Raw genomic sequence first — 122733 nt, 5'->3', positions numbered from 1 at the left:
ATGTTAAACCAAGGAAACTGCCATGTTTATGCCCCCCTCTGATTACCGTGAGTTTTTCCAAGTCCTGAATTTACTGCAGTCTAGAGTCCATACAATCAAAGTTCAGTTTGAAAATAATGAATCTCTAAATTCAACAGCCAGCCTCCCTCTCTCCCACATTTCTCCTTCTGCCAACCTTTCTTTCTGCCATTAATTTAATGTTGCATATTATTACACATAAAATCTTCATGAGTAGCATAACCTCCCTTCTACATAAAATATTGGACCATGAGATAGTGCCATATTGTGACTTTACTGCTGTAATTGAATAAGTATATTGTCTGCCTCTTGGAAATACTTCACCAGGGACATCTAAAGCATTTTTACTGACTCCCAAATCTACTCTGATGCCGTTTGTTTGGTTTGTAATGACCGCAAACACCAGCTCCACAATAGCAAGAGCTATCATTTTCAGAAATTGAGAAAAGATCAATTACTTTCTCACTGACTCACACACTGTGAAAATGAGTGGTTTTGCAACGCAGATCCTATATGTGTGCTGGAGGTTAGTAAACCGTATTGAGCTGTCACAGCGCTATGGCTGATTTCATTATCGAGTTTGGGATGTAGTTGTCAACACGTTGACCACCAGGCTGCTGATTTACTTTGACATAAATCTATGCTGTGATTTAAATGAAACCACCCATCAAGACCGGAAACAGACTATCTGTCATTTTGAGGAAAATTATTTGTGTGTGCCTTCCGACCATGTGGGATTAATAAGGTGAATGTCTGGCTCTGGAGGTCATTTTTTTGTGTTCTTCTCACCTTCTTTGTTTGCCTTGAAAATAGAATTTTTTTAAAACTAGTTGAACATAACATCCTGCAGGCCATTTCTCCAAATGGTTGACATTTTAGTTTTAGTTTTTTTCCGGAAGCATTTCCAATAGCACTCTCTCTATTATGAATCTGCACTCTGGTGAATGAGACATATGCCATTCTCGAGAAGAAGAATACAGAAATGAGATAGAAATAGAGCTAGACAGGGAGTGACAACCAGAGTATTACATTACTGCCCCCTGGTAGTGTTTCAGGCAGTCTGGAGGGAGGGACTGGGGCTGGGAGAGCTCTGATTAATGAGTGTTACTGGGAGGTGGAGAGTTTGTGTCCCCACTCACCCTCGTGTCACCAGCACACTCAATGGCTTCATCAATTTGTAGCCATTATCACGTCAATAGGCAAGAATGGAGGGAGGAGGGGAGTTTAGGATTGAGGGGAAAAGGGGGGCTTCTGCTGCACCATCTGTGGATAGCTGAACATAGCATGTGATGCATGTGAAAGAGGAAAGATCCTCGTCTGTGTGGGTTAAATGTGCGTCGATGTATCGGTTAATGCCTCGGGGTCCAGCAGGGGGGATCGTGCTCCTCTCATGGATGTGTAATAGAATATAGTTTTATAATAGGAAGCATCCACGGCTCCTCACCCAGAGCCTTTGCTTTACTTGTCCCAAGGTCCTCAAAGTGCTGTAAACTTGTTATACATATTTTGTACAATGTTATTGTTGTTTAGTCTGAAAGAAAGAAAAGCCAAAGTGTTTTCTACGGGTAAATTGTTTAAAGAAAAAACAGGAGTACATATATACACAGATATTATTCAGTCAGAGGTTTCAGGGGAAAATAAGCTCCATTATAAAAGAATACAACTCATCTGTAGCCTGTTTTGTTATTTAGTAAATAATTCAGTACTATGGGGAAAAGGTGAACATTTGGGTAGTGATTTAGAAAATGTATCTTTGGGAATAAAAGAAATCTGCATATAGAATAAGGAAATCAATCAAATATTCAAGAGCACCATCATCTGGATTTTTATAGTAACAAATAATATCTTTAAAGTTAAAAGAGTGGACAGAATTAGTAGATTCAAAAAGTGATTTGTCCAAGATGTCTGGGATATTACCCGATCAAATGTGAGAAAACATAAAGGTGAGAAATTGTTTCTATATTATGTTTACAAAAGGTACCAATATCAATGTCTGTAGACTTAATGATAAGACAATTAGCAGGGTATATTTTAAAAAGCACTTCCTTAGCCTAGTTTGAAATACTGCACTTATAAGGTCAAATCAATGCTCTTCTCCAGTTTATGTTCTCAATTTTACACCTCCAGAAAGCTGCCGGTGACCTCAAAGACCTGCTTTAGGATGTATTCTGTCATCGTAGGCATTTTGCTATTGCCTATTTTATCACTGTAAGATCCTAGTTTATATCCCAGTAAAAATGGCTATTTGAACATATATTTTATAATTCCAATTTTATGTTATAACTTGGATAACATTTTTTTATTTAAATGATTAAGAAAAAGTAAAAACTAAATAAATAATATATATATATATATATATATATATATATATATATTTATAAAGTAAATATACTGTATATATATAACATGTATAAAGTAAATATATTTCTATATATATATACTGTATGTATAAATAAATATATACACATAAATATATATGTATATATATATATATACATATTTATTTTAAAAAGTGTATAAATACGTTATACACTTTTTTTATATATATATTATATTATATATGTATGTATATAAATATATACATATATATTATATATATATATATATATATATATATATATATATATATATATATATATATATATATATATATACATATATATATATATATATACTTCATACTTTATACACTTTTTATATATATTTACTTTATACACTTTGATTTTTGATTGTTGCCCCCCACACTGAAATATATTTGAAAGCTATCAACAAGGTTGGTGGTCACATACACTTCTTGTAGTACCAAAGTGCTATATCCCTTTGTATTGTGTAGTAGACTGTTTTTCTACCTTCTAAAAAAACAAGAAACACAGGTATGTAGACAGTTCTTTTTCTTCCCAAGGGACACCTGCAGAACTAACTTCTATCTTTATGCTCAATCATCATTGCACCCATAGAATGGGTCGGCACTGTGTGTGTTTGAGTGAGTCAGTGTGTAAATCTGCATGAATGTGTGAACACAAGCAGCTGTGGAACTGATATGGATAAGCAAATAGCTGCACACACACTATTAGGTGCTCATTTACAGACATTAGTCAGGAGCACAGGCATCTGAACAAGCATGTGTGCATCTGCTCTCCATCCCAGACCTGTACATTTAGGAGATTGTCATCTCATGTGGGCCATAATATTGTCAACAAGCCTAAATAGGCTACAACTCTCAATTAGAAGACCTGTCTGTCTTCATTTTGAAGACAGAAAAACAAGGAATAACCCCAGAACAGATAAATGAACCTAAACTGAAACAAAACTCATTTATTGGATTTCTTTCTGAAAAACTTAATGAAGTGTTTCTATTTGTGTTGAGAAAATCCTCGTACTTCTTAAGCTAAATAAACTATTAAGAAAACCTCTTGGACCCTCACAAATCTGAAAACAGGGTTGTTTTCAGAACCCATGAGAAATGTACTTTTTAGACGTACGTGGTTCTTACAAGACAGCAACGCTACAAGCATATGATGATTGTATAGAATATGATGCATTGCGGTAGATTAAACTCTCCAAGGTATTGGAGTTAAAATTATACAACATAAACATTAATACAGCAGTAATATTAATCCAAAAACATCATATATAAGAGTAAAACACTGACATCTTAAGAACACTTCGCTGATAATACTTAACATACTTGTACTTAAGATTTAGAATGCAGGACTTTTACTTGTAATGGAGTATTTTCACAGTGTGGTACTTTTACTTAAGTAAAAGATCTGGTTACTTCTTCCACCACAGACTTAAAGTCATGGCCCTTCTTTAGTCGTGTGTAAAGATTTACTTTTCCTTTGGTGCTGAATAGCCGTTTGTGTTTTGACTGACAGAGCTGTAAAACACACATCAGTTATTCCAGAGGCCGCTCACAGTGAGAGCAATAATTCTTCATCAGGGCACTTCATATGGCCCGTAATGACGCTAATCAGTTCAACAACTGGTTTTTCATTGCATACGACTGTAACTAATTAAATTATTCAGACTGCCATTGGACAAGCAACATCTGGGGTGGGGGGGGGATTGAAAATAGGCAGAGGCAATATAGAAACAGGGATACTGGCAGAAGGGAGAGCAAAACAAAATGTGAGAAGGTGTTAAGTCAGGGAGGGGGGGGGGGGTCAATTAGGGAAATGAAATCTCATCTTTAGTGTGGGACAACATACATCAAGTAGTGACAGCCCCGCCTCTAAGCCTGTCAGTCCCGCCTCTGTCAAAACGACTAAAGCAAAACTAATCCCCCGGTTCACCCCTGGATAGCCCCTCTGACACAACCTCCTCAATCAAACACATGAACACATTTGTCACAGAGTAGATTGTCTAATTGTATGTCCTGTATTTTAAACTACATTATGCTTTTTAATCCAGTAGGAGCTGTTTATTATAGAGGGCAGAATAATGTAAAAGCACATTTTTACCTTTTTCTTCATTATGAACTTTAAATTAAAAACCAGTTGTGTTACTTGTGATGTCACGGAGCGTGTTTCGACCCAAATGCAACACACAGTAAACCAAGAACAGTTGCGAATGACGTTTAATGTCGAAGCTTGGCATGTACAGGCAGGACGGATACTCAGCACAGGGTAAATACAGGGTGCTGGAAAGTCTGGCATGAGTCACAGTACAGATCCGGAGAGGAACCAACACCTCACATTCACCTTACATTTCAACTAATATCATCGCTTTTACTATTCTTACAGTTCACACATAACACAGATCCAGTTGTCAGTAATAGTATATATATATATTTACACTTTTATTATATACATATATTGTTATACATTTTAGAATACATGTTTTCACATATTTACATTTTTTCCATATTTATTTTCTTATATAATGCACATACTTTTACATACTTGTTTTCATTTTTCTTATAAAGTATCTATATTTATATTTATATTCCACAATGGGAGCAACTGTCACAACAATTTCCCCCCAGGGGATCAATAAAGTATTTCTGATTCTGATTATCCTTTACTGATCTTGTTAGCTAACACACATAATTTGGTTATTGGATTTTAGCTATATATATATAATATAAATATACCCGTATAAATGAACAGAAGCAGCATAGACAGTTTTTTGTTATCACCATGGCTAAACAAGACAAAAGCACTATGCAAATCAAATATGTTTAAAATACAATCCAGGAAAAAGAAGATGTCATTGTAGAGGACACATGTCACCAATGTTGCTTATTGCCTCTTTTATCCAAATTGCTTTAAAGCCATAAATCATCTTGCAGGTCATTCCCATACGCTCTTACATATAAGCTGTAGCAACATCCTCACAGACTACAATATATTACTTCCAGAACCTGCAACACACATTCCCAGAGTTATAAACTTCTTTCTCCAGCATTTGTATTTAATCGTCCTCACTTGAGCAATATAGGTTATTTTTGTATCTTCAACAATCTTCAGGTGTTGAAGCAACGAGAGGGGATAGGAGAGGTGATATGGCAGTGTCAGGTGAGGAGGCAACAAAGAATTATGTGTTTCCCCTTCATCACCTAATCCTAACCTTTACGCACACGCATACATGCAAACACTTGCACGCAAACCGATCTGATTAAACCTCACAAACATGGATTGGTGGGAGTGTCCTTGGACCGCAAGGCTAATTGAACTGTCTCCCCTCTGACAGGATGGAGGGTTATGGAGAGAATGATGATGACTAGATTAAACACGCAGGAGTAATAGTCATAGAGAAGATGCATAGAAATGAAGCAACTGATGAGGATCGGAAAGGTCTGTCCTCTGTCAGAGGTTTATAGTCATGTATGGACACTCGAGAAAAAAAATGTCAAAGAATAAAATTGTGTTCTGCTCTTTATGTTTCTGTATGTGTCCAATGTTGGATTTTATTTTCTTGTAGATAGAGATTTATCTTGTCGGTAGGTCACTCACTGAAGCTGGACTCACACTTTGGTCCAGACCATTGCCATGAGAATTCTTACAGATACTCAAGGTCCCCAGATGATGTAGCCAACTGACCTCTAGCTTCACTCTGAGGTTCACTTTTGTGTTTCACAGTGAAATGTCTTGAACACTGTTCCGTGAAATGTGATATATTTGTACAGGGTGGTTTGTAATAACTTTTATAATCTCCTTATTTTTTTTGAAGCGCCAACATTATGTCAAATTTAATTTAATTTATTGCATAAGGCTAACAAGGCTCTGCTTGTAATGCCTTGATATATTGTTTTCTATTAAGTACTTTCTTTAATGGACTCATTTCACTTGGTCGACTTGCTCCAACATCCACACCATCAACAGCTGCATGCCGTCCACATTCAGTCTGAGTCCGTGCAGGAGTCTTGCTTGATTTAATATATAGACATTTTCACAAATGTATTTGGAATTTTTACATTGTAATTGTATTACCGCTGACAAGGAAGTTATATTTTCGGTTTGTTTGTTTATCTGGTTGTCAGCAGGGTAACAGAAAAACTACTGCTGATTTATATTACTGGGCGGAAGCTTGTAGCATGGGCCAAGGAAGAACCAATTAGATTTTGGAGCGGATCTAAAGCACGCGGTGGATACACACGTTTTTTTTCTTCCTTTTGTTAACATAAGCCATGACCTTGGCGGAGTTCTGCGCTCTCCAAGTGCACTTATAGCTATTTGGAACATTTGGAGGGGAGATTGGAGATTGAAACCAGTCAATCTCAAATTAGCCATCTTAGTTTTTTATCCTTTTTCCTTTTATTGTTATTTGATGGGGGAGGTTCACTCCTGCGCAATGTTCTAACTTTTTCTTAAATTCTTAAGGTCTTTATATGTGCAAATAAACAGCTACTACTACTAATATACTTTACACACGCCTCTTCCCTTGACTAGATTTGACACATGCTGATGCATAAAGGTTGTGAGTTTGGTTCACGTTGTGTTACCTGAAGAAGGAGATACTCCTTTAATGATGATGTCACGGGAAATAATTGAAACTTGGAACTTTTTGTACTTCCAATAAATTGATAGTATACATATTATTCATACAGAAGAAAATGGCTTCCAATCACCTAAATCTTCTCACAGAGAAGACCCATTTTGTAGAAGGCTTCAAACGAGTGTACAGACATCATGTATTTGCATTAAAGGAAGAACATATTTGGGTAATGAGTATTTTGGGAACCTGACCCTGCAGAGCAGTCTGGGTGTCCCACAGAGCAACAGATGTTTAACTACTCTCTGCAGCCTCCACTCAGCCGCCCCGTCACTGCCCCTGTCTTTGTGTGTTAACCAGCTCTACGTGTGTCTGTCTCCTCCTCTCATTCACAGGCCTCTGTTTAGGACTAATTAGCTGTGTTCCTCCTTACCTCTCCCCCTCCACTTCTACCCTGAAGCCTCATCTCATTGTGCTGTCATCTCACTGTTTACCGTGCTAAGTAATAATCATCCAATCTGAGCTCACCTCCTCCCGCCTCCCCTCCTGTCCCTCCTCTTCTCCTCTTCTCCTCCTCCGCTCCTCCCTCTTGTCTTCCTCATTATGGCGCCGTCTCAGTTGTGACGGCTGTCATTAATCAACTCATTTTGAACGACGTTGAACCTTGCAACCCTAAACACCCACCCCTGCTCAACCAGGAAATGTTCTATTCCCCTGCGGTCCATTAGGCCAATCAGAGCAAAACTGGGACATGACAATAGACACAACAATAGCAACCAAAAGCAGATATTAGACTAGAAACCACAATAGGACAGAGACAGCAGGAGAACAACAGGCTTTATTATACTCTATCTGTTGGGGATTTTCTTCTCGCCCTAATGTCTCCTGGGATACATAGTCATATTGTACTTTACTAGCACACTGGCCCTATTAATCTGTGTCACTTACAGCTGCCATTACTAAAGTCACTATCATGGTTAAATACCTGATTTGCAACACTTCATTATAAACACCAGGTCATTCTTGGTAAAGAAATATGTCTTTCAAACAGGAGTTTATTCCATGTATGTGTCCGGCAGCAGCAAAGTTCTTTACGAATAAACACAACATGAGCTGATAATAAGTGGTAATTGCCAATGTTCTATAAAATAAACAGGCAACTTTGTTTTTTGGCATATTGCCTCTGCAATTCATGTGATTCAGAAACAAGCTCTTGTGATCAAATAAGTGAAATGAAATCTGATTTGATTCTGCCTCTCCCATATTCCTGTGCAACACCATGCACGAATGGCGTAACCTTTTTGCCTCTTAACTATAGAGGCCTGACAGAATCGCCCACTGGGTTAACCTCTCTTACATTTGTGTATGAATAGAGGCAACATGAATGGTTCTTTTACAGCTTTGGGTAGAGAGGAGCTTTGCCGTGAGTAGTTGTTCTGTGTCTCCCAGACGTGTGTGTGTGTGTGTGTGTGTGTGTGTGTGTGTGTGTGTGTGTGTGTGTGTGTGTGTGTGTGTGTGTGTGTGTGTGTGTGTGTGTTTGTGTGTGTGTGTGTGTGTGTGTGTGTGTTGGCTTTCCTGACTGTAGGTGTGCCTCTTCACGGAAAAACACATTTTAAATGCATTATCGGAGTAGCATGAGATCCAATAGTAGCCGAAAATACCAACGTGGTTGACATTTAAGATGTTTTTGATTTACATTGTGTGATCGACCACAACAACATTCATACTTTAACATGTTGGATCATTTTAAAGTATAGGACTGACGAATCAAAACTCAAATACTCATCAAGGCAATAAGAGTTTAAAAAGATCAAATAAACTTAAAAAATTAATATAAAATAAACTTTTCCTACATGTAGCCCTTCCCATTTTGCCCATGCTGCAGTAACTGCTATCTGGTTTGGTAATCTACAAACTGCCGTCACATTACCTGCTGTCTGCCTCAGTGACACCCACGGAGATCGCTAAAGAAACAAAGCAATATCAAGGGGAAGGCTAGCTGATGAAATAGCCACAGCTAGAATTAGCTCATGCTACGTTTACTTGTCTATTTTTTCCCCTACCTGTTATCCGTTAAATTAAAATATCAATTTAGATGTTGCGACATCTTGTTGAGATCAAAAACCTAGCTAAAAAAACCCTGCTAAAGCTAACGTAACGATCTCAGCAGAGTGACAGCAACTGCCGTTCCAGGGTTTGACTTGCTTTAAGGCAACTTTAAATCACATAAATGTATTAGATTGTAAATCAATTTAATATATGAAACAATGTATTATATTGATTTCAATATAAACATGAATAATATGGACACACAGACACATAGCAAAATAAATTGGACTACAAATAACCACAATAAATATGATTTACTTCAACAAATTAGTTAAAAGGGCCCTGACTGCTGACCCCTGGATTAATAAATGCTGCTTTAGATGAAGGAATGCCATTGATGAACAATGTCTTCACTTTAATCAGACAAGACATAGGTCAGCCTCATATACCCAATGGCTCTATCCTAAAACCGGAGTATATGACTGTACAAAGTATCAAGTTATGACTGCTATCTATTTGTGAATAGATGAAAGCTATGTGCATGGCATACATGAATACAAAGACTCTTTTGTTAAAGGTGATTAACATGGCAATCTAATGACCATAAATCACAATTTCAATATATAACATAATATAAAATCTCTCAGCAGTGTGAAATGGCAAATGTGCTGTCCTTTATATGTGCAGAACCTCATCTCAAACAATTTGATATTTGTGATAGGATATCAAGATATGTGATACAATAAATGGTGCGATATATCCTCCCTTATATAATGTAGAACAGATCACAGAGTATTAATTATTTTACAGCTGGCTTTTACAGCCACAGTCCTATTCTGTTCACACATTACTGTGGCCATAATGTGAGCTGCTTGACTCTCAAGGGCAGTGGGAAAAAAAAACAGCTTACAAATAAAACATTTCTTTTGACATAAAATATAATTTAATAACCTTTAATTTGCAATTTGATTACTTCATCTTTGTAAAAAACTGAAAGAAACAAGATTTAAACATTTGCTTTATGGACTTTGCTTGATCAAACATGACTTTCATCGCATATTGGGTGCGGCAGTAGCTCAGTCTGTGGGGACTTGGCTTGGGAACTGGAGCGTTGTCCTCCTTTGCACTGCTCAGGTGACCTTGAGCAAGACACTGAACTCCCAACTGCTTGTAGCGCCTGTTCATGGGCAACCCTCTTGCCCTGACATCTCTCCATAAATACATTATGTAAAGGTCCTGTTTGTGTGTGTGCATGTTTTTGAGGCCCGTGTCCGCAGCCATTTCTTCTATATAACTTTGCTTTTGATCCTAATGTGGTTTACTTGTGGCCTATGGGAATATACTAATGCATCTATGTGATTCTGAGTAATGATTGATAACAGAACTTGTAAATGATTAATCTGTTTCTCCTGTGAGATGACTCTAAACACGGAACATCAAAGCCTCTTCATCAACAGTCAAATCAGTACTTATAAGTTCATTAAACCAAGTATTATCCACAAATGCTGCATGTACAATTATGCCATGAGAACAATAAAGTCAAAACCTTATTCTGCAACATGAAGAGAGCTTTATATAAAACCGTCATATAATACTACAACAGATACTTTGCTTTGATGGTAACATGCACATATACACACGTGCCTGCACGTACATGTGCATCCATAGGTCGTTAAGTTTATATGTTGGGTAGTTCAGCAGGTGTCGGTCTGTTTGTCTTTGAAGAAAGAGTGGTTAGTTTTCCCAGGCCTCCCTCTGTCTCTTATCAATCCTGTATAAATCAGCAGGAAATCACCACTGGTTGAACTGTGGCAGATAGATGCAGTTTGGACGCTGTAAGTGAAACTGCATCGGTCGAAGCATCTTTTCAGATGAGCTCAGCTAAGGTTGACAAGATGGGCTACTACCTTTTGTAAGAATCCTTGCATATTATAATGTGTATAGTGATGGAGTAAACACCAGACAACTTCTACCAGATTTTGTGTCAACTGTCCATACTTTGTGTGTCTGCCGGGATAGAAAATTTGTTTGCTCTATGTCAGTTTACTGCCCCTTTATCTGCTCCATGGTGTGGTGATGACCAATAATCATCGCAGCAACCACTGATAAGAACTGTTGGGTTTCTGTCAACCTTAGCAGGCAATAAAATTTAATGAAGACTTAGTTGTAAAATGCTGAATTTTGTCAGCTCTCTAAAGTGAGATTACAGTAATTAACCATCATGGTTGTCAAGTGTGTGTGTGTGTGTGTGTGTGTGTGTGTGTGTGTGTGTGTGTGTGTGTGTGTGTGTGTGTGTGTGTGTGTGTGTGTGTGTGGCACAAGTGTACTGTAAGTGTAATACAATGTGTATGTGCACGACAGTGTATGAGAAAGTTGCACCTCAATCTCACCTGAGACAGGGACATAATTGGAGGTCAAACTGCCAGACAGATAACAGACAGACTGAAAGAAAGAAAGTCACACGCATTATTCTTATATATGAATAGGATTGTGAATGCTTAAAATTACATGTAAATACTTATAACTTTGCTGTATTGCATTTTATTTTTCTATAATACAACAAAGGCAACAGCTGATACAGGAGTGCACCAATGGCTATATTTAACCCTAAAAAGTATACCCGGCCCCTGTGCTGTGCTGCAGGGCTCTGGCCAATCACAATGGAGCAGACTTTATAACGCTCGTGGGTGCGAGTGATTTCTCAGCTCACTGCTGGAGTAAGTGGTTTTTACGCACAGGGAGTGAATTGGGTCATAGAGAAGACATTTCTTCTGGGAAGAGGAGTGACAATATAGCCGTTTCTGTTAACTTTTCGATATTACATTGTGCGCTCAAAACTTAGAAACACTTCAAAGTTCACCGTGAGAGAGAATGACTACCATCATGGAGAAATCTAAAAACTTTCGTATTGATGCGCTACTGGCGCACGACGTTGAGCAGAGGACGGACAGTGATGGTGTGTCCCCGGGGTTGTACTACAGTAGAAGTCCCGGCGGCAGTCCGGTGTCCACCCGCGGCTCAGAGACGCCCTCCCCTCGTCCAAACCCAACAAACTGCTCTCCAGCCCAGCTAGGAGTCCTATCTAAATCCCAGCTCTTCAGCCTGTCCCATTCAGGATTCACTGCTCTGCACCAAGGGGGTCTTCTCGGAATGCACCCGGGCTCCATGTATCCTCTGGCGGCCCTCGGAGGCCAGCACCCCGCCTTTATATACCCCGGCTTCACGCAGCTGTCCCAACCATACCCGGAGCAGCTGAAGGGGGCCACCATGGCCGCGACGCACCCGCTGGATCCGTGGATCAGGGCCGGGATGATGATACCCAGATTCGGAGAGTATGGAGGTGAGCAGATCTCCTGTAATTATAAACTTTATCATTTTTACTTCCTCTAACTTAAGATGGTCAAATAACAAAAATGCATGATGTTCACCCACCTCTGAATGTATGGATGAGACTTTAAATAATCCCCAATAAAATGACAAGGAGTCATAGTTTTAACAATAATAAAAATAAAAATTATTTGGTATAAATTATTTTTATTTTATTTGATATGTAAATGTTGAATTTATATTTAATTATAATCATGTAATATTGTACAAATGAGTGCATTATTTATACAATCGTAAATATAAAATATTTCTCTATACAAAGTCTTTATTTTATATTTTTGTTCAAGCCATGTTTCTTGTTATCATTTTATCTAACTTTAGTCTAAAAATTACTTTACAGACTAATGTATCTACAATGCATTTTTTAAATACAGGACATAGCAGCTATCCTCCAGTTTAGACCTTATTACATTCAAATGGATAATATGTTTGTTTAAACTGTTATTTATAGAATGCCAATGCAGTATGTTTTGTGTTTTTGTTAATTTTTTATAATGGGTTAGGTCAACAGCCAATTTATTAATGTTTTTAGAGCCTCCTCTTAACACCTGTGTGTTGGGCTTTGAAAGGACCGTTACATTGAGATGTTGTCTCTTAAGGACAATATCTCATCAAAATCACATGCAACATTTACGGTAAAGGTAGCACCTGAAATAGACCTACTACTTAATCAATTGATAACATTTATGGTGTTTTCATTAAGGTAATGGTCTCCTCTTTGATGGTTTATTACCCATCCAAAGCAATATCCTCTCACCATGACCTCACATCATGGCAATAAATGTTAACGGATAGAGAAAACATGATATACAGACAGAAAGACAGACAGGCAGGTCAGCCTATGAAAAGAGACAAACAGGGAAATGGAAACCAAGTTGGAAGATTTTGCAAAGATTGAAGATTTATTTGATTCATATCTATAAAATAAATGTTTGCTTTCTGTGTTTATTTCACTTAGGCCTATATGCTACTGCAAGCATCTTCTGATTATAGGCCCACTGTTAATAATACTGTTAATAGAAGTAAAATGCTCTTACAGAAGTAGATGAACATGATAAAATGTAAATAATGACAAATGCACACAATAACCCCTCTCTCTCTCTGTTTCCCCCTCTCAGCCCCAGAACACGCAGGTTTGTTGGGGAAGTGTCGGAGGCCCAGGACGGCTTTCACCAGCCAGCAGCTGCTGGAATTAGAAAACCAGTTCAAGCTCAACAAGTATCTGTCCAGGCCTAAACGCTTTGAGGTGGCCACTTCACTCATGCTGACTGAGACTCAGGTGAGAGAGTCAGAACCTGTAGAATGTATTGAATTGTTGTATCACTTCATTTTAGTGTTTGAGTATCTATACATAAGAGACCCCAACACAACTAAATATGTTTACAATGTTTAACTGTCATGATTCCTGTTTTTTTACCAGGTTAAGATCTGGTTCCAGAACAGACGTATGAAGTGGAAGAGAAGTCGCAAAGCCAAGGTACAAGCAACGCCACTGACTGACACAGAAAGAGCTGTAATGGATACAAACAGTGCCAAGCCTCAGAGTGATTCACACAGCTCAAGCCTGGATGATGAAGAGGAGATAGAAGGGGATGATGAGGATGAAAAAGAGGAGATAGAAGTGCTGAGGGAAGGTTCTTTAGACTCTGTAGGCTTCGTGAGGCACGCTGGAGGAGGAAAAGGGAACTATTACTCAGAGGAGGAGCTGGAAGTGGAAGGCCCAAGAACAATAAGAGGGGTTTTCCCATAGTTATAAAGTTCAGCATGCTTTTATTATACATCTGTATGTTTATTGCTGTTAGGGACAATATACAATGTAATCAGGAGCACAAACATGGTGGCATGAAGAGGATCTTTCAATTTTCCCAGCTGAACCCATAATACCATATGAGCTCCTGAATACGCAAATGGGTATGTCAACATCTGCACATCATACCAGATATGGAAACTAATCACACTAAACCAAAAATAATGCCACCTTTATGTACCTGGACATTTAATTGTTTAATTGTCAGTAACTTCAGAATCAACAAATAATTCGGATTTATACTTTGCAAATGATTTACTTGGGATTCAAGCAGTACAAACACACTGAAAGTCTACATTCCTGTCCTGTCCAAATGCAATGAATGATTATCCATTAATATACATGTACATTAACTATATAGGGGGGGTAATGGCACTTCTATGAAAGGTAGTGGATGAAGAGACAGGAAAGTGAGTCTCAGTGTTACATTGTTATCAATGCATCCTGGTCTGTTACAAATGCTGGATCCAATATTTTAACCTTTTCATTTTTTAACAAGACACTACAAATCATTGATTCATATTCACACAATTAAAGTTTCAGGGCATTAGATGTGGCACAAAATATAGTACTATGACCATTGTCCATTTATTTGTGTAACTAAATGGTTATGAATTTCTGTTGTACAATATTAATCTTTTTTGTATGTATTATCTTCTTGAAACAGCACGTTATATTTAGTTATTCACACAAAGAAATGACTGCACGTACTGTATGGTACTTTAAATGAACTGTTAAGGCATTTACCCTGTATTTTGTCAAATGTTCTCATATTAAGCATGTTATGTTGTCAATATAATTTAACATTATATCATTTAATATATTTCACTTTTAAAGCAAGCTAGTGGTTTTTGTGGAGAGGAATACTTCAATAAAATGTAATTAATGTATGTTGAATCCAAACTATTCCAAGTGAGACTGAATGACAATGTGATCTACAATTAAATGGATAGTTCAGATAAAAAAAAAAAAAGAAGTGGCATGAGTTACTTTCTAATTTTATTTTTGCTTGGATTGTATCATCGACTCATGAACAATATTTGTATCTCATATGACAACTTTGTAATGGCTCTTTTAAGTATTATGTCATAATAAACGTATGTCATAATTACTACCTGTTTGCGAATTGTATATGTCCTCCCTCGGCTGCCGTAATTACTATGGGAAGACACGCAATTGCTTGTTGTCTTGGTAACGCCGTGAACGACAAACCTCATACAGAGACTTTTTTCGGAATGTTTTTATATTAAGATGGAATGAATAGCAGTAGTTTGCAAGCTTTATTGTTGTGACGTTTTACCTAAGGTAAGGATAAGTTAGTCTGTTAGACCAGCAGTGTGAAGTTTAGCATGCCTTTTAGTCTGTTTAGCTGTCAGCTTTCTACACTCTGTGTTAACGAGCTTATTAGCTCTATTTACGTTCATTCCAAAACACTATCAACCTGGTTTTAGGTGTAACGTTAGCAATGTTTTAGATAGATCACTTTTAGAGTGAGGCTGTAATAAATATGTCAACTATACGAAATTAAAAATCCTCTAAACCATAGTAAACGCCAGGCAGCCACCTGAAACTCTCCTCTGTATTTTCTATTTTGCGAATGTCTAGCTAACTAAATAGCTTCTATCTTTTTACAGCCATGTTAGCTGAGGTTCGGGGTCCTGACCCCTTGGCTCCAGGACCACCATGGAAGCCCTCCACCGCTGGGCAGGCTATCAAAGTAACTACACATTGAATAGAAACTTCTCATCAATAACAACCTGTGGTCCTCTATTTATTTGAAACAGTGTGTTAAATATGATCAGATTATATCCCTACATGAATAAGCAAAATGCCTATATATATATATATATATATATATATATATATATATATATATATATATATATATTTATATATACAGTATATAAAGTTTCTGAAGAGAAAAATAGCAGGTGGGTTGCTATTGAAGCAGAGGCAGAGAGAATGCTCCACACATGTCCTCAATTAAATGTGTTACAGTTTACATAAGTCTATTTTAAGTTCAATAAAATTGACCTAATTTTTCTATTACAAATCAGTTGTTCTGATATAAACACAAGTGTGCTAAATAACATTTTGATTTATGACTGATTCAACCCTTTGTTACTGGTCTATCCCACACTATAGTGTTTGACTCTGAATTACACAGCTCAGTGCTTGTAGAGTATTGAAAAAGAGTTTCTGGAAAAGATATTCATCTGTGTCTGTTTCACAAAACATCAATTTTTTGCATTGCCCCACCCAGCAGGATCCAGGGATTCACCAAAGGCAGCGGGTTGGAAAGTACCAGCGACAAGCTTCCAGACCAAGAAGCTGCCTCTTAGGGATGGAAATTAAGTCAGAGCTGGTCTGGGACGACTGGGACCTGCGTAGAGAGTTCACCAAGACATTAGTCTTAAAGAATATTCATAGCAAGCTGCAGAAGCTATACGTCAGGTCTTACAAACACATATGGATATACATACATTATGCATACACACATATACGTATTCACAAAGACACACACACACACAGACACAAGTTCTGTGTTATTGTTTATTCCAAGGATTGCGATGCAAATTTGATGAATATCCACATGCTATCATATCCTATCTTTACCCCCTCACAGGCCTCCAGTGTCCAAGTTTTTCACCACCTTGATTTCCAAGACAATTGTTATCAGCCCAGGGACTTCTTTCTCCGTGCCAATCAGCTTTAGACCGCTCCAGAGGGTAACACATCACAGACTTGATTGCAACTATAAATTAAGATGTTATCAATAATTTGAAAGTATAGCATCCCAGGGCTTTCAAAACAAGGGATGTCTAAACATCAGACATGGTCAGATACTGTACATTTAAATAATAAGTATGGATAATAAGGAAGATCATGGGACCATTATTAAAAAAAGGAACTGAGTAAATTGTAGACCATTATTATTTATTTATAAAACTAGTTTGTTGAGCTGAGAAAGTTGTGTGAACAAGATGACTCACAGCACCACAAGAAACATACATGTGTATATGACTTTAAAAAGATGAGCAATTGTTATCCATAAAATGGAGATGTAACGCAATCTACTTCTCCAGTTTCATGTGTTGTGTCTGTGTTTGTGTGTCCCTCTGACTGCTTGGGACAGTGTGAGTATGAAGACAGCATTGAGTTTCAAAGTAAAGATGGCAGCTTCCAAGTATGCCTCCGTGCCACCATTCCCTGCCATGCACTGGAGTTTCCTGATTCTGTGCTGCTGCCACACTGTGCTGTTCAAAACTCCTCATATACTACTTTCCTGATGAAAAATCTCAGGTAGAGACTAATGCAGTAATGTAAAAGGGGGGAAATAAGCTTTGTATGTACGTATTTTAATATAATGTTTGTGTGTTCATGTTCTGATGTGTGTGCTTGTGCTTTTCTTCTTCCCACAGTAAACTCCACACATGCTTCCAGTGGGACTGCACAGTACCATTCCAGCTAATCCCTGAGCAGGGCCTGTTGAAGGCCGGCCAGGAGTGTCTCATCACTGTGGTCTTCCGGCCACAAGAGGCACTGGTGTACCAGCAACAGGCCAACTGCAGGTTTGGAGAAGAAGGGGACAAGGCAGAGAGCTACTTCAATGTGCTGCTGCAGGGACTAGGTAATCTAATTATAAACTGAGACAAAATTAGATTTAATAATTCACAGCAAGGCTACCAATTAAATGTACCAGCTTTCAAAACATAGGCAGATGTAAATCAGTACCTTATAGGTCTTTAACAGGGGGTCCGCAGAGATACTGCAGGGGGGGGTCGCAAAATTGGTTGTAGATAAAGCAATTTAATGTAATCTTTTTTTTGTTATTAAAACTTTTTTTTGTAGCTTTGCACATTCACATTCCCTCCTCCGCTGTACTTCGTGAAGGGTGGTGACACACACCTACAGTCATGGACAGAGTGGAGGAGAGGAGAGGGGTGAACTAAAATAAATTTGTGCCACGCACCCCCCCCCCCCCCTTCTGTACAATATATACAGTAGGGGGTCCATGCTACACCCGTTTGGGGGTCCTTGGCCTGAAAAACGTTGAAGACCCCTGCCTTAGACTGTATAATCAGCACCAAAACAATAACTGTTTGGGTCAAAATGTGTGATCCAAATGTAAATACTGGTCCAGAATCATAGAATAAAACTTGCTCTCAACTTGATTGCTGGTTTGGTTACATCAGTAATATTAGCGTTTTTTTGTATATTTGTAAAAATGTCATAAATCCTTATGGTTTAAAAATGGCTGATGGCACCTTCAAGCAAAGCACTTAAGCGACTGATTTTACTCAGCTGTTCTCTGGCCTGACTGTTTCTCTGTGTCTCTGTGTCTCTGGTCTGACTGTGTCAGACTATGTACATTTGAGCAGAGATGCATGTTCCGTATTTGTTTTAATTGCAATAAAAATTGGTATACTGATAATATGTATCTTTATTTAGGATGGAACCATATGGCAACAGGGCATATAGTCCTCCTCAGAACACTGAGAGATAAGGAACCATTGCTCTCTCACTTTCCTCTTGTCTTGTCTTGCCTCTGCTTTTCTTTTCAGCTAAATATGCATGTGTTCAACTGAGAAAACCAGGTTCCAAGGATGAAAAAGAACAGGGTCGTCCAGAGCTGCACTTTGGCTCTGTGGCAGTCGGACAAAGTTTGCAGAAACACTTTGAAATCTTCAACCCCTCCCCTGTGAGTAATACACAAAAATACAGAAATGCAAATGTGCACTCTCAGTTACATTCCTCTCATCGCTCTTTTTGCCCCTCTCCTCCAGGTAACTGCACTTTTCTCTCTTTCACGACTGTCCAGTGGGGTGCATTTGTTGGGTTCAGAGTTCAGCTGTGATGTGACCAGGGGTAAGGTGGCGCCTGGTGAATCACTACGAGCTACAGTCACCTATACTCCTGCCGTGGTGGATGGTGTCTCTGTTGAGTACTTATCTCTGAAATGTCCGAGGGACGCTCAATGAAACTCTACTCAAACTCATTGGAAACTGTGTAGGTAAGGGACACACTGGAAGACACAGAAAGGAAAGGAAATCTACATTACATAGGTGTGTATAAATAGTATTTATTTTTGTAACTAGGTCCCAAAGTTTCTGTGTCCTCCTCTGTGGTGGACTTTGGCTGTGTTGAAGAAGGAGGAGCGGTTGTTCAGACAGTGGAGCTGGTTAATTCTTCGCATGTTGAGGCTATCTACCAATGGGACTTTGACTGTAGTGGGAACAGTGTGTTCAGCATTCAGCCAGCAAGTGGCACTGTACGCCCACACAGCCGCAACACACTGAAGGCAGTCTATAGGCCCACACAGCCTATTGCACATCACAGAAGAGTGGCATGCCTCATACTGCACAGGGTAGGAGCCAATATGCAGATGCAGACACACTCACGGCACACACGCAAACATCATCAATATTCATTGTATCGGCCTACCTACTCTCACCTGTAGGACCCCATGTTCCTTGACCTGATTGGTACCTGTCACTCAGAGCTCCATCAACCAGTCGTACTGAAACCTGAGCACTTGGTTCTTTACAAGCTCCACTGGTACCGCAGTCAGGAACGGCCAGACACTCCCACAGCCATGCAGCAAAATCCTAACGCACACTTGGACCAACAAGGAGTGCTCTGCCCCGTGGAGAAGGTAAAGTACCAAAGAGAGATGAAATGTGCAATTTCCAATAAGAAAACATGAAATCTCTTATGAACACCAGATGTCACCAGTAAAGGGCACATCATAGGTCTTGTGTTGTGTCTTTGGCTCTTACTTATTTTCTAGCAGTCAGACCAGAGCCCAGACACTGCTGGTGTTTTGTCCAGAGATCCCATGGAGGAATATTACCAATCCTGCTTGCGGTGCATGGATCCCGTCTCGTCCAGCTCTTCTGTATCGTCCCCACACGTGTCTGTGGAGCCCAGTGAGCTACTGTTCAATCACAAAACATCCTACTTTTCGTTTACTTCATCCATTTCCTCTCAGCCTGTCTGCATCACCAACCACACCAGGGGAAAACTAGGGTACCTGTGTTTTTGTATTCTGAATTAAACTTAACTAGAATATCCGTTTCATTGTTTTTCTTGCTCAATCCGGTTTCTGTTGCATGTGATTCCGCTCCAGCCTGGTGTGGACTGCTGCCCAAGACTCTCCGTTTACTGTCTCTCCCTCATCATGTGACCTGGCTCCACTGAAGTCCACCTCATTCAGGGTGACCTATGACCCCAAGCAGCTCAATACTCTGCACGGAGCGCAACTGGAGTGCTTTGCATACTATAAGGTAATGTTGTTGGATAATATACAGTGAACAAAAATGACATGTGCCTTTCTTTTCTTTAATAAATGCGCATTACAATTGTGTCTCCTCTTCCTCATCTGGATGCTGCAGGATAATTATCACCGAGAGGAGCGACTGCTGTGTCCACCCTGGTGTGTGACTATCAGAGTCACAGGCCACTCCTTTCAGCCCGGCAAAGAGCATTTCATCCCATGTTGCTCCCTGAAGCCTCCTCAAGTGGTGAGATACAAGCACGAGAAAGAACACAAATGTTACAGCATATGTTTCTCTCTCTTTCTAAATCTCTCTGTTATCTATGCCACTCTCTCAATAAACAGCAACACAATTCAGATGGTATTGAAGCTGATGTATCATTTCCACTTTGAAAAAAGACAAAGGCCTTGTCAAACTAAAACCTTCCTTTGAAGCCGTTATAAAAGACATTGTAACATTGCTATACACAAAGAGATGATACTCTGGTAACTGTAATATTTTGTTCTTTAAAGGTGTTTCCAGCCCTTAGTGTTCTTTCCTATCGGACAGTGCTCCTTCAGAATTGTGGAGACCTGCCCCTCACTTTCTGTCTGGACCACAGCTCAAACCTTGCCTTGGCAGAATCCGTATCTGTGGTGCCCAGCTGTGGTTTCATCCAACCAGGGAATCATCAAATCCTCACCCTCAGAACAACTCCCACAGAAGACGGTCCCAAACAGGGCTTCAGTTTACACCTTCAGCTCAATGCAGCTAACCACACAAAGGTACAATAATCACTACACAGGGAGCTACAGGACAAGGGAATGTGAACATGTTATCTGAGAATCTGTCCCTGTGTGTTTAGGAACTGACAGTTGTCAGTGTGGTGCATAAACTGTGTGTGTCTCTTGAAGGAGACAGCAGTTTATATTTTCAGCCAACAGCAGTGGGCTCACAGACGCAGCGCTCCCATCACATCAGGAACCTCAGCTGCCTACCTCTACGGTTGGTTGCCATAATGTTTGTTATTCCAGTGCTGTATTTGTGACATTTTTCAGTGTATTGTTTGTAGTCTGGACTTATCCCAGCATCATTAATCTTGTCTACAGCTGGCTTTTTGTGATTGTCCTTTATAATAGATTCCAATGGAGCATTCCAGAGCCAGACCAGGAGCTTATCTCTGTTGAACCAGATGCTGGTGAACTGCATCCCAACGAGAGCTCAGTGAGAGACTGAAAGAATCATACTTACATTCATGCAAGCAGAGACTGTGTAACTGATTCAAAAAACGACTTTTGTTCATGACTGGTTGATGTTACAGGTCCAGGTGTGGTCCTTCAGCCCACTGGAAGAAAAAACATACACACTCAAGCCCACTCTCACCTTCTGGCCGATCCAGACTCCAGGATGTAACAAGTCACACATAACCCTTAAAGTGTTGGGGATGGGCTCGAAAGGCTTCATAGAGGTGGGACTGTCATTGTGTTTGTGCAATTTGTATGTGTGTGTGTGTGTGTGTGTATGGGTGAATGCACATGCCCATGTACTGGAACTGTGTGGGTGTAAAGCAGTGTGTGCATCTTTGTTTCCTCCCCAGGCAGAGAAAGCAGTTCTGGATATTGGGGAGACTCTTGTTGGAAGCTATCGGTCAATGCAGGTTCCTCTGGTGAACAACAGCCCCTGTCCTGTCTCCTTTAGTCTCTCTGTACAGCAGATACTTCTGGATGAGGAACTTACTTATGACCCAGAGACTGAGCCAAATGGTATTCTCTTTTGTGACGTCCTTGCTTTCCATTGCGTTTTGTATTTACTGGTTATGATCAGCTCGCAGCAGAGTATTGGATTTTAATGAAGAGTCTGCACAAGCTATCTGGCTTTTCTGTTAGCATGACTGTGACCAATCAACCATTGGATGTGCTTTATTTCCATTTATTAGGTTAAATAGAAAAAAACAAAGTCTGGTAATCCATTGTATTTAACTTGCCACTTAGAGCTTCCGTTGTAGCTATTTAACCATAAAACAGAAATTGGTTCCATATTGGTTTGTTTGAAATGAACTTCAACAATGTCACCTGCTCTAACTAAACTAAAAATATGACCAAATGATAAGAGACGGAAATTAAAGTGGAAATGTAATTGACCACAACAGAAACAGGTGTAGTAGTTGGACCAGTGTTGTAGCTGTGTCCTGTCTGCCCTGCAGCGCTACAGCTGGACTGTGACAGGGGAACCATCGCTTCGCACTCCACAATGTTGCTCCGATCCACCGTCAGGCCACACAGACGAGCCCAGTACCTGTGGACCATCAGCTACCAGATGCTGAATGCCAGAGGTAGATAGAAAACAACCATATATTCTGCCATTTCATCTTCTATTACTTGATACTTACTGCTCTCTCTCTCTTTTTCTATATCTGCCTGTCTCCCTCCCCAGGGTTTGTGTCATCGCCTCTCCAAGCAGTGTGTGACGTGCGAGCTAAGGGTGTGTATCCCACCCTGCAGGTGATTGATGTGTGCAGCGGTGGCAGTGTGGGCAGACTCAGCAAGGTGCACCTATGGAAACTCTTCTCACTGGACAGCCTCAATGAGCACTTGCTGTCCAACCCCTGCCCTGCTGAACTCACTTACAGAACGCCTACCAGACACAGGTTAGGGCAAGAAAATATTAAGAATAAAAGTCCATGATAGAGTTATAAAGGTTTTGGATTATTTGAATTATACATGTTTAATAGATATCCTGTATTTACATTGTCAGGATGTGGTGTGTGCATGAGCATGTCTTCTCTTCCTGCCTCTAGTCTGAGCCGTTGTCCTTCCATCTTCACCAAAGTCATGTTGGATTTCAACTTCAGTGCCGCTCCCCTACATTCAGAGCCCTCAACGTTTGTGTTGATGTTTCACAACCTCGGATCCATCCTCGTGGACTGGTGAGTAAAAAGCACACTGTAGAGAATACAGTCCATCCAAGTCACAGATAACTGCATTTAGCATTCTATTTATGTTTCTCATAAATGTCCCAATTGCTCAGACCTTTGTGTCCAGATAATCATTTCAACATTTTTCTGATGAAAATACTGGTCACACACACCTATGGACTACAAAGTAGAGCTTGATAGGGACAATTTCAATAAACCTTTTATCTTACTAATCTTTGAAATCTTTGATTTACTCATTTCTGGCCTTCTATTTTGTATCAGGGCATTCTTGTTTCCAGAGGACCAACAGATAGAGTTGGAGTACTGGGCCGAGACCGGAGAATTTAGCAGCACCGAACTGTACCAGATGAAGGTCAGCCATGTCTTTTCAAGGGATTTCAAATATAATTATGTGATTTAAATTGACTGAGATTCTCACATGTCCAAATATAACCTAGCACACACATCTTCATCTCACTGACAGGTTCAAGACAACCATCTGTTCAGCGTTTCTCCCCGTTCCGGAACTTTGCTCCCTGGCCAGCAGAGGGCAGTAAGCTTCACCTACAGGTCAGAAATTGTTGCAAAGGATAAAGCACAGAATGATACATTTGCTAATATTGGCAACAATGGGAGTTGAATAAAATCACAGTGATCTCAAAGTATCTAATCTTTGTCCTTCGCAGCCATCTCTTCGCTGGGACGGATCGTTTTCCTGTCGTGTTCAAACTTTCTTATGGCAGAGAGATCTTGGTGAGGCAAACTCCATATACATTTACACAAGGCCTATATTTACTCATGGCTTGACTTTACCTGTAGAATCAAAAGTAAACTTCCACAGTTCTAGTGCTTCAGCAGTACTTTCCTGTATTGTCCCTTTTATTTTCTGTAGGGCTGGAGAAATACCTCACTAAGTACACTTTTTATATTTATTTGACATTTTATGTTGACCTGCACATGTGCGGTTCTGTGTGCAGCTGAACTTTGGGGGGGTGACGGTGGAGAGAGACAGACCCTATCTCCACTTTGCCTCCAAAAGACACGTCTTCACTTCTTTAACTATTGGGGGCTGTACTCCTCCGAAGCAGGTGTGTGTTCAATTTCCCCAACATTAAGCCTATTAGGAGTAGCCTATTCGCAGTGAACTGAAATGTATTGCACTCCAACTGATTGTATAATATTTCATGTATGAGCTTCCACAGATTTCTCCTGTCATTTAACTTGCAGCACTAGATTCCATCAAAAAGCTCTAAACAGCAACTGATTGAGAAAAGACAAACGTTTTTCGTTACGAAGATCAAATGAATTGAATGAACTGGATATATTTTCTGTAAGAACTGTTGTCCATTGTTTGACTGAAATGTATGGAAGAAAACATTCTTGCATTTCTCTCCTGTTTTTATGACTTAAGAAAAAGGAAGAGGAATTTCGTTTTTGTCAGGATTTGTCATTTTTCAAAGTGTTTGTTGTTGTAAAACTAATAATATAATATATGTTCCTTCTGTTTAGAGTACATGAAGAAATTAAAACATGAATTATATTAGTCCTATTCAGAACAAGGGGTGTTGCACTTCATCCTCTAGTGGCCGAAATGAGTATTACAAACACTTAGATCTCCCTACCTGTATCACAGATGAAAAAAAGTAACTTAAACAAATGATACTGGCAATACTTTATTTATTCTTAGACGTATTATTGTTAACATTATAACCTAACGTTCTGTAAAAGGCTAGACAAAAGCCTTGTGACTTGGCATTTGTGTTTGTTTGTCCTGCAGGTGTATAAATTATACAATCGCGGTGCAGTGCCAGTCCGTTATGAGGTGGACACGGCTGTGTTGTCACAGCTGCAGGTGGACAACTTTAACCATCCAGTGCTGTGCTGCCTCAGTCCACAGGGAGAGGTCCTACCTGGAGCAACGGCCATGCTGGAATGGATCTTCTCTCCATTGGAGGCTAAAATGTATCATGTAAGGATCGAGCCATACTCTGCATACCTGCTGTTGCCCTCTTACCACTGTCCCCTCAAACCTTACAACTGGTTTGGGAAGCTTTTATAGTAGGCACTATGTCACAACAGAAGTTGGTATACTTGCGTATACTTTCCATTCATTAACATATTCAGAAAAATGACACATACAGTACCATGGCATTTATACCCTAAACATATATGTCCACTCTCTGATTTTGAATGAGTTTTTTGTGCATCACCAGATGGATATTCCTATCCACGTCCAGGATGGGGACTCCACGCTGGTGAGGTTTGAGGGATGTGGGTTTAATTCTCCTACACTGGGCTCCACAAACCCATTTAACGGCAGTGACACGGTGGCATCTGATCCCTGTGTCCAGAGAATGCCCTTCCCAGGACAGGTAGGAGCAGTTAAATATTTTTCAAATCATATTTTAACCTGAATTTATTCAGCTGAATACCAGCAGTCTACTCTCTATAAGGTGTCTTGTCTTTGTGCCTTTGAGGCTGAATGCATTCATCTCAATGTGTGTGTGTGTGTGTGTGTGTGTGTGTGTGTGTGTGTGTGTGTACGTGTGTAGGTGGTATTCCTGTCTGAGGACAGTGTCTCTCTTGGCGACATCCCTGTGTCCTCACAATGTTCAAGAATCCTCTTCCTGACTAATGTGTCCCACACAGACACTGTCCACTATACATGGGAGCAGCAGAGCAATCGGCAGGTACAGGAAGATGTAGCCTGTAATTAACGTTATATAGATGCGTGTAACTTTTACCCTTTTGAGGAAGAAACAAGCAGATCCTCGGCTTCTATTATGTTGGACTGTCTGTCAAAGACAGCACTAATATACATATTGCATATCTTTGATTCTCCTATATATTTATTCTTTGGTTAATTAAGACCAATAAGACTGACATCACAATTCTTTGTTATCCGTGCGCCCTGTGACATCTCAATCCAGAATGGAAGGTAAAAGTGGTAACATATCACTGTGTGTGTGTTGTGTTGTGTCAGGTGGTGCAGATCCATCCAGAGGGAGGTAGTCTGTGTCCAGGGGAGAGTGCCCCGTGTATCCTCACCTTCACCTCTACTCACCTCCCCACTGTTTTTCAGCTCGATGTCATCTGTCAGGTACCGCAGCAGTGCTGCTGTACATTTAAAGCTGCGTTAAGTGGCACAAGGGTTGTGCTTTTTACTTTATTTTTTATAAAGCTGGTGAATTTAAGTCCATTATTAATGACAGTTTAGTGTTTTCTCTCCTCCTCTTTGCAGGTTATTCAGGAAGCCGCACTGAATCGGTATCACAATGCTTTGCAGCGTTGGGAGGAAGAGAAAGAGAGACAGCAAGATGAATTCACTATTACGGATAAGAATCTTAAAGAAAGTCAAACACTTCTGATGGATAAGGTGCTTTCTCACATTTACAGTTCATATTGCTGACAGTGATGTAACATTCTTCTTCACCACACTCACCTTGTGTCTTGTTACAGGAACCTGTAGCAGCTGCAGTAAGAAAAGGGCCACCACTCCGAAAATACAAGGTGGTCCTCATTTGCTGTGAATAAAGTCTTGTGAATAAATATTATAGAAATCAAATGAAGTCATGAAGACTGGCTTCATTTTGACTTCGCCTTTATGTCTTACTTTCTCTCCCCTCCAGACTCTTCCACCTATCTGTGCCAGTGGTAGTTGTGAAACAGTGGGCGCGATATGTACCAAAATAACGAGAGCTGAGCGGCGGGGGCAGCGAGAAACCGCAAAAGCCTGGAGGTGCCCTGAACCCCCCCAACCTGCTCTGCTGCATCTGGGGGTTACAGCACGCTCCCACGGGCTTCTGGAGTACCTTGCACACTTCCCTGACCAGTCCACTGAGCACTATAGGTGAATCATTCTTAAACTGTTCACACTTCACAACTGCACAACTTTTATATGAGTGTGTCCTTTAATCATGTGTTTCTACAAAAACTTATTTCACTTTTTAAGAAATAAGTTGTGACTCCTGTTAAGCATCCAGAAGATCTTCATTCGATATGTAGCAGCAGAATCATTTACATCTGTGCTGTCTTCCTAAGATGCCTCCAGTCAGTCAAAGCCCAGCAACCTGACACTACTTCCCTCCCTGCTGGGCTGCCTTCACCGACACATGGCCTTGAGAGAGACATCATCATGCATGTACTCACCTCTCTGATCAGGTGACACTTCCACAGACACAGAGTAAAGCAGTACAGACTTGCATTCAGATCTCTTGCTTTGATATGAGATGGAATTGTAAGACGAGTTTGTATGCAGATGGTCAGCTTTACAGTTAGAGCATTGCATTGTGTCATTGTGTTAAGGATGGGACGATACAAAATGTTATTACGGATCGCGATACAAAAAAAAAACAATAAGTTGATCGTGGTGAATTTCCATATTGTGAATATTCTCACTTAAAAAAGCTGTCTTGTCTCGCCATCATGGTGGAGAAGTTAAAAAATAGAGCCCGAGTTTAAGAAAATACAGGACTTATTATGTAAGAAAGAACAGACTCACATACTGTTGCTATTTATTTATTCTGTATCCTTTAATCATGCAGGGGGACCTTATGATTTATGATTACCTTATTTAAGATTGTTTGTATTCACTAAAAGGAAAAACAATTGTGTGTGTGCGTGTGTGTGTGTGTGTGTGTTAATGTGTCGCGCTCTCCTTCTTCAGTGGTGTACTAGATGACCCAGCGTTCACCGGGTCTCTGACTGCTTTGGAATCCAAGCCCATCACCTACCAGCTTCGAAAAACTAGTCCCTCTCCCTGTTCGTCATCTCCCTCCTCCCTCCCTCCTCCTCCCTGTCCCGCATCTTCTCACACTGCACCCCCACATCAGGTCCTGTCGAGTGGGGCAGTGGCTGTGCAGGAAGAACCGCACATCACAGTGGACAGTGAGGGGACTGCGGGATGTTCGAGAAACAGGGCCCAAACACAAAACACACCACACGCTGAACAAGCGCCTGCTGACATCAGTGTAAATGTTTTGCTGAACACCCTCCAGAACCTGATGATGGAAGCTGCCAGAGGAGAGCTCGTACTCACAGCGCACCCCCGCACTGTTGTGTTGCCACCTGTTTCTACCAGGTGAGGAAAGACACATCGTACACCCACACTTACATCAGCTTTGGCAGCTCCCTCCTCTTTGTGTTGCATAAGTCAGATAGAACCACATGGCTGACATAGTGTGTCTCCCATTAGAACCAGGAGGACGTCCAAAGTCGTGGCTGGGGAGGAGAGAGAAGACTTTGAGAAACAGAAAGGAACCAGCAGCATCATAGATATGAGGTTCCAGTTGTATGAAGATGTTACTAAACGTTTTGTGCATTAATAAAAGAGATTCTACTTATTAGAATCCTTGACATGTGTGTATTAGCATCCGCAGATGTCTTCAGTTGATTGGTTTGAATGGCAAGTTAATAAGAAACATGACAACTTCAAACTGTGGCGATGATTTAAAACGTACCCACAGGTTACTCGGCCATGATGTACAGTAGACTACACTTAAGCTTTTTATTGCAATTATGTGACATTTTGCAACTGATAAATGACATCTGGGTACAACTGACAAGATTAGAGACAAGAAAACTTATTTTTTTTATACTTGAGGATACAAGAGGACAACAGAATATTTAAGTGTTGTCTTTGTCTGACTTGCACCAATTGTATTGAGAAAAAACATTTACAGAACATTTAGATTTTACTTTTTGCTAATCAGGTTTGGCCCGTTTCTTTTTTTTTAACCTTAGGCCTTGATTCCATTTGTCAGTGTTGCTATGTTTGTTTGTCAAAACAGCAGTCAAATACAATATTGTTAATTGTACAGTATGAGAATATCTTCATAGCTGTTATTGACTGTTAAATGAAGATCTGTTCAATACTTTTTCTTCCACTATAGATCTCTCCGATATTCATTAGACCCTGTGCACTGTACATGTTCCATCAATTACTCAGCGTTCCTTGTTTTAAAGAATCAACCGCCAGTCAAAAGGATAAAAGGCAATTTATGGTATATCTTCAAACATCAAATAAAAGCATATTCCATGTCACACATGTACACATCTGATGTACATTTTATTTTAAACATCTGAGTCATCTTGTCCAGTAAAAGAGGTCACATGTTTTCCATACCCCAAAGAAAAGCAGGTAGCAATGGCACAGCACTGCTCCAATCTGCATTCTTTTTCACATTATGTTTTGTATTCAAGTCACTATCATGTCCATTCAACAGCAGAATACAAACATGTCAAATATCTTTCTAAGATGTTGCTCCTCGAAATCCGTGGCAGTCATTGTAATAATAGCCATTAAACTGTGCTAAAGTCAGGTCATAAGGTGCATATATAAGATATATATATATATATATATATATAGTCACACAAATGTCCAGGGATGTAGTATTTCAGCTGCTAAGACTTCCACATGATGGCTCTTGAAATGTTTTATTGTGCCTTATTTCAAGACATTGGTATCCTTCTATTAAGATATGCTGAAGCTGAATATCACAGACAAAAGTGTTTCTATGTTCTGTCATGCCACCTGGCGTGCATCACTCAGCTTAATGTCCATGCAGTACATTGGAAGATTGGTTCATTTGTACAGCAGCGCAAGGATCAACCAAGTCCATCACATACAAGTCACTGTGGCATCTTTGGTTGAACTTGTTAGAGGAATAAGATCAGTGATGGAACTTGAAGATGGTGGGAAAGATCTTGTTTTGAAGATATTGAACCTTTTCCTCCAGAGTAGTCAGCTTGTCAAATTCAAAGTAAGGGATCTGGAAGAGAAAAGCAGCAGAGATATTGTTGGGCATTTTATTGACTGCCAACTTTCCCATCGATATCATGGCTTGATGACAAAACGTCCGTGTTAAAGACTGATGTTATAGTTGAGCCTACATCATTAAATTTAATTCAAGTTCAATGAAAGACATCGGATAGCTGCTCAACGTCAGAGTTTACGAGACAAAAGATGCAAATGAGCAAAGCCCTGTTGCCTAAATGCAATGATGTAGTTTCACCAGCATACCTGCACCACCTCATAGCCCATCCTGCGGAGGTGTCTCCTTTTAGTGGCTTCCTTCCCCAGCAGGTGATGCGTGTTGCTACAGAAACGGTTTTGACCATCCAAACACAGTGCCATCCTACATGTGATCAAGACATGAACAGGGTTTGAAATTAGCAACCGCCACCTGCCAAATTAATCATTTAAAATTGTCGGGCCATCTGCCACTTGTGCGGACAGGGAAAACGCACTGCAGAAAAACATGTTGAGTGAGGTTACTGATGGGAAGTAAAAGCAATGCTATTAGACGTAGTTTTGATCGACAGTCGATTCGCTGTATTCTAACCAATGACCATGAATACAAATACACGCACACAGATACTGTACATGCCCACTTGTTACTGTATCAACGTCACTAGCTCGCATATTCATTTCGTCTGACAGCTTGATTGTTAGACACAATGTGGCGTAATCTTTCTAATATTGAGAAATGTATAAAAAAGAGATTGAGTGTAAAAAAATAGACAGGCATCAGCAGACAACAAGAAAGGTCATTTTGAAAGGTTTATGTCTAAATCAGCAGGTCCCCAACCTATTTACACCACGGACCAGGGGGGGGAGGCCTAACAAAACACACAATAACGTGCAAAATATATAATTTAATTATTATATAATGTAAATGTAATTATTTCATTCTATATTATGCACTTTTTATTATTATTACATATCTACATAAGTGCCGGAAAGAGGTAGGGATGGAAGTGGTCATTTTTCAAAATAAAATACCGTCCAGACTAATGTAAATAAAATGTTTACAAAAGAAATGACCAACACAAAAGAAAAACGTTTTATTCTTTCTGTATGTGTGGAAAAAAGTAAAACATGTAACTGCCAACAGCACTACAGAAAGTGTCTCTCACCTCCTGTAAGTGTGATCCCACTGAGACAGAGGCAGAACATATCCATCCTCATCCAGGCATATCTCCACATCTGGACACAACAATGAAACAAATAAGCATGTTATCCGTGAGTACAGCAGATGAGCTTAGCCACCGACTTAATGAGCCACATAGTTGATTATGTTTGAATTTTGAAGGGATACTGATGTTGTTGCAGCAACCTTTGGTTCAGCTTTCACACCCAATTGATATCGTTCATCATACGTGTGTGTGTTTGTTGGTGTTACGTGCTGGGGTAACAATGTGTATGGTTAATGCTCACCTACTGTGTATCCACAGTGAGTAAAGATTCTTGTGGAGTAAAAGTTTTCCCCCAGCAGCTGTGTAAGCGGCACCTCGACCCGTTTGTAGAGGAGAATCTCCATAGGTGTCTCAAAGGCCTGGTCAAAAGAGGAAAACGTCTTCACATGGAGGAATCTGGGCAGTCTGGGACCCTGATGGGGAAGACATTAAGAACAATTCATTACTGTTATCAATTATCTGACTCAAAAGATCTTTCTATATAGACATTGCTTCATTTACATTAAGTACTCAGGCACTCAATCAACTATTATATAACTAGTATAATAGTACTTTACACGCACTATTAAAAAAAAGGTTATGATAATATGTAACTTTTCCGCATTAGAATGTCTGAAAACGACTTGACCTATGTTATATAGTTGAGTTGTGTACGTACATTATCCCAAATGTTTCCAATCCTCATTTTAATTCGATCACAGTCCGTGTCATTTGGCTACATGTAATGGCTACATATCGCCAGCTTGTGGTTGTCTGCTAGAAGCTTCTTACATTTACTCTTTGTCCAGTTTTAAGCTGCATTTTTACAATACACGTTTTAGATCGTGGTTGTTTTTAAACTATATTTTAACCAGATGAAGGGCTTCAGTCTTGTGGATCTTAAGTTATGAGAGAAACAAGCTGAGCAAGCGTCAGCAGCAGCTCTGCTCGCATTCCCTCGGGACGCCTTTAGTGCGGCGAAAAGTGGCGTGAAACACTGATTATTCGGATGATTCGGCTCCCGGTAAAAACCTTCGTAATGATGATCACTGAAGAAACTTAGGAAATGCTAAGTGCACCGACGGTAATGGTGGGGAAGACAACGACTCCTATGATCCCACGCTTCAAAACATCATCAAACCCCTAACCCCAATATTGTTCATGTCAACAAAAACTCTAAAACGTATCAAGCTGTGTGATGCTCACCGTGTAAGTGCACTCTAATGAGGTAGCGAGATGAAGCTGGGCCAGTTGTCTCACTGCATTCTTGTCCAATGACTCGCCCTGTTCTGTAGGACGGACAAAGACAGCTTAAATCACAGACACATAAAACATACACTGACAAAGTGTACATGTGCTGTGAATGAATAGCTTCTGAATGACAGATTTTTTTATTTGACAAACAGCAAAAATGTATACGACAAAATACTTGAAGCTCTGTGGAGTGACATCAGCACGTGGAAAGAGAAGCATGACAATCACACAATGCAAATGATATAATCCAATGCAACTGTTCGCTCTTTAAATAAACTTTTATGATGCTCAGCCTTTTACATACCTTGTAGCCTCTGGAGGAAGTGCGTGCTGAAGACTTTGGACGTGTAGTTCATGGGGAAGCGTTCCAGGTGGATGCAGGCGTGCAACACCTCTATCAGGGAGCGAGGCTGGAACTGGGAAAACCTTGTTGACAAAATGCTCTCCAGCTTTTTAAACATCTCACTGGAGCACTGAGGAGTCACAGGAGAGGTCATTAGAACAGACTATTTCTTCGCAAAAATGCATATCTTCCAATAAACAAATATGCTTCACACACGGAGGTCATAGTGTTTTGATTTAGATACAGTACTGCTACATTATAAATAGCCATCACCTGCGGCAGATAGTTGAGTCTCCCCATGGCAACAATCTGTTTGGCTATCTGAAGCGTGCTGTGCCTCTCAGCATGGCATACAAAGTGTTCAGCCACAGCCTCGAAGATGGGCTCAGAGCGGCATCTCATTTGCAGACAGTACTCCATGACGGTGCTGATCAGCTCCGGAGAGCTCTTCTCCAGCCTCCCTGACACACACAGCACAGAACTTCAGGATTAAATGTTCCCCATCCTCACATTTTTAACACTAAATAGCACTAGGTGAATCACTTTAGACGTTTCGGAACGTAAACCACACCTGGTAGATGTTTCTCCATAGCAGCCAGGAGCTCTTCATCATGCTGTCCCAGGATCATCAGCACAGAGAGCACCTCAACAACTTCATCATCACTAAAATCTTTTAAGAGCCGTGATGCTCTGTGGCACAGCTTCGGCACCGGGGGAGTGGCCTGTGAAACAAATATTATTATTATTATTATCCTAAACTTGTTGGTATAAAGACAACAATTACATGGTGGCACTTCAAGAGACAGAAACACATTCAAAGTGTCCCTTAAGAGACCTACAGCACAGAGTCGTAAACATGTAGGTGTGACCAGTGTCCAAGTGAAATCTGATTCTTCATCACATATCAAAGAGGAGATAAGATCTGATTATTTTGTTGGGGAAAAAAGGTTTATTTTTTAACCCTTCTGGAGGAGACTCATTGAATATTAATCAATTTAGAATGTTTATTTAATGTCACTTTATTTTGAAAGGGTGTGTTGCAGATAGCAATGATGATGACAGTGAAGAACATTTGGAAACATTCGGATGGCTGGTATGAAGTCTGTATTTAATAAGAACATTAAGTGTAGCATTTAAAGTAACTGTACGATAATGAAATTAAGTTGTATTAGGTAGGATCAAGGTTCATCTTTCTCTCACTTTTTATTCTTTGATCATTTTCTTCTTTTATGCTATTATAACATTATAACATTTAACGCTTTGCTATGTATTTAGGTTTTAAGGCCTGCTGATATAAGTTGTATGTTTGAGTTTATAAGGATGCGTCAGTTTAAATTTGTATAAAAAAGAGGAGTTGAGAAGGGGTTGCTCTACCTACCCGTCTCTGCTGTAATTTCAACAGGGACTGCAGTATATCGCTGACTTGACTGGGTTTCAGCCGGTGCGCCAGCCTCTCTGTGCGTCTGTGCAAAGTGTTCAGCACGATTTTCTGTCGCTGGCTGGCAGGAATGTGACACAGAACCAGCAGGGAGTAGATTCTGACCGCCTCACTGGGAGAGACAACGTCCTCTTCTAAAGCAACTCCTATCGAGTCCAGGACCTCTGCCGCCATGGCTGACTGGCTGCCTTCCAGGACGTATGCCACCTCACCCAGGTGGCAGAGCTGTGCCATCCCGATGTCCCTGGTGGAGAGGAGCTCCAGGCACTCATTTATCAGGCTGAGGACTAGAGGGCTGTGGGCCTTCAGGCCAAATTCAACACATGCTCCAAGTAAAGTGGCCAGTCCCTCTGCCCTGTCACTGTTGGGGAAGCCTGCCAGCCTGGAGCACAGGTCGGGGATCACGTCCCCTTCAAGCAGGGACTGGATGGTGACCAGTGCAGCTGCATTACTCTGTGGTTTGATGTATGGGCTGTATGGAGAGAGCTGTGGGGCTGGTATTGCAGCTGTATTAGGTGGCATGCGTCTGCCAATCGGGTACAGTGTATCCTCTTCTCTCCCTGGAATAGGCACCGGGCTGAGGAGAGGTGCTTCACAAACCTGCTGCTGGAACGCTACTGCATTTACGAGCGTATTATGAAAAGTACGCACTCCGGTTACGCACGGTTGTTGCGCAACTACAGTTTTGCTGGCAAAATCCACATTAGAGCATCTGCCGATTGGGCTGCAGAGAATTGGAGCCCAATTCAGAGGAACACAAGCTGAGGTGTGCTGACGTGCCGCTCTCACAGAAGATGAGAAACAAGCGATGGACTTCATCGTTGTCTGATGTGACAGCCCCTTCCTGTCTCAGAACAGCGAAAAGACAAGAAAAGTCACTGTCAGTGCATTTCCATGCGTTCACACACACACACACAGTGCTGCACTGTGTAACAGTCAACAGCAAGATACGACTTTAACACATTGCAAGGAAGCAGTTACACGAGGTAAATATCAACCTTGAAAGGGTTAGATGATGTATCGGATTTGTACTTATATGGTTTTACACTTAGGTAGGAAAGAAACTTAAATAAAGTATCTGCGCTAAACAAGTTACAGTTGTCTTTAAGATTATAGACGTATATTTACCTTCAGTGAGACGAGAGCAACATGAAGAGAGGCTGCATCGTATTATGGAAGTCGCCTTCAGCGTTTGGTAATAGCTTGCGTAAGATTACATGTGTGCACATGTGCTGCCACACTGTGATCAAACCGTGTACTGCAGGCTGGCTGCATGTGCTCACGTGGTTCTGGTTTGCCGAGCCATCTCACAAGCATGGATGTGAAAAGAGAACTCACAAGTGTCTTATTTGATATTTCCCATAAAGGATATTTCCTCGGTCCTGCGCTCGATCCTCTCTTGAACCGGAAGTCGTTCTGGTGCGCCCTCTTGAAGACCGTGGAATTATAACTTCCGTGTCATGGGGCCCACAAGACATTGAACCATTGACTTACATTGGGAAAGAGACGTCTGTAAACAAGCGTATCATTAAAAAAAAAAAAAAGTAAATCAACTTCCCAGTGGGAGCACTTCTTTCCATAATGGGGGAGGGAAATAACGGTGGACTGCAGTGTGTACATGTGTGCATGTGTACAGTATGTCACAACAAAACAAAGGACAAAAAGTATAGCATGTCATGACCAATTCATAAACAGTCTTAGTATAGTCTGTCATAAAAAAATAAAATAAAAACGTCATAATATAGTATGTCATAAAAAAAGTAAGAAGTTATAGTGTAGTCTCTTACATTTCTTGTAAAGCGTTCATCGTTCTAGTATGTCATAACAAAAGTCATAGTAGGCCTATAGTATATCTTAGAAATGTTATTAAAAAATAACCTAACTTTTGAAAAGTAAAATAAAGTGTCAACCTAACAGGTCTTCACAGAACACGTTATTGTCTTTGTTGAAGAACGTTACATAAACTAACAGCTGACCATTGTCAGAAACATCAGTGGACTCCTCTACAGCTAAGCATATACATGGTGCCTTAAGAAGGGCTTCATCCAGATGGGCGAGCACATCCTGGTTTAATATTTCACTTTTCTTTGTGGCTGATGATGCTGACATAGGTATTTGCTTTATTTTGTCACAAAGCTCTTCTTTTTGTTTTCCCTCGAGTAAAGTTTCACCTCCTGCACTCATGTACTCCTCGACAGCCCCTCCATCAGTAAATGTTTTTTTGTGTTGACCCAAAATCCAAGCAACTCTGAGGGAACATTCATGAGCAGGTTGTTGGGCAGTGGATGAATGGGTCAAGATCTTGCTGGATTGATCATATTGGGCTCTGAGACCTCAGTTCAGATTTGAGTGGGTATGTTTGGTCAAACACTTTGTGCCTTGTCTCATAGTGGCGTTTCACATTGCCACTTTTAATGGATGGCTTAACTCGCATGCAATTGGTCTGCAAGTTTCCTGAACTGCTAAACCAGTGCCATAAAAACAAGAAAAGCTGCGCCGATTAAAATAGAAGTGCCCCGTCAAAATTGAAAATCCCTTCATAATTTATTGATTATAAGTCCGGGTCCGTATAGGTCGGTGTCTGGGTCCGGACTCGGACCGCGGTCCGCCTGTTAGTAACCTATGGTCTAGTACTTCGAAAATCATTAAAAAGTCATAGTATGATATATCGTGAAAAAATGTCATGGAAAATCAAAGTATTGTATGTCATAAAAGATCATTTAAAAATCACAGTTCTGTAATGTAATATAAAAGTAATTAAAATATGTAACATACAATCTAATTAAAACATTAATAGTAGATCATAGTAAAAAGCTCATCATGCAGTATATCATACGTTTAAAAAAAGTCACAAAAGAATCATACAAATTCATAGTATAGTATGTCATAAAATGTCATTAAAATAGTCATAATATATTATGTCATGAAATAATCATAGTATGATACAACAAAGGCATAGTATGTTATAAAAATGGACATTACATTACATTACATTCCAAAGCGACTTACAATAAGTACAAACAATCATGAGCATACAACTCTGAAGTGATGCAGAGCGCTGGGGTGTATGGTTTGACCATGACCTGGATGTATGAAGGGGCTGATCCATTCACAGCACGGTAGGCCAGCACCAGAGTCTTGAAGCAGATTTGGGCCGCCACTGGTAGCCAGTGAAGGGAAGCGGAGGAGCGGTGTAGTGTGGGAGAACTTGGGTAGATTGAAGACCAGTCGGGCTGCTGCATTCTGGATGAGCTGTAGAGGTCGGATGGCACATGTAGGCAGTCCAGCAAGGAGGGAGTTGCAGTAGTCAAGGCTTGAGATGACAAGAGCCTGGACAAGAACCTGTGTCGCCTTCTGAGTCAGTAGGGACGTATCCTCCTGATGTTGTACTGAAGGACAGTTGGTCGTCCAGTGTCACACCCAGATTCCTTGCAGTCCGAGTCGGGAAAACAACAGAGGTGCCGATGTTGATGGTAAGGTCTTGGCTGGGAGAGCCCTTTCCCAGAAGGAAAAGGAGCTTGGTCTTGTCAAGGTTGGGTTTCAAGTGATGTGCGGCCATCCACTGAGAGATATCAACCAGACAAGCCGAGATCCGTGACTCCACCTGGGTTACAGATCTGGGAAAAGACAGAATCAGTTGAGTGTCATCTGCGTAGCTGTGGTAGGAGAAGCCATGAGAGTGAATGACAAAGCCAATTGAGTTGGTGTACAGAGAAAAGAGGAGGGCACCCAGGACGGAGCCCTGAGGTACCCCAGTGGGGAGTTGACAGGGGTCCGACAGAGCCCCTCTCCAAGTTACCCTGTAGATGCGGTCCTTTAGGTAGGATTCGAGCAGAGAGAGAGCAGAGCCTGAGACTCCCAGTTCTTGGATGGTGTAGAGGAGGATCTCGTGGTTCACTGTATCAAGTGCAGCAGAAAGGTCCAGAAGGATGACAACAGAGAACAGGGAGGCTGCTCTAGCAGTTCCTCTAGTCCTCTAGGAACTAGTGAAGTTCCGCAGTGACAGCGAGGAGGGCAGTTTCAGTTGAGTGGCCTGCCTTGAAACCCGATTGGTGCGGATGGAGAAGGTTGTTCTGGTGAAGGTAAGACGATAGTTGATTAAAGACTGCACGCTCAAGTGTTTTGGAAATAAATGAAAGAAGAGAGACAGGTCTGTAGTTGTTCACTTCAGAGGGGTCGAGTGAGGGTTTCTATAAGACACTGTTGACTGTTGCCTTCTTAAGATTGTTAGGAAAGCAACCAGTTGTTAAGGAAGTGTTGATGAGATTGGTGAGAAAAGGTAGGAGGTCAGGAGCAATAGACTGAAGAAGGTGAAGGTGATGGGGTCCAGAGGGCAGGGGGTATGACGGGCAGAGGTAACGAGAGATAGAACTTCATTTGAAGAGAGGTGGGGGGAAGAAGTAAGAGTGGGGGGGAAGTGATGTGGATGGTGAACAGTTGATGTTAGTCGGTAAGTCGGAAAATGATGACGTATGTCATCTATTTTTTTTACAAAGTAGTTGACAAAGTTGGACGGGAGGAGGGAATTTTTGGGGGTTAGAGAAAGAGGATTGAATTTTTTGTTGGAAGAAAGTGCTTTTTGCTTCTGAAATAGAGGAGAGAAGAGTTTGAAAGGTCAAGAGGTGTCAGGGTGTTTTGATTTCAGCCATTTTCTTTCAGCTCCCCGTAGGATGGTTCTGTTAGCACTCACAGAAGGAGGGACGGACACAGGGAGAGAGCAAAAGAAGATAGGAGAGATATTAGGTCTGTTGTCTTCTCTGACTGGATGTTGAAGTTGCCGAGAAGTACGAGCGGAGGGCCATTTTCAGGGATGTTGGACAGGAAAACGTCGAATTCCTCCAAACACTCCCCCAAAGGACCTGGAGGACGGTAGAGAACAACCATGTTTAATGTAACCGGCTTTGTTACAGTGACGGCATGAAATTCAAAAGACGAGTGGGTGAAGGGTGGCAATGGATAAAGAGAAAAACTCCATTTGGGAGAGATCAGCAGACTAGTGCCACCTCCTCGGCCAGTGGCTCTGAGTGAGTGGGAGAGGGAGTAGGCTGTTGAGAGAGCAGCCGGGGTGGAAGTGTTATCAGGTGTGATCGAAGTCTCAGTGAGGGCAAGGAAGTCGAGGGATTGATGGGAGGCGTAGCCAGAGATGAACTAAGTCTTGCGAGTGGCTGACCGTCAGTTTCACAGGCCTCCTGTGACGAGGTGTTGGGTATGAGAGAAGAGGGCGGGATATACAAAAGCAAAGAGGTTACAGTGGTGTTGCGAACATGTGCGAGGCCTGTAATATCTACAAGAAGAGACATGAACGGGAATGGAAAATATACACATTTAAATAAGGAGAGGGAAGAGCAAGCAAACCGAAATACTTAACCCAGTAGTGTTGGCTGTGCCTCCCACTTATCCTCCTCACGAAGATTCCTGCGAAAGACTCCTTTGTCTTTGTCCTCCGAGTTTTCGTCCAATGAGGCTGCCGCTCCAACAAATGCTGTTTCCTTAAATTAAGGCTTAATTACCTAGGTGGCTTTAGGTGTGTTCGCCACACCCACTGTAATCAGTCCACAAGATGGGCCTCACTGATGGCTTACAATTGAAACTCACTCAGCAGTCATGACTACTTGTAAACAAAGTAAACTTTAGCAGACAACCTATTAAAAGCAATACTCTTTAACTTAGTAAAACAATATTCTCACAGTCTCGTAGAAGATCCACCAAGACATAGCACAGTATGTCATTAAAATGTTGTAAAAAGGTCATAATATACAAAATATTTAATAATAAAAAAACATTAAACAGTCATAGTTTAGTATGTCATAAAAAAGTAATAGTATGTCATAAAAAAGAAAATCATAAAAAGTCATAGTATATACTGTGTCACACAAAAGGACAAAAAAAAGGAGCATTTGTCATTCTGCAACACAGGCTTGTAGAACAAAATGCAGTTCTAGTCCATTTATGCTACAGAAAAAAAACATGTCAAAACAAAACTGCTTAGTGCATCCCTGTTGTGTATTTTTTAAATTGGTATCAAGAGGAATATAAACAGCAGCAACAAAAGCAATGACTTTTCTGGGCAGATAATATGTCCGGCATCTTAACTTTAACAATTTGACATCAAATAAACATTTTCCATCAACTTTTATATTTGAGCACCGAGTCACAGATTCCATCTCCTTTCATCCCACTGGAGTCCTGAGCTCTGTCTTCTAACATAAAAACACACAATTGTTCACGAACAGAATGACAAGTGCCTAGCTGGATCACCTGCCAATGGAATATGGCACCCCAAAGTGTGTTCTTAACAACTTAGAAGTAATCTATAAAGCATTAGAAAATTGTTGCAGTGATGACGAACATTGATAAAACCATTAGTTACAATTTACAAACCCTTTATAAAGGGTGACTTATCAGAAACTGGCAACATGATCTTGTATCCCCAAATTAAGCTACTCTTCAAATAGTCCTTAAAAAACACACACAAAACAATAGAAAATAAACAGAAAGGTGTCATGAGTATGTATTGTGTATGAATTACTAACTTGTGAATTTACAGTATAATTAGGTTAAGCCGTAAACAAGGATGTGTTCTAAATCACTTGCCTGGTTAAATAAATAAAAATCAAATGAACACTTTTTATACAGTAGGGTTTCTATACTGAAAGTTCTTTTCAGCAAATCTGGCCAACTTTGTTTTGATTATTGATGAAAATGTGTAGATACTTGTTGCAATATGTTTATTATAAGGTTTATTATAGATAAATGTGCACAAATTAAGTCATTCCAGATCACCAATCACTAAATCTTGCACACAAATGATTTATTTCCCCCTGAGACAGACTGGGCTCCACTAAAATAAGACATTCTGAAAATAAGAAAATGCTCATCTGACTGCAGCTAAACCGTTTGATTGGGCTTATATATATGTTTAATGTGTAGTCTCTTGGACTCGTATTATTTCCCTTAAAATATGAATCATCATACTTAAAAGCTTATGTAAAGCTTAAAAGCCATTACTGACTTCATCTACCTCCTGGTTATCGACTTTTAACAATTTCCACAAGATGGTGCTATATACAAACAAACAGCAACAGCAGATAACCTGCATTCAATGTGTATCCCAGTAAGAAAGTTATTTGTTGAATAGGAGCATCACAATTGTTAGTTAGGAGATTCAGGATTAATGGTTTAATTGACATCAGGTCAGAATGTATGGAAGCCAGGAATTTTCAATTATATGAACAAAGTTTATTTTCTCCAAATTCAAGTAATTGCATAACAATTGGTGAATCTGCAACAAAACAAATACAAGATTAGAATTTAACAAAGAAGTACAAATTAGTCTCAAATATCTATCTTAAAGAAATAACGATAAATAAAGTTATCAGTTAAACTATAATGAACATATGTTAGGAACTAAGGGTCTAAAGGTTAATAACTAAAGAGTAATAATTAAAGAGTTAGATACTCCTCTTACCAGAACTGTTACCAGCACTGCTGTCCCATGAGAAGGTGACTTGATCAGGTGAACCTAAAGATTGTTTGTGTAAAATATGGCATAATTTAAACTTAAAAAGTTAAACATTATCAACAGAATGTGAAGAGGTAACAGTGTTGACGTTCTGTCAAAGACGTCTATGTGTTGTGTTGCAGTGATATCTCCTGAAGTTAGCATGCTAACTGACTAGCGCCGCTCCGTCCAGTCTGTAATACCACTTGTTCCTCTAGAGGTGATAGTGAGTCACTGTAGCTCCAGTCTGCCTTCAGTATAGAGGGAGAAGAAGTACAGCTGCCTGACTCGCTTATTACAGTCATGTTCCGTGTCTGTTTTATAGTTTGTTTGGATTATATTAAAAGTGGCAGAAACGAGAAAACCACCTGCACCACCTCACTTTGTCCTCACAGCAGCCAGGAGGCTGTTTCGCTGAGTGTTTAGCTGTCGGCAGTCCCGGGAGACGTAGCTTCAGTTAGCAGTTAGCTCGAGTTCAGCCACAGCACCGGGGAACTACAGACTCCCTGTTGCTGCCGTTACACAGGTCCAGCAGTCTGCAATGGCTCCCAGTGCTGGGGCTTGTGCTGGCTGAACTCAAGTCTCTTAGACTGCTAACTTGGCCTTTGTCTGACGGAGGCGGCTGCCGAGTGCTGGCCAAAGAGTGCCAGTTCTGTTGACCTCTCTCCAACCTGTGCCATGTTAGATTTAGTCTAATGAACAAACTAACATCATTTTACATGGACTGTACAGAGATAGGTGAGGAAAGGAAGACCACAATAAAAGAAAATAGGGATATTTACTTTAACAATTGAATCATGAAAGCTTGAAATAGAGTTTATCAAACATATGACGAATGACAGTTCAGATGCAGAGTTTGCTTTTATTTAGCAATTCTTGCAGAAAACATGATAATTATTAAGGTTAAACTTGTTTTTGTGATGGGCAAAGATTGTGATATTGGAGTTTAAGATGGCCGGTATCGCAATGTGCTTTCGCTAAAAAAACTATGTGTCTGTTTTGAGGGCTCTGTGTTTGTGTGTGGCTGGTGAGACACAGAGTAGTGTATGACGGCTGATCCAAAAGTCATCTGCACCCAATATCTTCAAGACAATCTTGGGTGTGTGTGTGTGTGTGTGTGTGTGTGTGTGTGTGTGTGTGTGTGTGTGTGTGTGTGTGTGTGTGTGTGTGTGTTGCCCATCTGGCTGGTTCCCCGTTCTATCTCTTTGCAATACCACAAGCCCTCTGGACACAAGTTGGACAAAGAAGAAAGAGTAAAAAGACCCAGAGCTTTCAAATGTTGAGCAGGGCAGACCAGATAAGATCTGTTATAATAAAGTTACTGCTCTGCCGGTAATGTTGATGAATCACACTGTGTGTGTGTGTGTGTGTGTGTGTGTGTGTGTGTGTGTGTGTGTGTGTGTGTGTGTGTGTGTGTGTGTGTTGTATTTAAGGGAAGTGGAAGAGTGAGTAAAAATTTTAGTCTGTTTTCATATCTTGGGAAAATACATTTACGTCACAGCGGTAAAGCTAAATCAATCGGTTACTTCATCATACATTTGTAATCATAAAATAACGGTCTCACTAAGAGACCTAATGTTCCAGCTTATTGGGACAAAAATGTTCTTTTGAATTCGCATTGCTAATAAAGAAAAAATAACTGTGAAACAGTGGAAACACATGCCTGTACACGTGCATCTATCTATGTACACACAAACCACACTTTGGCCAAATAATAAAAAGTTCAGCAGTGATGTCATCATTTCTTACAAATGGATGTGAGTAGATTAAGCTGTAACAATGCATCATATTTTATTAACTGATAATTACTGATACTGATAGGTTAAGTTTATGTCAGTAGTTACAAGTGTTAAATGTCAGCAATAACATGTTGTGTGCACCTTGAATGCAAATGTAAAATAATAATAATTGTAAAGCCAGATTTTTAAAAACGTTTGTAACCTACATAGTTTACATCCATGTTTGCAGTTTTCTTCTTCTTTGCCTTCACTGGCAGATTGCTGCATTTCTTGGCACATTAGCGCCACCTGTAGATCAGTGGAATAGTAATAATCCATTGGTAGAATGTATATTGCGTCAACCATGTGATGATGCTGATGCGTCGTTGTATAATGATGTTATGATAATAAACAAAACAAGGGCACACTTTTAAAAACATTCGGTCATAGCGCTACTAGCGGTCAGAAATTCCACGGAGCACCTTTAATCTGCAAAGTAACTAGTAACTATAGCTGTCAAACAAATAGTTCAGGAGTAAAAGTTAATGAAATGAAGTGCCAAATATGAGGGCTCAGCACAGACGCCACGTAGCTAAATGTTTCTCCTCCACTCTCTCTGCCTGTGTACAAATATAGAGGAGATTCTGCTAGAAATTACATGAACAATTTAGATTCCTCTGGCAATTCAAGTGACATAAATCAGATCAACTCATTTTTCCAGATAACTGGTAAGCTGGTTGATTCCATTTGTTTTGCATGATCCAAATAATGTGTGTCCAATTAAGGGTCACATAGCTGACACCGGCCCAGCCCTATGAGAGACAAAATGCAGGATAGATCTGAACCTCACCAAATTATGGAGTTTTTGTTGACAGATTGCAGCCATTCTCAATGAGAGGCAGTTGCCTGGAACAGGGTTTACTTTCATTACTTGCTGTAACAAGACCATCATTTTGCATAACTTCAGTTCCTTCCTCTTCGAAAACAGACTTTCTGCTTCGGGACATGTAAAATCATGTGGCAGCGGGAGGTATCAATATTTTATACTACAACCTCTCTCGCACTATCAGTGTGTGTGTGTGCGTGTGTGTGTGTGTGTGTGTGTGTGTGTGTGTGTGTGTGTGTGTGTGTGTGTGTTTGTGTGTGTGTGTGCTTGTGTGCAGTTATGAAGGAATTTTATGAACATGCCTTTCTCCTGGGGATTCCAGGGATGACTGTAGTTTGTTTTAAAAAGGTTAGGACCGTCATGTGTTTCTGATTTAGATTTAATTCAAGCTGTCATATAAAATATTAGCTTCGATGGGATTTCTAATCTATGTTCGATCATAACCGCCTGGATAAGTGTTTTGTGAACTTTGCAGTGCTGGCAAGGCTTTTTTTGTATGGAAACAGAAGGGCACATGTGTGGCACAGAAAAATAAAGGCAGGAAAAGAGAAGCAGGGTGAAAGGGAATCACATCCAGAGATAGGTGGTGCATTCTGGCAGACAGTAGGAATCCATTTCACGCCTAGATGAAAGCAGTGTGAGAGGGGGAATGTGTGTAGCCGTATGTTAGGTGTGGCAGGACAGGGGTTAGGCCTGTTAGCTTTTCCTAGGTGGAGGAGGGAGGGAGAGAACACTTCATAACCCAGACCAATGCTCTTTCAGTTCAATCAGTGTCAGACCCAAGGGGAAACCCAAAAGTTATTGCAACTGATTGTTGATTCAGTAGTTTTTCCGTACAGATAAGCTTTCTCACAATAGATTATCCAAACACAGTATGACGCAGTATAATACAGTATTCCAGTACAGTAAAAAAATGTATTTTATAATGATCCACTGGGACTTGTGTGACATTAACATGGACGTAGTTATGTTGTGCAGAAGGGTACATTATCAGGGTACAGGCAATCTCGGAACCCATCGGCTATTGATCTGACGCCGATTTAGCCTCGGGGGCAAGGGCAATATTTTGTGGGGTTCGTGTAGATAGCGGATATCCGGATAAAGCATTTCCAGGCCAAGACTTCCTTTTCCATTGACATCATTATTCAACAATTTGAGACGCGAGAATCTACGACCAGATTTGTTTATGCTAATAAAAAGCTAAATCATCGTCAGCCAATGGGTTCTGAGATTCGATTTCAGCCAATGTACACTGCCTCTTTTGCTCAACACACAATGTGTTTACCTGCATGCAAACAAAACCTTCTCGAATGTGATTGGTCAACACTCCTACAAACAAAGAAATGGTAACCAGAACACTTCCGATACCAAAACATGTTCCCGTTGCCTGCAGAGACTGCATTCATATGGAGGTATCTCTGAATAGAGATTAGGCTAGCCTACGGGTAGTTAGGTTTCCTATATAAAACACACTTACACTTACATTGTACTGAAACAGCAAGTACCCCACACTTGACAAGCCATGTATGAAATTGTATCAGAACCAGCGTGAAATTAAATAAATGTGTTTGACTGAACATGCCCATATGCAAAGTGTTGGAGTCTTGGGATGCCAAAGAAAACATTAGAAGTAAATTAAAACACACAAGGCATGGGCTATACTATGAGATCAAGTCCAATATATTTGTCATGTCACTGTCATGAGCTTGATTTTCTACTTCCTGTTTTATTTTGAAATGTTCACTTCCCCTTGTGTCATGTCTTGTTTACTTCCTGTCCTTGGGTTTTTCCCTCCCTCTGATTGTTGATTTGATCCTCTCATGCACCCTGCCCATGTGTCTTTGCCTTTTCCCCCCAGCTGTGTCTCGTTTTCTTGATTAGTGTCTGTGTGTATATATACACACCTGTCTGTCCCATTGTTCCTTGTCTGCTCGTCATCGATGTTACCTGGTGTGCTTCTGCGTGTCTTTCGTGTGTTTTCCGTGGTTTGTGTTTTCAGTTTAGATTTTTACCTTTTGTATTTAATAGCCTGATCCCTCAGTTGTTTTGCTTTGTACCTTTTTGTGTTTTCAGCTTTGTTTTAATAAAGCTCACTTTTTGTTCTCATCAACTTGTGAGTACTGCGTCTCGGTCTTCCCCTCTACACAGCATCGTAACAGTCACAAGTAAAACCCTTTTTCAACCGTCATTCTTCTCTTTCTCTAAAACAAAATATGATGTATTGTACTGTTGTCATTCTTCTCCTCTTTTACCACCAATCATCTTACAGAAAAAAAAACAATGTTACAAGTTAAATGTAATGACTGAAAAATGTACTGTTGGCAGCTCCTAGTGAAGCTCCCGTATCTATCAGGGCGTTCTCCTTTACAACCCTGAACTAAGTCCCTACAGATGTATTATACATGCTGGAAGGACACGTCACATATCTCCACTCTGAGCTATGTGATTAAGATGAAACAGTCAGGGAATAAACAACTAAGGGGACTCCAGTTTATACAGAGCTGTTTAAGGTCAACATAGCGTCATTAGAAGGGAGGGTAGAGAGACTACACTTAAACCAGAACTCTGGTTCCAGCTCCTGTGTTGGCTAACATTTTCCCTGCTAAAGTGTCTTTGTGAAACTAACAGGCATAGAGGAGCGAGAGAAACTCTTAAAGAACCACACTGACTAGAACATTCACAAAGAATGAAAGAATGCAGCGCTGATGGAACCATGAATTGCGCATGATTTGCAACCCCTATCTGCCCCGTCTCAAAGTCCGATTCACAAAAGATATTGCGCTAATGATATTACAACGTAAACATGCCCAAGTTTTAAAACTGAGTACAATTTGCCTTTTATTTTGCGAAGGTTCATTCAAATAAACTCCAATATTTTTGGTTTCAGCAGTAGAGAACATACAATATACCATTTTTAAGTATTATAACACTGAAGTTAATAGTCATTTTGAGGAGATCAATGCAGGTCAGTGAGTCTGTGGTGGTGAAGTATGAAGCTGCACACAGACAAGAATTTGAAATGCACACATAATGTATAATATGAATGTACTGTATGTGGGCTGATGGCCATCTGGTTAGGGGCTGTGCAGTGTCTCCTCCCAGCAGGCAACTAAAGCTGTGAGCCAAGACCCCAGGCCCAACACCCTGCCGGACTTTGAAATCAGATCTTTATTGTCCATAAAGCCTCAGCCAAGTATGAAGAATCAGCCCTCCCTAACAAAACACACTCACCCAGCAGAGAGAGGAACAAGACGAGAGAACTTGGGGGTGAGTGAGACACAGAAAGAGAGGGTGAAGTGGTTGAGAGATAGATGTGGAGAGGGAACAGCCAGATCAAAGCATAGTACAATGATCATGCTCACAACTATGCCACAGTTATTTATAGGTCATTGAGAGATAACTCAATTTTCATAACTTTCTAATTTTGTTACGGGTGGTCCCAGTTCATATATCAATACAGCACTCTCTGTGGAGTTCTCTGCTAGAACATCAAAGTATGTTCTGTTTCAGCTACTGCATGCTAATTATTCACTTAGTCAACGAGAAAACATATAAATGGTCAACCTAATGAAGTATATATAGTATAGTATAGTATAAATAAAGTAAACCAAATAAGTTTATGGAGCAGGGATATCATTTTAAGATTATTATTATTACTTTGTAGAATGGATCATTTTTTAATAGAAATCTTAGAAAAGTGTGTTTTTTCTTACAGTAAAATATAAAGGAGCCTAGACACACCTGGAGGAACAACAAATACAGCATGCATACCTTCTGAAGAGTTACAGAGAGTAGAAAACAAAAGGGTGGCTTCAGAAAGCCGGATGACAAGTTACCAGAGGCTGTTCTTCCCAAGCTGTCATGAATGAAATTTGCAAGCACTAATCATTGAGCTACTGGAGACGAGATGGGAAACGTATCATATTTGAATTTGGGGAAGACTGTGTTGCAACATAGGTTAATGAGGTATGTCTCAAAAGCCCAATTATATAGTAGCTGTACAAATATGTTGACACAAATGATCATCATCCTGTCAATATAAAGATTTGCCATTAAGGGTTCTACTTACGGATTAGTCCTGACATAAGCAGAGATAATAAAGGTACTTTTCAGACAGACAGACATATCTATTATTAAGCTATCTTGGTAATTCTGCTGCAAGTGAGTATTAAAGTCAATTCAAAACATTTCAGTTCAGGAAAATCCACAATGCAGAAAAAACAAAAATGTCAACAATCCTCTCATCTACTTTATTTAGCAGGACAGTTTGTAGGTCGGTTTTATGTGGATGTCACTGTATTTACAATTTTACAACTTAAAGAACTCCACAAAAAGCTACTATAGCTATTACATTATGGCCTTATTATAATGTTTTGGCTAATGTGTTAGAAAACTATTGCACTATCCAGCAGAAATGGAGAAGCATTCATCTGGAATCATGTTCCTGGAGAGCTGACAAAAGCATGTCGCTCCTATTTTAGCCTCTACAAACTACTGAGAAATATCACAAGATGTGCCATGTTCCACAGCTAGTCATTAACTTTGTCTGCCTGCTTTTTGGTGCATGGCAGATTGTGTAGGCTTAGGCGTTTGTCTGAGATTCTTTGGGTGAAAACAGCTGCCTTATGCGACTGGAAATGAGGTTGAAGAGAGCAGTGAGAGCGAACCAAAACAGCAAAGTTGTGGGCAATGAGCTGAAAGATGCTAGAGCTCAGCAGTAAATGGCACAGAAGTGTCTGGAAAGCAGATTCACATTAGTCAAAGTCACTCAAAGTAACTAAACCCAAATGTCAGGATTGTGCATATGATTTGTTACTTAACCAACTATGCCCATCAAACAGCAGGAAGCAATCACCATAGTGATGTGAATGCTTACATGTCATAATCATGAAAATCTTCCCCATCACTATCTTCCACCTGACATGATGTGAATGCTGCATTAGGCATGATCTCTTTGGAATGAAACATAGCTAGAGTTATTTCGAGGAAAGTCTTTCCACTGAACAAACACAAAAGGAAAACTGAAACTGAAGGATAGCAGATGCTCCTGTTGCAGTTAGAAGAAGAGAAGAAGACATTGAGACAAAGCCTTTTTATGTCAATGCAGTGGCAGAGTGTGCTCTCTGATAAACTTCTTTCATATGACTGTGTATATCAGAGAGAAATTAACATTTTAAAAGACCAGCCCACATGTGGGTTTACTGAAAGTCAAAATCTGAAGAGATTAAATGCTTCCACATTATACAGACCACATTTGGTCCAGGTATAAATCTTATCCGCTCAAACACTAATCATATGGCAAATACATTGTATATCTTTATTTACAGGACTGTAAATTAACACCCACCAACCTGCCAAATGCAGGTAAAAGGTAACTGGGGCAGTGGGCAACGTGTTAAATCTAATTCTAATACTCCTACTGAGGGCTGCATTACAGTCATCTGCACAAAGCAGTAGGTGTGTAAGGAATGACACAGTGTGTCCAAGCACATTATGTGGTATTTGTGTGTAAAAATAACTCACCAAAGAGTTCAGTGTCTCCGAGTAAGAACAGATAACTGATTTTGATGTCTATCCAGTAGCTACTGTGCATTTAATTAGCTGACACGTAAATGGCCTAATTTATTCTAGAGTTTAAAGAGAAATTTACCTTTGTATTAATTAGAGGGTCAGGACTAGCTATAATACATGGCATGGAAGGTCACAACCACAAAAGTGCGTATTATTTGATGTGTCAAAGGTTTTCCTATATACCTGTACATGGATATGATGTCAGAATGGAGCTAAAAGATACATTATCAAAAGCTCTGACATCTAAGACTAAATGTTTTGCTGCCAAACAGCTTCACAAGCTTGATGGTCAAATACAAGTCAAACTTAGATGACACACAGTATAGAAATATAGATATCATGATGAGATCTTGTAAATATGCTCACTTCTTGCACTGAATAAAGCCAATTCCGAAGAAAGAACATTTCCAAGAAAGAACGGTGTTTTAACAGCACAGGAATGCACTTTTCAGGCTAACTTTTTGTCTAATGTTTTCAGCTGTATTACCACACTATAATACTTTGACCAAAAGAAAACATTAAAAAATGTAAAGTGACAAATTACGTCAAGCAAGCTTCAAGTCTGTACAGGTTAATATTCATGCTGCAGGAAAATGAATGGAAACCATATCTGACAGAAAGTGAGGAAGAATGCATGATAGGCCCTAAAAATCTACGATGTGATTTGATCCGCAGAGTTAAGTATACATGATCTAAATAGACCAAATCAAGCAAAAACTCTATTGTGTTTTCAATGGATTTGTTTCAAGTTGTTTCAACCCTTGCGTATGCCACTGATACGCAAAAATATTTCAATGGATGAAAGGTTTGGACAAATAAATGAAACCTGCCACTATGCGTCGGACTCCATATTTTGCAGAGTATGGGCAAAAATTACACTTCGAGTCCAAGTGTTTCCATTTTGAGTGAAATGTGACTTCATTCTATTTATTACACGTAAAAAGTTTGTCAAAATTCAGAAGTTGACACTTTTCATTGTCAACATTTAATTATAGTTACAGTTATAGGTATGGTTTGTGCATAAGTGAAAGGATTCGAGGCCCTCATGAAAGACAGTGGCACTCGACTGGGTGAGTTTGCCTTGTGTTACACTTGTGATTGATTGCAACACTGCAGTGGAACGAAGTCGGGTGTCAAGGCTTTTATGGGCGACTACAGTACCGAGGTGTTGGATTTCAATGGATATGCCCTTGGCCAGATAGATGATCATACTATCCAATCCACACACACACACACACACACACACACACACACACACACACACACACACACACACACACACACACACACACACACACACACACACTTAGTCACGCAGAACATACAAAACAATTCTTCTTGAGGGCAATTGAACTATCTTTGGCTTCTTTTGTGTGCAAAAAGGTTGAAGTGAAACAACAGCTTTCTCTTTCTAACCACAGTGAAGCAGAAAATAATGCAATCTTTTCAGTTTTAACAAAGAAAAGACATGACACACACCCAGGTGACTTCAGAACATGCCAGTCTGTTGACACAGATATCAGAAAGGTACCACCACACCTGTGCTGACATCACCTCATTCCATAAGCTCTGATTTCGGGTCCAGCGTAAACACACACAATGTGTGTGTGTGTGTGTGTGTGTGTGTGTGTGTGTGTGCGTGTGTGTGTGTGTGTGTGTGTGTGTGTGTGTGTGTGTTTACCCCCTCTCTGCTCTCAGCCGGGTCCTGCTGAAACTAATTGCAGTTTCTTTCTCTCTCCCTCTCTGACTGACAGCGAGGATTTCGTTTCGCCTGGAGCGACGTCACACCAAGGAGGAAGAAGAGGAGTGCATTTTTCCTCCCTTTATCATCAATCAAGAAAACACATCGACAGACTGTGGCACACAGACGCCTCTACCTGCGGCCGGTGCGCACCGAAAATCACTTCACCAAGTGCATCAGTGCGTCAGGACACAGCGCGCAGAGAACAACCAACATCCAGCAGCACCAAAACCAAAACAATATATATATATATATTTATATTTGTTAGAAAGGCAGTAGTGCTAGTTTGCTTCTATATTATCATTTCATTGTTTTAAATATCCCCATAGGGGCAAGACTCCGAGTGTCCTCACAACCACTGTGCGCTGTTCCGCAGTCAGAGAGGACTTTACCGTCTGGAGTCACTTCTCGTTCCTCCTCAGACCGTCTTGAAAGCATGTAATTGTGCTGCGACAGATTGTGCAGAACGACAATGAAGAGGTTAACCACACCTTTGAAAACGGACATCTCTTCGGTAGTCTCTTGACCAACTTCGTTGCGCATTAAGATGCGCCCCACAGAAGAGGAGTTGGATGAGGAACTTTTCGCGCTCTTGTTGACAGACAGTTTCCAGTGAGCTTTATTGCTACCGTCAGAAAACAAGGACCTCCTATGTATTTAAGAAATAATCCAACTCGGTGTTGGCTGAGCTCGTCAGTACTTTAAACTTTGCTGGTGGATCTCCTCGAGGATTTGCTGCGTTCACCATGACGGTTCGTCTATCACGGATCCAGCTGGCCCTCTTCTTTATCTTGCTCTGTCCGGTCAATATCATCGGACTCTGGTGGTAAGTGCTCCGTATTTACCACGTGTTTTATGTCTATCTGTCTCTTGTAAACCTGGGATTTAAATGATCACACCTGACTTGGTTTTATTTGATTTCTGCGCACATACATGGGGCGTAATCATGTTCGCAATCTATATTTACCCACAGCACCTCACACATCACTCAGCATTTGCACACCGGCTTTTCACCTAAATACTCAGGATAGCCAGGGAACAGTCTGCGTTTCTTAAGGAGTCTGGTCCAAAGACATATGATCATATTCAAGGCTTAAATATAATTAAAAAAAAGCTTACACATTATAGAAAATGCATACAAATGGACCAAATATGCATATAAAACGATGCCTGTTGCCTAGATCTAAGAAATCAATTTAGTGTTTCAATATTTTTATTTGTTATAATACATTTATATAATATTAAAATAAACAGAGCTAAATATAATGAAAAAAGGAAATGAAATGGTTGAAAAAATTCAAAATGTGTCTCAATGAAACAGGGGAATATGGATCCCCATGGTGCAGGACAGAGAGACAGGAACAGGGGTGGTGAGAGAGGTGTCTGCTGTTCATTGCCCTGCAGTAATACTTGGAGGAGAGAGAACAGGGAGATCTGTGGAGGTGGTGTGTGTGTGTGTGTGTGTGTGTGTGTGTGTGTGTGTGTGTGTGTGTGTGTGTGTGGTGGTGTAGTGGGGGTTCAGAGACAGGAATGTCAGGTGGCCCTCTAGGCGCAGTGGATATGTCATCATAAAACAATCCATATAGGCTCAGCTCCACAAGGTGTGTGACAGTCGGACAGACACACAGACAGACAGACCCTGCAGATATGCTGATAACATATTTTCTCTCCTTGTGGGTCTCTGTCTGTCTGTCTGTCTGTCTGTCTGTCTGTCTGTCTGTGCACAACTCTCACTGTCTTGTGTGTAGTGTTTCATTAGACAACATCCAATATTTCTGGCTGTCTTTCACTCTCTCTTTTACACACACACACACACACACACACACACACCACACACACACACACACACACACACACACACACACACACACACACACACACACACACACACACACCAGACACCAGTGTTTGAATGTGAAGCTTTGTGATTTTTTTTTCTTCCAGCGAATCCTCCCACTGTTCATTCACAGCCCAGTCAAGGTCAATGTTGATTGTAGTGTCACAGATGCTGTGTAAGTCTACTCAATGTCCTTGTATGACTGGCATATGGTCTGGCAGCTTATGGCAACGGTATGTCTCTGAACATGAAATGTTCTATTATTCTGTCACTTCACATGTGCTCATTATAGATGTAAGGTAAACACAGGTAACCTTTGGGGATCTATTAGAATTACATGGAATTACCATTGTTAGGAAAATGGATAGTTTCCGTAATGATCTAGGCAGAATTGACTGGATATAGATTAGAAAAAATGACCTCTCAATTGCCTTGGTTAAATTACTGATTTGGTGTAAGGACCTCCCGTGCTTTTGTAGAAGTGGAGTTAACATAAGGCGGAGGACAGAGCTTAAACATCTCCTTTGTTCTGGGGTGTCACTAAAAAAGAAAATGCAGTTTATCGTTATCATTGTCCATCCTCACTCATGTTCTTTAGATGTTTTCATAAAGATCTACATCCACAATTAGACTCCTGAACAGTTCAAAATCTATTCATTGTCCTCTTATTGAAGGCAAACTTCACGAGTGCATCAAAGCCAACATCTGTTAAGTAAAAGGACTCACACAGTCCGGCTACTCTGCTGAGTCAGCTGGTTAAACGTCTGTCCTGTCCATGCTCTCCGTCATTAATGTTAGTGTGTTTTCATAAAGCCAAACTCATCATTTGTGGTCTTTTACATATTATTGTGTTGTTTTCTAGCTTGAAACAGTAATTAGATCTTGGCTAAAAAATGCTACCTTTTGATCAGGCAAGCAGAAGCTCCTACACCGCAACAATGGATCATTATTTTATATTCGCAAAATTATCTGACAAATTCTACATAGATATGGGTGATAGCGCATGTACCGTGTGTTCGCCGATATTGACGTTTAAAATTACTCATCATAGTTAGCTAAGTTAGTAGCTAACTAAAACTGCAACCGATTTTTCAGAGATACTGGATACAGTTTTGGATAATAAAACACAAGTAATACATATTCATTTATGACCCTAAAGTAGCTCCTTGTATTAAAACATTCATTTAAAAATAAAGCTGTAGTGGATTAAAGGAATCAAGACTAATAAATCAGCGACTTCCTTTTTATACCTACTGACATGCGTTGTCATCTTCTTTCACTCACTCACTTGTTTGCTGGCTCATTTGCACAGACACACATATGCACACATCTGTGCACATACTCACACATAGACACACACACACACACACACACACACACACACACACACACACACACACACACACACACACACAGTTGTGCAGCTAGGGTGAAGCCACACACCTGTGGGTTGCTCCCCAGTCTGCCAGGACAATGATGCTCTCTGTTGAAAGCTGCTGGCCATACCATCAATACATCTCTCTTTCTTTGTCTCATGCTCTCTCCTCTTCAATGTCTCTGTATGTATTTTAGCCGTACTTGTCTTTTGAGGGAAAATACCTATCATACAGATAGGTTGTCGCTGAAGGAAAAGAGAGAGAGCTGCAGTGATAGACGGAGAGTGAGGGAGATGAAATGCGGGGAGATAGCCTTTCAGAGCCTCTGCTGATTAGAGCACTCTAATCATTTGGCCTGAGAGCAGAGACTCAGAGGAGTGAGGAATGCCTTTGCTCTCTTATACTCGTTTTGACCGCTGTACTTAGCAGGGCCAACTGTGTGTGTGTGTGTTTGTGTGTGTCTGTCACAGCCCCAGTTTGGCAGACAGCCGGGCCGGAGTGTGCCACAAGCCTACAGGTGCGAACATATTGCATTCAGCTTTCTCCTTTGCTTCCAGCCAGACTCTGGTATTGTTTTTACCTTGTGAGTCTGTGTGTGTGTCATTGTGGATCAAAATGTGATCCTGGAGACACCTATTGAAGCGGGAATTACCACAGAAGCCGTTTTGTGTACTTTTCCATGTCTTTATATGTTTGTCTGTCTGTCTGTGGATATATTTTGTCACCACGATAGTGTCATAGTCATGCAAGATGCAGTCACAAAACTTTGCAGCTTGTAATCCAAATGAAGGTCGAGTGTAAAAATGTACAGATGTGTAGTGGAGATCAAAATAAAGTTTGAAGATGGGTGTGGTCCGAGCTAGGGCGCCGGAAGTAAGGAGTACGAAGTGGGGAAGGGACCACTGGTCGCCCCACTTTATGCCCGTGGCCCGATTTGGCGTCACAGCTGGTGTGATCCCTTTGCAACATGGTCTCTAGTTTGTTTATGTTTGTGTCAGTCCAAATACATCACCAACCGGTGGATCCTGGTTAATCTGTTTAACATGCACTCAGAGATGTTCGAATGCACTCATTCCACACACACACATACACACACACACACACACACACACACACACACACACACACACACACACACACACACACACACACACAAAGCCTCTATAGTCAGAACCACCATCATTACCAGAGGAGAGTTCATTGTAACAGATCTTATCTTGTCCGCTCCACTCCTGGTCTGAAAAGCTAGATGTCTAATCAGGACCACGGAGATGGATACAGATAAAGATTAAATGACGATGTGGGTTTGGGGTTTTTGTGGGCATTCATACTTTATATATGTTCCAGTGTCAGAAACATATAGTGCAGAGGGTAAAAATGGTCCAAGAAATGTCAGAATGTCTCTACAATGAGGGAATAAACTGTTCTCACAGTTTTGGGGTTGGCAGAAGCCAGCTTGAAATGCAAATGTAACATTGTAAGCTAACGCTAAGGCTACGCTAGCTTAGCCCTGGTTTTGCTGCCTTTTGGATTTCTGCGTAAAGTGTGGAGTTTTGATTCCTTGCTGGTTCTTTCTTACTGTTACATGTTTCTGCTTTTCTGATCTGATACTGCCTGAATCAGCTAACAAGCAAGATTACAGCTTCAAATTGGACAAATGAATCACTTCTTACAGAAACACCAGAAGTCTCATCAGAAAACATTTTTCATGGCATTACTTGTGGAACACAAAACAGTTTGCTAACATCGGTGGCCTCTGACAATGTTGTCGTAACATGTCTCACAGTGAAAATTACAATATGTGTTAAAGACTGTGATGACCGTGATGCTGCAATACATGTCATTTTGTTAACACAATTATGTTACTTAGGTTAGCTTAGTCACATCACTTTATCAATGTTACTTTTTATGCCATTAATACTAAGTTTGTCTTTACCAATACATAGAAAATGTCTACACCATAGCTTGCCAGAAGTGCTTATTAAGCCTTACTTATAAATTCACATAAAAAACAAATATATATATATTAATAATAATATTATTAGTAAAAGCCCCTACTTGCTATTAGTTAACAGAGCTATTCTAAGCTGAATTTACCTTGACTCATGTATGATGTACGCTACTCCTCTCATCCATACTTAACTCTTTAGATTCCCATGTGGTACAAAAAGCACCAGCCTTCATATCAAGTTGTTGTTCCAGCTCTGCTCTTCATATTTCATACCTTTTGTTGAGACCCGCAAACATCTACACATCTTTCAAACCCCTACTTTTCATCTAAATAGATCCATTCTTGGACTATTTTGGCTGTAAGTGTTGCTGGGTGTGCTACTGTACCAAGTTTCACAAACTTGTGAATGTTTTTCTTTTGTGAATTTGTTTGGTGGTGTGCTTCCACCTTGGTCGTTCTTTGGCTTTATTGTTACTATTTAAATTGGGTGCATTACAATGAAGAGTGCTGAAACATTGTATTGGGACAAACGTCATTGTTCTCAGACTTGTTTTACATCAGTGAAAACAACATGATCAGACATGTCTGAAAGTAATCGATGTGTCCCAGACTGCAGGGTCAGGAAAACAGGAAAGAATCTCTCTTTTTGACTATTTTCTCTCACACTGGCGTCTCAGACTAGCGCTTGTCGTGACTCTCTTCTTCTCCAGCATACTTGAGGGATTAAGAAGGGATGAAATTCACTCATTCGTGGGCGGTGTGAAAAAAAAGAAGGGCCCCGTACAGTACAGCACTTTATCTATGGTGCTGTGAGATCGTTAGTGAAACCTGAGGTCGATGAGCACCCATGTTTAATCTCTTTCTGACCTACCTCTGGGCTCAGAAATCACTGAATGAGGCATTTATTTCTAAGAAACCTATATTTCCCCCCCCCAATTTGCAGCTGCAATATGAAAAATGTAAAAACATGTCACTGATATGATCTCATTTACAATTTCCAAGCAATACAAGCAACCACAAGGTAAAGGTTTGGATTAGACCAGCTGTTAACCTACCGCAGGTGATAGCAACATTTGATTTGGGTATTTTTGTTACATTATCTTGTTTTATCTTTCACCCACCGTCTCTGTTTTAGGACTTTATCGTCATGAAGACCGATGCAACACGCATGACAGTGTGTTTCCTCAATGCCCCTATTATCAATGAGTTGCACAGTTATCTTTTCAAGAGATATATCATAAATGACAGTGGCACTTTGCATGAAGAGGATCTAATTACTGTCTGGCTTTGTAGTTCCTTCTCCAAGTGTGCTCTTATCTTTGTCTTTGCATGCCTGCACAATAGCGAATGCATCTGCTTGGATAAATGTACGTGTGTGTACTGTATACGAAGGATTTTGTGTGCAAACTGCATTTGTGCGTACGTATGCCTCCACTTGACACATCCGATTCTGAGTATGTGAGCTTTAACAGGGTCCCTTTGAGTGTTATATGATGCAGTAGACAGTATTTATTTTATCTTCATAGAGGCTGCAGAGGCCATAGAACGGGAGACAAACATGAGATATTTGATTTGAGTCAGGCCAACAGTTGTATACAGTATACAGTACAAGATGCAGAGGATGGTACTTCTGTGCACCATTTTCTACACTACTGCTCCGTGGAAACAAGAGAAGATAAGTGAACAGTAGTCTAATGTCTGATGTTAAAAAAAAAATGTCTTCGCACCTGCCAAATGCACTATTGTGAGACAATGAAGTATTCCCATATCCTATTCAACCTCGCAGGGATGCACACTTTTATGTATAAATCTCCGAACAAGGGCAAGAATGCTGTGCGCTTACTGTCATCCTATTAGCCAGTTATTGCACCCCATTTTTGGGTATATTGCCAGCAATGCGCCTTTCCACCTCAGTTCACTCCACTTTCCAATTCAAACTACATTCCCATGCCCCTCCCATCATGCCCTGTTTCTAAATTTATACTGAAGACAATCCAATGGGGATTATCAAAATAGCCTTCAACATAAATGAAGGGATGATTTTATCCTACCTTGTAAAAAACGGTTTCCCAATTTTGTTTTGAAGTACATACTTTTATCAGTGCTCACATTGTCTTGGTTGTTAGAACTCACATAACTGTGCCACGTTACTTAAATAAAGGTCAGCTTGGTAATAACCCTCCAACCACTTTTAAATCCTGCTATTGTCCTGTGTATCTGCTCTTTTCAGTGTCTTTCTCCATTGTTACTGTTATCCTCTTGCAACTACACAATATGACATCTCCAATGTCAAACATGGAAACTAAACAAAGAGAAAGCTAAATGTTTCTTTAATATATAATCCGCGGGGTCCGCGGAGGTACTGCAGGGGGGTCGCGAAATTGTTTGTAGATGAAGTTGTTTTTTACAATTTGTTTTTTGCCTTGCGCATTCACATTCCCTTCTCCGCTGTACAAACGCACGGGCCTCGTCAAGCCTCTTCCATACAATATATACAGTAGGCGGTCCCTTCACCACGCTACACCAGTTTAGGAGTCCTTGGCCTAAAAAATGTTGAAGACCCCTGATATCATGTCATTTTTTGACTCAACCAGAAGGGCACTGGAAGAGCGCAGACCTTGGCCAAGGCAGTTTCCATAAGTGAAAAATAATTTGTGTATCCGCCCTGTGATTCTGATCTTCACCAGAATTTCATGGGTTCTTCTTTGGCCCATTCTACATCCTTCCACCAAGTTTCATGAAAATTGGTCAAGCAGTTTTTCTGACATCCTGCTGACAAACAGACACACAAACCAACAAAACCAAACCGAAAAAATGAATTCCTTGGCAGAGGTAATAAAGTGGACGCAATATAGCACAGTTCATTACAAAGTGAATACATAAAGATCGCTGTTTTACAATTATTGTTGCATCTGATCTTCCACCAGAGGCAATCTGTCTTTATCTGTTTCACCAGTCCACTTTGCATATACATATACATAAGGAAACTTTTCTCTTGTTGAACTCTACACTTCTCATTGTAAATAATCAGGCTGACAGAACTGGCCTCAGAGCTGCCTCTGGCACGTGCACAGACGCACACACACAGGCACAAACAAGAGACTATACTGTACATGCTGTATAGAAATACATTTGAATACATCTCTCTCTGTCTCTCTCTGTCTCTGTCTCTGTCTCTGTGTCTCTGTGTCTCTGTCTCTCTCCCTGTCTCTCTCTGCCACACACACATAAACACACACACAGCCTGGTAGCAGTGGGTATATAATGAGTAGTTGTTGAGAGGGAGTGTGCGTTGCTAAGTATTGTACCTGTACCTGCTAATTAACACATACAAACTGTCTGTATAATTTCATTATCTGTGTGATTCCCACACACAGAAATACACGCTCACACACACAGTGTACACACAGAACACCTGTATTGAAAATACAGCACTGTTTCCATAGCGATGTTGCAAATACACTCTCAATAATCAAAGAAGGAATGCAGCAGTGGGTGTCCCTGGAGTGTGCATACATGTGTGTGTTTGTGTGTGTGTGCAGACAGTGCATGCTTATGTGCCAACGCACACATTGTCTTTTACTATCATTTCCACATTATTCACCAGATATGACTGGTTTGTACTGCAGGATTAGGACAATTTAGCCCCCTAATTGTCAAACATGTTGAATTATCAGATTGGATTACAAGGAAACCATAACTGCAATCCATGCTATTTGCCATTATCACATGTTTCCTGGTGGATAACAGTGTTTGGGCCTCTGGATCTTCCTTTCTGTGGTGTTATTGGCTAAGAGGCTGACAAAAGATTCCCTGTTTTCATTCAATCATGTGTTGACATATTAGTCTGTCATATAAATAGCTTTATTAAAAAAAAGTGGGTAGGTTTTCGAAACCTTTGAAAACACAAGGACTGGGTGTGTAAGGATGAATGCATGCGTGTGCATGTGTGTGTGTGTGTGTGTGTGTGTGTGTGTGTGTGTGCAAAGGTCTTGCTCGGTATCAGACCGCCAGGAGAGCGGATTGCCGAGAGTGTTTGTTCTGCTTCTTAAAACAAACTCTTGAAGCAGATGAATGATATCAGGCGGCGCGATTAATGGGGACAAGGCTGAATGAAAACCTATGAGGTAGTCTTTTGCTCACTCTCTCTCTCTTTCGCTCCCTCTCTCTTTGTCATGCATACCATGGTAAAACTTGAAGTTATGGATCACATCTGCTGAGATTCAGTGACTTAAAGTCAACTGTGGAGAAGAGTTAAGAGGGAGATGGAGTGAATGAAAGGGGGGATGTGAGAACAGGAATTAAGTGTACATAAAGGGGATGAGTGTGGAACCGCTAAGGAGAGGATGAAAATAATGGAAATAAAGTCATCTCATAAAGCCACTTTCCTGTTACGCCACTGAAGTGGCCACAGACGCTGGCAGTGCTTCTAAGTGACAGAGCCAAGCCCCTCTTTCCCATTAAGAGCTAGAATAAACTATTTATCTTTATTTTATACACTCATCTGTCAAAGCTATTGAGGTCCAGGGTCCATATTCATCAAACACAAGATGTGTATATATATATATATTTTAATGTTTTAAATATTTGCACTACACGAGGTACGCTTGATTTACCCATTTAACGTTTTTAGTAACATAATATGTACATTTTTCATTTAGATGGGTTTAATCTGGGAATTGTTTGAGCAGCACTGATTCAAGGGATATGTGTGGTTTAAGCGGTGAAGTTCTTCAGAGAGGCTGTATCATCAGGAAATCTAGAGTCTGCCTTCTGGTTTACCAAAATCAAATTTAAGATCAACTGTAAACGGCATGTCTGTTAAGAGACTTTCAACTGTTTCACTTCCAACTATGTGAGGACCACACAGTTCTCGCAAGTGCTGTCCAATAGCAAATACAGACTTGTAAATCTGACGTCAGAGAGATGCCTCTGGGAAACTCGGTGCTCTGTTGTCTCCCATGTGCCTATTCAAGAAGCACATTGTCGCCACAGTTGAGAAGTGGTGGGTAGAGTTGGCAGGCTTAGCAGCCACAGAAAGGACTTAGCTTGCATTTGGCTTGCGGCTGCTGATGAGTGCAGCCACATTGTTTACTCTGTGACTAAGTTAACAGGTGTTGCCCACCAAAAAGAAAAGTGGGAACTTAATTATTATCATGTTACTAAGAGATTGTTTTCTTTTATCTAACATTGTTTAAATCTTTCCAGGGCGGTTGGCAGTCCACTGGTGATGGACCCCAACAGCATTTGCAGGAAGGCAAAGCGTCTGGCGGGGAAGCAGGCTGAGCTGTGCCAGACTCAGCCAGAGATTGTCAGTGAGGTGGCCAAAGGAGCCAGGCTGGGTGTCAGGGAGTGCCAGTACCAGTTCAGGTACCGCCGGTGGAACTGCACTAGCCACAACAAGTACTTTGGCAAAATACTGCAGCAAGGTGAGTAAGGAAAGAATGTGTTTTGCTTGTTTGTAACTGACTTTGTGTGTCTTATGTTCCCCGGTCTTTCCCTCCTATTATCTAATATTGAGTGCTTTTTATACCTACTTAAAGCAACAGTCCGAATTGTTTGCGAAAGTTAGATGAGAAGATCAATTCCACTCTTTTATCGGTCTGTTCAATATGAAGCGAATACAGCCTATAGCTTAGCTTAGCTAGCACCGCCAATGTAAAATAAGAAAACCAAATAATATCAGTTTGCAATTCTTTAACTCTCATATTGTTTGATCAAACAAGGAAGTGTGAATAGTCCATTTGTGGCTTTACAGAGGCTAATTCTTGGCAAGGCACAGTGATTTTCTGGGGTCACTGCAAACAACGAGATATTACGTGTCTATTAGTGAGCTTCAGAGGCTCTTGTAGACAGATTTTGATACCTTTGGACAGAGCGAGGCGGATTTTTCCCCCAATGATTTTGTCTTCAGTCTTTGTAGCCTTTTATTTAATGGATAGAAATGAGAGTGGTATTGATCTTCCCATCTATCGTCATGGAAAGAAGGCAAATAAGTGTATTTCCTATTACTATTACTTTAACCCAGGAAGAACCTTTATGAATAATTTGTCTATTTGTGACGTAGATATATACAGACTAAAAAGGCATCAGCACCAACCAAATTGTGTTAAACAGGTCATACCAGTTTGCATGTGACTCAGTTATTTGGATATTTGACCCGTGACCTAGACTTACAATGAAACATTCCCATAATCATCTTTGTGGCTCTCCATCAGTCCTTCCAAAAGACTTTCACAGATTAAAAATATTGTCATGTCCCATTTTTCATCCGTAAGTACCTTAGGATCTGAACCCATGACCTCACGACCACAGCTGACGGCCTTACGTCAACTTGAGGTCAGATCTCTGTCTGATGGCACTCCAACAGACAAGGGCAGCTGTTGTATTTCAGACCAGACGTATTCACACTTGACTGACTCTCCTAGTCATCAGATTGGGCACGCTTGAAATGATTAGCTAAAATTGCCTTTTTCTCTTAACATCTCTCATAAGATCTCTTAACATCTTCCTCCAGCTCTTTGAAGTCTGTAATATAACTGATGTTGGGTCACCGCTGGGTCCTCTCCAATTACTGTGTTGGTTTTTCTCTTGTATGATTAGATTCATAGAGAGCCGCCTGTCTCTTCTTTGATTGGTACTACAGAGAGCCTTTATCTCTGTGTTTAGTCAACAAATAACAAAAATGAATTTACAACAACAATGTGTCAAGCGTGTTATTAAACCCATTTGGGGTCTCAATGCTGGAAGATGTGCATACTGAAGTTTTGCGCTCACCTGTCATTAACGTTTCAAGGTAGTGCCACATGACATCTTAATCATATTCATTTTCCATGATGTAATACAATTTCTATTTTCAAACATCAAAGCTGTACAACTTTCCCATTTCTGAAAACCTATTATTACTTCTTGGCGTAAGCAAATAAACAAAAAATCCAAGTTCAGGAAGTACAATGCTCTTAAAATGCTGTTTAACTGTGAACGTAAACTTTTAAAATGTTCCTGTACTGGAAAGAAAAGGTTTGTATGTATGTATTTGTACACATTTAACATTTGAATGACCACTGCTAAAATGAACGTACTAAGCAGCTAGAACCGGCCCGCCCTGTCTTGCTATACCACCAGGCAATAGTGAGGCACTGGAGTGTCTGTGTGCGTTTTTCCGTTTGTTGTTGTTTTATGTTGCTGTTGCTTGCTTGCTAGTTTGTTCGCTGGCTCTTTAGAATTACTGTTCTGTCTGGTTTTTGTTTGTATTTGTAAATTAAATTTCAAAAGAAATCCTCCCCAGGAGACAGTCCTTCATTTAGCAGATAGCTAAATTTCAGCCAGGGCAAACCCCAGAGCCGGGAGTCTCTGAATTGTGCGTATTCTTCCATTGCTATTAGTTAGTAATTGGCTTTTCATTAAAATCTAACTGATGACTGTACATTTAGATTGTACAGACTCAGTCGTAAATGTGAAATGATGCCCCCTAGTTCTTTGGAGCATGTGGCCAGATAACACAGAGCTGCTTTAATAATATATTTTTATGCTCAGAAAGTAAATGTAAGATACTGACATTTTCATCCTCATTTCTGTGTTATTGTAATTGTAAGATCTTTTTTTTAAAATCGCATACTTAGCTAATGAACATGAAGCCACTCAAAATGCAGAATCTTCCTTGAAAGCATCGTCTCTCTAAACCACACGAGGAACATTTTCACTGGGAAGATATCCTGGACCATTCCTCTTCAATAATGATAAATGGACTGCTTTTATTTCGCGCTTTTCTAATCTTTGCAATCACTCAAAGCGCTTTACAACACATGTCGGCATTCATCCATATTCATACAGATTCAGAGGCTACCATACAAGATGCACATCAGCTCGTCAGTAGTGATAACCATTCACACACACTCACACACTGTTCGGGAGCAATTTGGGGTTCAATATCTTGCCTAAGGACACGTCGACATGCTGACTGCAGGGGCTGGGGATCAAACCACCGACCGTCCAACCGACATCCACTCTACCTCCTGAGCCACAGCCGCTCAAATAATGACATGTAACATGAAAGGACACATCAGTAATTTAACTTCAGACCATCAGAAAGGTTTACATGATTTGTCAGTAACTCATGTAGCCTAACTTCACTATATGGTTAAAAAGCATGTTTCTTTCTCTTATCTCATTTGACACTGCCGGTGTTGCCAGGGTCTCTGACAGGAAAAGAAAGAAGGAAAAAAAAACAGAATGAAGACACAAAGATAGATTGAGACAGAGAGGAAGAGAGAGGGAAACGGGGGCAAGAATCTACCAGTAGAAGACAGACTTTCAATTAATCATAAATTCCTGCCTGTCTATAAGGGAGGCCAAAGTGCTCCTCTGTTTTGAAGCCTCTGCCCGCAATTACCTGGATCTGCTCTTAATGGCTGTTTATCACGAACTAGTAGCAGTAAATGTCAAAATAAAAGTGCCTTTGTATTTAATGTTTACTCTCTCTAAGTGGTTTACTTAACCTCTTTGACCTCTATTTAGATTTTATGTGATAATAGACTTTTTCAAATTATTTTAATGACAGGAGTTTTACTTTGTAGAGAAATGGGACATGGAAGCCGGCGCAGTATGTGAAGCTTTCAGTCCATTCTTCTCTGTTTCGACGTGGGTGCTGAACATTAGCATACTGTGTGCTTTCTTGTCTGCTTCTTTTTTGATCCCATTGAATAAAAAGATGAATAAAGATATTCAGATACTACACAGTAGTGGCTTTAAAGGTGGAGGTCTTACTCGCTTCCAGTTAGACTATTGGTGGATTGCATGCCTTATTTAGCTGTAGAATATGTGTCACTCGTAAACCACGGTTTTAATTGTAGGGGGTACCAGGTAATCTATCAAGAAAAATGTTTCAGATCGAAATAACTTTAATGTAGATGCAGCAGTCCCTAATGTGAATGTCATGTGTTTGTGTGTATACATTTCTCTGTCATCTGATGGCAGAAAGTAATTATTTTCTTCACACGCATGTTTGGAAAGGAAACACTTTGTAGTAAATGAACCTCATAGTGAATCTGAATATGGTCTAAATGCTGTTCTAAGTATATGGTAGGGATTATGTCTGTGCGCAACTTGGTTTGGTTTTGTAGATTATTGAGAGAGTATTCCATTGTGTGTTTATGTTAGGGCTGTAACTGTACAGTGAAAACAAAGCCACAGGGTGTTTGAAAGCATACCCAAGCTGCCTGAAACATACGTTTATGCTTTCCACTTAGCAAAATATATCTCGGGGCTATCTTCACCCACTTTTCAAACATAAACTTTGCAGCACTTTGTGCCGTGTTCTGTGTCTATTAGCTAATCTTCCTCAGAAATGCTGTGCTTTGTGACATGTTAAAGGTTGGGAAGAGGTAGAGGAAGAGATACTGTACTGAAGACAACTGCACAGCAAGCATGCATGCATGAGTCTAAATGTGTGTGTATTTCATTTATTCTAATGTTTTAGATGACAATAATGCATACATCACATCTCTAGCTGTATGGTTGAAATAACACACATACAGAGAGACGTTCATGAACCATAGTGCAAATGTCTACTTTTTGACTTGAACACTTTTGCATGAAGCCACTTGAAGATAGAATGAGTGTGTGTGTGTGTGTGTGTGTGTGTGTGTGTGTGTGTGTGTGTGTGTGTGTGTGTGTGTGTGTGTGTGTGTGTGTGTATAATTTTAGTTGATTTCACAATATTACTGAAACACTGCCATCTCTCACCTTTATTGCAACAAGTGTGAATGAATGAACATGTCGACACAAGGATGACAACTTACTTTGCGTTGGAATTGAAATGTTCTCACCTCTGGACTTTCTCTTTCCAGCTTCACAACGAGATCACATTTCTGGTTACTTGTCATTATTTGGTAGTCATTGTTCTCTTTTCCTTGACCTCCGCTGTGTTTAAATAACATACAGACCCCGGAGCAGTCATGACTGGCAGAGTGAGACAGCCGGCATACACTGATGCTGGTAATCACATAAGTGATGTTTCGGCTCTGTGGCAGTCATTATAGATTGTGTACAGTATGTGTGTGTGGAGTATTGCACAGCTGTAGAATAAACTCTATAGACTCTTGCTCTGGGCTGTACAGTGGTTGCAAAGTAATTAAACCAAATCAACCGTGTCAAACATATTGTCATTAATGATTTTCACAGGTAGACACAAAGGTTTAGGGACAGGCATACACATGTTTACACCTTTACACAGTTTGTGTTTCCTCTTGTTAACTGGTACTGTGTGTTTGGGAGACAATATGATACAGTGATTCCACCGAACTGCATTTGATTTATGTCATAGACAATAAAGCAGGTTATGCTTTACGGCGTGGCTACCTTGTGTTTGACAAGTTGCTACCATTGTGTCGTCCGGTTTTTGGGATTTCAGTGTTCGTCTTTTTCTTGAACATTTTCATGAAAGTTAATTGTAACATTTTGGTTGCCTAACATTTTCTTTTTTTGCAATAGTTTGTACTTAGCTCCACCCTCTTGTGTCACTACTGCTTACACAAAATCAAGATGGTGACTTTGTCACTCTTCAATGACTTTCTTATATTCATATTTACTACGGCTGCTAAAGGGCTTTACTGCTTGAAACAGATGTTGATTTGGGACGCTTGCTCAAAAACCGATGCTGTTGTTTTGCTTAGGAGGCCAGTCCTAAAATAGACGGATGAAACATCTCTGCCTGACAAGAAGTATTGCAGATTTTGGGTTCCCAGATAACTGTTAAGTCCATGTTATGTCAGTAGGTCCAAACCTGTTCAAGGTGTGCTCTCATTATAATTTGAGTTCATTGGTAAGGTCAGGGTTATTTATTGTTCTTCTTTTTGTATGTTGCATGATTTTTCTTTTGTACATTTATCTTGTATTTATTTCCACTTATTGTACCTTTTGTCAACTAATTATTTTCTTAGCTTAAAGTTTCTTTAGATTTACATATTGCCAAATATCACAGCATATCTAATTAGACTTCTGACAGACTAGAAGCTGCAGGATTCCCTTTGTCCTCACGTTGTTGCCCTAGGTGTCACCAAGCCCACTAAAACAGATGATCCTCACAATTAAGAAATGTCCTTATGAAACCATTCTTTTATTTTTTATTAAACTATGCTTATCTGGACTGTGACATGATTTTCTATTGGAGTACTTTCAGCTTTACCAGCCCGTTGCCTAAAAGTCAGCGTATTAAAAGAATATGTGCTAATTCCTGCAGAAGGCCCTTCTGGAATTGGAAGCAGACGTGGACAGGCCCAGACACCCGCCGTGGCAGAGAATTTGTTTGGAATTCATGTCTCCGAGGAAAATATGAAACAGGGTGCCTCAAATCATCTGATTTTTGATAGCTTGTTTTACGCATAACAATACTCTTCTGTCAGTATTTTATGTCGTTTGTATTTCCTCTTACTCTCTGTCGTTTGGCTTTGTCTCTCTCTTTGTTTGTCTGCCTTTAGTTGGAGGATTTTTGCCTCGAGGTTATTGATGCTTACTTTCAATAAACGAAAATAACAATTTCAGGAATAATCAGGTCAAGAACTTCTTTGCTTGAATAAAACATCTATCAATATCAACATGACATTTTCTTCATGCAGATTTCCTGCACTGAATGCAGTGTTTCACAATGCATCTGAGGACATCTGGTCCGGCTCTGGTCAGGCTTGTTTGGACACAGCTCATGTTGCTGTCACCATATTGTACTTATATTGAGTTGTGTGCTGACGTTTCACACATGTGTCTCTTAATAAAGCCAGTAAGGTTTTGAAGAGGACACATCTTGATTTGAGTATGTTGCTGCTCCTGAAGATCAGGAAGAGCAAGGTGTGGTCTTAACTGAGCTACAAGAAGGATATACAGCACACACACACAGTTGCACAAATGCTCTACATGCACCGCTGTGCACATGTAAAGTCACACACAAATACAAATAAGTGTCTTATTTAATTGGCCCTCAACCACAGCATGTCCCAAACAAACCACAAGATAAAAATTCACAGGCATTAACAAGCATTAAAATAAGATGCACAAATGATTAGACGAGCAGACTATTTTCATAAATGCTTTGAATATACATTACACAATTATTTTTACACACATACGCATTGACACACTTGAACAAAAACTTGCACAAATTCTCTGGGTGTTGGGGTGTACAGCTGGTATTGATATTATGGTGTGCTGGGGTGTGCATGTCTCGTCGCACGCCACCCATTTTGTGTGTGTGTGTGTGTGTGTGTGTGTGTGTTACCATTCCTAATGAATCCCATTCACTGAATCATGCGATATGGAGTTGGCAATGTTGACGGTGGTGACTGCACGCTCACTGCCTTCCAGCTCTTAGAAATAAAAGTCCTTCACTTAGTCTTAGTCACACACACACGCACACGCACACACGCACACGCACACACACACACACACACACACACACACACACACACACACACACACACACACACACACACATATAATGGCTCGCTAAGTGGCTATTCATTTTCTCCCTCTCGTTCTCTCTAAGACACACACATACATATACTCAGTTCCTAGTTTCTCATCTATCAAGAGCTCTCCCATTGAAATCATCAATGTCCTGAGCCGTTCCCACTGCTTACTTGTTTCTGGGCAAAATGGACACACTCTCATTGTAAACAAATCACGTGAACAGACCAAAATTCAGCAAAGCATTAATCTTTCTCTGAGTTCTGTGGCACTCAGCCCAAGCCCATTCGATCCTACTGAAGACATACATCTTTAATACGTGATAAATATATATCTCTTTATTTAAAAAGCTCAGTAATTTCCTGCAACAGATGGGTACTATAGTTTTTAGAAAACGTTACTCAAACTGGAGTAAATAGTGCATTTGTTAGGGCCTTTGTTTGAGCAGGGGATCAATACACATTTAGTCCTCTAGCGATTATTTATGGGTGCTGGACCGTGTATGCAAGATTGACTCAAAAATAATGGAGCTGTATGAAACAATGGAATAATAAAAATTAGGCTACTCTTTAGTAGCATCAATTTATTGTTGGTTTTGTTTTTTTCATGGCATTTGCTTACAATAATACAAAATAGAGAACATTGCAGACGTTTTCTTTTTTGTTCCAAAGCAATGTTTAATCCAACACAAGTTTAAACAGATTTGAAAGATCCAAACGGTTTTCATAACCAGTGCTTTAACAGTAACAACCGCACAATACACTCATTTAAAGTACCTGGATCATAGAGGACAAAGATTGCATAAGATACTTATGACGACGCATCATCTTATTTTAGCCCAGTAGGTCACTGATATTCTTTCATAGCTGCAATAACTGAGGATAAAGACGTGTTGAGCCGAGGGGTAAGAATGATGCTGAAGCCTCCAGTGAGGACAGACGATCAATTTGCAGTTGTGGTTGGATATGCCTTCAGTTAGGAGTGTTAAGCTCTACACCCGAAATAAACCAGCAGCTGTGGTGTGTATGAGTGTGCATGAGAGAGGGAGAAATAGCCATCCTCTCAGCACCACAAATCCAATGATGATTGAGATCATAGTAATGGACCAGGAGTGAGAGAAAGGTTATTTTATCCTGTTCCATGTAGCTGGAGAGACAGATGCCTGGATGAATGGATGAATGGAAACTAGCTTCTTTCACTTGTAGCGCTCCCTCTTGTCCCCTGTTGATGTCCTGTGATTGATTATGAGTGATCAACATATGTCTGAATGTGGTGTGGTATAATGTGTAGGTATGTATCATGTGCATGTCATGTCACTGTGTTGTTGAAAGTGTAAAACAACACATAGTAGCCTATTACTTAATAGTTTGACATATGCTTATTTTCTTCCGTTAGTTAGCTTAGCTAGCATTAAAAGCAGAAACTCGTTTCCTCGTTTTGGATCAAGCCTTGTCTGCTTGGCGTTTTGTCTCAATATATTTGTGTTTTTTTGTGCTTCCTCCTGAATGTGTGCTTACGGTCCTGTCCTTGATCACTACGTTGTTATGAAAGTTGACGGCCAGAAACTACTTCCTGAAAAAAGCCAAATGAGAAATCCAGGCCGAGTGCAGGGTCTCTTCAGATACAGACACTGCCAGACACTTCTAGTGGGTCATACATTATAATTGAGAGTGATTATTTTTTGTCAATTCATTGTTTTTCAGGAAAGTCCTACTCATTCTGCCTTGAAGCTGTGGTGAAATCATAATATATTTATATATACAGCATATATAGAAATAGTATACAATGCATGTTATTGACCTGTGTGCAAACCAAACCTTGGAACAAATCAATAAACTTAACCCCTCTCCTGCTTGTACCTTAGATATCCGGGAGACAGCGTTTGTTTATGCCATCACGGCAGCCGGTGTGACCCACGCTGTGACCCAGGCCTGCAGTATGGGAGACCTCCTGCAATGTGGCTGTGAGGCGACCAGGAACAGAGCCCCTCCAAGGCCATCCTCATCCTCACCCCCTGGGGACGGAGTCAAGTGGGAGTGGGGGGGATGCGGAGATGATGTGGAGTTTGGTTATGAAAAGTCAAAACAGTTTATGGACGCCAAGAGGAGAAGGGGCAAGAGCGACATCAGGACACTCGTTGACCTGCACAACAACGAGGCTGGGCGGCTGGTAAGAAATAGATTCAGAATTTATGCCTCAGTATGTCTGCGAAGTTTCTCTTTTACTTTTGAATGGGTAGAGTTAGAAATGTATTGAACACATGTAACGTGAGGAAAATGTTTCCTTGTAACTGCCAAGGCTGTGCTGTCCTAAACACCAGTGTGATATTTCAATATACTCTCAAACATTTTAGCAGCGGAGGTGTTGCTTGTGCTGTGGAATGTTCCATCATTCCACGGACATGCAAAGGAGAAAGACATTGCCCCCAGCCATATTTGTGTAGTGGCGTAAGCTGATATTCTAACAAGAATCAGGTTTCTGAAACACAAAAACAAGAGCGTGCCACACATTTTGTTTTCAAGCCTCCGAGGCTGGTAGCTTCTAACGTTTCCACAGCCCTTGTAGAAGTTTAAAGTTCTCTCTTTGTTGCCTGTATGAACGCAGAGTGAAGTATGGCCTCAATAAGTCAACATGCTACCGAAAGACTAGGTAAAGTAGCAACTTGTGAGAGTACATTCATTTGAAATATAGCTCGATAAATCTTCACATTTACTTTTAGATGTCAGTGTTTTGTCTCTGTTTGTTACATCCACTTGCAGAAATGTTGATACATGCACAAGCAAAGCAGAGTTACAAAGTTCATTTATTTGGGGTCAAAGGCAGGTAGAGAGGAGAGGGGAGGATTTTGGGACATAGTCCAATTGTAGCATTAGAGAACAAACCATTTGAACAAAAGGAGAGACTTGCACACAAATGCCCAGAGGTTGAGAAATAAGCGGGCTGTGATGCGTGCAAATGTCTGTTTATGTGCAAGCATGCGCGTGTACTTGTATACACGTTTTGCAAGTGTGTGTGTGTGTGTGTGTGTGTGTGTGTGTGTGTGTGTGTGTGTGTGTGTGTGTGTGTGTATGATGGGTTAATTGTGTGCAGTATAAGTGAATGATCTGTTGTCAAGGCTTGTTAGATGTAGGAAGGCCAGAGGCAACATGGAGGGAGAGGGGGGGTTGGGGAGTTAAATTCCTTCTGAATAGCGTCTGCTTTTATCTTACCTATCTATCAGTGTGTGTGTGTGTGTGTGTGCGTTGTGTATGTGTGTGTGTGTGCGTGTAATAGTTCGTGTATAATTGGGGGGGGGGGGGGGGGGGGGGGGGATTTGTCTGTGATATATCATGAAAACACAATAATAAATTATTCCTTGAGAACTTGTCATTTGTCAAAAGCTGTCCTGTTTTACTTCAGGGTACAAGTTTTAAAGTTCCCTTTGTCCCCTCTCTTCAATTTGATCAACCATCTCTCTTTCTCTGTATTTATCACCCATGTGCCCTCTTTCACCTCTCTGCTTTCCCCTGCCACCCAAAACCCACCCATCCCTCCACGTTTTCTCTTCCCAGGCGGTGAAGCTCTACATGCGGACAGAGTGCAAGTGCCACGGCCTGTCGGGGTCGTGCACCTTGCGCACATGCTGGAAAAAGATGCCTCATTTTCGAGAGGTGGGCGACCGCCTGCTGGAGCGCTTCAACGGAGCTTCCAAGGTGATGGGAGGCAACGACGGAAAGACCCTGATCCCTGTCGGCCAGAACATAAAGCCACCAGATAAGCAGGATCTGATCTACTCCGACGAGTCGCCCGATTTCTGCCTTGCAAATCGGAAAACTGGTTCACTTGGGACACGGGGGCGCATGTGTAACAGCACAGCCATGGACATCAGCGGCTGCGACCTGCTGTGCTGCGAGCGCGGCTACCGGGAGGAAACAGTGGTGTTAGAGGAGAACTGTCTGTGTCGTTTCCACTGGTGTTGTGTGGTCCAGTGCAAGAAATGCTTGGTCCGAAAAGAGCTTAGTCTCTGTCACTGATGAACTGATGAACTGAGGTTGACAGCAGTCAGTATGACTTGGTTGATTATAAATACTTCTGTTGCTTTTTGAGGTTTTTGCTTTTGTTTGGCTAATGTGAAAGAAGGGTTTGGACTTTTATGGTAATCCTTTTATTTCAGTTTTTGCACCAGTCATATTTTGATAATGCCCCAAAGATGTTCATTTTAAATAGCATTTGCCCAATTCTGGCTGTTCCCAGGAATTTTCACAGACATAAGATGTGCTGGCCAAAGGTTTAAACGCTGCAGAAAGTAAATGCATCCAAATGCAAAACAATGGCAAGAGAGACTAAAAGAAGTCAAATACAGAAATGTTTCTTCTTTGCTTTACTGAACTACCTATTTTTCTTTTTTCTTTATATGAAAAAGGACCAAAGAATGTGAACATTTCCATCTCAATCAAAGAGAAGTACCTATTCAAGGAGGTTTCTTGGTGTCACTTCCACTACTAGTTCAACAGCAGAGCTTGATGTAGACTGTTATCTAAAACCAAAGAGTATCCGACTTTACCTTGTGCAGATGCACCTGATTTGCTAATGGCATTTCCTTAACTGACCATTCGCTGAGCCCATTCCCCCTTAATTACTTCCTGTGTACCTTTGTCAAGCTTCACATTCTCACATAGGTACATACTGGTATACAATAACATGGTGAGATGTGCCACTTAAAATGAAAAAGAAACTCCACAAGGGGTCCTTGATTTCAGATGGAAGTAGATAAAAGCAGGCTTCAGTTTTGAAGTTGAAAGTGCAGTTTTCAAATGACTTGTTTTATGAAGAGAACAGTTAGCTAAATAAATGTGCCTTGGCCTTGGACGTAACTGCATTAAGTTACAGCAAAAGGTTAGCTTATTTAGCCGGGCATGCTAACAATTGCAGCCTTCATTACATCAATACATTCTTTATAATTTTACTCTCGTCTGGTCTCGTAGGGTTTGGAAAGGTTAACACACCACCAACCGCTTTACATGCAGAGCATCTCTCTTACTACAACCCCATGCACATCTCTTCAGAATGTGGAGAAACCGTACGCTCGACAGACCTGCCATGCTGTGCTACGTTTGCTAAGCTATGATTGGACAGTTGCTGTTTGTGGGAGGAGTTTAGTGAATGGTCAATTGTATAAACTGGCTTGTAATCTGCAAGGGCCACACTGACTATTATGAAACGTGTGAGCCTCTAAGGATTCCTTATTGTATTATCTGTTATTTTAAGTCCATCAGATCTGTAGCATCATAGAAAGATTTAGTATCTCACTGTGGCCCAATATTCTTAATTAGGCATTAGCAATAATCAAATTGATATTTTACCCCAAATCTTTAAAAATGTTGATATCAATCATTCTCTCACTTACAGTAACCGTAGCCCAGCCTTGAAGTTAGTATCCCACATCAAATAAAAAAAAGATTTCTGCCACTGCGTCAAAAATATACAAAAAAGGGAAATGGTATCACAACATCATATTTGAAGAATGCTGTCAACACCACATTTTGCAGATGTGGCCTTGTCCTGTCAACAAAGACTGCTATTTATATAAAGATGACAAGACTACTCACTTCCATCTCTCTCAGAAGCACTTTGGATATGATGGCCGCCGTGGACTCCCTCAATAGCTTGGCATTAAAACCTATTGCGGTTAAACCAAAAGAGAAACCATTATTCACATGACATTGTTTGGTATCGAGAAAATGTATATAATGTATTTTGTTTATCTGTTATGATATACAGGGCTAATGTTATGATGCACTTTGGATGTTAGCTTTCGTTTGATACTGTATTTGCAAATGCATGTGTGTGAGTGAGTGTGAGAGAAAGTGTTGAGTATGTGTTTGTGCAGGTTGGCCAGTTATCGCCGTATCCTTTAGTTGACAGTACCTTTTATATATCTTTCAGTTGCTGTCTGACATTAAACTGCATTATGTTGGTTATTAAAAGCACACTGCTCTTTGACTCTCTGTCTCTGTGTGAGGCAGACAGGATGTTTTATTTGTTCGTTTTCAGAGGAAGTCTGTTCGCCATAAAGCTGTCATCTCATTTACACTTGCGTTTTATTACCAGACAATGTACAGTAAGTATACTGAGCTATAATAATACATTGTCTCCACGTGTTCTGTTATGGCTCTTGTTCCACACTTGGTGATGTTTGTGTTTCAGAAAGCTATCATGATTCAGATCTGGCTGTTACACAGTTACTTTTAATATATGCCTTTTTTGAAGGGCCAAAATCAAATGACCTCCCTGATAAGTGACACGTTTTAGGACGGGCGTAATGTGGGCAATATCTCCCAAGCTCTTTATACAATTAATGTGTGAGCAGCGTTTTTGATTAACAGTTTAGGTCCAAAGTCAAATGTCCATCATTCAAAAAAATACTGGTATACAGGTAAAGCACATTTTCAGTATCAGTGGATGTTGGCAATGATCTTACATTTAAGAGACTATAGTTAGAGATATTCATTTCAAACATTTTAGTCACTCATCCATTTTAAATCTATTTCTATGAACAAGGCCCCATAGTTTCATAGTTTGCAGTTGCAAGACTGAGGTCTTGTGATTTCAATGCAATGATAGTGCACAATCATTATGACATGACAGTTAGTTGTTGCTGTTACTTTGATTGTGTTAATATAATGATGGTGGTAATTATCAGAAGAAATGGAACTACAGAAGTCACATAATATGATGTTTGTATGATGTTTTGGGCTGATGTTATTATTTATAGCTATAACTTCTATAACTCTACTTTAATGGAAATACAATAACGACTTAAAACAAATTCACATTCACATTTCTGATTTTGTTTACTTCTTTATCTGACCTGTTGAGTGACGTCATCCCAATAAGACCAAATCAATATCTGCATCTGTGAAATTAAGCACATTCTTATTACTTTCACACAATATTCTAACTAGGTTTGGTAAAAAAATCAACAGACTATATCGTAACAGAGCAAAAGAAGGAGCATATAAAGGCAATTTCACCAGAAAGGAAATAATGTAAAAAGTATTTGAGTGACATAATGCATAATGACTACATAATGCAACCCAGCTTTGGCCAACTAGGTTGTGTTTGTGTCATAACTTGTGTTCGATTTGTCATCTATTTAAAGACTTTGTGTCATGTTTGCTTCACGTTTTGTAATGCTCTTCATTTTTGTATTCTTCAGAAATCATTTCATATCTGGATGTTATATTGCATATTCATTTAGCATAAAACTACCGTGTGACTCACAGTCAAAACACTATTCAAATAAAAAGTCAAACATTTGTGTTTTAATTATAATCTCTTGTTGTCTGAGATGTGAGGTGATGAGACACTCCTTTTCATAATTTAATAGTATGAGATGCATTTTGCAGTATATTAGTTAAACTATGTTGATGTATTCAAGTGCAAATAAAATGGACTAATTGTAAGTATTAGGATCCCCACGCAAGAAGAACACATTTATTGTATAGCATATTTCATACGTTTTTTTGGGTAAGTGTAGGTGTCAGTTATGAACTTTAAACTTGGTTTTGAGCCCAATCTTGAAATAAATATCCCACATCAAACCTCTCGTACTACATACCATATCCAAGCAGGTACAATTATTAGAAACATTACACATTTACAGACTAATCTAATAACACTTTATATCACTTTTTCCTGCCGGAGTTCTTCCAGACATTGTGTGAGTGTGTCATTTATTATACAGGCTCGAGGTCGAGGTTTTCACTTCAGTGATGGTTAACACCAAACTAGATCCTTTCTGCACCCCCACCTCGATTAGATTATTTTTGCCACTCAGCAAAAAGTGATGTTGTTTTGAGGTATTTATGCCGTAGAAATGAAAAGACGAAGAGGGGAAAAAAAGAAGAAAAGTCTGCCTGTATTAGTTTAAGCTGTACAAGTTGACACAAGTTCATATTTTCCAGGAATTTGTTGCAAGGTGGTGTGTAGCAAAGTCGGGCCAGCAGTTGTGTTTAAGACATGGAGAGGTAGGCCAAAGAGGAAAATGCCATGGGGCACTTGTCTCCTCCTCTTACCTACTGCAGCTCTTTTGCCCTCTGCTCATTTCTCCTCTCCTCTTCTCTCCTTTCTTCTCCTCTCTCTCCTCGTCCTCTCTCCCCTCCTCCCTCTTCTCTCTTTTTCCTCTTCTCTCCTTGTCTTGTCTCCTCTCTCTCCTCTCCTCTCCTCTTTCTCCTTGTCTACCTCTCCCTTCTCTCATCTCCTCTCTCCTCTCCTCTTCTCGTGTTTAAAACCCCTTCTCTTTTCTTCTCTCTTCTCCTCTCTCTTCTCCTCTCTCTTCTCCCCTCATCTTGTTTCCTCTCATTCTCCTCTCCTCTCCTCTCCTCTCTTGTTTCTCCTCTCCTCTCCTCTCCTCTCCTCTCCTCTCCTCTCCTCTCCTCTCCTCTCCTCTCTTCTCCTCTCGTCTCGTCTCCTCTCCTCGCTCCGTCTTTAAGCTGTGCAGGCATTCGGTACTGCATGGGTAAAGCCAGAGAAAATAGACAAGTGAGCAGATAGATTTATTAGAGCATTGGTATAAATATGGTTGTCTGTCGACATCTGTGTGCATGTGGCTGCATGTGTCTGTTTTTGTCAGTTAGTGTGTATATGTGTGTGTGTTTGTGTGTGTATCCATATGTGTGTGCCTGTGGTGAGTGCGCGGCCAGGTTAGAATGGCTGTATTTTTCCATGTGTCCCTCTGAGAGAGAAATAGTGCCTGAGGAATGCAACATTGTCCCTGCTAGAGATGAGTTTTGTCTCCACCTTCAATGACTGATAAGTGCATACACACACACACACACACACACACACACACACACACACACACACACACACACAAATGAAAACTCACTCGAAGTATTACAGTAATGAAGGGTTGCGACTATGTATGGATCTATAGAGTTACGCTGCAGACAGCCATTTCCGTGGATCAGTCAGATAGGTGGAGTCCTCCTATTTCTTATTTCTTATCTTCTACAGTGGACTGTAGGTGGTCTGCTACTTTTATTTATCATGCATTCCCTGTTAGTGTGTGTGTGTGTGTGTGTGTGTGTGTGTGTGTGTGTGTGTGTGTGTGTGTGTGTGTGTGTGTGTGTGGTGTGTGTGGGTGTGTTTGAGTGTTCACTTGCAGAAAAACAAGGAGAGAGCTAGAACATGGATAGGGGGGATGAGATTATATAAAAATAATAAATGAGGGGGCCAGTAGAGGTAACCCGACACTATAATGCTCCTCCATTTGTGTGAACTCCTCCAATTCTCCATCAATCTAACAGTGAGATGTTGCTTACACAAAGGGCACATTTGGAGATCAACTCTGTGTGGGGTTTCATCTGATAGTAATGACAGTAATTACAGGAGTGGGAGAGACACACATACATACACACACACACACACACACACACACACACACACACACACACACACACACACACACACACACACACACACACACACACACACACACACACACACACACACACACACACACATACACACACATGTTTAAAACAGACAGTGAAATGAAGCAATCTTACTTCTTTTACAGATGAAATATGCACTAAAAGTATAATTTGTCATGCTTTCAAGATAGAAACACGCACATTCTCACAAATCCGCATGAACACACATGCACACATGACCTCCACTTTGGCTCGGCGTGTTCGGAAGAGACAGTGATCTTTATGAGTTAATGCAGGCCCTGGAGGTGATGGCTCAGCTGCTGCCTAAGTTCCAAAGGCCACCCAACTAGGCTGCTGGTGCTAAGAGATTTAATAGTCCATTATGATGCACAACATTGCATCTCCACCTTTTAGGCCCAGCTTGCCCCAGGACCCTAAAACGAAATTTACTGTACAACAAAACACAGGAGTAAGACTGATCACACACAGGGTTGTTCCCTGAACACTAGTGTTAAGCCAGATAAATTGCTGTGCAGATAAAGCTCAGCTAGAGTAATTTTCTTTTAAAATGTATTTTGGCAAATATGACCGTCTTCCTTGAGAAATACACCGTATGAGAAAATATCAGCGCTTTCCTCAAGGAACCTGTCATCATTGCAACATCCTGAAACAACACTTGCTGCCTTGAGAAACACTCATTGACCCACATCATTGTCATGGGCGGATAAACATTGGGATGACCTCGCAATGTATCTCATCTCTTCCACCCCCACCCCCCCCGAAACATCTGTCCCACATCTCTCTTCCCTCTCTCTTTCGCTCCATCATGTCTTCCTTGCGATTGTGTCATTTATCAAACTCCGTAACTGTCTCCTCCCCTTCTCTCTGTTATCTTGGGTTGTGAAAACATGGCCGCCAGAGGATGGTGGGAGAAGGGGGGGGGGGGGGTCCATTTGTGGCTGCTTTGGCTCAGCGTCTATTCCTGTGTGAAGACAGGGCAGGTCTCTTTCTCTTTAGGACACAGACAATAAATATGGTTGTTTGTGCAACAACAGACGTTGAATGCTTGATGGGTAGCAAACAACCAGCTTGCTAGAGTGTGTGCACATGTGCTTGGGGCAACTTGAAATCAGCGTCCAAAGCATCTTTCCTATTTGAGATAACTGAGAGAAATAATAATCTCTCCGCACAACACCCAACCTTGGAGGCATAATTGGTTATAGGTTCAATGTGTCACCTGAGCCACCTGCTCCAAAGAAATAGGGGCAGTATTTCAGCTCTAAACTGGGTCCATACAATCTCTAATGTTCAGATTTTAGTTATAGTAGTTTGGTATATTTATTGTATTCTAATTTATTCTTTATATTGTGCATTGCATTTACTCCTGTGTAATGCCTGTTAGTCAGTCAGTCAGTCAGTCAGTCAGTCAGTCAGTCAGTAACAATACCAACATTTGACTAAACTGCTGAAACTCTGAGAGCCGGTCAAAAGACCCTGCTGTCTTATAATCTTCACGTGGGGCTGATCATCTGTGTTTACTGAGGCACTGATGTTAACCGGGGCTGTAGTCCGTGTAACGTTAGTTTGTTTATTGGACTAAATCCAAAGTGGCAGAAACTAGAAAACGACCCACATATTCGTCTCATCTTACCATTGGAGGCGCAGCCAGGAGAGCAGCCCGAAGCCGGAGGAGAGAGGTCGGTCGAGCCGGCACTCTGCAACCACCTCCGTCAGACTGGAGCCCCAGTCAGCGGCCGAGGAGACACGAGCTCAGCCAGAATAAGCCCCAGCAGCCGGCACGGGCTGCTGGACCTGTGTAACGGCAGCAATGGGGAGTTTGTAGTTCCCCGGTGTTGTGGCTGAACTCGAGCTAACTGCTAACTGAAGCTACGTCTCCCGGGGCTGCCGACAGCTAAACACTCAGAGAAACAGCCTCCTGGCTGCTGTGAGGACGAAGCGAGGTGGTGCAGGTGGTTTTCTTGTTTCTGCCACTTTGAATGTAATCCAATAAACAAACTATATAACAGACACGCAACATGGCTGTAATAAGCGAGTCAGGCAACTGTACTTCTTCTCCCTCTGTACTGAAGGCAGACTGGAGCTACAGTGACTCACTATCACCTCTAGAGGAACAAGTGGTATTACAGACTGGACGGAGCGGCGCTAGTCAGTTAGCATGCTAACTTCAGGAGCTATCTCTGCAACACAACACATAGACGTCTTTGACAGAACGTCAACACCATTACCTCTTCACATTCTGTTGATAATGTTAGTTCATTGTTTTAATGTTTTATGTTTATGTTCTGGCATATTCTACACATTGAACCTTTACGACCCTTGACCTCAGCTTTATGTGAGCTGCTGCAGTTTTCAGGTGAAGTGTCCCATTACTGTTACATACTGTACTACCTTGTTTAGGTAGATCATGGCATTCATACAGTAATACAAGGCTTAGCAATGTGCATAGAACAATTTCGCTTCCTCTGTTTTGCAAGATATTATAATATAAATATTTACAAAGTGGACTAAGATGCTCTATTCATTTTGTTTTTTGAACACAAGATGGCGTCCTTGTAGCAGGAAGTTGATTTATTCCTGTACTACACGCTATCCTACTGTGGATGACAGACTGCACTGAGAGGACTGCTGGTAATGATAATCATGATCAAAAAAGAACACCAACTAAAGTAAAATAAAGTACATTGAAACAAGTGAAATACACTATAATAAAATAATGACAATAAAGCATAAATGAATTGCACTAGCAGAGCATTGTAAGGAAAGCTGTTCTTCATTTCGCTTTGTTTGGTTTCTTGCATGCTTGTGTTTGAATGTGCTTGTACGTAAGGTAAGCATTCGCTTTTATGCGTGCCATGAGAGATTGTTATTGACATTTTTAGCTTCGTAACCCATATAATTATCCAACTGATACACCAATCTTACTGTTAAGCAACAACGATAAGGGTTTGTAAACAAAGTCTTGGGATGCCTGTGCCTGCTACCTTGCATCCCTCCCTATTTGAAATAATCACATTAAGGTGCACACAAACACATATTCCAGGGTCATGCACACACACACACACGCACACACACACACACACACACACACACACACACACACACACACACACACACACACACACACACACACACACATACACACACACACAGATGCTTTCAGTTTTCAGAATAGCCTGTCTTATTCATGCCCCTGCCTTGCCAACACAGTTACAGAGACAGCTTTTTCAACTTCTCAGATCAAAAAAACAAAACACAAATGTTGTACATCTGATAACATTTAATGATTATGAACAAAGCGTTATGGATCAAAATTAACATGGGTGAAACTACCAGGCTTCTGGTATGGGTGTTTTAGTTGAGACAATGTAATTTAAACCCTGTATAAAGTGTCCTTTTTGGGCTTTTATCGTTTTGTTGTGTTTTCGTTTTTGATGCAAACTTTGATAAAACATTGTTTTCTATTTTATTTATTTTTTACCTTTTTTTGATGCCACTTAAAAATATTAGTTTTCATTTCAATCAGTTTACATTTCATTTAATGTTTATTAGATAGTAACAAATGCAATATACATAGAGAATTGCTCTTAGAAATGCCTTTAAAATAATAAATATACAGTAAAACACAAGTGGAAAGACAATGCAAACAATGCATTATTGTGGGGCTATTAAAATTAAAATGAACAATTACTGTAATACCTTTAGTTGAACTGAGATGATAAAATATGACACTTTCCCAAAAAATACAACCCAAGAAATATTTATTTTCCATTCACTAGGAGAAAATAAATCACTTTGGGGCCAGTTCTGTTAAAGGATCCTCAGTAAAGTTTTTCCTCCCCTCCGGCATGTGTTCGCTGTACATCCTGTGAATCGTCAGGATCAACCAAAATAAAACAAGTTCTCACAACCCCGGGATATTTTCATTCCCCGAAGTGACGGGTTAATTGATAACAACCACACTGGGGTTTCGGCTTGGGGATTGCAACACAGATACAATAGGAAGAAACAGCTCTGCGACTGCTCTAACAACATACAAGTGTTACTGGCACTGGAAGGTACAACATACATTAGATCTACAGCGTAGAGTGTGGTTTGTAGATTATTAAGATTATTAAATGTCAATAGAAATTAATGAATCATTTATTTAAATATTTATTCCTCAAAACGGACACATATTGTTGCTTCAGTCAAAGTGCCCTGGAGTCTAAAAGGACTCGAAGAAAGAAGAATGAAGTTTGGGGAAAAGGACAACTGGGCTGTATTTTTCGTTTTTAACTTTCTCTTTTTCAAACACTTCAATGTCAGATGCAATAGATCTGGAATACTGATTGTCTTACTGGCAGCCCTGTCATTTGTCTCTATTCCCTCTGCTGTAATTGCACAGCTGTCCCTTCCTTTGCACTGTTTGTCCTGCCCTGCCTGCTCTCCACATTTAACACAAAATCTCAAAACATGTGTTCCTCCATGCCAAAAGATACAAACACCTGTGCTTATTGACAGCCTCGTGCACAGTGCACCCTGCTTTTGCTCCCCTCTCTCTGTCTCTTACGCTCGCACAAACACACACACCGAGCCAATAATTTGCTTGTCAGAAGTTTGTTACTGGAGTTGAGCCTTGTAATTGACTAACCTCTGCTTTGCCGCGCTCTCCTCTGCTTTGCTCATTTTCGTCAGCTCAGTCCAAAACTTTCCAAGAAACATGAACTTCGCTTGAACTCCCTTCTCAGAGAGACACAGAGGGTGTGACAAACACAACTTCTGTCAGTTAATACACTGCACATTGTCAAAGTGTTCCATGTGTTGACAAAGAGGTCAAGAAAGGCTAAGACTAGCTACAGATGGAAGACGAAAGATTTTGCAATATAGCCACAAGCTATCTTTAAATGACTTTATGTTGTAATTATTTCTGACCTTCTATCATAAATCCTATCAAAGTACCTTCTTCTTAATTTGAGATGTACGAAATCCCAGCGTGACAGTAACTGTGGTTTGGGTTCATTATAGTCCTGTGCCTGCATAAAATGGTGAAAGTAACCATGGCACCTGCTCTGCTGTTTCTGCAACAATGAAGTCAATCTTAAAAAGTTCATGGCAGTAAAGGGGGGACGCTGCAAACATATGGAAGCTCATTACTGTACTGTGTAAAATGCATATTAAGACACAATGGGAACTCTATACAGTGCAAAAGGCAGTAACATACTTCATTACCTGTGTGACAGAGGTAATTAGACCAACGTTACCATGGTTTCCATCCAAGCATGAAAGCAGCAATGCAGTTGAACTTTGTAGTTAACAGGAAGAAAAGGATCTGGCTGCTGTATATAACCATGTGGAGATCGGAAACAAAGTTTTAAAAAATAGATGTTATCCAATTTAAAGCAATGGTTCGGCATTTTAACTTATTGGTTTTCTTGCCAAGAGTCACATGGCAAGATTGATAGCACTATTAGGTTTGTATGCAGAGTATGATGCTGCAGCCACTTGCCGATTAGTCTATCTTAGCACAATGACTGGAAACAGGAGGGAAGAGCCAGCCAGGCTCTGTGCAAAGGTAATCTGCCTACCAGCATGTCTTAAACTTAATCCGCCAAGGAGGTAACCGTTTCTGTTTGTTTGTTTTCCATCTTTATGCTAAGCTAAACCAATTGGCTACTGTTGATAGCTTCAAGTGTAGCAAAGACAAATAGAAGTGGTTTTGATCCTCTTATCTAACTCTTGGCAAGAAGGTCAAACCATTGCTTTAAATGAGATATAAATGTATTTGTTTCTTTCTAATTTCCTCTTCTCTGCTTTGCTACTTCTCTGTTTGAAAACCATGGCAACTTCTAGCATAGTGCTATTAGCAAAGTTAAAAGGTAATGGTGATATAATAATTTAATATGTAGGCGTCACTGTACAGTCGATAATAATCCTAAATGTGGACCTAAGTAAGCAAGGACGTACAAACTATAATGTTTACCTGCTTCAATCATGAATAACTACTTGTTTTACTTTTGTTGCATCAAAATTGACATTTTTCAGAATATGAAAAAAAAAGGTGTGATGGGTGTTTAATTTGCTAGAAGTGTCTTGCTTTGCATAAGACACAATCTAACTTTGGAGGGGAAGATCACTGGAGAAGAAGTGACACTGTCTTGATATGAGAGATGTTCTGTTGAGCCTGAGGCAAAGGCCACGTGACGTCTCCAGTCTCAACACTTACTGTTTTTAGGCCTCAAGCCCAACTTGAACTAACCGGATTTGTCTGACACAGCACAAACATAAAGCTAAGCTATAATATTTCCATGTTTCACCTTTCAGTAAGTAAATCACTGCTGTTCCTTGATACTGAAGTTGACAGTGTGATTCCACATGACCAGAAACTATATATTCATAAATACTGTATGACCTAATGTGTTTACATGGCACTCGCCACCAGACTGTGAAAACTTAGCTCGGCCGTGTCTCTCCCTGCAGGACAATAAAGTTTCAATTGAAACAGACACTGCAACTCCACAAAATAGCAGCGCTGTTGGGAAAACTCTGTGTTTTCGTTTATTATTGAATTAAATGGTTTATATTTCATGTAGTGAGAGTGAGCAGCGCAAGATGAAAAAATTGTTTTCAAGGGCTACAGGAACATCATGTTAAAACAAAAAAATGTTCAGGCACAAAAAAAGGAACTATGAAATGAACCTGGCATGAGCTTTAGACAAAAACAAAGTCTTTATGTCTCTAGACACAGGGGTCGAGTTGAGCTGGGACTAACACTGAAATGTTTCCCATATCATTTTTAATGAATGTAACTGTACAGGAACAAACTCTCTGGTGAAGAATGGGAAACAATTAAAGTTGTGTGTGTGTGTGTGTGTGTGTGTGTGTGTGTGTGTGTGTGTGTGTGTGTGTGTGTGTGTGTGTGTGTGTGTGTAAGAGAGAGAGAGAGAGAGAGAGGGAGAGAGAGAGAGAGAGAGAGAGAGAGAGAGAGAGAGAGAGAGAGAGAGAGAGAGAGAGAAACACACACGAAAAGATGCAGGGACAGCAGACCCAACTCCTTGGCAGAGGACTCCGGTCCAGATGTGGAAGTTGTGTGTATTATATGTCTGCATGTGCGTTAGTGTGTGTGCACAATATCCTTTTTATTATGAATAATGTGTCATAGGTACACAGCATGAATATGTGATGTGTCTAAAAAATTGCTGTTGCCTTGTGGGACCTACACTTAAAAAAAAAAGAATGAGCCCCCAAAGTCATCATCCCAGACACATTTTGAGAGTAGTACTGTTTAAATGAAAACAGGTGGCTGCATACTGTTCCCAATAACATTTGCCTAAACCAGATTGATTTAGTAGTCGGTTAATAATTTAAGATCAGTGACATCTATTCTGAGCACAAACTTGACATCTCTGACTTTGACTTGTGAATTGCATCAAAGCAGCGTCCCAATGGAAACCCATATCTGCAAGGAAAATAAAAATAAATAAATAAAAGTTTAGTCATGACTAAAAAAATTATTTTGATGTGCGGTCTCCTAATTTTGATTGGCCAAACTATGATTTTGACGTAATCTTAAAAAGTTGAAAAGTTAGATGAAAAAGTGTTAAATGGTGACTTTTTACTTACTTTCTCATAGTTTTTGAATTATTGTCTGACATTTTCAAGTTATTAAACCCAAATAGAAATAACACACATTTCTTACAAATTAAAATAATAAAATGTATCAACATTAATAAAGCTTATGGTAGCTAATATTTGCTAATGTTAGCAAACTTTTGGTAGATATCACCCTATAGCAGCCATTTTACTGACGTCATATCTTTTTTCTACTTGTGGCCATAGTGGCAGCTGTTCAGCAAAAATAACTGTAGACTTGTTTTAAACACACATATATGAAAGAGAGCTTAAGTGACAATTAGGGTATAAAGGAGTTAAAAACAATGCCTAGCTAAGGTTTGCTAGCATTAGCTAACTTTAGCCACGATAAGCTACTGGTCACACCAGACCAAGTAAGGCTGTAGCAGCAAAACCAGTGAGCATATTGACCTGAGCAAAGGTGAGTTTTAATGCTTATGAATTCAACTTTACATTTTTAAGAGGATATATGTGCCATTTATTTTTCTAAAGTTACATAATCTTGCTCTATGTTGAATATTTAACTTTTTATTTTTATAGTTTTTGCTTTGTAAGTCAACATTTTTACCTCATAGATTTGACATAACGTAACTTTTAACATATCATGAGCATTTTTATATTGACATTTATAGCATCTATATTAATGTATTTGTCAGTCATTCTTGATTGGCATTATAGAGCTGCCTGACTGGGTCACAGCAGCATCACAATAAACTTTAAAGATCTCCTCTGTCGCTGTTTTTGATTCTCCAAGCCGAGACAGGGGAGTGATGTATGAGTCATGTTTATAAGAAGCTGTGATTCAGAAAGTCATTTTATCATCTGTCATGATGAGAGAAAGAGAGGCAGACAAATCGGGATGACAGCATGCGACACATCCTGCTGTAGAACCGAACTGAAAGTCACAAAAACCACTAAGTGTACTAACAAGCCTGCTTTCCTTACATGCCTTGAAATAATTAGGCACAAAGTTCCAGTCATTACAAAAGTTCTCCAGATCAGGGTGCTGTGATAAATCTCTCAGGGAGAAAATTTGATGTGGGATTGTTTCCCTGATCTTCTAAATTTGTGTATGGCAACTTAATTGCGTCTGAATGCTAAACTTGTGTAGTGTTTTACTACTCTGGTGACTCCATGCTGGCAGAATGCTTGCTTCCCTCCACTGGTGGGGGGGGAAAACCTTTTTATTTGTGGTTTCTGAATCTTTATTCTAGGCTACTCATAAAGCATTGAGATGAGTGATATCATGTGGTCTTCATCAACAAGGGACCTTTTTTGTTTCTACTTTATAGTCATTTAAATTTAAAGATTAAAGGCTATGACACACAGGCAAGGTTTGAGAGTAATGGGAAATTCAGCCGACAATTTTAACAAGCCCTCATCTTTTACATGATTATTCTACTCTTCTTTTTCTCCTCACAGAGCACAAGACGGTCTTCACTTTGACAATATCCGAACTTTGCAAACACACCTCCAATATTATTGCTTTTAAACAGATTCTTTGTTATTTAAGGACAACTCCACCAATTTTCCATCTCATCAATTTAGCCTATTGTCATTGTTAGCACTACTCAGCCTGTAAAAACAGTCCTCTGTAGCTCTGGAAGAGCTTTGTAGGGACTGAGAAAATAACCAGGCAGGGAGGGTGTAATGAAAATATGCTGTTGCATTATAGCAAGTGTAAGAGCGAAAGTGTTTGCAGCTTGAACCAAAAGTCAGAATATTTCAATCACTTCTGCTCAATCTTGAGCTTTCTTTTTAAAAATATTTTTTTAGAGTCCCCTAACTTTATGGATATGAAAAAAAACAATAAATTAAGTGTCCCTTTAATCAAAGGCATGAGGGGAAAAGAGCCTCACTCTTAGTTTTAGATAATTGACTTACTACTCTGAAAAAGAAAGGCTATTTGAATTCAGGAACTTAAGTAAAGAGTGAAACTAAGAATTTAAGTACAAAGTGAAGAATTACATTTCCCCAATTGTAACTCTTTTTTTGTGATTGCAGGATACAACAACTCGTCCAAGGTACAAAGATACAAACACACACAGTAGCTGAAAATCATGGTCTGATTTAAGGGTTAAAGGCAATATAAATGTCTTTCATCTTCATCATCTCATCATCATGAGACTTTTAAAAAAAAGTCATCTCTGCAGTATGGGCTTCCTCTTGCAATTCATAATTATCTTCATCATCATTCTTAACCTCAACCTTTCTACCCCTCTCCTGATAATCATCTTCATATTTTTGCTGAATACAAGTATTGTTCACTTTTGCGACACTCTATGTCGTCCACCACTTCTCAGCATCGCTCCTCCAGTAAATATAAATGTTCTCCCACACAGAGGGCGCAGGCTAAGTGTTTCTGGTTTCCTTATCTAAAAGGATCTCTATCCTGCTTTAACGAGGCACTTGACCTCCCTCGGCGCTCCTCTTCTCCCTTGGTGACGCAAAAAAAAAAAGTGGGCTGGCGAAGCGCTAAGTGCAGTAGTTTAGAGGACTACCGGAGCGCACCGAAACACCACTAGTCAAGCAGACTTCATTTAGACCGCCTATCTCGGTTCAGCCGTCTCTCTCGGATGTTATACCAATGCAAATACATCGGCGGCGATACCGGGATGTATACGGATGTGTATGAGAAAGGCAGCACTGACTTTTTCCTCAAACTTAAAACAATCTCCTCCATTCAGTAAGTTGAGAGGTGGATGAAACTTTTTTTTGTGAATGAGTATCCCGCGGCTGGCTGGCACATCTGGACGTCGTCGGAGCTGTCAAGTCCAGCGCCAACGTTTAGCCGGACCTGATCCCCCTCTTCTGTTTTGTCCTCCCTAAACATTAAGGCGGAATATTGGACGTTAAGCTCTTGTTTTATTATTTTCCAAACTTTTTTTTTTCTTTTTTTATAATTACAAGGCACAAAATGGAACACTCGGTCCTCAGAATAACATGCGTCTTGGCGGTTATCTGTCTCTTGGATAATAGGTGAGTTGAGTTTAATAAGGATATGAATCACACTAAGAAAAGGTTCATCTCTGTGTTGGTTTAATACACTGAATGGCAGCTCTTTTTTATTTATTTCTCTTTATTTATTTCTCTATTTCAATCATCATGATTAGTTTCTGTGATCTAAATAATTATCTAAAGTCAGCTTTCCTTCATGCAAGCAACATTTAGAAAATGATCCTCACTATTCTGGCTGACTGACAGAGTCTTTACTTTTTACAAGTTTATGATTTGTTGCCAATTGCCTGCTTCCCATCATTCCCAAACAATGCTGCCAATCAATAAAAAAAGTTGCCCTTTGGAAAGACAGTTGTTGGAACAGGTCTACTCTCAAAACAGGAAACACAACAGGTAGCAAAACAAACTGTAATTACAGAAAGTTCAACATGCAATGCCATCTAGAAAATAGGGCAACACTATTAAAGAACATTTGATGTCACGGCATGTTGTATTTACGATTGTAATAACAGTCCAAAGCCAGACCTTTTCAGTCAGATGGAGTGAACTTTCTTTCTTTGTTCAAGAGGCTTTCACAAGAGAAACTTGCAGAGGTTACACATGTTGATGGACACTATGGGAAGAATAGTATGCAAAGTTTCTGCAGCTGTGTAAGTGTCTCTGTGAGTGTTACTGTACACTCCTCCCGCCACCTGGATATTTGTGTGTGCATGTCGGGGAGTGCTTGAGCATGTGTGCATACATATGTGTGTGCACGTGTGTGTGTGTGTGTGTGTGTGTGTGTGTGTGTGTGTGTGTGTGTGTGTGTGTGTTTGCCCACAGCCATACATGCTCCCCACTTGTGTGGTGTCTCAGTCATACAAACGCTGCAACACACAACCTGTGTTTTACTTGTAATGATAATGAAAAGAAAAAGCCGTGCACCTTTCAGCTCCATCATCAGCACAGCCTGTGTTTTCCTTCTTAGTGCTGTTAGTGTTTCTCTGTGAAGTATAAAAGAGCCTTGACCACTGTCAGCTGAATTACTGTTGTTCACATGATTGATCTGCAAAAGAGGCAGCAGACAGTTGAGTACAGAGACACACCTTGCAGCTACAAAGTCATTGAATTTTCATGCTAACTGGTTTTCTGAGTGGATTTTACAGTATATGAAAGGGGGAGTTGCTTTTCCCTTTCTGTGTATCTGAAACTGTTACTAGAACTATTGGATTCATGCCAACACAGTGGATGCTGTCCCCTCACTTCAACTCAGCTGACCCACTGTACAACTATGATATTGTACATCATCAAAATGAAGATCATGAGACACAACCTGAATTTGGCATACATAAATAATACATGCAACTACTAGTTCATGTTTTTGCAGTATATTTTGGCGCATGCATTTAAATCAGTATTAACCCACAAGAGTCTAAGGACAGAGAGTGTTGTATGCTGTATGGATTTTAAGCCTACTGAGGCACATTTGCAATTTGTGATATAAATAAAATTTGATTTGATTAATTGATTGATTTTCATAGTCATATTATTCATATTGGTGAAAAATTGGTATGAAATTAATCCATCTGAAAAACAAAAAACATCAAAATAGAGAGAGCATTTCTCTTTTAAACCGCCAGCATGTGATAATGGTTTTGCAACCATCGACCCACAGTATGTGCATTGTCGAGGTTTTACTCAAGTCAGGGTAAGTTTGGTAATGTGGGAGCTGAACATTGCTTTGACACTTAAGGAACATGTACAGAAACTTTACTACTCCTAAATAGACTTTTGTGAGTTGCACGTTTGTCTCTGTCAATAACCTGACCTGTGTGCTCCATGCAGGGTAGACTCCAATGAAATCTTGGGCCTGAAGCTCCCCAACATCGACCCGATCCTGAATGCCAACACGGTGTGTCTCACACTGCCGGGTTTGACGCGGCGCCAGCTGGAGGTATGCATGCGCAATCCAGACGTAACTGCTTCAGCAATCCAGGGAATCCAGATTGCCATCCACGAGTGCCAGCACCAGTTCAGAGGGCACCGCTGGAACTGCTCCAGCCTGGAGACGAGGAACAAAATACCCTACGACAGCATAGTCTTTAAAAGAGGTCAGTTGCCATGTCACAATACAGTATGCTACAGAAATGGGCCTACTGTGCCCCAAAAGCTTTTCTTGTGAACATTTTGCATGTTGCAGCAATAGGAAAAGCAAAATGTTGTCAATGTTACAAAATGCAAAAATCCCATTACAGAAAACTTACAAGACACCTTTAGAGCAATAAGGTACAGGTTACACAGGTAAGATGTCACCACAGGGTACCTGCTGAAAGAAAACAATGAAATGCAAGCATGCCGTTCAAAGGATTTGGTCTTCAAACAGGCTGTGGTTTCATCCTCAAACACACTTTGATAGAAAACCTTGAAAGGATAGGCTTAGAAAGATTAGTTGCCTTAAAGATACACAAGCATTGATGTAATATTATTCTCCAGACACGGTCAAAAGATTTGGGATGATTTACTTTCATGCAGTAGATACAATTATTGAATGCTATCTCACAGGTATGAAGTCTCCAAATGGTTAGTTTATCTCTAGTGATGAGCCGGCTGGTATCCACTTTCTAACCCTCAGCGTGTCTCATTAATAGCCCGTACAAAAGAGCAGGTAACTTCAAAAGCAGTTAGTCACCTAGAGATTACCCAACCTCATGCAGATCAGTTTTCTCTGACGGCTTGTAGAGCGTGGAGCTTTGCAACTAAACCACAAAGGATGAAAGAGGATCTTTAGAGTTGGGAAGCCCTTCAGATGGACTCATCCCAGGTTACTGACTGGAACAAGCATCAGTTTCGCACTACGTGGTTGTTAGTTTGAGTTTTGAGGTTAGTTTGCTCTTCATAATTTCACCATATGAAGATGAACATAGTGCTCAAAGCTATTAATAGATTTATGTGCAAATGTCGCCTCAAAATCTTTAGAAATGACAAAAAGGCTCTAAATGTTGTTCAGCTGAGATGAAGTGCATCATAGTGCTCTATTGATGCTTCTTGCATTTATTGCATTGTTGTGAATTGGCTTCAATGCTTGCAATGTAGGGCATTGGTTCATTTAAATATTGAGTGTTAAGCGTATGAAAACGTTTTTTTTGTTTTTTAAAGTATCCTTTAACTCGGTATCACTAAATTGTTGATGGAATTTCCCATCATAAAAAGAAAACATCTGATTAATTGTGTCAGCTCTTTCCCGGAGGAGTGTTGCTATAATTTATGTTCTCCTTAATCTGTGTGCAATACAATCATAAAAGTTTAGTTGTGTTTCCCTCAATGAGGACTTTACCACCTCTGCTGAAGAACCTATTAACTACCGTGTATACTTACACACCTCTGGTCATACTTTCACTCCTCACGGACCCATTGAAAGGCCGTTTGTCATTATTAGAAAAGGGAGTTGCTGGTTTTCTGGAATCCCTGGTTTGCCTCGGGTGCAGAAACTCCAAACCACTGACATAAACAACTCTTTAATTTGGATGATTCATCTGTTACATGTTGATACATTCACAGAAGCTCCACAGAAGCTAAAACATGGATACAAGTTAGTTTGCCGCAGCCAGCGTTGCATGCAGCTATTGCAACAGGGCAGTGCTTTCACTGAGATGGATTAACAGACATGGATAAAATGGAATTGTGCAGATTAACACACGTTTTCAATGTAACTGCTTGTAGAACAATAAATCATCTTGTCTAACAAAAGGCTTATGTATACAAAACTGGTATGTTTGTTATGTATCTAATATACTATAATAGCAAGTTTATCCATGTTTACACTTTGAAAAGAAACCATTCTAGTAAAATGAGATACAATTTTAATACTTTTTGGGAATATGAACCTCATCTGTTAAAATATTCTTGCAGAGTTTCCTCAAATGCACAGAGTTTTGGAGTTGCGTCTCTGCCTTGCAATGTTTGTTTTGGTGTCTAATGTTACTACATCAGACACTGCTTGGATCCTCTCTGGCTTTGCCACGTATCTCTCTGCTGATGGATTCTGATAACTTTTATGGGCCCATGTTCATTCCCGTTTAGCTTGCATCAAAAACTAGGCTAAAGAGGACGTCAGGCAAGACATGGATAGACAGAAATAGGAGAATTTCTGTCTTTCTCCCTCTCTTTCTGTCTTTCTCCCTCTCTTTCTCTGTCACTGTGTCTGTGTCCTACCTCGCTGGGCTGCTACTAATGCTTTTACTTCCCTTGCCAGTGCAAGTGCTTGTGAATTTGCTCTCAGCACTTTCCCAACTCTCGGCGGCAAAAGCATAAACCTGTTTAGTCGGTTTCTGTAACACAAAGTGACAGTTTCCTTTGAATATTTAATTCATTTTGTCACTTCCTCTGCCATCAGTTCAGCCGGGCATGTCGCATCCGGTAAATTATTTGTTAGATTGATTTGCTCCCAGTCTTCCGGGGGCCTGCGTTTCAGAGCCGACTCAGAGCAGGGCAAGAGCTAAAACAGGCTTTCTATGTATAAGGATGTGCCTAAGTGCCATCCCTTTCACTCCCCCCACATTCTGTGTGTGTCTGTGTGTGTCTTGTTTTTATTTTTTTATGGTATAAAACCAAATTCATAATTGCCCATAATCAGATGTTAAACATTAAAGCTGTTATAGTTAGTACAGTTTTATTTACAACAGATCAAATCACTACTTGTATGTTGTTGCATTAAACAGATCGCTCATAGAGACGAATCCACAGAGAATTATCACCTGACTCGGCAGTTCTCCTTAGCTCTACGGAGTGTTTTAGCAAACAACTTTTGTGTTTTGGTTGAGTCTCCCCGCTCTCATGTTTCTAAGATGTAGCATTAAGCTGTTTTCAGAAGATAAAGCTGTAATAAATCATCTGTGTGCTACTTTTCCGGCTCGACACACTAGACAAAGTTAGCGACTAGCTTGTGAACATAGTAGAACATCTAGCTGCTAAAGAGCCAGCTACTTCCCTCGAGAAATCATTATCGGACTTGCATTTATCAGGTCCATGTAGGAAGGAGGTCAGGGTGGATGGGTCGGGCCAAAAACACTGCAGGGGCTTGCACAAGTGCACTGACCGCTCGCGTTGCTAGACATTTGTAGAAAAACGCACAAAAATAATGTTGTTCCATATCAGCTGGAAGTAACTTTTTCATCATATGAACCTAAAAGAGATGATATGCCTGTGTTGTGTATACAGGTCAGCCTCCTTGCTAACCTAAAAATCAACCTTCGTCTGGTCGGCTATTTCTTTTTTTCAGACTGAAAACAGCCCTCCATTAAAACAGCTCTGTGCTACAACAACACAGGGGCTGCCTTGGTGGGGGTCTTGTTTAAGGCCTGTTTAAGGTTAATGTGGCGCCTTGCAGGATTACATTGTGTTGCGTTGCAGCACAAGTTGAGACTTTTTCAACTTTTTTGACTGATTACCCTACATTGTTTTGCCAGAGCCCCCTGTGTTGACACCCCCTTTGCACTGATGTATTGGTGAGGAGAGAGTTGTGGTTTATTTCACACAGTGACAATAGTGTTGCTATTTCTTGTAAATGTGCAGTAAAGCTATGTGGGAAAGCTACAAACTGTCACTTGCTCTAAGGATGAATTCCTCGTTTACTCGTAATTGCGCTGCCTCTGCCTTTTTATGTGCCCAGTGTCCAGCATGAGAGCAAATGTGTCAAACTTTACATCATGCCTCACAAAAAATAAAATAACATGACGTTTACTTAAATATACAAATAAGAAAGTAACATCAAACAGTGCTAAAAGAGGCAGTTCCAGTTAATAACCTTTTATTTGACTCCAACAAGCAGCCTGAATCATTTCCCCTTCAAGCAGCGTGCAATAAACTCCTAAGTGGTTTCTTTTCATGTTTTCTTTACAAGTTTCCATTATAATCTTCACTGTTTTCTGCAGCAGTAAGTGACTGCCAGTGGGACTGCTTTTATAGAACCTGAGGGCACCATGCTCACAAGCAGTAAGCTGAGATCTAACAACAAACGCTGCAGAGGGTACGAGTGCAAGCACTGCTGTCGCACTTCATCCTTCAATATATTCACGGATTCCACCATTTTATTGTTGTCACAGAAATATATCAACGTAGACAGGATGACTGTGTATGTATGTATGTTTATATTGACAGTGCGTGTGTGTGCAAGCGAAGAGAACTGTAACGTTAGTCTGCTGAATTACAGATCAGTCGCGGTGGAGCGTGCAAGTTGCTGTTGAGGAGAAAGGGATGTGTTTGAGTGTAAAGGCAAAAGCAGTCACACATCGTGTAGAGAATACATGCACACAGCGGTAGTCCGTATGTTGCAAGTGATTACAAGGCAAAAAGCTGCGGTGTGGCATAATCAGCCTCTCTAACCGAAACACATGCATGTACAGTAAAACAAAGTTTGGTCCTAAACTTTCATTGCAAGATATAAAATGACAAAAACAGATAAATGGATCAGCCATCTGATGTCATTGACAAAGTGCAAGTCACCACAGAATAGCAGAGATAACGGCTGCAGACTAGATGAAAGATATTTTGAAAGTGTATCAGGAACACTTGTGTAGGAGAACATGCAGAAAGATTGACTGAAGGAGGAGGTCTGGGCGATTAATTAGACTTTATTTTTCATTTCAATTTTGGCTACCAACAATTTATTTTTGTATATTATTTTATATATTGAATATTTAATAATGTTTCATTAGGTTGTAGAAGTGAACATAGTTTATCTTATTTTGTTTAATTACATTTTTTTAAATTGACATATATTCTCATATATATATTATATATGTCATATATATATACTGTATATATATATATATGACATATATTTTATTTACCTTCTTTTTTTTATATATATATTGAAAATTCAAGAAAATCCATTGCTGAAAAGACACGTTTTTTTAAAGTTCAATAAAAGCATTTTCTTTCCAAAGTCAAAGAGTAATAACGTTAAATAATCACAATCTCAATAGTGACGAAAATATTTGCAATTATGATTTTTCCCCATAATCATCTACATACTGTAGATTGTACATGTAAGCAGACAGCAGTGAATTGTGCAGCCACATATTTTGTATATAAGAAGGAGACACAGCTCTGCTTGGTGTGCGAGTCCTCTGTGAGTCCTCTGATGGGAGTGGTGGTGGGGGTCTGTTCATGTTCAGATGGCCCACAGAGACGAAGTACGCAAGTGTTTGGAACACTTAATTGCTGTTGTCCCAGATGTTTCCCCAGGTTTTATGAGTCTTGGCATGTAACGTGTGAATAAACTGTTATGTGTATCTTTATCGAAATAGAAGGAAGCTCTTTTTATTACAGCATTATGGATCGTGTATGAAACAAAGCGTTGCTCACAGAGAAGTTTGTCTTGCTCATTTAGATGCTGTTAAACTCAGATTTAGGGCTAGGAAAATCATTTGGCACCTTAAAGTTGTATCAGGCAGCTGTATGGAGGAACTTTAACACAGGGAATTAAATAGTTGTGTTTCCTGATGCTGTTTCCGTTTAAAATAGAGAATTGTAGAAGAACTAAGAAACATTAATAAAATGCACCTTTGGCATTGCAATCTGAATTTGGATCATCCTGCATCAATGTGGTAATTCTTTCATTTCACCTGACAGGTTTATGACACATGCATACTGGTATGTTCTGCCTGCAGGATATTGGAAATGTGTTGACATTTTACATAAACTTGATCTTATAGCACTCACAAATGCCTCTACAGCTGCTTCCTAAAAGAAACGTGTCACATCGCTGAATATTGACACAGTCAGAAACTCTATGAGTCAGAAGCTTTTCGTGATGTGTAATTTTTCACATCGCAGTGAAGCAGTGTCAGTTTAGAGAGTTTTAACTCCATCGTCCTTTTGGCCATTTTAACTGAAAACTTGGACTAAGCTATGAAATTGTGTGTTATGACAAAATATCCCAGTCTTTCCTTTCCCAAACTCTGTTTCTTGATTGTGACAGTTTTTATAACCTTCTACTTCCACTTGAGGCTGTATAACAACACCACCATCCTGTCCTTTCACCCCACAGGTTTCAGAGAGAGTGCCTTTGCATATGCTATCGCAGCAGCAGGCGTGGTGCACGCAGTGGCCAACGCCTGCTCTATGGGCAAACTGAAGGCCTGCAGCTGTGACGAGAAGCGGCGTGGGGACGAGGAGGCCTTTCGCATCAAACTGCACCGTTTGCAACTGGAGGCCATCCACCGGGGGAAGGGCATGGTCCACGGGGTCATGGAACACTTCCCTGCCGACCTGCCGGGACCCCAGGACTCCTGGGAGTGGGGCGGCTGCAGCCCCGATGTGGAGTTCGGCGAGAAGTTCTCGAGGGACTTCTTGGATGCTCGCGAAACCTACAAAGACATCCATGCCCGTATGAGGCTTCATAATAATAGAGTTGGGAGACAGGTGAGTGAGGAGGGATGTGGGTGTTTGAGTGCATGTGTTGTATCGCTCTTTGTATTTGTAATATTTTCCTCTTGCAACAATGTAGCTTGCGGCATTTTCTCTGAGAGCAAGATTTTGATTCAGCTTACCCGTACTGTACACAATAATAACTCCATCACACGGATCTAATGGCTTTGATTAACTTCAAATGTAATTACTTCAGCAATTTGTGGCTTTTAATTCACATTAAAGGGGCCCTCCACCAATTTTACACCAAGTCCAATTTACTTAGCACAAAGAGTACGAGTCCGCCAGTACACACAGTGTATTATGTTTTGTGGATCTAGGCTAGCTTTCCAAAGTTTGAAAAATAACATTTATAAATATTTATCTTAAATAATTAATAAGAAATGTCTCATAATTAATAAGCCCATAATATCTTTTGGAAGAAAGCCTGCATTGCAGCTGTGCATGGACCATGAAAGACATTTGCATTTACCAGGAAAGAGAGATGTAAGGACATATTATATCCAGCTGCATTATGGAAAGTGAAGGCTCAAGCGTTTTGGAACTTGACCCATACCTGGGACTAAATGTCAGAGCTTTGCGGCTTCAACGCTGACTGTTTAAAAAGAATGTGTTAAATGAGGTTGACTCTTACCCTGCTGAGCCCTATGTATCTACACACCTGTGAAGGAAGCTAAACCCAGTGCTGTGCTATCAGTGTACATATTACACTAATCTTTAATAAGATTTATAAAAGAAAACATTATACACGATAAAACAGGTGGAGAATGGGTGGGGCGAATGCTACTGGGCCAATGATACTGCTGCAGAGTACAACACAATCTGATTTTGTGGCTAGGTCAACATTGGCCTGTCATTATTACATTACTGTTTGTTTCTGCTGGCAGAGACTGTGTGTGTGTGTGTGTGTGTGTGTGTGTGTGTGTGTGTGTGTGTGTGTGTGTGTGTGTGTGTGTGTGTGTGTGTGTGTGTGTGTGTGTCTCTGTGTGTGTGTGAGTGTGTGTGTGTGTGTGTGTAATTTCAAACACTTTTTGTGGCACCACAGGGCAGCAGAAGCTGTTTTTTTTCCTAAAGAAGAATTATTTCTAAAACATCCTTAGTAATGGAGTAGAGACTGCTACTACTGGTTGCTATTGCTAGTGTATTTTATTTTATTTTTTATATGCAAAAGAAAAAGACTGATTTGGGTGCAGTATAACCAGGGGGGTATATATCATTAGGAGCTTGGTGTCCAATTAACTGTCTTGTATTCTTAACTTCATCTACTTTGCCCTTTTACCCTCTCTTAGGTGTAATCCAAAGAGAGGTATGTGTAGCACGTTTGTTGAGGTGGCCACAGTGGGAATTCCCAATATGACTCTTCTTCTATGTATTAGGATTGCCTTAATATTCAGCCTTGGGGATTACATTGTGCAATACTGATGTCTGGAGAAACGTTCCACTTTATTCAAACTCATATATATTGATGATCATAATGATTGAGTGATATTTTGAACATATTCATTTGAACACTTGATTGATGATGATGATGATGATGATGATGATGATGATGATGATGATGATGATGATGATGATGATGATGATGTTAAATTCAGAAGAAGCTATTTTGTTATTTTGATGAAACTCCAGTCATTTCTCCAACTCTCAGGACTTAAAACATTTGCAGATCAGTCAGTCTCTGTTTGACAGATCAGGGAACTTTGTTCTGTTATCATGGTGGTCATGTCAAATCAGTCAAGATCAAGTAGAGGGATGGTGCTCAAAACCAGGATGCTTCATCTATAGTTTTATGTATCTTTCCAGCTGAGAAGCAGACTTCTCATGTTTCTCATATAGGTACACTGATATTTTATAATTTTTGTTCTGTTGTAATTATCATTATGTTGTAATCAAGACACCCTATAACATAATCAATAATCAGCATCAGCATCATTGTTGTTTGTTGTAGTTATTTTGTGGGGTATTTTCAACCAAGTAAAAGGGTCAAATAAAGTATTTTAGGTTCAACTACTAATTTAAATCTAAATTGTATGTTACTGCAGGAATGAACCATTTAAACACCTAAATGTCAATGTAATAACACTCCTACAGAGGATTCTGCCCGGGAGAGAAGAGATGTAAATGACGGTGATAAGCCTTGACGACACTCAGCACTGTAGTGGAACAGAGACAAGAAGCGACCGTAAATTACTCATTGTTCCCTGTTTCCTCCTGAGTAATTTGGGCCTGTATCTCTCCATCAGTTTACTTCTGGTTTCCTTGATTATGCAGACAAAACACAAATGTGCAGCTCGTCAGCCGAACTCAACAGCTGGCCTCCCTGCACTAGCTGTAATGGTAGAAATAGTCATAGTTGTAGAACTGGTGACAAAAATTCCAGTCAGTGCGGTTGACTTGCAAGTATAAACTTTGGGTGGGGGCTGATATGACATGAGTAGTAATGAGTTCATGAGCCAAGGAAAGAGAGTAATGTGTTTTCTGGGGCCCTTCTCTTTTTTGGTGTGGATGTAGTAATGAAACGTGGAAACAGGCAGGGTCACAGTGTGGCCTCATGTATGTTGTCTTTACTCTGTCTTCTCTAACTCTTGAGTCCTCATGCTTCCCAATAACTGAAGCCTTAAGGATGGCAGATACTCTGTCCCAAGTAAGTATATATGGCCGTTTCATAATTAATAACCTTCACTTCATAGATAGTCAGATAGTCATGCAGTGTATGTTTAGATCAACAGTAACTCAAAGAAAACTGCCTCTGCCTTATTTTTTATTTAAAGTTTCATCTTTCCGGACGGTTATTTCGATAAATATTGGCTCTCAGTAAATTTCAGTAAATTCTCAGTAAATTCACAATAAATTTAGTTTTCTGTGTGCCAGGCTGCACATTTCCAGCCAAGAGAGCTGAAGCATCAATCAAACAAGAGAAACTTGACTGACTCAAAGTCATCAACATCAAAGAGGTTGCACCTTGGTTTTTTTTTAGAAAAGATTCCAGTTACAACTCGCGAGGACTAAATGACACCCACTGCTCCTAACCTTTACTTCTTGTATTTTCAAACAAGCTTGATGACCCCTGGTGACCTTGGTGGGGTTCAAAGCTTCTCACTTCTCTGATAGATCTGGTTAGACATCGGTGTTGCAACTGTGAGATAGATAGAGGAGATAGAAGAGAATCTCTATTCCCCCCTACTATGCTTAAAGGATGTCTTTCATGGAAAATAGAGATATTAAATTAGGGGACAATGTGAGCTTTCAAAACAATATCAATGGAGATGCTTAGAGGGGCCTGGCTTGTTACAGAGCACCACGGGCTGGAGATCAGTGCCTGAATGAGTGTAATGTACAGAGGCAATTCATGGCTATGGAGAAAGAGGGAAGAGAGAGAGAGAGAGGGAAGAGAGAGAGAGAGAGAGAGAGAGAGAGAGAGAGAGAGAGAGAGAGAGAGAGAGAGAGAGAGAGAGAGAGAGAGAGATAGATCTCAGTATGAGTCATTGCAGAGCTGTTAAACTGTAAACTACCATTCACCTTGATGACTTCAAATGGTACAGAAAGCCGCAACAAAACCCTTCCAAGACCTTGAAACACACACACACACACACACACGCACACATGCGCACACACACGCATACGGCTCCTAGAATCAAACAGAAAACACTGACAGGTGGGGCCTCAAAATAATGCCGACTCTTCCCGTATCTCTTTCCTCCCACCGACCCACCACTACCGCCGCCTCACCTCCCCCCGCCCCACTCCACCCCCAGCCCCCACCCATGCCCTCCCCCCTCTCCGAGAAGTAGTCTTTAGGCAGAGGAATGCGGTGGTTTTTTAGCGGGGTGTGCATGTCGCCTCATGCCCACCCCAGGGTTCTCACGATGTTCCGTCTTGTTTTTAGCCCTAATTAGTGGCTGCTGGCAGTTTGGAAACAGATGTTTAAAACCCTGCAAAAGATTTTAGACTTCAAACACCGGGGCGGAAAGTAGAAAGAGATTCGCCCTTCCTTCCCTCCGCTCTTCTCCCTCTCATGCTCTGCCTCCTCCAACTTCTCTCCAGCAGGGCTGATTACAGAAATACTACTATACACTAAGAAGGCACAGGAAGTTAATGCAGAGGGAAGTTTATTTACATATGATGTCAGCATATCCCCAACGTCATACATAAAGTTTGAACTTCTGAAAGAAAATATTAATAAGTGTAAGTAGGAAAAATAAATAAATACATTTCATTGTTAGATTAACAGCCTCCTAACAAATTTAAAACCAGAACATTTTTAAATATGTAAAGCTTTTGCTGACCTAATATTCATGGCTCTACTTAATGTGATGTGAGTTGCTTTACAAAGTATTTTTATTCGACTGATTTATAATCATTTTATTTTTCTTCAGATTGAATTGATAACTTCCTAACGCAGGATGCCATAAATCTGCATTAACTTTAAAGTCAAGATTTGCTGTGCAGCCCTTCATGGTGTTGTTGCAGAGAACCAAAACACACTACTGTTCAGTAGTTAATAAGAGCACAGAGCACTTTAAAAGCCTGTTTAAAGTGGCTGCTTGTGACATGGAAACATTTCACCGGGGCAGTAAATTTCATGACCAAATTCTTTTTTTCTGAGCGTCATTTAGAGAGCACACCTCAAAACAAATGCTTTGCACACTTTCCTGTGTTCATGTTGCACAGCTTAGAGCCATGCAGAGTTTCTGTTCAATCCTGTCTGTTCATTAGGCAGGTGGTGACAGTGCTGGCTGTGCAACAGTCTGCCATGTTACTGGCAACCGTTAAGCATTATAATTACAATTTACCATCAGGGCCTGACTTGAAGGAAACAATACATTTCAACTTATTTTGACCCCTTCCCAATCTGCTGTTCAATACTTGGAACTTATTTTGAACATTTGCCCTGACTCTCCAAATCATTAATCATTAATGATCAGAGTTATATTCATGATGGCACTTGTGTGTTTGGTATTCTGTTGACTCTTAGTGATCTTAATAGTACCAGTCTATGGGATTGGAGGTGCATGTGGACAGGGTATAGTTATAAGAGGGATTCAATCAAATCCTTCAGATCTGATTGGATCACTCAAAAGTGACTGTTGGCCTCTACTCATACCTCCCTCACCTGTACATTACATAACAACCATGCTCTTTGGGAAATGTAAACAACGTTTTTGGTGACTGACATCCAAGCTAATGCTAAAGTGCGGCTCGAAATGATGGGAGGGGTTAGCTAGCCGCAAATTTGATTTGACTGGATTAAGATAAATCATCAAAATATTATGGGAAGGGAAAATAGTGGGATCTTGATATAATTGGTATATTTGGCATATACCACAGGGACACAGGCCTAGGTTTTGGAAAATGTATTTTTTCATTTCACTTTGTCTTTAAGAATAACTGGGATTTGCATCTTCTCAGACCATGTCAATAGCATTCAACACACTTGCATTTTGTTTTATCTTTGCATCTTGCAAATTATTCAACGGCTTATTTACATGAGCAGCAAAATACATGTGAGTATATGCTGTGACGAAAAATCCAAATCCTCTATAGCCAGTCCCACTATTGTATGATGGACTGGCTTGTGAATGCCCAATTGTCATAGCCAAAGGGAAAAGTGCAAACTTGGTGTGGCAATGGTTCGCCTAAGACCAAAGACACACAGCAATATGTTTCCTATCTGAGGCTAACTTAATTGATATGTTATTTATATTGATTTTTTTACCCATTCTACAAGAACATCAACTTCATGTTGGCAAAAGGTGGATTCACTCTTGTCTGAAACCAGCCCTTACTGCAACAGCTGAATATGTATTGTAATGTACTGTATGTGCAGTAATGCTCGGTGGCAAAGGAAAGGACTTGGATTGATAAAAAAATGTAATATTCTTAGCCACTTGCCACTCACACCTGAGAGGAATGCTATGAGAACTGAGATGCCAACAACTGCAAAGGTTAAAAAGGCTGATGTTTTCAGGCAAAACTTGTTTTGAATCAAGGCACAGCGTCGCTTCTCAAGAAAACTAAACATACTGTAAAAGTGATTCAAACCATAACTAGAATGGCACTCGGAGAGAACAGACCTCCGCCAATGGTCCCATTTCCCTGGTTGAAAGTCGTTCCTCCGACTTTGGTGTGTTCATTAGCATTAAGTTGAATTTAGAAACAACATGGACGCTAAAAAGGATGTGTTGTATTTTATTACAACACGTTGATATCTGTTTCCAAGTTGTTGTTCCAACTTGAGGGGGCCTTCACATGAATTTTCCCAATCTAGAACTATGACATGAATTCAGAACATCTCGCAATATGTCCGGCACGTGATTTGGATCTGTTCCAAAATTAAATGGGTTTTCCGTTGGCCCATGCTACACCCTACCACCAAATTTCCTGATAATCGTAATCCTGCTGAAAGCTGAAACTGACAAACAGACACACAAACCGAGCCGAAAAAATAACCTCCTTGGCGGAGGTAATGAATCTAGAGCAGCACCCCCTCTAGCTAGATCCAAACCAGCACTCGTGGGACTCCTTTTATGCCTAGTTTCACCCTTCAGCGATGATAAACTGCTCTGGACAGCCTGTTCACGTTAATTCACTGACTCAGAACCCACACGAAAAGCAATAGTGTGTTTGATCAAAAATAGCAACATTAGCGCGGGGTTAGTGCTCAGAGGCCATTTCATATCATCAGTGGTGTGCAGAGCATTCCAGAGTCCTGACAGTACAACCACAGAGCATTTGATCTGACCCACCACATACAGCCTAACAAATGCACACACACACACACATGTGCATGTGCCTCTACTTTACTAACACATACACAAAGAGGTAAACATTTCATAGTAAAAGTTCAGCAGGTGGAAGTGCTTATGCTGGTAATAACATTTTATTAGAGTCTTTAAATAAGAGCCGTGGACATTGTGTGTAATTAACAGTGAGTAAATACTATACACACAGACACAGACACACACACACACACACACACACACACACACACACACACACACACACCCACACACACACACACGCACACACACACACACACACAAACACAGACAGACTCTCGTTCTAATATATTTCTCACTGTAACTGTAGCTATGCTTTTGCTCAGTAATTGCATGTCATTGTGTTTGCATGTGTGCGTGTGCATTTGTCTGCGTACGCTTAACTGTTCTTTTGAAGCGAGGCGTTTGATTTATTTAAAGTGATGTCTGGGCTTAATGTGCTGCTGTGGGATTTGTTTGTGTGCTTTGATATCGCCTTGGCTTTTCGCTTGGCTTTAAAGGTCCTTTAGTAGATTGTCTTTGAACTGACAAACACAAGGCAGCATGCAGACTAGTCTGCTGTTTATCAGCGAAGGGTCAATTGTGGGACACATAGACATTAGAATAGGATTTTCCCAAAGACGGTTAGTGGTGATGACACAGGGATTGGCTAACGATTAAATTCAATGCGCCCAACAAAATAAGGCAGATATTACACATGTAGGCCTACTGGTACAGTCAGTGCAGCTGGTTATGACTGGCAATGAAGTTGCTCATCACATCATTCATCAACATACTCTATTATATGAGTCTTATATTGAAAAAAGTGTTGATTATTAATGTGTATTAACATTGAAACCAAAAATAAAGCAGTTTACACTAAACTTGAAGGGAACTCCGTGAGTGCAGACCTCGGTCAAGGCCATGCCACATCTTGCAATGTTAACAAAAGGGGAAAATATTTTGTGTGTCCGCCCTGTGATTCGGATTCACTCCAACATTTTATGGTTTCTTCCCATGCTACACCCTTTTACTTACTGTCATGAAAATCGGGAGAGTACTTTTTGACTACCATCAAGTCAAAATTTAAAATCTTCTTTTTTGGTCAGGATAACAAAATCAGGCATAACATCAGTCTAGAGGAGTCATAACACTTCACCTTTGGAATACTGCAGTGGTAGTTTACAGATTTCAGTATTAGGGCTGCAGCAGGCACATGCATGTTGTAAAAGGAAAAACTGCCTCATTAAGTTTGCATGTTCGAGAAAAATATCGCTATAATTACTGAATATTGCCACAGGGAATGTGTGCACAAAAGTTGATTGACAGACTTTTATGGTTCAATTTTGGCTGTTTGCTCTCCAGTAAAGCAAAAGCATCAGATTGTGGTCATGAGTCCAGACACCAGCTCTGATCTTTAGTTTACTTCGTCCACTCCTCATCATTGCCCGGTAGTCTGATGTGCTCCACTCCAGTATGCTGTACTTTTCCCCCGGTCTACTGTATTATGTAGCCTGGAGTCCTAATCTGCCACCAACATGTTGTATTTGATCTCTGTCTGGGGTTGTTTTATAGACGCCTCTGTCTTACTCTCTAAGCCAATTAAAACTTGCCAGATGTTTGTTTCTAACTGTGGTCTGCCATTGGCTTTGAAGCAATTACATCTCTCAGTGTATGTGCAATGTAAGCCAATGTGTAAGCAATGCAGTAGCATGTATTAGCAGGTTTCCATTCCCGATTTTGATGAAACTTGATGGAAGGGTGTAATAGGCACAGTGGAAGAACCAATTACAATTTGGAACGGATTGAAATCACGGGGCAGATACACACATGGCGGAGGTCTGCCCTCTTCCAGTGCTCTTCTAGTTGTTACTTATATCATCTCTAAAACATCAGTTCTCAAACCCAGACTTCAGGCCAATGGTCAAATCAGAATACAACTCCGTAGCTGACAGTCGCAAAGTGTTCTTTTGAGCTGTGTGAGACAATATTTGTACATTGCCAATACAATCACAGCTGACGACAGGTTAGACGGGATTGCTAATTATAATCTAATATACGGCTAATAGCAGCAGGACTTGATGACTCAATACAGTGTCAGCGAGACGTAATTTTTAATAATGCCGATGCCATTACCCTCATACACACAAACACACGCACACGCACGCACAAACACACACTCAGGCGGTGTAGGGACAGCAAAGAGATAATCCCAAACTCATCTACCCCTCCTGTCACTCTCTCATCCTCTCAACTTCCCTCTTCCCTCCCTTAACCTACGCATTTACTGTACACCCCCCTTCAGCTACACCACCTCCACCAGCACAGGGCTAATTACAACAAGGCAAATATAAATCACTTGATCACTTTTCTTCCCCCTTTTTCTGCAATAAAGAGACAGACACACAGCATTTTTCGGTGTGGTCATAGCCCCAGGTACAGATGAGAAGGAAGAGGAAGAAACCACAACATCCCAAACCTTTCATCTGATCATCAATACCCAGTCTGGATCTTGAAAAATACAGTCAAACTGATTAGAAGAGTGATAGGTAGTTTATTATGTTGGATCAGTAAAGACTAAATCTTCCCTGCATCTCGTCTTCTAACCCTAAATTCACACTGCATCGGACAAATGAACAAGTGAATGGTCTGAGCTCATGGTTCCAATTTGATTTCTCGTTATTGGATTAAAAACATTGCATGTATTCTAACTGGTTCATATATCCTTCATTTATTTGCCAGACACTTTGAAAACAAATGAAAAATGTAATGTAGCATTTCTATTAGATTAGGTTAAATCAGGTCATTTCTGGATGTTTTTCTTTTTCTCCTCTCGTACAAAATGTACTCAAGTGTTTCCCCAGCTCTTTTGTCAGATGGATCAGCACTTCACATGTCATACTGACAGACCACTTTTAATATAGCAAGAGCAGACAGCTTCCAAATGTCCTATAACATGTTTGGATTGTACCTGTTTGCCTTTCAACTACACGTAAAAAGAATATTTGACATGTTTCCACTACACACAACATACTTGTCACCCGGAGTGATGTTCGTTTGTTGAGGTTTTAGGAGCCTGCAAACTTTCATTAAGCTCGGCCCGAATAAATCCACCATGAAACAGAACTGACAGATGTTATCCCTTTGATGTTAAGTGTATGTTCATTTTTAAATGGTGCGTTATTTCTCTTTAAATCTAACTAGAAAAGTGTACTCAGTAGTGTGCAGATCTCCACCAGGTGTGTCTGATTTTTGGGCAGTGCTTCAGACAAACTTTGTTCACCACTGACCTGAAAAAGGTCCCCAAAAAATGTTTTTAATTAACTGTCAGCCAAATGAATGTAATCCATCCCCAAAATCAAAACGCTGTTTCTCTACTTTGTTATGATATTTGTTGTTAGTGGCAAAATAAAAGCACCATAAAAATGTTGAGGAAATAAATAATTATTTTCATTTGATTTGTTCCCCTGTAGTTCGAGCTGGGAGATCAGCTTTTAAAGTGGCAAATTCGCTACATTCCATACAATGTTTTAGCTTCTTTCGTGTTATGAATAAACAAAATAAACTCTCCACCTGTTAAGTAAGGAAATATTCTTACACCTATTCTCCTTATTAAACAGACACACCGGACATAATCAAAATAAAACTCACCAAAACTGTCATGGTTAGTATTTCCACTGTTCCAACATTCACCAACTGTGATTTAGTCAAAATAGACCCGTAATGTACTGAATTAGAAGAGAAATATTCTGGTTCTACACGCTGCTTATCATCACTTTCTCTGTCGGTCTGCCCCCTGAGGACACCAGAATTACAATAAGACCACTTAGCTAAATTAAAAGATAAAAGCAGGCCTCGCCGTTGGTACCTGGTTCAATTTTAGCTGAGTAACAAGTTGTAAACCTAACTCGCTGTGACAGGATAAATCAAACTTCAAATTATATTAATTATATTGACACACTTTTTTTAACACCACCTGCAGCACCACACATTATAGTTAGTGAAATATTTTCTTCTTGGCCTTGGAAGTAGAGCCTACCGCTCTGTTACTACTGAAGGTAGTTAAGCTAGTGAGCCTGACACGCTAGCAATTCACATTAACGTTAGCGCTGATGCTATTGTGCTTAGGTTTTAAAAACAATGGTGCTTCGGCGTGTGGAGAATCCACAGGCCTGCTAGTTATGGTTGCCAAGCTGTTATTGGGCAGTCAATGTTTGGGGGAGGTGTCAAGACATGCTGTACTACTGAAGGCATCACGGTTTAAGTTAAAACATTTTCATATGCTGTTTCTGCGCCAGAAAACTATTAACTATTACAAAAAAGTATGATTCATACTCCTGTGGGTCATAATCTCCCAGAGCAATTTGGCTTTTTATTCCCCCCCCTGCCAAAATATGACAACATGTCATTAGAAGTAACACTTTTCCGCTGTTTGTGTTGTTTTACTGTCCTTTGAATCCCCTATCCTGCTGTGAATATACCTTCAAACTGAAGCAATGTGGATGCAATTATGACTCCTAGGTCAGTTTGTCCCTTTAAGGTTTAAGTGGGTTGGAGAGTTTTATGATTACAGACTTTGCTGTGTGTTTAAGGCCTTCACATTTGTGATTCTGGGGTTGCCTCTGCCCTGATGTAAAAACTGAACCGAACACTGCAATCAGAACTCAGTGCAAGTGCTGTTCGAGCTATTATAATGTTGTTTACTATAAAGTCTTACAGCCTCTCCTTACCACAGGTCACAGCTTCTTTAAACGATGTTTTCAACACTCTCATTAACAGTAGAGCCATGTTTATCCAAAATGCATACTTCTTAGTCACTTTCTGTAATCCTGACACACGTGAACTAAACATGCAATGATGCAATGACTGAAATATTTTTTTGGTTTTTGTGTAATTGTTATAAAGCGCCATTAAAATGATTGTAAGCTGCACCATCACTGTTCCTAACGTTTCATTTTCCTAAATGATCGCCATATTTGATGAGTGATAGTAACATAAATATATCTTAGTATAAGCATATATTTACAGATAATATACATTTGTCTAAATATTTACAAAATCTGCCCCAACCTCATGAAGACAATTGCATTGCCTTTAGTTATGAGTAAAACACTTTCTTTTAAAATTCATTATAACCTTCTCTTTTTTTTATACTCTATTTTATTACTTACTAATACTTCTTTTTAGACTGTGACTGATTACTTTTAACTGTGGCTCGGTGGCAAACAAGAGTGTTTTCTTTTGCTGCTCTTATGTTCATTCCAAACAGATGAGTCAAGTATTTCACTCTCTTATCCACCTCTCCGCTCATTCATGCTCCAGAACAAGGAAATATGATTTCTTCGTTTTTTTTTACTCTGCACTGTTTGCTCAATTGCGAACCCTATAATACATGAAATAAAGACTTACAGCACACAAACCAAGCCCTAAGGAACTTGTTCTAGCTCCCTCTGAGAAAGGTGGAAGCAAAAAGGGAAATAGGACGAGTGAAGTATCTGATTTTTGGCATTGGCCCAAATTAACCTTGATTTAGGAGAAGTGGGGATTGTCACACTCAATAAATAAAAGACAGATCTCCAATCTCTATCTTTTCCACTCTATCCTTTCGTTCCTACTGCTGCTTCTTTAATGGATGAGATCCTGGTTAAATTATGGAGGGGGTTTGACTGTGTCATTTTTTAACAAGGAAAATAATCTGTGTAATGATGTTCCTGGGAGAGTTTCATGTTTTGAAGCAAATCAAGAAGAGTCTACAGGATCATTCCTGCACACACACACACACACACACACACACACACACACACACACACACACGCACAGACACATACATCCAACCTTAGGCACATACAGGTAATATCACTATGTGCATACAAGCAAGAACATATAGTGAACAAGCTTACACACACACACACACACACACACACACACACACACACACACACACACACACACACACACACACACACACACACATACAAACAATAAACTCCTTTACTCTATAAATTGGTGGTTTGCTATTTCTGTCTCATTTTGCGTGGATGAAAGTCATGTTTTGGGTGTCTGCGTGTGTGGAGATTAGCATTATTGCTAGCACATGTGTGGAATGTGTTGAACTGTGCAAGTGTCCAGCATGTGTGTGTATGTGTGTGTTGATAGGGGCGGCAACAGCAGCAGCATCTGTCAGTACTCTGGGTGGCCTGGTGTTCCTGTTGGGTAATTGGATCTTAAAGTTTAGAGCAGGTGATGACTGATAAGCACGCACACACACATGAATACATACACACAGCCTTGAGGAAATATTATTGGGATGGACAAGATTTATGCCATGTGGGATGTACCTGTGTGTGTGTGTGTGTGTGTGTGTGTGTGTGTGTGTGTGTGTGTGTGTGTGTGTGTGTGTGTGTGTGTGTGTGTGTGTGAATATCTGGTTTGTGTTAATGCTTGTTCATGCATGGTATTCTATACACATCAGAAACATTATTTTAGACTTTAAAAACCCTATATAAGATTTCAATTGTAGTAAGTTGCTATAACAGGGCCACAGTTAAATTAGATGGTCCATTATATTTGTAAAGATAGCATGCTCTAATGTAATGAAATAAAAACAATTCACACAGGCTGTTCCATTGGCAATCATTAAACCATTAAAGTAGAAATATAATAATATAAATACTGTTAATCTCCAATGTGCAGCTACATGCATGTGTGTCACACACGGAGTCATAACCTGAAGCCAAAATATGAATAATGACTCTACTGTCTGTTTGGGTAATACCTGCATCCATCTGTGTTATTTGATATCAGTATGTTTGACAACAGGCTCAGAGTCAGACCACCTGGCTTGTTAAATGCGGGACCAATATTCCTTCAGGGCATTATGTGTCATTCACTGTACGGTTGAATAGTGGTGTGCTTAGAAGAACAAACAAATAGAAAAAAATCCAGTTTGAAATATGACGTGCAGTCTGTAACAGCCTGTACCTGTATATAGGAAACTTTAAATGTAGCCAGTAATCAGGAAAGTCATTAATCCTTCTCATTTTCTTTCTCCCGCCTCCTCTCACTTCCTCACTCCATCCCACTCTCTCTTTGTGTCTGTCTCCATCTATGTTATTCCCAGGTGGTGCTTGACCACATGAGAAGGAAATGCAAGTGCCACGGGACGTCGGGGAGCTGCCAGCTGAAGACCTGCTGGCAGGTCACCCCGGAGTTCCGGGTGGTGGGCTCGATCCTCAAAGAGCGCTTCCACATCGCCACGCTCATCAAAGCTCACAACCGAAACACCGGCCAGCTGGACCACTCCAACCACAACAACAACAATCACCACAACCACCATAACCATCACAACCACCACCACCATCACCATCATCAAAACAACCACCACAATCACCACCACCACACACATCGGCGGCGGCCAAGCGTCAACGAATTGGTCTACTTTGAAAAGTCTCCTGATTTCTGCGAGCGGGACCTGGGGTCGGACTCGGCGGGAACGCAGGGCCGGATCTGCAACAAAACCAGCCCCGGCATGGACAACTGTGAGAGTCTGTGCTGCGGGAGAGGCCACAACATCCTGCAGCAGACGCGGAGCGAACGCTGCAACTGCAAGTTTCACTGGTGCTGCTATGTGGTGTGCGAAGAGTGCAGGATAACAGAGTGGGTCAGTGTCTGTAAATGAAGAAACACACACTAAAAGACTGTACACAAGAAAGAAAACAAAGAAAAAGAGACTTTTTTTTAAATCAAGGCTATTAATTTGAAAGGGGAATATGACTGTAATATATGTGCCCCATACCTTTTTGCGGTGGACTGCTGTTTTCCAGAAGAGCAAGGACAGAGTGTGAAGTAGTTGAGCCAGCAGAAAAATAGATGTTGGTAAAGAGTGTGCACTTGCGGCATATGTCTAAAACTGCCTCAACTCAGAGAGCTTGGATGTCCACTGCCTTCTTCTTGAAAAAAGGAACATAGTTATATCAGACAAATATCTGAAAGCTCCGAATATGAAATCTGGGCTCAAAAAACAACAAAATACTGTTGTTGCATCAGCATATGTTGACTGACATACAGCTGCATGAGATTCAGGTGAGCAAATAGGAAGATGGGAGTAAGCAGTAGATTGCATGCAGAATGAAAATAATATTGCTTCATAGCACCAGCAGTATTCGTATATGGTGGAAAGGTTGAGACTAATATAGTCCTGTTCACACATCAGGATTCACAATGCACAGGATTTAACACAGCACACAACACACCTGGAGCACTTAAAGGATTTAGTGCCTTGTTCAAGGGCAGTACAGAAGTTTCAATGTTTATAGCAACCATCCATGTTACACCTAAAAATGCCGCAGGGGACTGTTTGGCTCAACTTACACTCGAGATGTCGATGTTCCCATGTTGTACGCATAATGTGTACCCCTGCTAACAGTAATGACACAACTCAATAAATACATTCACACGAGTCCCAAGACAGACTGGGCTATTATAAAGTAAACGGTTCCATCTAAGGGGCAAGCTTTTTAAGGAGGATGTTGCAACAATGATGAATCAGAGCGGCCTGAAGCTGAAGTCAACCAAAACACAGATCTGAAAGTCTGTTTGTTGCTCATATCAGACCTTTACAACTGAAACCATGTCCTTTATTCTAATAGAGGGTGTTGAAATTAAATCCATGTAAATCAGCTTCCTATAGAGTCCAGCACTCGCCCTATACACAATAAGGTTAGCCACCCAAAATCAGAGCACAGATTGTCCTGAGTTATCCAAAATGTGATGTCTGTGTTGTGTGTGGTATGTAAGAGGACTGTCAGAGTACAGTGCACAGTAGACCTTTATTCAACAAGTACAGTTTTAATTTTTCAACATGATATGAACAGCATTGTAAATAATACTGAATAATGTTGCACATATACCATCAATAAATGTAAAGTGCCTCAGGAAACTGAGCACACACAGACAGGCTTTGGTTCCTCACACTATAAACATCCCAAGCTGCCATTGATCAAAGTGTTTCCTGTTTTGTGATGCGATGTACTGTGTGCGACACTGTAAGCTTCTTGTGATATAGCTAAACTCACCTTCTTCACACTTCTTCCATGTGTGCAAATAGGGATATTCTCATGTCAACTTCAAAGTATACAAACAACAATGATGATATGGATTCCTGCTTATGCACATTTTAAAGATCACATTTGGTCTCAAGAAACGTGTGTGAGACAGGCTCCTTATCAGACAATGTAATTTATTTCAAGCAAATATGTTTCTGTTTTGAAACCGGAGGAGGAAAAAAAATGTGGAATTGTGTTTTCCAGTGTAACAGATTATTTTGATTTGTATAAGTAGTTTGCACATACCGAACTGTGTCCAGGAAAACTCTGGGAGATATCAGCAAAATGCTTTTTTTTTCATGTCATAAATGTAATGTATGTATGTATTTTTATGTTTTAATATGGTTATTATCTAAGTTATTTTATTTTTGTGGATAACTTAATATTTGTAAGGCAATAAAGAAAGACCGTAATATTGAAAGGGGCTTTAATGTGATGAATATAAAAGATACATGAAAGCAGTGTATTTGGTAAGTGAACCGTTTTGTGTTTATTTTGTCACGAGTCAGCTGCTGTCAGCAAACTAATCATGAACAATTCCTTAGTTACTGAATGCTAAGAATCCTGGTAGGATTACTTTAGAGGTCGTTGGTTTTCTTCAAGTTTCCATCCTATTAGAATGATTATAATTACTCCATTTTGTACAAAGGTTATTTTGTACAGGTAAAATAATAACAGCTTCCTCATTGCAGATTACACTTCTATTGGCCAACATTTTACACACAAAGGAGTCAGGAAAAGTCATTATGAATGCGTTGCATTAGGTACAGGAACGGAATTGTATAATATTTGATTTTGTATTTAATTGCTTGCTGTTTCTACAGCCTTTTGAACGGCCACTCCAGAGATTTTATTATTTTGTTCTGCAATTCTTTAAAGAAAAAAACACATAAGAAATTGGTAAAGTGCACTCCCAAACAAAGAAGAGTTTATTCTCAATTGTTTCTTCCGGCAAAGATAACAAAAAAGAGATTCATCATTTTGTATCGAATCTAATTTAAGTAATAAAGTATCGGGTATGGAATTAATCTGCAGATGCTCAAATTCAAAATGAGACCAAACTTTTCTATGGATGTCAGTTTTTGGCAACAAGGCCAATATGTGGCCTGCAACCGACAAGGTAAAGCTTGTAGTCTAGCTGATTGCCTGAAATGCCTTTTGCTACTGAAGGCCCTACCGGCCGGCAAGAGGGGTAGGGAGTTAGCAGTCAATGACCGGTGGGCCCGCACACTCTAAGAGGTTAAAACAGAGAGTGAAATACGTTTCTCAAAAATTGTGAATCCCTGCAACCACAAGACGTCCTTTAATCATAAAGTCATAAAAGAGCACAAAAAACAGTATGTATAATATTGCGCATATAGAACTGGATAGTACCCTCAAACACGCATAATCTACCCAATTGCTTACACCTGAGGGAGATAAGAACACATAACAAATGGTCATAATTGAAGCCGCTAAGTTCCTGAATTTTAGTCTCAACTATAAAGAGACAAAATCATGACGTCCAGGCTAGCCTCTGTTCCACTAGCTTCTGTTACTCAATGCAATCTCTCTTTCAACATTTATTTCATTAGTCTTTCTGAAGAAATTAAGAGTTTTCCTGTTGTTTACTTTCCATATTCTAAGACAAATCGCCACATCCTTAAAACTCAGCAACACGCAGTTTCACCTTTCTATCTGTAATCTCTACTGTCTACTAACTTCTACAGTGTTCAGTGCTCTCTGTCTTGATGTTATCACAGACATGTCTGAGCTAGCCGCGACTCTTCGAGTCGCTCATTGACTTGCCTCTTCTGTCAAGCCGTGACATAGATATAGATATTGAATAAACAACGATATTATTGTCCTTATTGTCACATGAAATCCGAATCCTGTTGGATTTGTAGTTATTAGCACTTACAATTGTGAATGGAATTTTGAATGAGGTTTTCTTACTTCTGGAACCATTCCCGTAAGTACTCTTTGTGACAAGTAGACTAAACTTGATGTGAAAACAAATCAGTGAAGTGTCCCTTACTATGGCCATACTGCAAACAGTAAGTGCTACTTGTTCAGCTCTGCTATTTTTATGTCATGTAAAAGGTTTTTTTGTATTGATCTTTTTACTGTCTTACTTTTATTTTTCATATTTCAACACATATGATCTAAGAAATACATAAAGGGAAGAAGACAGATCTTTTACTTGACAGGAGATCATATCATTGTTGTCTTTTTTATCAGGAGGATATACTGGGGTATAGGATATAGGAAGATATGGAAGTGTTTCGTATTCTTTAAAGAAGGTCTTTGATAGAAAACACAGCTATTAAATGTCAAGTCTGCTGTGGAGGAAGTGTGCAGAAGCTTTTATTCTTTCCACATTGACTGAAAAACCAACAAAAAAAAGACCCATCATTTAACCAGTCGGCCTCCATATCGTAATTACAGTTATTACAGTGATTGCATTTGACTGCACATAGCCTGAATGTTTTGTTAGGAACGTTAAGATATACCCAGACCAGATAAGACCACAAGTCTGTGGTCAAGTGTAGACCCTCCCTTACCAGTTGCTGCTTGCGTGCAGAGAGAAATCCTGTTGAGCGTCCTGACTCACTTACATATTCTGTGCCCGGAGGGAAGTGATGAAGTCACCAAGTCAAGTGTAAGAATGCAAGAGATACGCTTTCAAAGTAAACAGATGTGCAGTAAAAAAGGTGCTATTTCAGAGCCGTGCGGTTCTATTCTTATCCAAACATACTGCTCGCTTTCAGGGAGAAAAAAAGAAAGCTTCCCCTGGCTCTCCCGCCTCTCCTCTCTCTCCTCCCTGCTGCACCATCTGTATGTTGACTTTCGCATGCATAGTGCATCTTTTAGTGCATTGATTTAAGTGAACACGCTCTTCATCTCCCTCTCTACGTGTATAAATACTTTATGTGTGGATCTGTTCCTGTGGCGTCAACACCATTGCGTGCGTGTTTGTTTATGCAAGCATGTGTGTTTCTTTTGTGTATGCATGCCTGTATTATGTGTTGACAATGACCTGATGTCAAGGTTGAGAAACCTGCTGTGAGCCCTGCTGGCTTCATCCACCAGTAGGCTTCAATGGCTGCCAAATCAAAGTTCAGCTGATCCTCTTATAAGAAGTAATTGTGACAGAAATCAATCAAAACGTTCCCTTTTCTATTTTTCTTCTTTAATGATTTCATCCCGCATGGAAAGAACAAATTCCAAATGATCATATGACTTTTCAGAATCTGAAAAGCTATTACAATCCATCATAAATACTTGTTTAATATCAGATTACTTTAAAGAAGAAGAAAAAAAAACATTAATCTTCATGAGAATAGCTCCTGCCTGTGGAAGAAACACCAGGTCTGAACTTGTGTGTTGAGTTTATTTGAACAGTGGCTGTTATTTTGATAGAGAGAAGGTCCCAAAGTGACTGCCGATTTGAGCTGAAACAACATTATGCTGGTGAATGAAATTTATTATATTATGATCCCTTGGCATGAACTAGCAGATCTGAATCACCTTTTAGACATTCTTTAATGTTTTCAAGGCCATGATCAGGTTGTTACGCAATGACCCCTAAATGGACACTCACTATTACATTATATTACATTACAGTTCATTTAGCTGACGCTTTTGTCCATAAGCACAAAACATCACGAGAATAAAACTCTGAACAGCAAGAATCTTGCAAGTACATTAGCTTCAAATAGGTACAATCCTTTAAGTGCAGAACAATAGCTTCAAATAAGCCAAACAAAAGTGAAACATACAGAAACAATAGAATACAAATTCAACCATTAGCTTCAAATAAGCCAAACCAATTTAGTGATACATACAGAAAATAGAAAAAATATATATAATTTTTTTTTTGGCCGAGGTGCAGTCGAAACAGGTCGAATGGCCGATGCAGAGCAAAGTGAACGCGCTGGGGTGTATGGTTTGACTATGGCCTGGATGTAGGAAGGGGCTTATCTATTCACAGCACGGTAGGCCAGCACCAGAGTCTTGAAGCAGATTCAGGACGCCACCGGTAGCCAGTGAAGGGAGCGGAGAAGCAGTGTAGTGTGGAAGAACTTGGGTAGATTGAAGACCAATCGGGCTGCTGCATTCTGGATGAGCTGTAGAGGTCGGGTGGTACATGTAGGCAGTCCAGCGAGGAGGGAGTTGCAGTAGTCAAGGTGGGAGATGACAAGAGCCTGGACAAGAACCTGTGTCGCCTTCTGAGTCAGTAGGGGACGTATCCTCCTGATGTTGTACAGAGTGTGTCTGCTGTTTCAGTGATGTTGGCACTATGCATGCAAATAACAAGTAGCGACATGTGCGTCTTCACTGTGCAGCTCAAAATGGCTTGTAAAACCATTGCATTGTGTGTAAATTAAAATGTTGTTGAAAAATACACCAGTTTCTTTCAGCTGTGAAGGTGAAAATAAAAGTTGGTCCTTTGGCACTGCATATCAAACTGTCAACAGGTATATTCATTAATCCTAACCTTAATTGCTTAATTGATATTGTTGCTTTCTGACATGACTGGTAAAGAACGTTTTAATAACTCTGTTCTTCTCAAACAAACTAATTAAAGTCATTACTTTTGCATATTCCTACGAGCAACAAGACCACAGCGCGTAACGTGTAATCAGTGATTTTGTAACTGCTGGGCATGTGTGTAAAATATGTGTGCAAGAGATAGCAGGGGAGAGCATACCTCAAGTTCCTCCTGCCTCATGTTTGTGTATGCGCATTTGTGCATTTGTTTGATTGTGTGTATACTCAACTGATCTGGTCCTTCTTGAGGTTTAGACCTTGAGATCCTATTTTAAACTGTATCACTGGTCACCAGGCTGTTCTCACACACTGTTTGTACTTATACCTACAACAAGTAATGCGTTATAATGGCTTGGTGTGAGACCGCTGTACGTGTCCAATGCGAAACCTGAAGTCAACATTAACTTTTATTTACTTTACTTTCACAGGTATTTTACCCCAAACCATGATCTTTTCCTCAACCTAACCAAGTTGTTTTGTTGCCTAAGCACTGATCACTTGATCCGCTGGACATTCATAGGAAAATCATTTTTTTAACCTTTTTGTAACCTATCATACGAACAGATGTATGAGGAAACGTTGCCTAAAGACAGGTTCGGTTGTTAGTTTAACCAAAAATAAAATGCAGAAACCAACCAAAAAGTAGGTTAATTATTGCATTGAATTAAAAAAAGAGATCTCTAGAAAGCAATAGAGTGCAGAGACAGAGAGACATAAGGCAGTGTGAAGTGTGAAAATGGAAATAAAGACATGTAGGAAGTTAAAGACAAAGAGACAGACAGGCAGCTAGCTGCTACAAGCTTGATATGAAATACATGTTTTCTTTGCCTTTTCCCTCAAGGGTGGATTGACAAGAACAAATGTGAGGGACCAGTCGCTACAAGTAAACTCAGGAGAAAGAACATTGAATACTGTATTAAAACAGTAATCCACATATGCTGTGGGCGCATGCCGCATGTAGCAAACAGCAAGTCATGCAAAAACAACAAAAGCAGTATTTATGATCACAGTGCATCACTTTATAGACAACATCAGTGTGTGACTGATCATCCTATGAGTCAGCTGACCATTGATGTAATGAATGACTTCAGTGTTCTTCCTGCACAAAGGAGACGTTGGTGTTTATTAAGGCTCTGTGGATGAGGATTTGATTTATAATCATGCAAACTGATCCATGACTTGGATGTCTCTAGGTTCTGTAATTTGTCCATAAAGTTGTCAGTTTGTGGATCACACACTGCTTTAAAGCAAACTAGTCTTACTGAGCTGCCCAGTAAGTAAAATGCATGTTACAATAAAGTTTGGAAGCATTGCATTCCCTTACTGTTTTAGACATACCACATCAGCATGCATGTCCTTGGATCAGAGAAGACCACACAAGAGAATAGTTTAATCCAATTTGCTGAAGCATACCAATCCTTTGAGGTTGTTTGAGTTTGAAGTTATCTGCTATCGAGTGATTTGTTCACCAACTTTAAATGATTTTAATGTACATTCTCCGGAAAACCGATGACTATATGGTCTTTACTTTTTCTAGTTGCAAATATTTCAGTTTAAACTTCATGGAAACAGCTTTTTAAAACTATTTTGCAAGACATCTCTGTCTAAAGATAGGTCTTGTGTTTTGATAACTAATTCATCATTCTTATACCTTGTAGAATTGCTCCATTCAAAATTAAAATGCAATGTGACAGGAACAGGGAACATGCAGGCACATCTACATTATCTCACAGGACCTCTCTTGTATAATAGTCCTTTCAGCTTCTTTACAAATACTTGATCTGCGCTAACACTGCAGTTTGATCTGTGTTACTAATTCATGCCCTCTTCCACCAGGGATGGATCGAAGAGGAAACAGGGATCATTTTTTTGTGGGCCTTCTCTCATTAATTATTGAGAGCTGAGGCCAACGAGTACATGCTTTTAACACCATTTGCAACATGTTCCACTCGACCTAAGCTGACACTTGCTCCACTGAATTTGAGTTCCATTTTCTTGAAGCCTGACAGGGAATGGATGGTGGGGAGAAATGCTATGGGCCTGCTGACGCATTCACTTTAGCTCAAGCTTCATACACGCACATACACGAACGCACGCACGCACACGCACGCACGCACACACACACACACACACACACGCACACGCATACGCACATGCACACACACACACACACACACACACACACACACACACACACACACACACACACACACACACTGCAATCACATCCTTGTCATCTTGGGAGATGGGGAGTGACACTAGGAGCAATTTCCTAAAATATTGATCAGTGAGGGTCAACCATTTCCTCACAAGAAGGGCTATATATGGAAGAGAGCCAATCCCTCTGGTCCAGCGGTTTTTCCCAGGAGAAATCTTTAGCTTTGCTGATTCATCTAGAACAGGTTGAAATATTGCACTTAGACCTCAAGTAGAAGACAGCGAAATGTTTGCAGGTATTTGGGGCATACTTGGCTAAATGTGGACATTGAATCGGACAGTACTTGGGCAATGACTGATAATGTTTCATATAGTATATGTGAGAACATAAGTACAAAAAACAATGCAGATTGACAGGAGCAAATTGGCAACTGCACAACATTTTTAATTATTGATCTAGCTAGCAAAACCAGTTCTAGTGCCAAGCTTCCTACTGACAATCCCATTTACAATTACATGACTAAACGTAAGTGAATGTACATAATTGCAGTACTTATGATATAAATGAATGCATGAAGTTGTTGATACATTCAAATGTATCAACTGTAGTCATTTGTGTCCCGTATAATCACATCTTAAAAGAATAGTTGGGCAATTTGGGAAATTATTATGCCATAAGTATGTCTTGTCCGCCTTATTTTACAATGAAAATTGTGAGTTTCCATACACAAATGAGATACAATGTGTTAATTAGCTAGCTTTAAAGGTGCTGCGAGGCATATTTATTTATATCTTTTTATGGACAGTGCCAGGCTAGCAAGAAAGCAATAAGCATACTTCACAAAATGTCAAACTATTTTGTTAACCTTAGAGGACTAGCCTCAGCTGAATGTAAAGCACATCTAAGGATGGCTGACATCTATAATGCGCCCCCCCCAAACAAAGGAATGTAGATTACCTAATGTGCCATTAATGTTTGGTATGTTGTGTCTGCATTCTTTCTTCATCTGTCATGCATTGTCTTGAATTGCTTTCCCATCCCACCATCCCAACTACCACACAGCGTGCGAAAGTAATACAGCAATCATGGAAGTCCTCATCCAAATCCTTCTTCTGTTTTTTTCTTTTCTAATATATAAGAAAAGGGCTGAATGTTGCATACCTGTATTAATCCCATATTATTCATGCTTTGTCCATCAAGAACCTTGGACGTTTTAGAAAAAATGTGACTCAGCAGGCCAAGACGCCCTCTATCCATCCACGTGTTGACAGCTAGACAATATACACGTCTTAGGTAGTGCCACTCTTTTCTTGTTAAACATTACTATCTGCATTCTCATACAGCACCCATGGATCTGAGGGGAATACTTTGGCAGTTACAGCAATATTCTTACACTTCTACTCCTATATCAACTTCAAGGTCTTCAAGGTCAAGTGTGGCTATTCTGACAATGAGTAATGCTAACTTTGCACTTGTCACTTTCTCCAGCAAAATTAGTATATCGGGACAAGCGGGGTAGGCTTAGCCTCCCTATGCTTTCCAAGTAAACTTCTGGTTTAACTATATAATTTCAAATGGTTGCCTTTGTCTTAAATCAGACCGAAAGCAACATAGAAATTAGCCAACTGGATTTGTAAATTTAGCTAACTTCCAGGGCAACTTCTCCCCTAACCACACTAGCAGCCTATATCTGTGCATGCCTGGTTTTTGTAAGGCTGTGAGACTCTGAATTTAGTGTGTGTGTGTTTGCTAGATAAGTAGAAGTAAACATTAAACAGTTTGTCAACATTTTTGTTTTTTAAGGGAATTCAATAAAACGTAATTTCCCTTTGACCACCAACCATATTCCTTTGAAATAGAAGGGAAACAGAAGACTGTCCCCCAAGCCAACATATCTCGGAAAACTAGTGGTGTTCCTGCAGTAATTTCTCTTCAAAGTTGACATAATTTTGCTGCAAAGAGTGGGAACTCTTGATGCCAGACTTGGAACATCTACACCTGCTACAACTAATTAATTTGCCTCTCTGATTAACGTTGCTGTTGGGGATACTGTGCTTCATCTCCCCAAAATCAACTGGAAGAAAAAGACAGCTAGACTGTATATGAAACAATTATCAAAACATTTTTGTTATTACTGCAGATGAATGGACAGAAAATAGCGGACTCTGTGGAATAGGCTCATGAAAACCCAACAATTCTTATTTTCAGGTGATTATATACTCGTGAAAACATAATAATGAATATTATATTCCATTTCTGCCAATAGATCCTGAACTGAACTATACACATTGGAGATTTGAACTAAACACCTGCCATGGTTAAATTACATTTGAACCCTTTTGTCTTTAGCTTTAGACAAAAAACGTTTCTCA

At 40.2% G+C, this 122733-nt stretch overlaps 5 protein-coding genes across 6 annotated transcripts; 4 read left to right on the top strand and 1 right to left on the bottom strand.

Moving 5' to 3' along the window:
• Positions 1–11874: 11874 nt before the first annotated feature.
• On the top strand, positions 11875–14368 carry LOC115026613 (motor neuron and pancreas homeobox protein 1-like). The gene is made up of 3 exons (XM_029459488.1): positions 11875–12343; positions 13509–13669; positions 13811–14368. The coding sequence occupies exons 1-3, from the start codon at positions 11875–11877 to the stop codon at positions 14138–14140; spliced, it is 960 nt and encodes a 319-aa protein (XP_029315348.1). The 3' UTR covers positions 14141–14368.
• Positions 14369–15392: 1024 nt separating this feature from the next.
• On the top strand, positions 15393–29194 carry cfap65 (cilia and flagella associated protein 65). Its single transcript, XM_029459272.1, is given in 36 exon segments — positions 15393–15502; positions 15832–15914; positions 16461–16651; positions 16824–16926; positions 17334–17500; positions 17620–17828; positions 18763–18899; positions 18985–19164; positions 19166–19211; positions 19297–19565; positions 19659–19853; positions 19989–20227; positions 20328–20484; positions 20593–20721; positions 20988–21239; positions 21320–21459; positions 21594–21678; positions 21776–21922; positions 22052–22217; positions 22658–22786; positions 22888–23101; positions 23252–23380; positions 23651–23741; positions 23853–23938; positions 24055–24121; positions 24346–24456; positions 25146–25337; positions 25582–25740; positions 25921–26058; positions 26352–26468; positions 26610–26744; positions 26828–26878; positions 26998–27218; positions 27410–27529; positions 28035–28448; positions 28563–29194. Coding segments are annotated over 35 exon segments (5397 nt in total). The 5' UTR covers positions 15393–15502; positions 15832–15833; the 3' UTR covers positions 28693–29194.
• A 151-nt stretch (positions 29195–29345) lies between these two features.
• Positions 29346–35787, bottom strand: LOC115026430 (FAST kinase domain-containing protein 3, mitochondrial-like). The gene is made up of 10 exons (XM_029459273.1): positions 35488–35787; positions 34300–35203; positions 33493–33643; positions 33195–33382; positions 32883–33051; positions 32531–32613; positions 31587–31758; positions 31286–31355; positions 30390–30504; positions 29346–30138 (listed from the first exon to the last, which is right to left on the bottom strand). Exons 2-10 carry the CDS (start codon positions 35176–35178, stop codon positions 30040–30042), a joined length of 1926 nt encoding a protein of 641 aa, XP_029315133.1. The 5' UTR covers positions 35179–35203; positions 35488–35787; the 3' UTR covers positions 29346–30039.
• A 10767-nt stretch (positions 35788–46554) lies between these two features.
• wnt6b (wingless-type MMTV integration site family, member 6b) lies at positions 46555–76710 on the top strand. 2 transcript variants are annotated; one of them, XM_029459755.1, is made up of 6 exons: positions 46555–46577; positions 47543–47731; positions 51790–52602; positions 62149–62369; positions 71261–71565; positions 72948–76710. In XM_029459755.1, exons 3-6 carry the CDS (start codon positions 52523–52525, stop codon positions 73407–73409), a joined length of 1068 nt encoding a protein of 355 aa, XP_029315615.1. In that variant the 5' UTR covers positions 46555–46577; positions 47543–47731; positions 51790–52522; the 3' UTR covers positions 73410–76710. The 2 variants fall into 2 exon arrangements, with proteins under 2 accessions (XP_029315615.1, XP_029315616.1); XM_029459756.1 differs by lacking the exon at positions 47543–47731 and having other exon boundaries at positions 46556–46577.
• A 12648-nt stretch (positions 76711–89358) lies between these two features.
• On the top strand, positions 89359–114090 carry wnt10a (wingless-type MMTV integration site family, member 10a). Its single transcript, XM_029458900.1, has 4 exons — positions 89359–89420; positions 91224–91489; positions 97429–97802; positions 111687–114090. Exons 1-4 carry the CDS (start codon positions 89359–89361, stop codon positions 112242–112244), a joined length of 1260 nt encoding a protein of 419 aa, XP_029314760.1. The 3' UTR covers positions 112245–114090.
• Positions 114091–122733: the final 8643 nt, after the last annotated feature.

Source organism: Cottoperca gobio, chromosome 21 (assembly GCF_900634415.1).
Source record: "Cottoperca gobio chromosome 21, fCotGob3.1, whole genome shotgun sequence".
Taxonomy (NCBI): domain Eukaryota; kingdom Metazoa; phylum Chordata; class Actinopteri; order Perciformes; family Bovichtidae; genus Cottoperca; species Cottoperca gobio.
This window is presented reverse-complemented; position numbering and strand designations above follow the sequence as displayed.

Coding starts and splice junctions, on each gene's coding strand:
- wnt10a (XM_029458900.1), top strand. CDS start 89,359: ATGGAACACTCGGTCCTCAGAATAACATGCGTCTTGGCGGTTATCTGT. Junction 89,421..91,223: donor ATCTGTCTCTTGGATAATAG/GTGAGTTGAGTT, acceptor TGCTCCATGCAG/GGTAGACTCCAATGAAATCT. Junction 97,803..111,686: donor ATAATAGAGTTGGGAGACAG/GTGAGTGAGGAG, acceptor TGTTATTCCCAG/GTGGTGCTTGACCACATGAG.
- LOC115026613 (XM_029459488.1), top strand. CDS start 11,875: ATGACTACCATCATGGAGAAATCTAAAAACTTTCGTATTGATGCGCTA. Junction 12,344..13,508: donor CAGATTCGGAGAGTATGGAG/GTGAGCAGATCT, acceptor TCCCCCTCTCAG/CCCCAGAACACGCAGGTTTG. Junction 13,670..13,810: donor TCATGCTGACTGAGACTCAG/GTGAGAGAGTCA, acceptor TTTTTTTACCAG/GTTAAGATCTGGTTCCAGAA.
- LOC115026430 (XM_029459273.1), bottom strand. CDS start 35,178: ATGAAGTCCATCGCTTGTTTCTCATCTTCTGTGAGAGCGGCACGTCAG. Junction 33,383..33,492: donor TATGGAGAAACATCTACCAG/GTGTGGTTTACG, acceptor TGTGTGTGTCAG/GGAGGCTGGAGAAGAGCTCT. Junction 32,614..32,882: donor CTTCCTCCAGAGGCTACAAG/GTATGTAAAAGG, acceptor TCCGTCCTACAG/AACAGGGCGAGTCATTGGAC.
- wnt6b (XM_029459755.1), top strand. CDS start 52,523: ATGACGGTTCGTCTATCACGGATCCAGCTGGCCCTCTTCTTTATCTTG. Junction 52,603..62,148: donor AATATCATCGGACTCTGGTG/GTAAGTGCTCCG, acceptor AAATCTTTCCAG/GGCGGTTGGCAGTCCACTGG. Junction 62,370..71,260: donor TGGCAAAATACTGCAGCAAG/GTGAGTAAGGAA, acceptor CTTGTACCTTAG/ATATCCGGGAGACAGCGTTT.